This window comes from Crocodylus siamensis, chromosome 2, assembly GCF_052110815.1.
Source record: "Crocodylus siamensis isolate JL-2025a chromosome 2, ASM5211081v1, whole genome shotgun sequence".
NCBI classification, from domain to species: Eukaryota; Metazoa; Chordata; order Crocodylia; family Crocodylidae; genus Crocodylus; species Crocodylus siamensis.
In genome coordinates this window covers 111,900,590-112,044,768 of record NC_143396.1, presented here as the reverse complement: position 1 = coordinate 112,044,768, position 144,179 = coordinate 111,900,590, and the positions used below count along the sequence as shown (strand labels likewise).

Genomic DNA, 144,179 nt, shown 5'->3' with positions numbered 1-144,179 from the left:
TGACAGCAGTGGGCTAGATCCCTAAGGATTATTTAGTGTGGAGAAGAGAAGACTATGGGGGGATTTAATAACAATCTTCAAATACCTGAAGGGAGGTGGAGAAGAGCTTTTCTCTGTGGTCATAGGGGACAGGAGTAGGAGAAATGGCATCAAGCTTCATTGGGGAAATTGAGGTTGGAGATTAGGAGGAAATTTCTGACTATGAGGGTGGTCAAGCATTGGAACAGGCTTCCTAGAGAAACTGTGGAATCTCTATCTTTGGAATTTTTCAAAAGCAGGTTAGCCACTTAGCCAAGTCAGGGATAATCCTGCCTTGAGTAGTAGGATGGACTAGATGACCTTGCCAGGACCCTTTCAGCCCTGCTTTCCTATGATCCTTAGTTGACTTAAGTCGGGTGTACCTACAAAGAAATGAATGGAGCAATATCATTTTTTTTCTACCTCAGGATATCAAAGAACATTTTAATTGCAGTTAAATCAGTAACCTGGTTGAATGACTCATAGGCGCTGTATGGGAAGAAAGTTGTCTAAAATTTGGCAAAACTAGTGTCTGAATTCCAGCTAAATTATACCATTGGCCTCTCAGCTTTCCTTCCAATACCTCATTCTAACCCAGGGAAAATTTAAAATTGGGATCAGTATAAGGGGAAATGCCATTCCTACTCAACATCTATTGAAATTTTTTCCCTACAAAAGTCTGTAGGGCTGTTACCCAAAGTTCTGTTCACACCTTTACACCGCTCTGCTTTCTTGACTTGTCTTTTAAGTCCAAAGCTAGGGACAGACATTACACATAGACTGGTTTGAGTGGTTTAAACCTGTAACAGAACAGACATTCAGTGCACATAAACCAGTTTCAAAATGGCCAAAACTGGTTTTACATAAGCCTGGTCGAATGTAGTATCAGACTTAACTGATTTGGCTCAAACTGGTTAATGTAATGTCTGTCCCAGACCCCTTGCTGGTTTAAGTTAAACCAGACTCCTGGCATGCTCTCTGGGTTAGGTAGGGCTTTCTGCTCCAACCACAGGGCTGACCCTGCCCTCTGCTCATTAGCCTGAGCAGAGACCAGCCCTAGTGGAGACATTGGCCAGCATGGCCCCATTAAGGCAAAGTGGGCAGGGAGGGGGTTAATTCTTCCTTCCTTTCGTTCTTCCACACCACAGCCTGTCTGCCAGGGGAGGGGACTTCAGTGGTGGTCCCTGGAGCTGGCAGACCCCAGCTGCATGAAAGGGATGGATGGAAGGAGAAAATAATTCTTCTCCCTGCCCCCTTCACCTTAACAGGGCCATGCTGGGTAGGTTGTCCCACAGGGTGGGGAGGGCTGCTCTGTTTCATGCTGGGGGGGACTCTTCCCCCTCCTCCTCCTCCCAGGGTAGGTAGAGGGAGCCTGTGAGGCACTGGATGGGGGCTCTTAATCCTCCTCCCCTTCCTCCCCACTGCCACAGGGCTGGGGCAGGGTGAGCTCCATGCGATGCTTTCTGGCCCCAGAGTAGGAGTGGGCGAACCCTTTCCCTAGAGGCAGCCAGCACTGAACTGATGGCAAGGAGCACAGCCCTGCACAGCCTGCCTGGCTGCTTATATCCACAGGGCTCCAGGCCACATGCCTGCAGCTCTGCACTTGCAGTAGGGAAGCCCCATACTGAACTCCGTGTGGAAGCAGGGGGCAGGGCTCCCTCCACTCCTGGCAGAATGTGGAGACCTGTGCAGCAGGGAGCAGGGAAGGCAGCAGGCTCCAGTGCAGGGCTTCCCCTGCTGCATGTGCTAGAGCTGCAGGCACAGGGAGTAGAGCCCCAGCGATGAGGCAGGCTGCGCTCCTCCACCCCTCATGCAGCACTGGCTAGAGCCTCACCTGTACGGGGCACGAGCATGAGCACCCTGACTTCCCTGTCTGCTGGTGCTGCTGCCAGGCAATGGAGGCTGCATGATATGGGGGGAGTGTTTGGGGGTCCCTACACCCCCCACCCTCACACCCACATCCTGCCCAGCTGAGCTCCATGCTCTTGCTGACCCTCTGCGGGGAGAAGGAGGAGAGGGAAGAGTTCCCCCCAGCATAGAACAGAGCCTCCCCCTGCCCTGGGGGGGAAGGAGTGGGGGGAAGAGTCCCCCCCTCTGCTGCTGGGCAGCATCCCATAGAGGCCCCTAACCCACATTGATGGGGGAAAAGCAGGGGGAAGAGCCCCCACCCTGGGGCCAGGGCCCCCCTCCCCACCCCACTGCAAGGGGGAGGAGGAGGGAAAAGATCCCCTCCAGCACCAAACAGGGCCCCCTTCCCAGCCCTGTGGCAGTTGGGAAGAGAGAGGAGGAGGAAGAGTTCCCCTCTGGGTCCAGACAGCCCTATGTCCCAGGGTTGTTCCTGCTGTCAGGAAGCCGCTGGGGCGGGTCTGCCAGGGCCTGGCCATGCCCTGCATCCTCAGCTCAGCTTCCCTGTGGAAGGGAGGGCTGCTGTAGTACCCTGGGCTTCCGGCTTGAGCCACTGCATGTATTTGTCTGCATTTCCTGAATAGAAATGGAACAATCAACAGCCAGCGAGCCCAGACCAATGGTCAAAACGGAGAAACAGGTAAGCGATAGGGGACGGGGCATTGCTGAGACTAGGGGGTCAGTGGGCACAACCGCTGAAGGCCTCAAATGCCTCTACACGAATGCTCGAAGTATGGGGAAGAAGCAGGAGGAACTCGCCCTCCTCCTAGCTGTCACCAGCCCTGACATAGTAGGGATCACAGAAACGTGGTGGGACTCATCGCATGACTGGGCGGTGAGTGTCAAGGGCTATAGGCTATACAGGAAGGACAGGATAGGAAGGAAAGGTGGAGGAGTAGCACTCTACATCAAGGAGGAATATACTTCCTCGTTAATTAGCATGGGGGTAGAGGGGGGGCACTCTGAGGTGCTCTGGGTTAGAGTAAAAGGCAGTCCAGGGGAGAGAGACTTAACGGTGGGAGTCTACTATAGACCTCCCAACCAGGGAGAAGAGCTCGACCTGGAATTCTTAGGTCAGCTTACAGAGGCAGTGAGGGCTAAGGATGTGGTCATCATGGGGGACCTAAACTTCCCAGACATCTGCTGGGAGGAGCAGTCAGCCAAGTCTGATCGCTCACGTCGGTTCTTAGCCAGACTGCAGGACCTCCATCTAACCCAGGAGGTGCACAGTCCCACCAGGGGAGACGCCTTGTTGGACCTAGTGCTGGCCACGGGTGATGACCTGGTGAGGGGGCTGCGGGTGATGGGCCACCTGGGAGACAGTGATCATCGCTTGCTGGAATTCACCATCCAGCGTAAGGTGGCAAAGGGCTGCAGCAAGGCAACAGCCCTAGACTTTAGGAGGGCTGACTTCAACAAGCTAAGGAGGATAGTTGGGGAAGCGCTGAGGACCCAGAGGGGAAGGGAATCAGATGTCGAAGGTGAGTGGTTGCTCCTTAAGGAGACGATCCTCCATGCCCAAAGGGAGGTAATCCCAACAAGGGTCAAAGGGAGCAGGAGGGCACATAAACCCCCATGGCTCACTAAGAGCATCCGGGAATGTCTCCTTGCTAAAAGGGAGGCATATACCCAATGGAGAGATGGGGTCATCGCCAAGAAGGACTATGTTATAGTCGCCCGAGGATGTAGGGGGGCAGTCAGGAGGGCCAAGGCAGAGTTGGAGATAGGACTAGCTTCCCGGATTAAGGACAATAAGAAGTCCTTCTTCAAATACATAGGGGGTAAAAAGAGGGTCCCGGGTAATGTGGGGCCCCTGCAGGACACGATGGGCAACTTAGTCATCACGCCAGATGACAAAGCTAACATATTTAACGATTTCTTTGCCTCTGTCTTCCTAAGTAGGGACCAGTTCAGCCACCTCCCTGCTGGGCCCCCCTCGGGCCCCGAGAGAGACACGCCTGGGCCAAGGGTTAGCGAGGAGTTAGTTAGGGTACTTCTGGAGAAGCTGGACGTGTTCAAGTCCGCTGGTCCGGACGATCTTCACCCTAGGGTTCTACAGGAACTGGCTGAGGTCATTGCGGGACCCCTGGCACGGCTCTATGAGCACTCGTGGTGCTCTGGCGAGGTGCCGGAGGACTGGAAGAGGGCCAATGTGGTCCCTATCTTCAAAAAGGGAAAAAAAGAGGACCCGGGAAATTACAGGCCAGTCAGTCTGACCTCAATCCCGGGTAAGCTCTTTGAAAAAATTATCCTGGCACACATCCAGGAGGGCCTTGCGGGGGAATGCATGCTCAGGGGCAACCAACATGGGTTTATCAGTGGCAGGTCTTGTCAGACCAACCTGGTGGCCTTTTACGATCAGGTCACCAAATCATTAGACGCAGGGGTTGCTGTGGATGTAGTCTTTTTGGACTTCCGGAAGGCTTTCGACACTGTCTCTCACCCTGTCCTCATCAAAAAGCTGAGAGACTGTGGTGTCGATGCCCACACGGTCAAATGGGTCGCCAACTGGTTGGAGGGCCGCACCCAGAGGGTGGTAGTGGATGGGTTCTTCTCGACCTGGAAGGATGTGGGCAGTGGGGTTCCGCAGGGCTCGGTCCTCGGGCCTGCACTGTTCAACATCTTCATCAGTGACTTGGATGAGGGGGTAGAAAGCACCCTGTTCAAGTTTGCTGATGACACTAAGATGTGGGGGGATGTGGGTGCACTAGAAGGGTGCAATAGGCTACAAGCTGACCTTGACAGGTTGCAACGGTGGGCGGATGAGAATAGGATGGGGTTTAACACTGATAAGTGCAAGGTGTTGCACATGGGGAGGAAGAACCGGCACCACACTTACAGGTTGGGGAACTCTCCTCTTGCCAGCACGGAGACGGAAAAGGATCTTGGAGTCGTCATTGACTCCACGATGAACATGGGCCGGCAGTGTGGGGAGGCAGTCAAGAAGGCCAATCGTACCCTATCATGCATCCACAGATGCATCTCGAGCAGGTCCAGGGAGGTGATCCTCCCCCTCTATGCGGCACTGGTCAGGCCGCAGCTGGAGTACTGCGTCCAGTTCTGGGCGCCACACTTCAAGAGGGACGTGGACAATATGGAAAGAGTTCAGAGGAGGGCCACTCGTATGATCAGGGGTCAGCAGGGCAGGCCTTATGAGGATAGGCTACGGGACCTGAACCTGTTTAGCCTCCACAAGAGAAGGCTAAGGGGGGACCTTGTGGCCTGCTACAAACTGGTCAGGGGGGATCAGCAGGTATTGGGGGAGTCCCTGTTCCCCCGTGCGCTGCCAGGAGTGACCAGGAATAACGGTCACAAACTGGCGGAGGGTAAGTTTAGATTAGATATTAGGAGGCGCTACTTCACAGTCAGGGTGGCTAGGGCCTGGAACCAGCTTCCAGGGGAGGTGGTGCAGGCTCCTAGCCTGGGGATTTTTAAAAGGAAGTTAGATGAGCACCTTGCCGGGGTCATCTGACCCCGGTGCTCTTTCCTGCTAAGGCAGGGGGTCGGACTAGATGATCTACCTAGGTCCCTTCCGACTCTAGCTACTATGAAACTATGAAACTATCTATCCACTTGGAAACTGATTCACTCTGCAGGTTAGACTAACCTGCAAAGATTAAATCAATTCAGGCTCAGACTTTTTGAATGTCTGTCCCTAGCCCAAAGCTGCATTTGTAAGGGTAATTCCATAGTTCTTGTTTAAACACTAATGTCTGTCTTCCTCAACATGGTATTGCTCTATCCTTTTGTCTCCCAGCAGTATTCCTTTGTGCTATCTGCTCTCATAATTAATGTTTCCTCTTCCGGGATCTAATTTATTGGTATTACTAAACGGAATTGTTTACTGCCTACCCTAATATCCACGCTTTCCAAGTCCTTTCCAGCAGTAATTTGCTTGAATCAGGAGTAAATTTGCTACCTGCAAATACAAGTAGAAAATTTACTCATGATTAGTTACTGCACAGTAACACATGCATAGATGCTGACCAGTAACAAATTTGCTCCCAATCAGCCCTACTACCAGGGGGCCACCCTCAGCCCAACCTCAGGGCCCTTTGGCTGGGATATTCTCCAGCCCTGGGGTTGGGTCTGCCTCAGCCCCTGGCCCTTAAAAGCCAGTGGGTATGCTGGGGCCCAGGGCCACCTCAAGCCAGCTGCAGGCTGCTATGTGACCCCCACGGAGTCCCCAGGCCAGGCACAGCAGCCTTGCCAGGCCCCAGTACTGATCTATGGTGCCACATGGCTGCCAGGCCCACACCACTGCTCTGTGTTGCATGCTGCAGGTACCTGCCAGGCCTAGCAGAACCCTGGGACACCTGTGGTCAACCACCAGGCCCTGCTCCAGCTGGCCCCCGGCCACCCACAGCAGCCTAACCATATCCTGCTGCTGGTGCCTGGCACACTGTCACCATGACCCTGTGCTGGGTGCTGTAGGCAGCTTCCCAGGCCTGCCAGCACTGGGACTGCTACATAGAGACCCAGTAAGCCGTTGAGAGAGCCATGCTGCCATCCTCCTCAATGCCACATGCTGCATCCCAGGGCCACAACTGGTCCCAGAAAAAGACTAAAGACCTTATTATACTGTGGGGTGAGGCTGGGGTCCTCACCAAGCTTACACAGAGCAGGAGCTCCAACATGCACATCTATGCCACATGTAGGGGCATGAGCATGACCAGTCTGTACACCAGCGCCACATAAAGTTCAAGGCCCTGCAGGCACAGTGGGTCACCATCATTGACCACAACAGCCAGTCAAGGGCTGCCTGCAGGTCCATGCCCTTTATGTGGCAGCTGGATGGCATCCTCATGCCCAGGGACCCTGGCCTGAGTCATGTTGTCTATCTGAGAATAGACAGCCTTCCTGAGCCTCTGCTGTAGCCTGGCATTCACAGTGATGCACCACTGAGGGAGGGCCCCTTGACCTTCCAGGAACCTGTCCTGCCAAGCTGTCCACCTCTGGCCTCCTCCAGCAGCTCTGGGAGCCCAAGCCAGTGCCTGCCCTACCAGCTCTGGGGAACATCCCCCAAGGAGGTCAGGCTGGCCATGACACTGCTAGGCACTGCTCTAGCTCTTCCCCAGAGGGGGTCCCTGCTTGGGAAGCCAGACATCATGCTGTTGTACCCCAGGACACCGCCAGGAGCTGTACATCCTGACTGCCCCCATGGGCACCAACTTGGGATACTGGGCATGCCTGCCATGTCCAAGTGGTGAGCCCCACACAGGGAAGAGAGCCTTCCTGAACCTGTCCCAGCCCCTGCTTCTGCCCTTGCCCCTACCCCACTCCCTGCCTGGTTCCACCCTTGCTCCCTCAGGCCCCTGCATTCTGTGGTGCTGGAGCTGAAAATTCATACAGCCCCAACTGAGGTTGTCAGTGACCCTGATGATGCATTCTGGCTGTCAGCTGGTACCTCTCCCCCATAAGCAGCTGCAGGACCTGCAGAGCCAGGAGAAAGATATCATCTCTGAGATTCTTGTGAGAGTGTGCAACATTTCTGAGATAAGATGCTATGTACCCGGGGGCTGTGCACTCAGATCAAGGGTCATTTGTGCCCATACCCACTTCCACCCTAGCACACCCCTTCCAGATTGGAAGGTTTCAGTGGTGGCATTCAGATGCTCACCAGTGGCATCCCTGCCAGGGTCGTGGCACCAGCACAGGGTTTGGGCAGTGGTGGCAGGATCCCTGCAACAGTGCAGGGAGACAGGTCAGGCAGCAGCACAGCACAGTGGAGCCACCAGGGATGAGACTGCTCTGGGCCAGGCGACAGTCACTGCAGCAGGCTAGCAAGGAGCCCAGGGCAGTGGATGTCACTTCAGGGGCCTAGGACTAGAGCAGTCATGGTGTGGCAGGCAAGTGCTGTGGTGACAGAGCTGCACCACGCTCTGTATGCTGCTCCAGGTCAAGAAAGCAGATGGCCCAGAGCAGTGTGTGGGGCTGCCTTTTAAACATGACTGCCAGCCTCAGAAAGCTGTGGCCAGAGCCTCCAGCTCCCCATGTTTGCATCAGGGAGCCAGTGCAGGTCTACAGGGGGCAAGAACAGACTGCTGCCAGGAGCAGCAAATCTACTCCTGAATCCCTGCATGTATAGACACCTGCCTAGGGTGGTAAATCCACCCGGGAGTATTTGCACATGTAGATAGTTTCATAATTAGTAGGGTCAGAAGGGAAATGAGCAGATGATCAAGTCCAACCCCCTGCCATGGAAGGAAAGAGGACTGGGGTCAAATGACCCCAGGAATGTGATTGTCTAGCCTTGTCTTAAAGACCCCTAAGGTAGGAGCCAGCACTACTTCTCTTGGAAGTTGGTTCCGGATCCTAGCCACCCAGACAGTGAAGTAGCATGCCTCCTGATGTCTAATCTGAATTTACCCTCTGCCAGCTTGTGATCATTACTTCTAGTCACTCCTGGAAGTGGTTGGGGGAACAGGGACTCCCCCAATGCCTGCTGGTTTGTAACAGGCCACAAGATCCCCCCTCACCCTTCTCTTGTGGAGGCTGAATAGGTTCAGGTCCCATAGCCTGTCCTCGTAGGGCCTGCCCTGCTGCCCCCTGATCATGTGAGTGGCCCTCCTCTGGATCCTCTCCATGTTATCCACATCCCTCTTGAAGTGCGACACCCAGAACTGGACGTAGTACTCCAGCTGCGGCTTGACCAGTGACGCATAGAGGGGGAGTATCACCTCCTTGGACTGCTCGAGATGCATCTGTGGATGCATGACAAGGTGCGGTTAGCCTTCCTGAATGCATCCCCACACTGCTGGCCCATGTTCATCTTGCCATCAATGATGACTCCAAGATCCTTTTTTGCCTCTGCACTGACAAGAAGGGAGTTCCCCAGCCTGTAGGTATAATGCTGGTTCTTCCTCCCTAGGTGCATCACCTTGCACTTGTCAGTGTTGAATGCCATCCTATTCTCATCCACCCACCCCTGTAACCTGTCTAGGTCTGATTGTAGCCTATTCTTCCCTTCTAGCATGCCCATATCCCCCCACACCTTAGTGTCAACAGCAAATTTAAACAGGGTGCTTTTTACCCCCTTGTCCAAGTCACTGATGAAGATGTTGAACAGTGTGGACCTGAAGACCGAGCCCTGCGGAACCCCACTGCCCACATCCCTGCAGGTCGAAAATGACCCATCCACTACCACTCTGTGGGTGCAGCCCTCCAGCCAGTTGGTGACCCATTTGACTGCATAGGTGTCAACACCACAGTCCCCCAGTTTTTCAATGAGAACAGGGTGAGAGACAGTGTCGAAGTCTTTCTGAACTTTTGGAAGGCCTATGTGCACTGCTGCCCCTGCATCTAAGAGCCCATAGACCATATGGTCTTCATTCACATGTCTCCTTTCCATTATGTGCTCCATCTTGAGACCATACTGCCAAATCTTTAATAAAGGCCTTTATTAAGATTTCTGGTCTGTTTTGTTCTCTACATTCTTTTAACTATTTTGCTGTACTTAAACTTGTTTGTAAAAGCAGTACATCATTCCGGTGTAAAAAAATGTGTTTATATGTCCCACTGAGTGCAGCTCCTAGAAGTTTTGCAGCATTCAGCTATGCTGATGTGTACATTGGATCGGTTAGTGGTATTATACAGGAATGAATAAGCAGAAGTAACATTCTCAAACACAGTTACTGGTTAATACCCTTTCTTTCCTTTACCAGACTGTTTGTAGTGGTTCTCCATTTGTATTGCAAGCAGCTCATGACAAAGAGAATATAGCTGCTATAAAACAGGAAAATTCGAGGATCTCAACAGAAAGTAGTCATTTTTATTATATATAAGAAAAAACAGCACAACTTCTAAAGACCAAATTTATAATAGGCGTCTACAATATGATTCCATAACATAGTGTAACTGTTTATATGTGAAAAAACCTGAATTTGCATATGCAAATATAATTAATTGTTATAGGCAAATGCACATTCAGTTGTCTGTTTATATGTTCATATTAACGTGTTTTGTACTTAGATGTCCATAATTTCACATTACTCTTGTAAAAAGAGTGCTTTCCATTTTTGTGGGTATATATTAAGGCTCTAAACACTTATGTACTTATTTAACTTCAAGCACATGAATAATTATGTAGGACTCAGTGTGACATCATGCATAAAATTGTGTGTATAACTGTTTGCAGGATTGATGCTTTAGAGACTTCTTAAAAAATTTGGCTCCACAGGTCTGTCTTAAATCCAGGTATAAATCTAAAAGTTGTTTGAAGGCTAGTTGAAGCTGGAATGGTCTTTCTTTAGAATTAAAAGACTTCATGAAGAGGCTTTAAAATGCCAGTTTTCATGCAAAACCTTTATATAAAATTACATTACAGTGCTTCTTTATACATTTTTAGAACACCGAAATGAGCAAAATCAATGTAGCTTAATCCATTCTTCATTCACTCTTGTCTTTGTGCCTTCTTTATCTGGTCCATTACTTCAAAAGGGGATGGGGGGAACCCTTATAGTTGCATCATTCCTGCCACTTCAACTACTATAAAATGTCTGTCTACCAAAAGGTCTATAAAGCCTATCGGTAGAGGGTGGTGGTGGTGGTAGTGGGAGCTGGAGGGGAAGGAAGAAAAAGAAAACAGCGTTAAAATAAAATACCAAGGATAAGACACACGATCTCTCTCTCTCTCTCTCTCTCTCTCTCTCTCTCTCTTTCCTTATACTTACTTATATATATATATACACATATTTTTTTAAGTGCTCTGCTATTTTGAAAAGTAACTCTGTAATAATTGTGGAAATTCAATATTATCTCCAGATAAAAATGTTCTTAATTTACAAATGAAGCAGATTTTTCTAACTGCTACCAGCCCAGTGCAAAGAGCAATAATCTGAAAGTAATTAGATACTCACAAGAAAGCAAAACAGAAACTGATCAGTTTAATTTTATTGCCCAATTTGAAAGAAATGTTAGAAGTATAAAAACAAGATGTATGATTTTAAAATGTATTATTTGTTTTAATAGCGCAAAATGCAATTGGTAATATAATAAATCCTGAAAGATTTGGTCTTTTTTTTAATTATGACACGTTTGACTTTTAAACTGTTGTTAATGTATGTAACATGGCTAACTACATCTCTCTATTTATTTTTTGTGTCCAAGATATAACTAGTTTTTAAGCATGATGTGAAGTAAATAGAACCATGGCACCATATATAAACAATAATGTTCCTTACAGGTTGTGTGCTATAAAATGACTGAATTACCATTGGCTATATTTCTGATTCTCTATTTCTCAAAAATAATGGTTAATATTATATTTTTCTATATAGATAAATTGGAGGGTACCTGGCAACTATGAAAAATTGTATGGTCTGAGATTCCAGCTTCACAGTGTTTTTATTTCTGTAGCTACTATAATTAATAATTATGCAGTCATTTGTATGAACTGAATGTCTTGTGTTGATGGTATTTTAATGAGGTAGATTTTCATAAAGGTGACAGTGTGCCTTGCTTGCTAACTAGCATCATGACAGCCATTATGTACTCTTTTATTGGGGACTAGCATGGTCCAATATCTTATGCTCCTAGAAGCAGCAGCATGTGTTTGGGCAGTTTAATATGTAATTAGAAGTTTGTTATGAGTAATAAGATAATATACACATGGCCCCAGGCATATCATGATTCTGAAACTATGGCATCTGTTACAGTAATGTGCATGTGCCTGAAAATCTCTCTCTACTGGTGCCTAGAGTCAGATCAGAAGTTGAACAATCATGCCTAATAGTTAAGCCTGGAAACCAGAGTGAGAAGTTAGGGCAAGTCAAAGCCTGAGTCTGAATGTCAGCAATGATGGTAAGGGACAGCTTCCAGTCAGGAAACTAGAGTGTGGTGGTCAAGAATGAATCGGGATCTAAGAGCCAGATGTAGGAAATACTTTACTGATTACATCAGGGTCAGAATCTGAGAGTTAATCCATGGCTACAAACCTGGGGGGAGGGGGCAATGGTCCAGAGAGTCAGAGTCAAGAGCAAACCACAGAGCAGAAGCTGGACATGGATAACTGTGGTGGAGGAACAAAGAAAAAGATCAGAAACTGGAGTCAAGGCAAGGTACTAAGACCAGGGCACTCTAAAATTGACGTGCAAACAATGCACTACTGTTTATCCTTGCTGACTTTAAATCTGTGTTCAGACAGGAATCAGCCTTCTGCCAGCACCTCACCCAATGACTGACACCAAAGGAATGACTTGTTCCCAGCTGCAGTAATGATCCTACCTTCCCGCACCTCTGCATTAAATGTCTACTGGATCTGAGGTTGAAGTTCACAAATTGAAACCACTTCCTGGACTTACGTGTCAAAGTAAACCCTTTAGATAAGACTGACTCACTCTCTTCTTTTACAATGCAGTCAAAGGTGGTGGTGGTGTTGCCCATACTTCACATACTCAGAGGCACTCACCAGGTACATATCTATTGTTTTTGGCATTTGCACACAGTTTGTGGTTTTATTCTATGTCCAGTGTGGGCTTACACCTGGCATTGATATTCAACAGATTCAGCATGGACAGCAGTGGGTACATTTCTGCCCTGCTAGGAAGAGAAGTACAGGCTAGAACCTCCCCAGTCTAAGGTAGCAATGTCTCACCAAGTCACACACCCTCTAGCTTGTTGACTTCCTTCTGGACCCATGCACCTTCCTCTTTTGGTGTCTCAGAAGAGGAACCAGCTTTAAGGAGACACATGGAAAGGGGACTGGATAATGCCTGATCTATAATGTGGTGATTAGAGCACTGTGTTAGACAGCAGTAGCTTCAAAACACCACTAGTGGGGCCCAAAACCTAGGTCTCCAACTTCCTGGGTGAGCACCCTAACCATTCTCTTTTTGTGCAAAAATATGGGAGAACCATCTTTATCATCCTTTCTAACACTTGCTGGTTGTAGGCCTTTGTCAGGCTCCAATTTTGGACACACAGAGCTATGCATCTGTCTAACCAGAACACAAGCTACTGAGCATGCTCAGTAACCATTTAAACAGAAATATCTATAATGCACATGGATCAGAATCACAAACTGCTCAAAAATGTAGTTACAAAGCCAGCTAAGTGTCATTAGGGTGCATCAAGTGAAATAGGATTTGCTCTTAAGTGCAGATTTTTTTAGTTCCTGAATCCTGATTCAATTTAGATGGGGATAAGGTACAGATTTGAGCAGTTCTGGGCATTACAGAAGCAGAATTACAGGTGTTTACGGGACTTTAATGTTAAGCAAAGACCTACTGAATGTAGGTATGTCCCAAGGTTAGGTGACTGCTGAATGGAGCCCATAGTCCTGTTGCAGACACTCTTGGATCTAGCTCCATTCTTGAACATTTATTTTATTCTGAATATAGTTCTTAGTTTGTAAACCCAGAAAAAAATCTTTAAGTTATCATCAGGAATCCAGGTCGTAACCGTATTGGTCTAGAGGAAAAAAGCAATCAGGACTCGTTGTAGAGATGATATATTTTATTAGACCAACAAGATTTTTGCAAAAAATGTCTTTAATTGCAAGCTTTCGGGCACAAACACCCTTCATGAGGCACTGGAGACATATACAATCTTTTCCCCAATGCCTGATGAAGGGTGTTTGTGCCCAAAAGCTTGCAATTAAATTTTTTTTTGGCAAAAATCTTGTTGGTCTAATAAAAGATATCATCTGTACTACGCATCCTGATTGCCTTTGAAATTATCGTTTAATTAAACTTTCATTAGTAATGCCTTTTTCTCTCTCCTTCAGGATTGCTTCTGAACTTGGATATATTGGCTCAATGTTAGAAAAATAAATCATTACTTTATAATGAGTATGGTACCAGTAGCTTTAAACCTGGAATATGATTCTTCATTTTATGTCAGAAGGACTTTGGGACCCTTTTGTTTACCATTTTCATGACAAATAGCTGACATCACTTGCCATAAACATGTCTTGAACCAACTAAAGTTCATGTGAAGTTTAAGAGTAGTGATGCCTTGATGAGTAGCTCAATTGGAGAAAAAATAATGGCTTCTAAAAACTTTAGAATAAATTGTATAAATTATAACAGATTGGCATCCAAAAATAGTTTAATTGCTGCTTCTTAATATTTAACCATATACTGCAAAAAGTTTCTAATACAAGGCTTAAGCAATGCAGTTTATAAACTACAGACATTAAAAATATATATGTAGGGATCTACCCTATTTGCAATTTTGTGTTTTGGGCAGAAACTGCAAAAAAAAAAAAAAAAAAGGAGGACGGATTTCTGCAAACCCTGCGAAAATGATGATCCCCATGATTTTGGCATGGAACTACCAAGAAAAAAAAACTTATTAAAAATAAAATGCTGGCTCTCCAGTGGGAGCCAGTGATCCTCAGAGCTGCTGTGGCCCAGTCTTGCAGCCTGCGGTCATCATGAAGCCACCTGCATGAAGGAGAGCAGCAAAGATGGTGGCCGCCCCCACTGCTCCTTGCTGCTGATTGGCCAAGAGCACTACCTGTCATCTGGCTCCACCTGTCTTCACTAATGAGCAGCAGGGTAAGTCTGTATGATTGTCAGCCCCCTTGGTCAATCAGTGGCAAGAGGTGGGGTCTCCAGGGCCCCTCAGCCAATCAATGATGCAGGGGCACCACAACAAGACTGTGAAAATGGTGTTGATTTTTCTTTCACCTTGGTGCAATTTGGGTAGATGCCCATGTATTGCACAAAGATGATTTGCTGCAACAGTTTCTAAACCTTCTGCCTAGGCAATTTCTCCAGTTCTCTATAACTTATTGGACTTGGTGCTGGCTACAAGCAATGACCTGGTGAGGGGGATGCGGGTGCTCGACCACCTGGGTGACAGCAATCATTGCCTGCTGAAATTCACCATCCAGCACAAGGTAGCAAAGGCCTGCAGCAAGGCAGCAGCCCTAGATTTCAGGAGGGAAGACTTCAGTGAGTTAAGGAGAATAGTCGGGGAGGCACTGAGGTCCCGGAGGGGAGGGGAGGGGAGCCAGGTCCAAGGAGAGTGGTCGCTCCTTGAGGAGACAATCCTCCAAGCCCAAAGAAAGGTAATCCTAATATGAATCAAAGGAAGCAGGAGGGTGCAAAAGCCCTCATGGAAAGCATCCAAGAATGTCTCCTAGCTAAAAGGGAGGCATACACCCAATGGAAGGGAGGGGTCATCACCAAGGAGGACTATACTGTGTTTGCTCAGGGATGCAGGGGGGTGGTCAGGAAGGCCAAGGCGGAAATGGAATTGGGACTAGCTTCCTGGATCAAGGACAACAAGAAGTCCTTTTTTAAATTGTCCCAGGGAAAGAAGTAACAAGGGATACTTATCAGCAGCAGGAGACGGAGCACAGCAGGGGCAGAAGGAAGAGCCCATGCGGTTTATCAGCTGCCTCTTTATTCAATTAAGGTCAGCCAGTGACGTCAGACTCAAATGCCAGCCGGCATAAATAAAAATGGTAGCCAAGGCCACGGAGAGGAAGAAGGAGAGCAGCGAGAGAAGGGAGCTGCAGCCACCTCAGGGAGAGGGGATGATCTTCCCCACGGGACCTGCAGATCCCAACGAGCCGGGGGCAGATGTCATCAGTGTGGGGCAGAACGCCTCATCAGGAGCACGCATGGGATAGCAAGGGAGCAACAGGCACTCTGGACTCAGAGACAGGGCTAGAGCTGCACCTGGATCCTGAGCAGACCCCAGGTGGGAGTTGAGTGAGGAGGGACAACTAACCTAGGGGGGCATGAGGCCAGGGTGTAGGGGGGGGTGGAACCGCATGAATGACCACCAAGTGAACCACGGGCCACTGAGCACACCAGACGATCAATCCCGTCTACTGAGGAATAAGAAGTCATGGCAGGAGAGAATGAGGGAGGCGACTCGAGGGGGAGACACCTGCTCAGTCTATGACATGAGTCCATAAGATGCCTTACATTTACTATCAGAGTGAAGGTTGCATGAGTACGACTATTCAAAGCCTGGCAGTCACATAAATATATAGAGGACAAAAAGAAGGTACCGGGTAATGTGGGGCCCCTGCAAGACATGCTAGGAAATCTGGTCATCACACCAGATGACAAAGCTAACCTATTTAACAACTTCTTTGCCTCCATTTTCCTGAGCGGGGACCAGATCAGCACCCCCACTGGGCCCCCCTCAGATCCTAGGGGAGGCGCACCAGGGCCAAGGATCAGTGAGGATCTAGTCAGGGAGGGACTGGATGTATTTAGATCAGCTGGTCTGGACAATCTCCAACCCAGAGTGCTGAGGGAATTAGCTGAGGTCATTGTGGAACCCCTGGCATGGCTTTACGAGCACTCGTGGTGCTCTGGTGTGGTGCCAAAGGACTGGAAGAGGGCCAATGTGGTTCCCATCTTCAAAAAAGGAAGGAAGGAGGACCCAGGAAACTATAAGCCAGTTAGTCTTACCTCAATCCTGGGTAAGCTTTTTGAGAGAATTATCCTGGCACATGTCCATGAGGGGCCAATGGGGGAGGTTATGCTTAGGGGCAACCAACACAGGTTCATTAGAGGCAGGTCCTGTCAGACCAACCTGGTGGCCTTCTATGACCAGGTCACCAAATCCTTAGACACAGGGGTAGCAGTGGACATAGTCTTTCTGGACGTTAGAAAGGCCTGCGACACTGTCTCTCACCCCATTCTTATTAAGAAAATGGGGGACTGTGGTGTCAACACCTATGGAGTCAAATGGGTCACTGACGGCTGGAGGGTCACACCCACAGAGTGGTGGTGGATGGGCCATTTTCGACTTGGAGGGATGTGGGCAGTGGGGTTCCGCAGGGCTCAGTCCTCAGGTCCACACTGTTCCATGTCTTCATCAGTGACTTGGACAAGGGGATAAAAAGCACCCTGTTCAAATTTGCTGATGACACCAAGTTGTGGGGGGATGTGGGCACGCTAGAAGGGAGGAATAGGCTGCAGTTGGACCTAGACAGGTTACAGGGGTGGGCAGATGAGAACAGGATGGGATTCAACACTGACAAGTGGAAGGTGCTACACCTGGGGAGGAAGAACCAGCATCATACCTACAGGCTGGGGAACTCCCTTTTCATCAGTGCAGAGGCAGAAAAGGATCTTGGAGTCATCACTGATGGCAAGATGAACATGGGCCGGCAGTGTGGGGATGCATTCAGGAAGGCCAACCGCACCTTGTCATGCATCCACAGATGCATCTCGAGCAGGTCCAAGGAGGTGATCCTCCCCCTCTATGCGGGACTGGTCAGGCCACAGCTGGAGTACTGTGTTCAGTTCTGGGCACCACACTTCAAGAGGGATGTGGACAGCATGGAGAGGGTCCAGAGGAGGGCCACTTGCATGATCAGGGGACAGCAGGGCAGGCCCTATTAGGAGAGGCTCAGGGACCTGAACCTGTTCAGCCTCCACAAGAGGAGGCTGAGGGGGGATCTAGTGGCCTGTTACAAACTAGTCAGAGAGGACCAGCAGGCAGTGGGGGAGTCCCTGTTCCCCCAAGCACTACCAGGAGTGACTAGAAATAATGGTCGCAGCGGGTAGATTCAGACTAGACATCAGGAGGCACTACTTCACTGTGAGGGCAGCTAGGATCCTGAACCAACTTCCAAGAGAAGTGGTGCTGGCTCCTACCTTGGGGGTCTTTAAGACAAGGCTAGACTATCACCTTGCTGGGGTCGTTTGACCCCAGTGCTCTTTCCTGCCATGGCAGGGGGTTGGACTTGATCATCTGCTCAGGTCCCTTCTGACCCTACTAACTATGAAACTAGTGACCACTTCCTACCTAAGTCAAAAGAGAACTCTGCCAAAATGTTGCTGCAGTTCTCTCATTTCCTTCACTTAGACTTCCCCAGCTGCCCTTAAACAGTCTCTGGGCTGATGCAACCAGGCTGTTTCTCTTCCTTACTATTCCTATCTTCAGAACCATTGTAAAATCCTTAAGTACCTATTGCCTTGATAACTGAGGTGCTTGGAAACTGAAGGGGATGCTGTTTCATTTCTGAACTGCATTCTACTTTACTTAAACACCAGAACTACACTTAGTTTCCTCTCTCACCACTCCAATTCTATTGCTGAGTAAACCTCCTTGAATCCCTTCACTCCTTTCATTCTAGCACATTAAAGCTACTAAATCCTCCCCTTTGATTTAATCTACTTTTTATTCATCACTGGTAATGGAATATTTTAAAAACATTGAATAAGGCAACTGACATAAAACAATTTCTCTCTTATATTTTCATTGGTCTCCCTGAAAACTCCAGTTTCTCTTCAAGTCGTATAGGTCTTTCACTTTTTACTAAAGATTTCTGAGGAGAACAAGTCAAGAGATCTTTTGGGCACTTTCCCTCTAACATTATCTGTTGGTTCAGAAGTATGGGAGTTAAACTAGAATCAGGGTGGTGGTCTACCTTGTTAGTACCCCTTCTCTAATAGAGGCTAATACCCATTATTTCAGGGGAAATGGTGCTATGCAGTAGGTATTTTTTTTCTTCTCCTACCCTTAATAGCTTACTTTCCTTTACTTTATTCTTCTACTTCCTTCCCCTTGCTTTTCTTCCAAATGAAACAATTGTTTTTGTGGGAAATGTAGACTGGAGGGATAGATGTTATGCTATATCCTGATCAGATTATTACTTTAAAATCTTGCAGTGTGTCCCCTAGCTGGAAGCCAGATGCCACAAAATCTTCACCTCTGTCCTTGAGTTTCAGATGTATAAACATTCCCACCATTTCTAATGAAAGCCTTGGCCATGCTATTCCTCAGTCATGGTAAGGGAACAGTCATGGCAATATCTCAGGGTCAGTCCCTTGCAGCTTTGAAATCAGGAACTGGTTGTCTCTGCAGAGTTAGTATGCTTTAAGAAGCAGTAGGGAAATAGAATGTGTGGTGGATGCATTGCCACACTTGGCACCATCAAAGCCATTACATTTCACTTGGTTTAGTGCACTATAATGATAAAAAAAAAGGACCAAAATATGTCTGGATGAGCTTGACCACATCTGTGCCCCTCAGGAGCAGGTGATAGCTTCTAGGCTATGTATAGATAGATAGTAAAAGACATTTGTTGAAATTCTTGTTTATGATTTAGCTTGTGCTCAATATTAGCAGTTTACAAATAAAGGAAGATGCTGCCCCCCTGCCCTGCACTAATTTTTAGAACAGGAAACCTGTCCTGCTCTTTTATACAGTGCTGTGTTCATTTGCAGCTCTTTGATGATTACCATCATTAGCAGCATCATTTACATTTTTGCAGATAGTTCCCTTAGTAAAATACCTTTCTGTGAACCTCCATGAAAAATGCATATAAAATATGTCACACATATTTCTAAACTATTGACTATGAAATCAGGCTATGTTCACTTTAATCTTTTATCAGGAGCCTTGTTTACACCCAGATTTGTGTGGTGGTTTAAATTAGGAAAAATAATATCTTATCAGTTAAATCAGTGCGTGTTCTTTTGTAGCTAAGCATAGAGAAACTAGTTCTGCTATTATTACAAGGACAGCTCAGTGTTATTCTTTGAAACTGGTAGTCAGATTAAAAGAAAAATTGAGAAGTTAGGTGCTTTGGTATGATTTCTTTTCCTGAGTATGTGCATAAGTCTGATTAATTTCACTGAGTGCTATACTGAAAAGTAGAATTTGGTACTTGGAAGATGCCTATCACTGTTTCAATCAGTTTCTTTTTTTCATATCACAATGGAATTCAGAGTAGGAATTTTAAAACCTTTTTTTCTTGGTCTAAATAAGACCAAGAAAAAATTTGTATTTATGCATGGACCTATGTGATATGAGTGAAATCTTAGCTTCTGTTCATATACTAACATATTTATAGTTAGTCATAAGTAAGTATGTTATCAACTTGAGGCTTACATTCAGTTGCTACTTAATGACTGAACTAGCGTTCTTCATCTGGGATGGAAAATGCTACTTAATTATTTCTAATAAACAAATTTGTTAAATGGGATGAGCACTATATTTTTCTAGACCTACCACTTCAAAATTCCCATTTTTTTCTTTAATACCATTAATTTATGTGCTTGCTAATTTACTTCTAATGTGTCATATCACACTTCTAAAGTGGGTCATTCACTTTATGAATCCATCATTGCTGTCCATTAACGGCTCGGAACACTAGAAGCTAACTTTTAAGCAGGCTCACTATGTGCAGAATAAAAACTCACCATTTTATATATATTTTTATCTGTTTGCAGTTAAAAAGAAATGAAGGATTAACTTGATAAATACAAGATCAAAACTATCTTTATTTTCATTGTCTGTTTATTATGTTTGGTCGTGAATAATTTCAGCTACCTGTGGTACATCAAAATTACATTAAGGGTAAGTGAACTGTCAGTTATCAATATTTTGTTAATACTAATTCATTCTGTTAAGTGTAAATAGCACCAGTTACAGGGCAGTATTAACTATATTCAGAATTACATAGTGTCATAGATTGTAAGACTAGAAGGAACCTCGGAAGATCGTCAGGTCCAGCCCTCTGCACCAAGCAGGAAAGACAGCTGGTGTCAGGTGACCTGAGCAAGGTGACTGTCTAGTCTCCTCTTGAAGTTTTCCAGGGTTGGTGATTGCACTAACCCTGGAGGGAGCTTATGCCACAGTCTGGACACCCTGATTTTGAAGAAGTTTTTCCTAATGTTGAGCTTGAACCAATCTTGCAGCAGTTTGTGGCCATTACTCCTGGTTTCCCCCCCAGGTGCCCCAGTGAACAGTTGCTTGCCAAGTCCTTGATGTACTCCCCTAGCGTAGCGGTAGCCCTCTCAGCCTTCTTTTCCTCAGGTTGAAGAGTCCTAGATCCCTCAGCTTTTCACCATATGACTTGCCTTTTAAGACTCTAATCACTAAGTGGCTCTTTGTTGGACTCTCTCAAGCTTGTCCATGTCCTTGTTGTCGCACCCCAAAGACCGGTGTACCTTTGACCTGCGAGCCTGGGTCGGCATGACCGGCTTGGCGCAAGGGTGGCCAATTACTGCACGCCAAGCATGAATAATTAACAGGTTGGCACGACACATTATTCTGATCTTACAGTTTCATTAAAGTCAGCTAATCTCGTTACTATAGGTCCTTTATCTTTCGTGCTGGGCTGTCAAGGTTAGTTTCTCTCTCTCGTATGGGAGCTCAAGTGATTTGAAATGAGGCACAAACAGGGGTGTGTATATGCAGCACTGTTAATACAGAGGGATAGATTACAATTGCAGAGTTTGTTGTGTTAGCCTCTGACTTGTTTGCCTCTGACCTTTTGCCATCAGCATCTGAAATCAAAGACTTTGATCTTTGACACTTGTTAAAGTGTGGTGCCCAGAACTGGATGCAGTACTCCAGCTGCAGTCTCACCTGCGCTGAGTTGAGCAGAAGAATCACCTCCTTGGCTGTGCTGGAGTTGCATTGATTGATGCATGCCAGAGCGTTATATGCCCTGGTGGCTATAGCATCACACTGCCATCTCATATTCATAATTTGTCTACTATTATTCCCAGGTCCCTTTCAGCCATGGTCTAGTCAGTTTGGTGCCGCCAAGCCTGTAGGTGTGTTGGACATTGCTCATCCCGAGATGGAGTACTTTACATTTCGCAGTGTTGAACTTCATCAGGTTCCAATCTGCCTGACTTGCTAGCCTGTCTAGGTCTGCCTGTAACTGTAGCCTATCTTCAAGCATGACCATGCTTCCCCATAACCTGGTGTCATCCACGAACTTGGCCAGTGAGCTCTTCACCCCCACATCCAAATTGTTAATAAAGATTTTGAAAAGTACTGGACCAAGCATTAACCCCTGCAAGACACTGCTGCCCACTTCTCACCAGGATGACACAGGCGCGTTCACTATGATCTCTGGGTCCTATCCTGCTGTCAGTTTCTTACCCACCTGACTGTCTCAGAGTTAAGCCCACAATCCTCCAATTTTCTCATGAGGACATTGTGGGATACTAGATCAAAGGCCTTTTGGATGTCTAGGTATACAATGTCAACTTGCTCTCTCATGTCCAGGTGGAGAGTTACCTGATCATAGAAGGAGATGAGATTGGTAAGGAAAGACCTGCCCGTGCTGAAGCCATGCTGGTTGTCATTCAGAATCTTACCTTCTGCAGCCTTATCACAGATAGACTCCTTGATGAACTTTTCTAGGATTTTCTCTAGGATGGAAGTTAGGCTGATTGGCCTATAGTTACCCGAGTCCTCCCTCCTGCCCTTCTTGTGGATGGGCACAACACTGGCCCTCTTCCAGTACTCAGGGACTTCTCCAGAGTGCCATGAGTTGTGGAAGAGTTTTGCCAGGGATTCTTCAATGACATCAGCCAGCTCATTTAGCACTCTTGGATGACGATCATCTGGTCCTGCTGACTTGTCTATGTCTAATTTTATTAATTGGTCGTACACCAATTCTACGGCAATATTAGGAAGGTGATTAGTCTTACTGTGCTTATCCTCTACTCTACCTGGCATGGTTTTCCCCTTGGTCCAGTGAAAGATTGAGGCAAAGTAGTCATTCAGGAGTTCAGCTTTCTCCTGGGTGCTGGTAACCAGCTATCCTGAGTTGCTGAGTTGGTACATGAAATACCTAGCTAACAGCATAAATTCTTTAAATTATCTCAGTTTATATCTGTATGCATTCATTTTGACTCTAAAATAATATAAGCAATGGACTTGATTTCAGGGTGCAATTCAAGATGCATAGTGGGATGCAAAGACCTGTTCTCCTTAGGGCAGCCAAGAGCTAGAGCAGCTTTGTAATGCACCCCCAAGGGATGTTACCAGTATGAATTGCCAAAATATAGGACACTCATACACCTTTTTTTCCTGGTACACTCAGAGTGAAGGCACATGAAAAGTACTTTTACAGCTGGCTAAACTGGCTTCATGACATCTGGAGTTTCTTCTATATAAGAGGATATCTGTCAGTTATTTTAGGGTACCTTTGTCCCTTTCACGTTCATAAAGTACATAATAGTGAGTTTATTTAGGTAGAATCTCAGCCAGTATCATTAAAAATAATGTTGGGCGTTTTAACTTTATTTGATCTCTGAAATGAAGATTCAGTTTATCTTGTAATGAGTAAAATGCCCATTAACTTAAAAAGAACCAGACCGGTCCCTATGGGCACATCCCCACAAGGTCTCACATGCAGTTTGTGGTGCCACAAACTTATCTTCAGCACCACAAACTGCATGCACTACATGTGCATGGGGTTTTTTTTTTTTACATTAGGAGATCCTGGTGTAAAAAAAAACACATCAAAAAAAAGTTGCGTGGTGTGTTGGATGTTGCTCATCCCGAGATGGAGTACTTTACATTTCTCAGTGTACCACCTGAAACCAGAGTGTGGCTCACCAGATCCATGCTCCAGCTGCTGGCAAGGCTCTGCTCCCTCAGATTGCAGCTGCTGCTGCAGCCCCAGGAGGCCCCCGGGACTCCAGGTAAGGCTTTTGGGACCAGTGCAGGTGCTGGTCCAAGCCTCCCCTACCCCACCTGGGGCAATTAGCCATGCGCCAGAGCACATGGGTAGAGGTATACCCGGGGACAACTAGCCAGGGCACAATTATATGTCTCTGATACTTGTCCCTGGGGAAATGCATGCTCCCACTCGTGGGGCCCTGCCCTACATGGCCAAATGAAATATCACATCTTACAGCTGCTTTGTTTGTTTTCTATTCTAGCTCTGGAAAGATGCTAATTTATGTCAATGGATGAAATCTCAAATGATAGTGCTAATCTGTGGAGTACCTACAATTCTCAAGACCATGTCGAAAAGGCAAGTACTTAGTAGGTGATCAGTGTCAGGATCTGGACCCACAACGTACAAAATCACAAAATGAACATGAAGGATAATGAATTAGTAGATCAATGGGCTTCTCATATGAATATGCATGGGTAGGAGTAGGATTATGGTCGTGGTTTGAAAGATCAAGTAGTGTTTAAAGAGACTTACAATATTTCTGTCATATTTTCAGTAAATTTAAAATTGAGGGCCAGATTTACTGATATGTTATGTTGTTTCACACTGCTTGGGTGTATCTACACAAGATGTTTACTGCACAGTAGACTAATTAGCTGCCCAGTAAATGTCACACATCTACATCTGCACCCCATTAGGCTGGAGTAAACTAATTTATTTTGCAGCAGGCTAGTACTTGTAAATACAATCCATCTGTAGATGTGCTTACTGTTTTCTAAACTGTGTTAACTGATTCATAATACACAGTTTGAATCAAATTTCAATTTGAATAAAGGGTTAACAGATGAATAAGAGAGCTTGCCCCCTTCTTCACAGTAGACTGTGTGCTTGAGCAAGGCTGGGGATTTAGTCAGGGTACTTAATCATAGTGAGGTGCTGTTGGAACATTTGACTTTGTGCTACTTTGTGCCCAATACCCCTTGTTGTGTTGCAAAAACCCAACTGAGTTTCTCTTGCAGGGATTGATATTTGCAGCACTTATCTCTGTTCCTAAGGACTGCTTATCTGAGGTCCTAAGGACTATTTTTCATAAAAGCAATGTTGTATATAAGCAGTAATTAATATAGCTTAACTTGCTTAGCTCAGACCGCTCTAGTCTGCATTAACTTCAATCCTTATTCAATAAAGATTAGTTAATTCAGACTGGAGGCAATTTTAATGTGGACTACAGACATTCATGTGTATATAGTGATGGCTGTAGTCTGGATTAAACATGGAAAAATGTAACTGCTATCAGGGCACTTGTACAAGTGACACCATAACTATGCACATGTAATGAAAATGTCACTATGTGTGACTTAATTGCATCATGCTGAATATGTGCAAGAGTTTTGGGGGTTTTAAATGGGTTTGCATCACTGCAAACTAAACTACATTCCAATGTTGTCAGCTAACCCCACCCCCGCCCTCCCCCCCAGCCATGGGAGAGGTGGGAAGGCTACACAGAAAACAAGGATTGGGTCCCTCACCACTTCTGCCTTCAGCAGGCTCCTGCAGCTGGCAGGATGCCTAGGGCCACCCAGGAATGGGCCCCTGCGGCAGTGCAGAAAGGAGGCAGGAGGGCCGCTGGGTTTGCTGGTGGTGGGAGAAGGCAGTTGGGATAGTGCATTGGGCACTGCAAGCCTGGGTGGGCTTCTAGTTGGGCAGGTGCTGCCTCAGCTCAGAGGTGCCTCATCCAACACTTCTCCAAGCTCACCCAAGCTTCCAACACTCTGTGCACTGTCCCTGCCATGTTCTCCAGATGCCAGCAAACCCAGCCACCCTTCTTCTGCCTTCCTGCCTTCGCTGGGGCAAGCTAGCCAATTCCTGTGTGGCCCCAGCTGTCCTACAAGCTACAGGAGTCCACTGAAGGCAGAAGAGACAAGGGGCCCAATCCATTTTTTCCCATCAGATCTTGCCTGCCTCTTCTGTGGCTGGAGGGAGAGCTGGCAGTGGTCCAAGAATCGCCTAAGTTGCAGGGAACCCTGGTCCTTCCTTCCACAGTGCTGGCACACACCCCCACCCCGGGCCAGTTGGGCCAGCTGCTAGCTGTCCGGGTGCTGCCCTAGCTCAGAGGCAGCAGCCAGCCCGATCTAATTCTTCCCTGACTCAACCCACTAGAAATCCACTGGATACTGCTCCCCAGGCGGGCCTGGGGAACAGTTGGGCGGAGTGCTTCCTCTGAGTTGGAGCAGTACCCAGTGAAATGGTGGGTTTCAGTTAAAAACCCACCATTTCAATTTAGGGGGCTTAGAATAAAAGCCTGACCTGAGAATTAAACTACCATCATGTGTAAAGCACCCTAAATGGCCACAAGTACTATCCTGCTTGTGCCTTGTGCCACTGCTACTTGTCCTCAGTGTGCTCGCCTGGCCTTGAGCAGCCATTCATGTACTGCCTTGGCCCGGGTGGTCAGTAACAGGTGTATCAGTGTTTCTTGTAGACCCTGAGGTAGATATCTACCACCTAGGTGGCCATCCCCAAACTCTCCTGCCATGACTTTGGATGCAACTTCAGTGGGGGGGGTAAACTGCCAGGGGTTCCTCAGTGGAAGGTAGTCTGATAGACAGCCATCCATGGGGCTCCACCTCTCCTACACCCCAGCCTTATGCCAACCTTCGGCAGATCACTAGGTCTTGAGTCAGCCGTCCCTCCGGTGCAGCTCTGCCCTTGACCCCAATGGTCTCTTGGGTATTGAATCCCGAGTGTTTTTCTCCTATGGTGGTCCACTGACCTACAATTAGCCTAAGCCTGTCCTCTTCCTCCCCAGAGATACTTCAAACTGGAAGAAGCCAATAAAAAAAAAGGGAAAGGAAGGAAGCCGCACTGCCGGCATCCCTAAACTGCACTCTATTCCCCTTAGCCGAGACTTCTCCTCCATTAGGAGACTTAGTTCACACGCGTTATTTGTCCTGCCACCACAACCCCTCCAAAAGGGGAGAAAAGAAAAAGAGAACAAAACAAAATTATGGATTGGGGAAGGTCTGTTCTGTTTCCTCCCTGGTCCTACAGTGAGGACACGATGGATTCTCCTCATCACTCCCCTTGGGATTTCTTCACCCCCATCCCCACCTGTCAGTCTTCCATACCCAGTACCTGGGAACATTCAGGACAATAACCTGTCATCTGGTTTGGGGTGGCTAAGGTTCCTTTTCCTGGGCTATTGCTTCCCTCACATCACAGAATGCAGCTTGCAATGCCACTCTTCCTCGATGGTGTCTGTAGTATTCTGCCTTCAGTGCCCTGTGGTCCTTTAGGCTCAGGTCTGCTGCAGCTCATGGGTCCCTCCTCTGGGTTCTCCTTCTCTCCCCATGCACCAGCCTCCACCAGTGCAGAGAGCCTCCAGCAACTCTCCCTCTCTCCCGGAGATCCCTTTTATTCCTGCTGGCCGGTGTTTGCTGATGATGTCACTGGCTGGCTTCAGCTGTATAAAGGCGTGGCTAATAACCTGCATGGGTTCCCCTCTTTGTTCTTGCAGCGCTGCAGTCCCTGTTACAGGTAAGTAGTTTTCTTGTGGTTTTTTTTTTTCTATCGTACATGGGCCCCGCTCTTGGAGCCCCCAGGATGCGACTTGGGGCTCTTTCATTTGATTGCCCCTGGGATACCCAGGAATATTTGTACCATGTGTGCTATGGTACACAACAGATTACTCTGAGTGGAGAAGGGGAGGCCAAGGCAAGCAACTCTGCTGGCCCTAGCAGCCTTTCTTGGGGTCTTGGGGGCACTGGGGAGCTGCAGCTTTGGAGCTCCTGTACTTGGAAGCCTGGCTGGCCGCCAGGGTCTGGTTTCAGGCAGAGCATCTGCCACTATGTGCGTCACCCCACTTTTTTGGGGGCATGTTTTTTTTTGACTCTGGGATCTCCTGGGGTCAACCCTCCCCCGCTGGCACTGCAAGGTAGCAGGGTAGGGAACCCCTGCATGTGTAGTGTGTAGCACTGCAGACAGGTCTGCAGCACCACATACTGTACATCTGCACTCATCTGGATGCAGCCAGTTGTACCAAATTTACAGGTACTTTGTGCTACTGGAAGGGTGCAAAGCAGTTGGAACATATCAGTAAATCTTACCTTACTTGCTAATGTAGACAAATATGGAAGGCATTAGATGGGGAAAAGGAAGGACTATTATTCTCATTTTGCAGATGGGAGAACTGGCACAGAGAGAATACATGACATAACCAAGAACAAATGACATGTCAATGACAAAGTTTACAACTAGCACACAGGTATCCAAATATTGTATTATAAACCTGAGAGTTCACAAATTGGTAAAAGCAATGTGATATTAAAGGCAAACATAATGTATGCTAATTTAGACACAATTCATCCTGAGGCATGCTCTTTACCTTATTCATTGCTTATTTTGCACTAATACCAAGCACTATTTTAAATTAGATTTCACTAAGCTTATATTAACGATTAACATAATTTTTCTCCCATACTGTGGTCATTTTTATCATTCATATAAGTATTATTCCTTATTCTTAAGCATCTGATTTATCCTTTTCATCACACTCTGTGAATCACATTGAATATATTTCTGGTCCAACTCACACAAAAGGTCACTTTCTTGATTTAGCTTTCTCTTATGGCTTATTGCTGACTGATTTTTCTTTCCACTCCATATGCATTTTCATACCATCATTAAATGGCATTTGCATTCTCTGCAGTTCCTCATACATTTTCATCTAAAAGAGCTAGTTATCAATAGCAACACCTGTTTTCCAGAATATTACACTTTATTGTTAATTTTGACTTGCCTCATGTGTCACCAACTATTATTAAATGGAATGGTAATGTTATACTATAATTCATATCACACAGATATTAGATATCATGTTGCTCTGTGTCAAGAAGGGAGGTTGAAATGCATACATGTCCTTAGGTACACATCAGTGTTTAAGGGCAGAAGGACATCAACTGGACAGATAACAGAGCTTTACATTTCTCTGTTCAACTGAATTTCTTATAATCTCAGTGCTTCACCTTTTAATTCATATTTTGTTTGGTCTCTTTTGTCAGGGATAAATTACAAAATGATATTATATCCCCACAGATGCTCATCCCAAGTGCCCTTTCGTTTTCATAACACTAGGGCAAGAAGATGGATTTTGTGGGAGATCCTGAAGATTAGTAGGCATGGACTATTTTTGAAAGGAGTAATGTTATAGACCTGAAGCATGACATTTGAGACAACATCTTGATTTAAGGATTAGAACAGCATAATCTGACACATCTGTAGTAACTATGAATGCAAGTATGTATTTGCATATAGAAAAATGGATGCATACAGATTTTTTAGATTTGTCTTTTTCTTTCTTTCTTCAAGTCAGAAACTGTATGTGATTAAGAATATAGATCCTACCTTGATGAGAGTTAACCACCTGTTTTTTTAAGAAGGGTTACAGATGTCTGTTACAGACACCTAGGAGAATATGGAGAGAGCTACAGAAAAGGGAAGGCTGAATCCTCACACCGTAAATAAGGGTAAGACTGGAGAGGAAATGGAAGAGATGAGTAAGCCTAGGTCTACCCTGCAAACTTCTGTGGCATAGCTATGTCAGTTAATAATATGGAGTGTGAATTCTCACTAAAACAGGTGTGCTGGCAGAAGCCCCTAATCCAAAGTGAATAGCTTTACTCCACATAGAATTGCTCTTTTCACAACTACTTGTATAACTGAGAAGCTCTAAAAACCTTCTCAGCTTCACACATAAAATAAGATCTAATCTTTGAGAAATAATTCGACTTGATAAATGATTGCCCCTTGTTCTTTATGACCCTGATTAAGTAAAGTACATAAGAGTGTGCTTAATTCTAAGCATCTGAATAAGCCCATTGAAATTGTTCTGCACCATACAATTCATCATCATTTTCAGAAACTTAATCTGTAAGAGAAATAAAATTTTGAAATGCTTTAAACTAAGCTATAAATATCTATTCAACTCAATCAGTTAATCTGGGAAAGATAATTAAAATGACTAAAATGGAAAGGTAACTAACTACATGCTGAAATAGATGACCAAACCCCAGACCCACCCTTGTGATGTTTAGTAAGCATATCATTATCTATATTAATCACCACCTTCTGAAAGCATTAAAGTATATATCAGTGAGATTTGTGACCTTCTTTGTCAGAGTACTAAGGGTGTGAACCTGCAGTCCCTCCCTATGTAAAACCTACATTGAATTTAATGGGATTGGTGTGTAAAAGGGCTGTGTAATCATAATTCAGAAATAAATGGAAGAGTTTCAACAAAGCTTACATGTCCCATTAGGCTTTCATGATCAAGATTGATACGTTTTTGTAGCTAATGGTACACAAAAGAGTGATTCCACTAGTATCCAGTCATCTTTGATTCCCCAGTCTGAATAACAAGGCACCTGTGTATGACTGGGAATGTTGTTGGTAGGCTTGAATTTACAGCTTTGGATCATTAGGAAGACAATTTTACCACTCTACCAGGATGTCCCTATAACCAGTAATTGATTATATACATGTTAGAATGTAAAACATACTATTTACATGATATACAGTCAGTGTGTCTACACATGCATTTGATGTGGGAGCAGTTTACCTGCCAGTAAACTGCTTGTGAAGCAGGAACAGATTTGCTGCTAATGGCAGCAAACTGCTCCTGCTTCTTGGGGCCGTGCCACCACCAGGAGCTGGGTGCTAACCCAGGGGCTGGCAGGGAGTAGGGGGCCAGGAGACAGCTGTTGAGGCTGGGGCATTACACTCTGCCCCTGGGGGGCTGCCTGCTGCCGGGACAGGGACAATGTCCCCCTGCCCCAGCAGCAGGGAGCTTCTAGCCCCAGCTCCCCTATCAGGGGTGGGGGACTTGGAAAGAGCTACAGGGGAGAGGCAGGTGCCAGCTAGCTTGCTGCTAGTTGCCCCAATAGCAGATCAGGACAGGCAGCTGGGACCTACCCCACCCTTGCATCTCTTTCCAAGCCCTATACCTCAATCACCTGATCAAGGCATGGGGCAGGGGATCCTGTTCTCTGTTCCACTTCCTGATCACAGAGCTGGGTGCAGAACAGGCTGGGGAACAAGGGAGCCTGTGCCCCCTCAGCTCTGTCATCATAGAATATATTTAATTTTCCCTCATCTGGGTCTGTGTGGCAACTACTACTCTTTGGGTGCATCTACACAAGATGCTTACTATGAAGTTGCATAATTAGTTCTGCAGTAAAGTGTCTCTGTCTACATATGCAGAACTATTAGGTTGGAGTAAACTAATTAACTCTACAGTAAGTTATTACAGCTCGATACAAGTACTATCCTACAGCAGAGTTATCTACTCCAGTGGAATGAATGTGTAGATGCTGACAGGAGCTGGCTGGGGTGTGAGGGTGCTGCAGTGTAGGGCTGCCTGCTGGCTAGCCTCAAACTGGAGCACCCTTGTGACTGAGCCAGCCCCTGCTCAGCACGTTGAGCTGGGTCAGAGCAGCCCCAGGGTGGCAGCAGTATGTGCTGCAGTCTCAGGTTTGTTATAACTTCTTTCACATGTGTAAACACTGTGCTCTGGAGCAACAAACTCCAGTATGAACTGTGCTGGAGTTTATTTAGTTGCATTGATTTCAGATGTAGATACGCCCTTTGTAAGGATCACACACATTGCTTTTTTGTAAAATTAAATAGCAGCTCTCTGGATGGGTTTTTATTTGATTCTTGGCCTTAAGCAAAAGATAATTTTTATATTTTTCTCCAGATTTTCCCACTATCCAATTTCTTTTTCCTTTAGAAACACCCAATAGACTAATACTTGTAGAAAAGACCTGGCTGTTGAGCTGCTGATTCTGCTATTATTTCTTGCTTTGTTATAACTTCTTTCACAACCTCTGGCTCTATTTTCTCTCTGGCTGACTCAGCTGACTAGCCCTGTAATTCCATCATTGCAAATATGTTAACTATCACTGTTCATTTGGTATGAAAGACAAAGACCTAAAATACAAAATCTAATCAAACTTGCATAGAATTCCCAGGTTGAACTTGGATATAATGAGTCAATGAACAATCAGCCCTGGAGAATAAAGATGTGTGTTGGGCTAATGTGGATGTGGTTATTTTCGGTTTGTTTTGTTTTTTTAAACAACAAACACAAAAGCCTGAAATCATCTTCTCCAAATCAGTCTTATTTTTGCTGGCTCACTCTCACTTGCTTCTCCTATTGGTAATTCTTTATGCTATAGACCAGAAGGCAGGATATAAATCTAGGAAATAAATTAAAAATCCTGTGATACAGTAGGTAGCCATTTAAATCTTGAAAACATCATTAGCTCTTTGCCAAAAGCATTACAGGTAGTCATTGCTCTAGTTCATCTAATCGTACTGCTATTTAATGTGGAAACAGCCTGCTGTCAGTTATTTGCACCTCATTGAGGCTTATTACCTCTCTTCTCTGAGTATGTTCAGCCTCAGCTTAGCTGTTTGCCTCTTGTTAAGGCTGGTTTTGCTCAGAGCCTCTTACTGCTGATAGCAATTTTGATATTGATGGACTAGTTAGTTTCAGTGAGCATGTCTACATGTACAGTTTAATGTGCATTAGCCTATTTTATTATGCATTAAAGCATCACAGAAACATGCTCTGTCACCAAAGTGCATTAAAATAGGCTTAATATGTTTTTTTCTAGTGCTTCACAATAGATGTGATATGCATTACCTAAAGCACATTAATGAATGTGTTGATGTGCTCAGTGATACTTACAGCAAATCACTGAGAGTAATTTAAATGGGCTAGAACATGGGTGTCAAGCTCCCCCAGACCCTTATGCTAGATATGGACCATGGTGGTCTCCCTTCAAGCCAGATTCTGACACAGCAGCAGCATAAAGGTGAGTGACGGTGACAGAGGTTAACAGAGTAGTTGCTTGCTCCCTACCGAAGACATACATCCTCAATGGGGCTCTGTACACCAGAATTTGGCAGTGAGCCCCATCCCAGCTCACTTTGCCTCAAAATTCCTGGCCCTCTATGAGTCCTGCAGGGACATGGTTTTGTGGGCCATACATTTGACACCCTTGGGCTAGAAGAATTAATTAGCTACCATGCAGCTCAGACAATTTTCTGATTGCCAGACAAGCCTGCTTTGCATGGCTTAGACTATATTTTCAAAGCTTTAGTATTCTTGAGCCATTGATCCCACAAGTGGCAGAATTGCTTTTAATTTTTTTTTCCCTCTCTAGGAGAGGTGTAAAGGCAAATCCAAATAGTAACTAGGTTCCTGCTCTCCTAACATAACATCCTTTGTGGCATTTTCAGACTGATAGGCAAAAATACTTTCTTTCCAAGTGTGTGACACTGCTTATCTTCTGTCAGAAGGGATGTGCCATTTTCTGTTCCTGTAGTGGAGCCTGGAAGTGCTGTTTTCTTTCTTGACTTGATTCCCATCTCTTGCTCCAGGTATAGTGCAGAAGGTTCTTGTGAGCAGGTGCTAGTTTCCCACTTCTCATGAGTTGTAAGCAGTTTGACTTTGTTGAGGGACAGCATGAAGTCCCTATCCTAGCATCAGATTTGGAAAAGTAATGATTTTGGCCTGTGTGAATCACTACCAACAAGGAAAAACTTGAAAATCACATTACTGCAAGTATTTTGTGCAAGCTGCCAGGACTGCAATTTCTCAGTCAGTAAAATGAAACTGCCTCTGGAATGGGCCAACTCAGTGTAAAATGAAAAAAGGCAGTGAAGTGCAGAAGAGAAGGAGAGCTTATCAAGTGTGCATTTGGGTAAGGAAAAAGGGAAAAAAGACACAAGCCTTAAAAGAATTGAAGGGACAAAGCCAACCCAAATGCATTATTTGTTCATCACATAGAACTCCCATTTTTTCTTGTTCCCCTTTTTATTTTATTATGGAATGTATGTTTTTACTTAGGTATCCAGGTTGTAGCCATATTGATCTAGAGGCAAAAACAATCAGCACTCGTGGTAGAGGTGATATCTTTTATTAGAGGAACTAGATTTTTGCAAAACAATTTCTTTAACTGCAAGCTTTTGGGCACAAGCACACTCGCTGCCTAAGAGAACTTTTACATTCTTTTCTCCTATGCCTGAAGAAGGGTGCAATTAAAGAAATGGTAATGCAAAAATCTAGTTAGTCTAATAAAAGATATCACCTCTACCACAAGTTCTGAATCCTTTTGTTTTTACTTAGGTCACGTCTTTGACTCTTGTTTGCAGACCCTTATCAATATGGCACAAAGCCTCCTGTTCTAGGCCCCTTTTGAAGGCCTTTCCTTGTGGATCAGAGTTATTTTGGGAAAAGGCAGGGAGGTAAAGGAACCTCTTTACTGAGATGCACCTATGCCAGGTAAGAGTGACAATACACCTTTACAGCTTGATACAGGCGGAGTGGGCACAAGCTGCAGTTCAGTGCCAAACGTGGACCATGCGATTGACTTAAAATGTGGGACGTGGCTAGTCCTGTGAGCAATATACAGCGCCCAGGGAGCGGAGTTGAGGGTTAGTCACTGTGTCGGCTCCCATACTGCTCTTTTACTTCAGTGACAGATTTGTTGTTAATGCACATTTTGAGCAACTGGGGATTACCCTCACTCCCCCTCCTGGTGGGCAGGAGACTAATAGGGAGGATTCTCCCCCCTTACTTTTTGATGGGTACCCCTGAAATTGCATGGGAGGGCCAAGAAATACCCAGCGGGACCTCCTCATACAGCAAAGCCACCGAGAGGATGAAGGGGGGAGGGGGAAGGATTTCCCTTCCACAAATACCACTGTGTGTGGGTGGGGCTCCCTGCACCCTATTGTGTGCATGGGAGAGGGGGAGTGCACTGCCCCTGCTGGCTGCTACAGTGTGTGTGCGTGCACGTTATGTAGGAGCTGTGATCTCACTGACTCTTCCCAGTAGTGAGAAGGGGCTGGTGTGTGTGGATGTATAGAGCTGTGCTCTCCCTGAGTAGCGAGAAGAGGGCGGTGTGTGTGAGAATGGTGTGTCTGTGTGTAGGAGCTGTGATCTCACTGACTCGTGCTAGTTGTGGGACGGGGCCGAGGTGTGTGTGCGCGCGTGTATGTAGATGTACAGGACTTGTGATCTCATTGAGCAGTGAGAGGTGCGTGTGTGTAGGAGCTGTGATCTCACTGAGCCTTGGTAGTATTGACAAGGGGCTGGTGTGTGTGTGTGTGTGTAGATGCATAGATCTGTGCTCTCCGTGAGTAGCGAGAAGGGGCGGGGGGTGGGTGTGCGTGTGTGTGTGTGTGTCGGAGGGGTGGGACTCCTCCGCCCCCGCCCCCCAGCGGGCTGGGACAAAGCCCCGGGCGAGCGAGCGCGGGTGAGAGGGTCGTGGAGGGATCCAGGGCGGGGCCGCAGCGCCCATGTCCCTCCGCTCCGACCTATCCCCTCCCCTGCTCGTCAGGCGGCATCGCCCCGCGCCCATTGTCCCCCACCCTTGCCCTCCCCCACCCGCGGCGGTGACACAGCGGCCCCCGGGGGGCGGGGCGGGGCGGGCGCTGAGGAGGGGAGGGGGGCGGGGCGGAGCCGGGCGCGGGCGCAGGGACCGGCAGCGGCGGCGTCCGGGGCAGACGCGGGGCAGCGGCTGCGGGAGAAGGTAACCGGGCCGCCGGGGCGGCGCGCGGGGTTGCGCCTGCCGAGCGGGGAGAGCCGGCCGGCCGGGCCCGGCCCAGTGGCGGGGAGCGGGCGGGAGGAGCCGGCGGGGTGTCCGCGGCAGGACGCTGGGGCAGAAAAGCCCGGCCGGGGGCGGCGGCAAACACGGCCGCACGGCAGCACTGCCCGGGGGGGCGGCGCGGGGGAAGTCCCGGGCCTGCCGCGTGTCCCGGGAACAAAGAAGTGTGCCCGGCCGTGCCAGCCGGCCCGCAGGTAGGGCGCGGGGCTGCAGCCTGGTGTCCTCCCCGGGCCCGGCCCCTCCCCTGGGGCGGAGGTGGCTCGGATGTGGGGACTCGCTGACTGGAAAGGCTGTGGTGGGGAGACGGGGCGAAGGCTGGCTCCAGCCCGGGGCCCGCAGTTTGGGAGGATTTGGAAAGAAACCTTTCGGGACACTGGTTGTAGCGGTGTAGCCAGAGTCTCCCTATGCCTGGAGAAAGGGTGCGTGTGCCAGAAAGCTTGTAGAGAACGTTTTTTCCAACTATTGAATTGGTCTGATCAACGAGATCACAGCTGCCCAAAGAGCCTTGGAAACCGCTCAGAATCCACCCAAAGGAGGGAGAAATGCACAGGCACACCACTTTCACAATTGCCCCAAAGGAGGGGGAAATGCAGTGACACACGCACAGATGCGCACACACCCTTTCAGAATTGGCCTGAAGGAATGGGAAGTGTACACACGTGTGTGTGTGAATACATGTCCACATGTGTTTGCCGTTACATGCATGTGTATATAGGCGTGTTTCTACATCTATACCCACACAGATCTGTAGCGCTCCACTTGATTCTCTCTCTCTCTTTTTTTTTTTTGTCTTTTTGCTGTCTGGGCATTTTATTCACAAGTGCTGCCTTTGTGAAATGCAAACATCTGGTGCATGGGGTTTAAGTCATTACCCCTCTCTTTTTTCTTTATTCGGAGCTGTAGGGGAAGAGGTTGTCGGCTGCTTGACAGCTCCTGATCGAGATGCCTGGGAGCCAGTTCTGTCAGACTCCGGGATCCTGAAGGAAGCACTGGACGGGTGTCTTGCAGGGAGAAAGTGTTAATGTTTTCCCAGCGTCTCCTCTGCCTAAGAAATCGTCATGTAAAGCACTTCATTGGCAGTTGCCCAGATGTATGAAGGCTGCAAGGCTTACCGTTGAAACTGAACCATTTCTCAGCAAGGGAAACAGAGCCACATGTTTGCAACGTAAATTGCAGACTCGGAAGAAGAATGCTTCTGTACCGAATTCCCAGAAGGTAGTTTTCCTGTGGACAGCTTTGGATGTAAATCCAGAAAGATTAATGCCTGGATTTGAGAGACACTTAGTGTACACAGAAAAACTGGCTTTCTCTCAGTTTTCCCAGATGTATTGTCTCCTCTGTATACCGGGAACACACACAACTATGTAAACTACAGATGTAATCGTGGAGTTGTATAACCTTTTGAGTTATATGAGAGGTGTTACGGAGCCTGGGTACCGGGCATTGTTTCAGAGTACAACCAGTTGAACTGTCATATATTGCAGGGTCATCACAAACATTCACTTGCATGGAATGACACCCATCACCCATGCATAGAAGCTAACCTGCAAGAAAGGTTAACTGAACATCTTGATCTATGGCCAGTTCCACACAACAGATGTATATAAGATGAATCATTACATCTGTCACTGAAGATGCTGAAGGTGTAGTGCTGTTTATGACGGGTACCAAGAAGACTGTCTAGAAAATGGCTCAAACCAGTTTGTTGCAGGGAAAGCAGTTTTACTGTAGGGAGTGGGTTTTCCACAAGCTTCAGCACTGCCTCCAGGAGAAAGCTAACTGCAGCAACAGTGCTGCCAACAAACTATCTCTTGTGGCAAATTCTGGGAATAATGTTGGCGTTGGCTCTGGGAAAGGAGTTGCCTGGGGTGTGCTGTTGGTAGGAGGGCCTGGTAGTGGAAAGACAGCCCTCTGCACTGAGTTATTGTGGCCAAGCTCACCTGCAAGCTTACAAAGAGGCTTACATCGCCAGGCTCTAGCCTTCCACTTCTGCAGGGCCCAAGACTCTGACACATTGTGTGTTGGTGGGTTTATTAGAGGCTTAGTTAAACAGATCTGCCGGAGTGGACTCGTTCAGGGATATGAGGACAAACTAAGAGATCCTGCAGTTCAAAGTCTCTTGCAGCCTGGGGAATGTGAGAGGAACCCTGCTGAAGCATTTAAAAGGTAAAAAAAACCCCAGCTTGTGTTTATATGATAGCCTTGCATCCAAAGAGGCCACAACACTTTACAGACTGGTAAAATACAATTTTCTTTTAGTATCACAGTTTGCTGATCTTCATGGTTTATTGTCATGGCTTTCAAAAGTATTATGAAAAACCTAAGTTTGTGTTATGGCTGGCATAATAAATAGTTACTTCTAGACAAAATTAAACCTAATTCACTATAAATGCTTATCCTGAATTGTAATTAATGACTGCTTTTAAAGATATCAAAGAAAATTCCTTTCAGAGTTTAAAACAGTCAAACTGTTGGCTCTTGTGGCCTTTACATAATGACCTGCTTACTGCATGAGTCCTGCACTACCTCTGAAGACAGGATTTTAGACTAGAAAATAAAGGGTATTTGGATTTGATGTGGAATTTCTATTGGGTATTCAAAAGACCCAGGTAGGAAAATGCTATTTTTAAAGTTAACACCTTCCCCTAATGCTCAGTACTCCCAGCACAACCTGCACATGTCTAATTTGTGTAACTGATATATTTTAGAGATCAGGTGGTACAGGAACTTAATTAGGCATAGCTGTTTTTCCCCCCTTCAGGTTCTCCTTGCGGGGAGGGGGAATAAAGAGAGACTCTACTTTGAGGGAATAAATAACTTAATGCCTGCATTTTTTCCTTAACAATGTCATAAGAAATTGATTGGTGAACTGTGCAAGTAAAAACCCACTTTAGTTGTGCTCTATTAACTTCTGTTATTGGTGCTCCTAAATGCACTAAACTGCTCCCAACTGCTATCTTAAAGCTTTTTAAATTACTCTTGAAAACCTTTTTTTAATCAGTGGTAGGAATACCAATGTTTGTGAATGTAAATGTTTTATAAACAAGGATCCTTCAAAGAAATTACATATGCATTCTTAACCACAGCAGTGAATGCTGGTTTTTTTTTTTCTGGTGTGACTGATTTAACTAGTGAAAACAAAGGATATCACAATAAAGACAAGGTTGACTCAATACCACTCTTTATAATGGGATTTGTGGACTTTTACAATTAGATCATTGTTATGACACTTTCCCAGGGCAATAATAGCTAAGTCATTTCTCTTCAGTGCCCTGAGCAAGTCTCTTTCTGTAGTTTTTGTGGGTTACAAAAATCCCCATTTCCCCTCCATTCCTTGTTTCTGCTCTGCAAGGGGGGCTGGTTAAATGGACTGCAACTGCCCTGCAGTACCTGATCAGATCACACATTGGCAAGTTGAAGTGAAAGAAGCTTTCAGTGGCAGTAACTGTCTTGTTTTTGCCTATTGAATAAATAGGATGCGAGTCTTCCCATTGTTTAAAACCAACACCTTTCACAAGTACCAACTTGATGGTCCCCACCCCATGAGAGAGCTTAAAGTAGACAAACGTGGGAATATATACTAGTTTTATTGTTTGCAGATGAAAGTGGTGACAGTTTTCAGTAATTGGACTAATTTTAAAATGTGCAGAACCTGGTTTTTCCAATGATTAAAAATTTGGAGAAATTAATTAAATGCTTTGTAAACCGTACAACTAATGGATTTGGAAACTGAACTTTATGCAGCTAGGTTGTCTCAAGTCAGGTGGAAGAATACAGTTAGAAAATGTTTGTGTTCTCCATTGATTTCCTACAAATCTGAACTGGTTTGCTGTTTGTTCTAAATATGAAAGTATTTCTGCAAAAATTGAGGACTCTAGGATAAATGACCCAAGGTAAATTCAACAGCAAAATATGAAAAGTGTAGTAAGTCACATTCTGGAGTGGTACTGGCTCTCATTAACATTGGCTTTGACTTACTTCAAGCAGCCATTCTAATAATTAGTTATTTCTGTCAGCTTTTAGTGTCCTATCAGAGGCTACTGGCCTCTAGTGAAAAAAATAGACCTAACAAAAGAGAAACAGCTGCTATTTTCATTGTGTACCCAGATCTTGGGAGTCTGTGAAAGTGTTGTAGAGTACACTTCATGTATAGATTAATAGATGGATTTAATTAAAGACACCAAAACGTGGAGTACATGTTTAACAAGAATCCTAAATTATGTTTATGTTAAGTATTTTTTTTTGTCATTCTGAAGTGTTCATGTTACTGATCTCGCTGTAGCTGTATCTGTCTAGTTTATGTATGCATGTATCCTGGTGTGTGGTAATATCAAATGAATAATCCTTATCACTCCTAATACTGTTGCATTTCTCTTTGTAGCTGCCAGAAAAGAAAGTGGACAATAACCACCAAAGCCATCAATATGTTGTAGTAGGCAGACTGGAGTGGGGTGGATATTCGTATGCAAAACGGTCAAAAGTTCTGTATTTTAAAGGAAAAGTCTTCTGTTCATAAAACTGAACAAGCTTTATAGTGATACCTTTATCTGCCCTTGTTTTCTATCTGTTGGCAGAGTGAAGGAGGAGAAAATGCTCTCTGTAGTGAAAGGCCAGTTTATATTTATAAACAGCTTTCTATTTGCCAAAAAGGAAAACAATAAATGTTTCAAGTGTCATAATTCAGCCTGTTTACTAATGTCACTTCATGTAAATATGCAGCCCCCTCTCCCCTGCCAATAAAATCAAGCTAATTCTTCAGTTTAATGTGTATAAGAATCTCCTTCCACCTCCCCTCCCCCCCCCCCAAAAAAAACCAAACCAAAACATTCCACAAAATGTTAAACTCTGAAATAATATTGGTTCCTAAAGGACTGATTTTAGGGTACTTCTAAGCCACTGTGCTTTGTTACAAACAATGCTGCTTTTATGTAATGAATATGATGGTAGTTGAAGTTCTTGTTCTGAGTTTTTGAGTTTCTTGCCTTGCAACTAGACTTCCAGGACAGCTGGCCTATCTACTTATGCTGGAGTTCCCAGACTCTACTATTTAACTTCTGGCTGTCTCCCCATCACAAAACACCTCCCATCTTGCGTTCTTCTGCTGGTGCCAACAAGAGCAATATGACACTGACAAAATTATGTCAGCAAAGTAGAAGTGAAAGCTCAAAGTATTTCAAACAGGAAGTATCTAGGTAGAGATGTAATCTTACATAGGACATCCTTGTTTCTAGAAGACGGTAAAAAAAACCCTTATTCTTTGAAATTAATGGTGCAGGTTAGAATTCAAGTGTGATCTGCACCTTTAGTCACTTTCTACTTTAAGTGGAAAGTGAGTAAAGGATTAATAATACATTTATTGGAAATCTTTGAAACCGAAAGGAACAAGAGGGTAGCTTAAAAAAAAAAAATTAGTAGAAAATGCATAGTGGCCTGAGAAAGCAAGTTTACCTTGATTTTTTTTTTTTTCTTTCCTAGTCTCCGAGGCAGATTTATTATCCTGTAAATCATATTTTAAATAGGTGAGTTTATTTCCTCCTGTGATAATTGTTAGAATGGTTGTCATGACCTGGGTGGCAATAGTAGTGGTAGACTCGCTGGTTTGCATTTTATAGACTTCTTTAGCTGTCATGAATTAGTTTCCTTACTTGACCTTTTATTCTTGTTTTGAATATTTAAGAAAATGACCTATGCTTCAATATGGTCTTTATAAGTCAAATAGTAAGTTACTGTAACATGGATGGGTGACTGTGTTGAGCAAGTTTTCCCCTGATAGTGGCTATGCTATACAAGTGCTGTAAGTATAGGATTAGACTTCATTTCTGTTTAGTGCTGGGGAAAATACCAGATGCTTTTAGGTATTTTAGGTACATAGGCAGCAGACAATTCTTTTAACTTAAATTGGAGAATTAAAGTTAAATTTGAGATAAATATTTCTTAAACACTCTGGTGTAGCTACTACCTCTATGTAAATCTAAGGTTGTGTTGCAGAATTCAGTCTTTGAAGGAGGTTGTCCTGTAAAAAATCCTGCAACTGCAAAAGCTGAAACGGAATATAAGCTTTAAGTAGTATTGATACGAAGTCATGCAGAAACGAGGTCAGAAGTTTTGGTCTCTGCCAGCCCCCGTTGAAGTAAAATGAGATAATTCATACTTCTTTACAAAAAATATCAAACTCTTGTGGCTCTGTCTTTCTGTTCACTTTGGCTTTGTGTAGACAAAACGATAGGAGTGTGTGCATGACACTTTAAAGCAGGCTAAATGCTTTTGCACCGCTTTAATAGTGTTGGTGTGTGCATGCCTCAGTGGCGTATTGCTCATTAATTCCAGCTACGATAGGAAACTCAGCGGTGTAATGCACCTTGAATGACTTGAGGCGCAGCAAACTAAAACACCTTTGAGGAGTTGTAGTTTGCTGCCCCTACAGCTGCAGAGCAAAGCACCAGGCTCCATGCAGCTCTGTGGCTCTGCAGGAAGCCCTGCAGGTAGCCTGAAAGCAGCTCCACCCAAAAAAAGCAGCAAGCCTGATTTCCCCTCCCCCCCCAAAGCCTGCCTGGCTGCTTGAGCTGTGTGGGGCCCAGTGCTTCCCTCCACAACTGCGGTGCCCCCTGGAACCCCGTGAGCTGGGTTCCTGCAGGCAGGCAGATGCTGCCTAGGGGCAGCCACAGCTGTCACAGGCAAGCATCGTCTCCCCTCCCACAGCCCAGGGACCACTCTGCCTGCTGGCAACTTGCCCTCACCTGCCTGTCTGGTGAGGAGGGAAGTCAGCAGAGTATGTGCATGACAAGCAGGTTTAATCAGCTGTAAATTCAAGCAGTGTTTTTTAAAATTCACCACTTCAATTCAGGGCCCCCATTTTGTCTACACATGCCCTTAGTTCACCCCCTACTGATTCCAACAACAATTTTGCGTAAGAAAGAAGTGTCTGAATGTGGACTTCTGATTTCAGCCAGAACAGAAAATATTTGTACCAAATCAGGGATCATGTTGAATTTTCCTTTGAGGTAGAATGTACAGAGTAGATGTATGTCAGCTATTCAGACAAATCAAAGCAGAAGTCTGCCTAAGCCTAACAGCTTTTTGGATTGCTGTGACTAAGACATGTCAATTCCTTTACCTAAGGAATGTAAGGCTTCCTGGTTTGTGGGGCAGATCTAGACTGCAGGGGCTCTTCCTGGATCAGATCTGTGGAGGTTATGGCAACTGCCAGGGGTGGGCAGTTTGCGGAGGTCCAGCGGCCTTCCACAGGTGGCCATGTCTCTTGGGGTCCAGGGAAGCTGTGGACCCCCTACCTCCCCCACCCCACCCCGCCCCACCAGTGGGCCGGATGGAATGTGTTTGTGGGCCAGATCCAGCGTGCAGGCTTTGTTTTTGACACTCTTGCTTTATCTGGCTGTACAAAATGTAGGAAGCTTGCTAGCATATCTTCTGTTTCGAGTATCTAGCCTGAATGATCAGGCACCCCTTAACAGTAGGTTGACTGGGGCAGTCTTCAGCATGTCTAGCAGGACTTGAATTAAGACCTTTGGAACTGTGGCAAAATATTAACTGTTCTGCAGTCATGTCTTAGAGCCTACTGTTGTATAGCCAAAGAGAAAGTTCCTGAGCTTGAAAGAAGAGACTAGGAATCCTGGCTTCTTTTAAATTAAGTTCAGTTTAAATTCCTGTTCTATAAATCTGAATCTAGAAGCTAGCAAGAGAAGTGGTGCTGGACACTAAGTCTCTATGGTGACACAAGAAGCTATGTGGAAGTTTGGCTGATGTGTTGTCATCTTTGCTGAATGTAGAGGGCTGCTGTTGGTTCATTTGTGTGAAGTGACTGTTCAATGAGCTAGCATCTCATGGAAGTACAGTTTAATGAAAAGGGTTCGTTTTTTAGTCATTAACCGGGTCAATCTAGTTGAGGCAGTTTGTAGAACATAACTTCTGATTCTGTGACAGATGCAGCTTTGCTTCTCCCTGACTCAAGGAAACTTGAAAAATAGGGCGTTGTTTTGCTTTGGTTTTTGTAAGGTAATAGCTAGGTTGCAGAAGAGAGAAACCCACCTACTCCAAAACTTTTTTTAGAGAGTGGAAATAGGTTGTGGGGAAAAACATAGGAACTCTTTCTTTTCCTATTGTTGATGATGCAAAATAGTATTTCATAAAGCTATCATTTGTCTCCAGATACACAAAGGCAGCACATAATAACTGTAGTGTACTCTATTTACATGCATCAGATGCTGGCCATTAAGGGGATTATGCATAACACAGTTTCAGCCCCAATATTCATAGTTTCATAGTAGTTTGGGGTCAGAAGGGACCTGAACAGATCATCTAGTCTGACCACCTCCCCTCCCCCCACTGGCAGGATCACGCGACCCGAGACAGGTGTTCATCCAACCTCTTTTTGAATTTACCCAAGGTAGGAGCGAGGACCACTTCCCTAGGAAGTTGATTCCAGATCTTAGCCACACTAACAGTGAAATCGTGCCTCCTAATCTCTAACCTGAATCTCTTCTCCAGCAGCTTCTGGCCATTGTTCCTCATCACCGCAGGTGCTGCTGTGGGGAATAGGGTCCTTCCTATTTGCTGCTGATCTCCCTTAACGAGTTTGTAGGCAGCCACCAAATCCCTCCTCAGCCTCCACTTGCTGAAGTTGAACAGGTTCAGGTCCCTCAGCTTCTCCTCATAGGGACTGCCCTATTGCCCTCCAACAAAGCGGGTGGCCCTCCTCTGAACCTTCTCAAAGCAGGCCACATCCTTCTTAAAGTGCAGTGCCTAAAACTGGATGTAGTACTTCAATTGTGGCCTGACCAATGTCGTGTAGAGGGGGATTATCACCTCTCTGGACTGGCTTGAGATGCATCTTTGGATGCACGACAAGGTGCTGTTGACTTTGGTGGCTGCAGTCTGGCATTGGTGGCTCATGTTCATCTTGGAGTCAATAATGACTCCAAGAACCCTTTCTGCCTCTGTGCTCACAAGGGGGGAGCTCCTCAGCTTGTATGTATGCTGTGGATTCCTCCTCCCCAGGTGCAGCACCCTGCATTTATCTGCATTGAGCCCCATCCTGTTCCAGTCTGCCCACTTCTGTAGTCTGTCTAAATCTAATTGCAGCCTCTTTCTCCCTTCAAGCATGCCTACCTCTCCCCACGTTTTGGTGTCATCGGCAAACTTGGACAACGTGTTTTCCACCCCCTTGTCCAAGTTGCTGATGAAGATGTTGAACAGTGTAGGCCCCAGGACCGAGCCCTGGGGGACCCCACTATTCACATCCTGCCAGGTTGAATACGACCTGTCTACCACTACTCTCTGGGTGTGCCCCATCAGCCAATTTTTGACCCATCCAACTGTGTAGGTATCAGTGCCACAGTTGCTCAGTTTATTAAAGAGAATGGGGTGAGAGACAGTGTCAAAGGCCTTCTTAAAGTCTAGAAAGACTACGTCCACGGCAACACCGTCATCCAGGGATTTAGTTACCTTGTCATAAAAGGCCATTAGGTTGGTCTAGCAGGACCTGCCTTTGATGAACCCATGTTGATTTCCCCTGGGGATGATCTCCCCTGCTGGCCCCTCACAGATGTGTTCCTTGATAATTTTTTCAAGGATTTTCCCCAAGACCAATGTGAGGCTTATGGGCCTGTAGTTTCCTGGGTCTTCCTATTTACATTATAACAAGCTGTGATTATCTGCATAGGGTCAGAGAAAAGTAGGGTTGGAAGGAACCTCAGGTCAATCTGGTCCAGTCCTCTGCTTGAAGCAGCAGGATCTTCCCTTACTAAACCATCCCAGCAAAGTGTCTAACAGTTTTTGAAAGTTTTCAAAGATTTAGGTTCCACAATTTCTCTAGGTAGCCTGTCTACCTGACCACCTTCATAGTTAGAAAGTTCCTTTTAATCTACATCCTAAATTTCCCCTTCTTCATCTTGAGGCTCTTGCTCCTAGTCCTGTCCCCTACAGCCACAGAGAATAATGCCATCTCCATCCTTTATATAATCACCCTTCAGTTAGTTACATGAAGCCTATTACCAGCTCCCCCTTAGTCTTCTCTTTTCCAGGCTAAATAATTCTAGTTCTTTCAGCCTGTCATTGTAAATCTGTTTCCCTGGCCCATGGACATCTTTGTCTTCCGTGGAGCACTTTCCAAACTGTGCATGTCTTTCTTGAAGTGTAGGGCCCAAAGCTGGACACAGTACTCCAGGTGAGGCCTCACCAGTGCTAAATAGAGCAAAATAATAGCTTCCCTTGATTTGCAAATGATACTCCTATTAATACAACCCACGATGCTGTTGGCTTTTTTGCAACAAGAGCATGCTGTTTGTTAATATTCAGCTTATAGGCCACTGTAACCCCCAGGCCATTCTCTGCAGTATCGCAACCAAGCCAGTCATTTCCCAGTTGCATTTGTGCATGCCGTTATTCCGTTCCAAGTGCAGAACTTTACACTTGTCCTTGCTGAATTTCATCTGATTTATTGTGGAGCATTTTTCCAGTCTATCCAAGGTCATACTGGACCATAAACTTACCTTCTGGAGTGTATGCAATTCTGCCCAATTTGGTGTTATCTACAGATTTGCTAAGCATGCACTTGATCCCATCATCAAAATCATTAATGCAGATGTTGAACAATACTGGACCCTGGGCAGACCTTTGGGGAACTCCAGCTGATGCCTCCTCCCAAGTAGACATTGAGCCATTGAGGACTACTCACTATATTGATGCTACCAGTTATGTACTTTAGTCTTTCCTTACTTTGTTAAAGAGAATGTCATGGGAGACCGTGTCAAAAGGCTTGCTAGAGTCAAAGTATACCGTATTCACTATGCTTCTCCCATCTGCTGAGCCTGTCATCTTATCATAGAAGGAAATCAGATTGGGCAGGCATGACTTGCTCTTTGTGAATCCATACTTCCAGTTCCTAATCACCTACTTCTCCAGGTGCTTCACACTGGATTCATTGAAGACTTGCTCCACGATCTTTCCAGGTGTGGAGGTCAGACTGATTAGTCTGTAGTTCCCTGGATCCTCCTTCTTCCCCTTCTTGAAGATGGGGACTGTGAATGCTCTGTTCAGGTCACCTGGGAGGCATTCATGAAGTGCATAAACCTCCTAAGTATGTAGTATTTTCCAGTCCCAGTGCCTACTCTGTATGCAATCAAATTGTAGTTGTTTTAAATGCATACAAGTTGTAACTAAACTGTCATCTTTGTTTAATTGTACCAGTAATAGTGAAGGAGAAGCAGCTGTCAGGGCTGCTGTTAAAAAATCTTGAAAAGGAGTAGAGCCTGTCCCTTTTGAGCTGGTACCACAGCACTGTAAGCAGTACTCTTTAAGTACAAGGCAGTTTTAGTGCTGTGGTATTAGCATCCATAAAACTGATTAGCTCCCATCATTTTCTGGGCATTTAAGGCAAGGGCATCAAACTTAACTGGCCCTGTGGGTTAGATGAGTGACCCAAGTCCAGTCCATGGGCCAGATCAGGCTCAAGATCCTAGATTCTCCTCTGTCTCCCCACCATGCCAGATACAGTGCCCACAGCATCAGCTGTGGCCGGACTAAGAACCAATCCAGAACCTATGCCTCTGGGTGCCATGTGAAGTGCTGGTCCTGGACCAGCTGGAGCAGGTGTCACGTGCAGTGCACATCTTGGAGACCCTCGGGTGGGTGCCATATGTGGTGTAGTTCTCGGAGCAGCCAGAATGGATGCTGCATATGACGTGTCTTGGCCCCTGCCCATGGGGGCAGCCCAGGTCAATTCAGACTCAGGGGCAGCACTTGGGGCCAGATCACAGGGCTCCACTAGCCATATGCTTGACACCCCTGTTCTGAGACTTGAAATGCTGAATTAGTTTGGGGCTGCTAAAACATCGTCACTAACAGTCCTATGTATTGCACTATATTAGTGGTATGTATTGGGGTGCATAGCCTTTTTACAGTCTTGAAAAGAGTACACTGTACATCATCTTTACACTTTAAATGGAATAATGTTAGTGGCAAAGCAGAATAACTTCAAATGTATAGCTGGAGTGACAGGTGCACTAGTCTTTGGACACGAAGGCGTAGTAAATCACTTCAGGTTTTGTGTTGTCTTCAGGTATAAAGTGCGTTTACCTTGAATATTAGGGAGTGAACGTCTTTTGGAGTACTGGGGTATCATTGCTTTGTGTAGCAGGAAAGGACAATACCCTATGTGCTCACGTTGCCATGTGAAAACTTGTGCCTGCAAGTTTGCAGCGAGATAAAAGTAAGTTTACCCACAAAGGTAACTGTGTTGAGTGGGACAACTTCCATAAACAGTTGCAGAGTGAGGGGATCTTCTGGTGAATCACAAATCTTTGCCTTGTGTGCATTTCAGTCACAGCTGATTACTTATACTGACAAAAAAGAGTGTTTTGAGGGGAGAGAGGAGCAAATATCTTTCTGCTTTTCTCCTGATGCGCTGGGTCTCTGCACAGCTGGAGAGCAAGAACCTGTTTTCCTGCTCCTTCAACCCCTCCAGGTAGTGTGTATCCTTAGCCCAGTTGCAATTTGAGAATGTTTATTATATAACTTCTACTTTCTTTAAGCGGTGAGAATAAGCTCTGACTTCGGTTTCCGGTTGACTTTGCAGGTCTGTCCTTGTGGGAAAACACCTACCTGATTGAGAGAATGTGATGCAGAAGTCACTGAGAGAAAATAAATTTGCAATCCTGTTGTTTCTTACTACTATTTGTCTGGCAAAAGCACACATTAAAATAAATGAAGGAAAGGATTTTATATATGTAAAATCTTCAACGTACAGCTCTTCAAATGAAAATTATGACAAAGATGCTCTTTTTAGAGGTCCTGGCATATACTCTGAAGCATATAGTGCTAATTAGAATTTTCATAGATTGTGCCAATTATTGAGCAGTTAATTAGCTTTGCTTTCTTTGCAGTGGTTTAATATTTTCCCTTTCTGGAAGCACCTTGATAGTAGTGTGCAAATACATAAACTAGATATTTCACTTCTGAACTAGTGATTGTAGTACATCTGTGCCATTGAGGCAGTAATTGATTTTCCTCTCATGAGTCCAATTTCTAGTTCTTGCTTCCTGAGCTTTCACATTAGTCTTTGACTAGTAGTGTTTGAAGCTCTGTCACTAGCTGCTGAGGGAAGAATCTTTCCTTTGATTTATTTTAGGTGTTGTTAAAGTAGTGAAGTGAATGTTTGGTATTTTATCTGTCTTCATATCCTGGGTTCTGCATGTGCTTCTGCTGCTGGTCACAGCTGACACAAGCATGAAACATATGTGATTCTTGACAGTTTTATTGATGTCTAAGTTCTTTGACAGCTGTGGAAATACCCATTATTAATTACTTATGGGGGTAAGGGTGGTACATGGGAGTCTGTATTTATTTATCTATTTGGGAGAACTAGATTGAATGGAGGACTTTTCCTCTTGGCAATTAGTGGGAGATGAGGGCATTAATAGACATTTTCTATATAGTAGCTTATATAGAAGATGTGATAGAGGCAGCTTAACCAAGACTGCTGGGAATGGAGAGGATGCTGGGTTCTCCAGCAGTGTTTTGTTTGTATTGTGCTTGGTTATCTTCCATATTAATCTCTTAAGTTACAGGTTTCCCTCACTTTATGCGGTTTTCTGTGTGCCAATTCGCTCTTATGGGATGACCCTTTTTATACCAAGAATTCATTATATACAAGCTAAATTCACTCTTATGCGATTGGTGAGGTGGAAGCCCGCAGTCGGCTGCTTTGTGCAGTGCATTGTGGGAATGACATGCACGAAAATAGTCTCCTGTGTGGATCTGTGCTCCTTGCTCGTTGTCCGCGAAATGTTGCCATCCCTATTATGATAGTGCCCTATGCTTGTGTGTACTGTCCGCTGTTGGTGAGTACCAAAATTGTCTTGTAAAAGTGGTAGAAATGTGTCTGGGGGTGAGTACAGTCAAGGTCTTGGAATGTATCCCTATTCGTTACATTGTAAAGTAGGTTCCCTTTATGCAAATTTGAGTTATGCACTGTTTTCCAGGAATGCATGTACATCATAAAGCAAAGAAAACCTGTACTCTCACTCATTCAACCTGAATTTTTTTTATGCTTTCTCTTCTTATCCAAGTCTCATGATGACTGTTATCTCCTAGGTACTGGAAAGTGCTCTTTATAAAATATCCCTTGCTTTCAGGGGTTTAATTCTTTTGGTTCTTCCTCTGAATAGCCCTAGTGCATGACTATAGCTCTCCAAACAGAAAAAGTATGATATCGATGTGGTTCTTGTCGGATTGCTGAGCCTACCAGCTTCTGAACAGCAACAGTGAAACAGATTGAGCGAGATTAATTTGACTTTCCTACATTTTATGAAAGTTCTGAACACACAAGTGAATTTGAAAGGCCATTTTAAAAAGCAAGTAGAGGAGTCCATAAATATGGATATACATACACATAGGCAATTATGTTAGTGTTGCTTAAAACAGAACTTGTATTTAAGTCCCACCCAAGAATACAATCCTGAAAAACCCCAAGTCTCCAGGGAACATTACCAATGGAAACTTCAATACCTGTAAGTTCTGCTTCGGCACATGCTTGGAACCACTTCGTTTTTGGCAGGACTGAGCAGCTTGGTGCTTATCTCGCACGTAAGCCGATTCAGGATCTAGCAACTTTTCTTTCCTCAGTCCCTTAAGGGGTCTGCTGTGGTAAGATGTGTTTGAAGTATACCTATCACAGACAGGACTGAGCTCCTTGTTAAAGCAAAGCATGACAGTCTCGCCTACTTCAAAAATGGGGCTTTAAAAGGAAATAGTCATAATCTGAAAGCCCTGTGTATGCATAACTCAGTGACTCCAGCACTTGCCCGAGAAAGGGAAAACTTGTGTTTTATACACAAGCCAGAGGGATTTCAAACTCAAATGTACTTTTTTGCTAAGAGAGTCTCTCTGGCTAGGTGAGTAGGCCTATAGAGGTTCTCTGGTTAGACACTCTCTGCCCCCCACCCCCTAACGTTGTGTCACTGTGCAAAAAAAAAAAAAAATAGTTCAAGATCCTTTAGGCTAAATAGAAGGAGCATAACTTGAACCCAGTTAAGAGGATTAGGGGTGGGGGCGAACTGGGTTTAGATTTCTGGTCCATGTTGTGCTAGGGATAAAAATTATGAAACTTCCACAGCTGGTAAGGATAAAGCTCACATCCCAAAATCAGCCCTTTGCACTGCCAATACCTTACCTCTCTTTCAAGAGGAATGAGTTTAGGCACCTCACCCAGAGATTTGAGGCTATTAAATTCAGTCCAGGTACCTCCCTGTGACCCAGAGTTTAGTTTCTAAGTCAGGGATCCACAAAATTTTGCATAAGGAGGCTGCTTTAGTGGAGCTTAGCTCTGAGGAGGGGCTGTTTCCAAGCATACCTGTGGAGCAACAGCCACTGCCACCTCTCTTCTCCCCTACTAAAATGCAGCAGAAGCCCTCCTGGCTCTGTGGGCAGCATGTGACCTGCAGACTGTATTGCAGACCCCTGTTCTAAGTCATAAAAAGGGGTAGGGTCTTAAGGTACTGAAGGCAGCATTTTTCTTTGGACTAATGTAACTATATTTACTAACAAGCAAAAAAAAAAGATTTTTGTCCTGTTTCCCTGCCTTCCTTGTTCTAAACAACATGGATGGTGCGGGGGAAGCCTCATTTTAGATTTGAGTACTGACCAGGGACAGCAGGCAGCTTAGCCCAGGGCCGGAGCTGGAGCTAAGCTGCTGCCTATCCTGGGCCAGGGTTGCTTGTGCACTGGGGAGGAAGCTCATGGTGGGGCATTTAATAATACTGAAATGCCATGCAGTGTTTTAAATGCCTCGCTGCTTCTAGTTTGTTTAACATATTAATTGCAGGAGTTCAAGTAGATTATCATACTTAAAGGTTTTGTGTGTGCTTTAACAGAATTGACTGTATTAGTTATTTACATGAACTAATAAAAATCTTCCTGAGGCTTGCAGTAAGTAGCCTAGTATTTGATCCCTAGTCTTTAAGTGAGTAATGCTGTTCTCAGGCAAACATCCTTTATTAAAACCCCCCAAATAATACAAGACTGTAGAATTCGGGATGAAAATAATGCCAACACAAGTGAGAGGGTAGACGGTCTTTACACTGCTAAGAGCCAGCACAAACAATTAGTCATATTTCTAAGTTAAGCCAAACTGCGTGTTCCATATGCAGCTCATATTTTAATTCTTATTATTGTTTTCTCTCTCTCTCTCTCTAATGGAGTGGCTTTCAACCATTTCTAGGCAAGGCATCCCTCCAACTTTTAATTTGGAGCACCCCTGATTGAGAACCACTTTTGGTACTGCCTTGGCTTACCGTAGAACTTCTCTACCAGGGAGATACCATGTGCTTCTCTTCTGGTATCAGTGTTTTCTGGTGAACCTAAGTTGGCAGGAGCAGTGGCATAACTAATGACTTTTGTACCCTGGGGAAAAAATCTTCTCTGTGCCCCTGGGGTGGGGTGGAAGTGAGGGAGGTAGAAAAAAAGGTGCTTTTACCTGCCCTGGGTGTCCCCTCCGCAGCTCCTTCAGCAAGGCCTGCCAAAGGCTGCTGCAGCCCAACCTGGCTCCGCTGGCCAAACAGTGCAAAGGGCTGCGGCTGGAGCAGGTACTCTTGCCACAGCCTTTCCTGGTCTGCCTCGGTGTGCTCCTCTGAGAAACATGGATATGAGATAGTCCTGCCTATAGCATGCCAGTTTCTAGCAGGAGCATGTGGGGGTCAGTTTGGGAAAAGCTGCAGGAAGAGCACAGGCCCTGGCTGCAGCTGCTTCCTGATCTGCCTCTGCAGGAGGTGCGCGGATCATTCAAGTTAGCAGTGACGCATCCACTTAGAGCATCTACAGCATCCTGGAGGGTTTTGCTGCACCACAGTTGAGAACCTCTTCTTCAGAGGTAGGCAGTCCCTGGCACGTGTACCAGAGCATGGCACTTGAAGGCATTTTGCTTGGCATGTGCACCTCAAGGTGGATGGCCGGAGAGCCACAAGGGTCCTGATCCTTGTTGTGGCAATGAAGCCCTGGCCCCCTTCCCTGCTGTCTGCTTTGAAGCATGCATGCACCCACCTCCTGGCATGCCAGCATCTTACAAGATGATGTTGTGGGTGTTTTTGACACTCTGCTGAAATGTTGGCGACCCCTGCTCTACTCTTATGAAATTTAGTCTGTATTGCCCACTCGCAGGCTGATAAACTCAAATGTCACAGTCATGTAGCATATGTTAGGTGTTTATTTTCCACAAAACCTGGTGAGTTCTTTGTTTAAAGACTGCTGTATTTCCATGCTCCAGAACAGTATTCTAGACTAGAAGGAAATAACTATTGTAAAAAATGTGTAAGAACTTAGTGATACCTTTTTTTTTTTATTTTGAAGCTTTTCTCAGAGAACTTGTAAAATGCCTGGGTCATGTAACAGCATTGAGTTTTTAGGGGAGCCAGTTGCATGCTTCTTTTTTATGTAAGCTGTTGAAACATTGTACATGCGGTGACCATTATGCCGTATAAAGTTTTGGTCTGTTCGGTTTCAGTTGCTCTTAAGTATTTCCCTTAGGGCTGCAGTTCTCAGTCTTTTTGAACTTGGGGCACTTTGCATAACTTCAGTGAATTATGTGTCACCCAATTTCAAAAACCAGTTTATATATTACAATGCTAATCTCCTTGCAGAGGAGCTGGGCAGCAGGGGTGGAGGACTGGCCGGGTGGGGACAAACCTGTCTGAAGGGTGGGGTGGAGATATGCAGATAAGCGCAAAGTATCTGGTGTAACTCCGGGGTGCTGTGACAGCCTGGTTGAGAATTACTACCTTAGGGAATTTTAATGACAAGTTATAGGCTTTTCTCATATCTTTTTGTAAATGCTTAATATTTTTGTCTTTTATCCTTCTGCAGTAAAACCTTCCAGGTGTCCTGTGACATATTTCACAGAAGTTCAACAGCTTTTACAAACTAGACCATCATATATGTTGGTGTTTTTTGATACCTTACCTGTGATCCATTTATTTGTCAGTGATTAGAAACATGGGGAAAAACAAATTAGCATTCTTGATATGTCACTTAGCTTTAAGATTCACAGATTCACAGAAGTTTAGGGCTGGAAGGGACCTTGTGTGATCATCAGGTCCAGGACCCCAGCTCTGGCCAGGAAAGACTGTTGGGGTGGGGTCAAATAACCCCAGCAAGATGCACGTCTAATCTCCTTCTGAAGATCTCCAGGGTAGGTGCCTGCACCACCCCCACTGGGAGTCTGTACCAGAGTCTGGTCACATGAACCGTGAAGAAGTTTTTCCTTTTATCCAGTCTGAAACTTTCTTCCAGGAGTTTATGATGTTGCTCCTGGTTTTCCCCTGGGGTGCTTTGGTGAATAGTCGTTTGCCTAGCCCCTGATACTCCTGGTGTATTTGTAAGCTGCCACCAAATCCCACCCAGGTCTTTCTTTTTGAACAGTCCTGTATCTGTTAGTCTTTCCTCATATGGCTTGCTCTTCAGGTCTCTAATCATACAACTGAAAATCATAGATGAAAGTGATTTTAGTGGTTCTTTCCCCATATTTCTAGCTTGTAAGCTCACTGTTCTTTTAACTAAATAAACTGAGACCAGTGACTGTTTAAAAATCTTATTTATATCAGGAGCAGACTTCTATGATGTGAATATGTCAACAAATGCATAGCATGCTGGGAAAAGCTAGCATTTCAATAGTAGCTGCAAATGAAAGTGGACCCTGCACAGGCCGTAATGTGTATAATGATCATATAATAAGAAACTTGCCATGCTGTACCCAAGAATAGCTGTTAATTGTTTTTAATTTACCAAGGCACACTTTCTGCTAGAATCGTTGCTGCTATAAAACAAATGTGAAGGGATAAGGAGGAAATTTAATAAAACCCAATCACCGTTGTAATTTGTTTTTTATGGGTAGAGAGGATGGACCTTTTGAAGTATTTTAAAGGAAGTGGGTTCAGAAAGTGGGTTCCTGGCACACTGCAATAAGAGCATACAAGGTGAAGACCATGAAGGAAAGCCTGAAATGCAACAGTAACAAAGGAAGAGATGTAATTTACCTTATCAGTGGAGTCTAAAGGGGCAAGTCTAAAACAATGTATAGGCTCGGGACAGTGTGCAGGTGTATAGGTATGCAGCATTGGAAACAAGAGTAACTATTTGGGTTCACACTGATAAATGACTGAAGGTTTCTGGAGGCTGTAATGAAGGAGGGGAAATTGTGTGGTCTGAGCAGGAAGCACTTTGGGATGATTTCAGTTTCTGGATTTTGAATGGATTGGAGAATAGAAGAAAATGGGGAACAAGGAAGCCCTACTCATGTGTTTTGTATCCTTTCCTCTGTAAAACATCAGGCTTTGCTGAGAGAGATGCATAGAAAAGAAATTGGTCCCATTCCATGCTTGTGAGTTGTGGTGATAGAGGGGATAGTGGCTGTTTCAGTGCTAGAGGAGAAGGTGCAGGAGAAGAGAGTTTTACTTAGGTTTAACTTGAATTGGTTGGACATTTAGGAATAGAAAAGGTTTGAGGTAGGTAGATAGGTGGCATAAAAGTAATACTAGGGAGCAAGCATAACTTAAACTGATGATGGGAAGGGGATTAGAGACTGGGTTTCTGTCCTGAAGTGTTTTCTTTTTGTAATAGACCTTTAAATCCAGCCATATTATAACTTGTCCAACAAGGATGAGAACATAAATATTTTCACAACCCACATTCTTCTTATGCGGCCGTACAAAAAAGTGTCCTTAGATAGTGGTTCCCAACCTTTTTAGACCGCGGACCTGTAAACTGAGGACCAGAAGTGACCATGGACTGTCAAAATGCAGACTAGCATACTACAGACTGGAAGTGACTGGCATACTGCGGACCGGCAGCCAACCCTTTTTTATACTGAGTATAAAGAAGGGTTGGCTGCCGGTCCGCAGTATGCTGGTCACGTCTGGACTTCCAGTCCCATATACTGTGGACCAGCAGCCACTTTTGGACTTCCAGTGTGGACTTCCAGTCCTGGGGGTTGGGAGTCTCTGTCCTAGGAGATAATCAGAAAAGAGTTTTTAGTTATGTAGTTTTTAGTAAAATGGATGTCATGCAGTAAGTGGAACTTTGTATTAAGTTGTGCCACTGAAGTTAGGGCACAACTGTCTACTTTTCTTTTTTTATCTCCACTATTGTAACTTACAGTTGCTAAAAACAAAAAAAACCTGACTAGCAGGAGCTGATAAAGTCTATGGGAAGTAAGAAACTTTCCCAGTAAATTGCCTTAAAATTGCAAAGGGTGTTGCCTGGGGGTGAGGAGTGGTGTTGCTGGTGATAACAGGTATGTTTTCGTACTAGCCTTGACTAGTACAAGGACACTGTTGGGCATGTAATAGGATAAAAGTGTTTGGATAATTTATGCAGTAGTATGCAACAGTTTGACTTCAGTTGCATTAGCAGCAACATTTGACTGTGCTGCCACTTGTTCTGTAACACTGATCTAAGTTCAAGGTCTGTTGTTACTTTCTGATCTATTTTGGGGGGTTTTGTTTTGTTTTCTGTATTTATTTTCTCTGCTCGTTGATTCTTTATTGAGAAATACACCTCCCTTTCTTATTCCCATCAGACCCACATCCACAAACCATTCTTCCTGTAGATTGCGCTAGAAATAACATAATATAAGGTAGTTTGCACTCTATCATAGCTGATGCAAAAAAGGATCTTACTAAATATAAAGCTACAGATGGATCCCAAAGTGAAACACGTGCTTGCTGCAAGATAGCAGTAGCTAATGCACATGGCGATGGTCTTACAAAATGTTTATGTAGTGGGGTTTTTGTTTGGATCTTAAAAGAACTTTTGTAAAAGGATGTGTGGGAAGTTAACAAAACCTTCTTATGAAGTGGAAAAAAGAGCAGCGAAAAGAAAAAAATAATCCCTGGACCATAAAAAAAAGAAAAAAGAAAAAATGGAATGTAAAGACTTATGAGTAAGAGGCTGCTGTTTTAATCTTTATAGTCATTCACTTTGGCTTGGAGAAACAAGGTTTTACGCACACACACACGCATGCACATGTCTTTCCCTCTCTACTTGCCTTGTCCTATCTTAAGTATACAACTGATGATGAGGTAAATTTTTAACAGATTTCCTCTCATCTTCAGCTTGGGAAATCCAGATCCACACATGCTAATGTTTTATTTCAGTGTTCTACATGAGGACAAAAGTCCTGTCACCTTTCCTGCCAGGAAGAAATACCTTCGGAGTTACTACCACTTCTTCCTGTCTGTTCTCTATCAGGTTTTTTTCCCCTCCCAAAATCAAATGCATCAAAAAGGCTAATAAAGTAGTTTGAGATTGCCAACCCATTAAAGTAGTCATATACTGTGCTCATTTTCTGTCAAGAGTGTTCTTATCTAGCAGTCCACTGATCTGTTATTCTGTTTGCTGTGGTCAGTACTTGACCTGAGAAGAAAATACTAATGATTCCCAACAGACAGTATTCAAAGCGGTAGAATAAACCAGCAGCCTAAAAAGTTTAAACCCAGAGAAACATGGATTCAGGTTAATGTGTGTTCAACTAACATTCTTCACAGAAGAAAGCTCTACTTGACTATGAATGAAGATTGATTGCACATGTTGAAAGGAATCTGCTAATTAGCAAAGGAGAAAAAAGGGGGAATAAAATTTTGTAGCACATTTGGTTACTTAAATAATGTAAAACTAACTTTCAATTTTACACTTTCATTTATATGTAAAAATGAAACCTGATTTGTCAACTTTTATTACTGTGTTAATAATACCTTGCCCATATGCTTCCTTTCATGAATATATTTCAAAGAACTTTGCAAAGAAGGTTATTACCCTAGTTTAACAGAAACAGAAATGGGCAGTGCAGGAAATGTAATTGCTTATTGACATAAGAGTTGAAATTCTGGTTTTAATTGTATAATCTTTTGGAAAATATTTGCTGCTTTTGATGCTTTCATGCTATGCTTTTCTTTTTTGAGCAACCCCTAGGACTGTTCTTAAAAAATGTTTGTAAAAAATTTGTGGAGGAAAAAAAGACTAAACCAGGGGTGGCCAACCTGTAGCCCACATGGCATGGGCCAGCCTCTATGTGTGGCATATGACAGACTGGGGAGAGGAAAGGAAACACAGAAGCAGATAGGGCAGAAAGCAGAGCAGCAAACTGGGCAGGGAGCATAGGGCAGGAAGTAGGAAAGCATGATAGTAGGTTGGGCAGAAGAAGGGTCTCAACGTAACACTGAGGGAAAATGGCATGCCTGGTAAAAAGTTTGTCCTCCACTGTACTCTTACCCACTGTTAGCTTGAGTATAAATTGCTGTTGTATTAACTGCAAGAAGGATAATTGTTTGTGGCACAAAATCAGTGTTATTGGACCTTTCTAGGAAAGAATTGGAAATCAAAGTAATTGATTAGTTATAGTGCAGTATACATCGTTCTACACAAGACAGACTTCTTTGCTTATAAATCTATGAAGACAGGCAACCTACTCCAGTCCTCTAACAAGTGTGAAGAGAATTAGCTACAGTTTAGCTTTGAGTCATGTTTTCATCATCATCTTTTTGACTTTATGGTTATGTCTTCATGTTCTTTTTGCTTGTCTCCTTCCTAATAGATGATATCATTTGTGAAATATTACCCTCAGCTACTACACCACAGCTTGCTTTCCATGGCATTCACTGGAGCCCCTGGAAAATGGATTTCCCATTAGTATTTCTATAAATTCACTACTAACAAGAATATATCATTAGCAATAATTTGTACACTTACATAGGTTGCTCAGGAGCTGTCTAAGAACGTGGCCATTAAGGTTATACATTTCAAATGGGTTGTGGATGACACTGCAAGCGGATCCAGCTAAAGTAATCGGATCTGTTAGGTTGGAGTTGAGTTTTTCCCTTTTTATGAAGTGATCTTTGTAGTTTTTAAGAAAGATGTAACTTCAGTGTTGTATAGTGTGCTAAAATAAGGCATTGGAATAATATTCGTGTGTTCTTTCTGCTCTGTTCCACATCAAGATATCTGAATGATGGCTGCATCAGACCCTGCCTCCCAGGTTCTTGGAACTTCCTTAATACAGTTGCTAATTAGTTGTATTGTCAGTGCTTTCCATTTCTTTGAGAAAATAGTTTTATGTAGTGCTAGAACTTGTTTTCTGGTTCCTTGTATCTAACCACTGAAGCTTTTGTTGTAATCAATAACCTAACTACTAACCTAATCAATAACCTAAGTTATCACTATAATCAGTCTGTGAAAAGGTATCCTCTTTGGTGCCAGTAACTACATAAGATTCATAATGACGTACAAATACACATTACTGTTTTGGAAACTGTAGAACCTTTCCCCTAGTGAAATAGCTATAACCGCCACCATACTTATTGTCGAGGAGATCATGAAGTTGACACTTGAACACGTTTCCCTGTACTCATCTAGATGTTCAGTAGTGTAAGCATTGTGAGTAGAGTTGCCAAAGTTGTATTGTTTTATTCTTGTAAGCCCACTATTAACAACCTGCTAACTGTATTCCTTAATTAATGTGTTTAGTAGGGCTGTGCAAAGCTTTGGGTGCTGATTCAATTCGGAGGAGATTTGGGTTGTGTGCTCTGAAGTGCCCTGCTCCTACAAAGGGGGTACAGGTGCCGGTTGCTGGGGCAACCGCAGTTTGGTCAGCTGACCAGAAGGGGGCAGGGCCTGGCCTATATAAACAGCCCAGGCTGAGGCCAAGCAGGCAGTTCCCCGCTAATGTCCAAGGATGAAGGAGCTCTGCTGGAGCGAAAAGCGTAGAGAAGCCCGATGGCCTGAGCAGCTTCGGTTCAAGGATACTGGGTGGAGAAAGCCCTGGTAGGGAGTGGAATGATGATTAGCCAGGTGGCTTACAGATTGCGTTTTAGCCAGGAGGCTTAGTTTGAGTTATAGCCGGTTGGCTCGTGTTATTGCGTTTGTTGTTTGTTATTACACCGGAGGACTGCGTGAGGCTAATAGGGGTTGGAGGAGGCCTCATAGGGGCTCCATGGTAGTGTGGGGACCCCAGTGTCAGAGAGGGCATAGCATTTAGGGGCGCACTGACCCCAGCCCTGAGAAGGGACACAGTGCATTGGGGGGCCAGGTAAGGTCGAGGCCGCCTGAGCCCCACAGGAGTTGTAGACCCGGGGAGGGGATTTAGGGGCCAGGCACAGCTATGGCCACCTGAGCCCCAAGTGCGGAGATAGGCCCCAGTGCAGGCGGGGCCCCAGGGAGGGCGCACCGGTGAGCAGCCCCAGGGAGGGCGCTCGCTTAAGGCCCAAGTGGGGAATTTGGGGCCAGGCATGGCTATGGCTACCTGAGTCCCGATTCTGAGACAGGGCCACATTGCGGGCAGGATCGCGAGGGAAGGCCCCAGTCGTGAGAGCAGGCCCCAGTGTGGGCACGGCCGCGAGAGAGGCCAGAGAGCGTCCGTGGAGAACACGGGCATCTGAGAGAAAAGAGAAGCCAGGAAGCGCTTGTGAGGGTGCAGGCAAGATGGCTGCGAGAGAGGCCAGGGAGCATCTGCGAGGAGCGCAGGCAACTGTGAGGAAAGAGAGGCCAGGGAGCGTCCGTGAGGATGCAGGCCATTGAGAAAGAGGCCAGAGAGCCCGTGAGGGTATGGGCCAGGGTTAGAGAACCCCAGGGACCCTGTGAGGGCGCAGGCAATTACGTGAAGAGCCAGGGGTACCCACGAGGGCACAGATAGAAGTTGACTAGACAACGTCCGGTACATCTGCGAGGCTTGGGGCGTGGAATTGGGGTGGTAGGAGTCACGTGTAGCCCCTAAGGCTTTAGTGCACGAAGTCATCTAAGACAGGGCACAGACTTGGATACATCAGGGTACCGTGTCCAAGGGGGTGAAAAGGCAGCCTCCCATAACACTAATGACATCAAAGACGTGGCGGGCAAGAACGAGGGTGCATTGACACCAACTTGGCACGGTAGGGGGCGCTAGGAGAGATCACGGCCACTCCTAGGACCCCACCCCGCGACACCTCCCTTTCAGCTCAGGGCAGTGGGGATTGCCCCCCATACCTGGCAGCACCTGGTGAGTGTGGGGTTTTAAAAAAAAAAGTGCTGGGGCCCAGTGGGGCAGCCGTTGACTGGGTTGGGAGAACAGGCAGGGAATGGAGACTCGTGGCAGAGCCCCCCCGCAATGTAGCATGGGGCAGTGGGGGCCAGCAGGGATCACCCTCCCTGCCTTGCAGGAGCTGTTGATAGGGCTGGGGGATGGGGCCTGTTTGATGTGGAGATTTGGCCAATTTGGTGGTGTCTTATTGTAGCCAAAGTAGTTGTGTTTCCTGAACAACTAGTCCAAACTATGACAACCAAGCTAGCTGCTGCTTGGGCTGGCTGGCTGCTGCATCATTCAGGGTCTATCTCAGGGGCAGGCAATTATTTTGGGTGAAGGACTGCTTACTGAGTTTTGGCACGCCATCAAGGGCCGCATTGCAGGCAGCCGGGGTAGATAAATATTAATTTTCTAAATATTTTAGGGGCTCGGCGGGCTAGATAGAATGGCCTGATGGGCTGCATCTGGACCACAGGCTGCATTTTGCCCACCCGTGGTCTATCTACTATGGCATCCACCCTACTTATTTGCATGGAAAAAATTCTTGGTTAATGTCTTTTTGCCAATCATGTGTTTATCCTAGTAGCTATCTTATCTTTCGGTTTGTACCTTTTTCTCTCTCTCTATCTCAGCTCTACCTGTCTCAGCTGTATTCTGTTTTCTAAGTACTGAGATCACAAACAAAATTAATATAGTAACACTAGTAATAGTATTTTACTAGGTTTTATTTCTTCTTCTGCAAGACTACTTAATGGAGACCTCTCTACAAAAGAAACAAAGAAGTTAATATTTTGGAACCTGAAGAATCTCAGTTGTTACAATTTGTCTTATTGGGGGTATTTTTGTTTGGTTTTGTTTTGATTTCTGAGTGACTCTGTTTTTCTGTTTTGAAAAAAACTTGAGCATTTGACTTTATACGGCCCTCAGCACAGCAGTGCATTGAACATTTTGCTTTAAAATTTATCCTGACAGCTCCTTGATTTCAATGAGAATTAGATGCCTACATGCATTAAAGATGTATTTCTAAGCAGTTTGATCAACCTCTCACAGAAGCTCATACAACATCCCAAATCAAGAGGATTTCATGGACTGCAATTTGGGGGGAAAAGCGCTGGATAATATGATTACAATTGGATGTGGGCATGTCTGCTAGTGAGATCATAGGAGCAAAATGGGCTATTTTGGCCGATGGAGTTGATTATGATATTTTTCAAAATAACAACTACCGTTTATTTTAACTTCAGGGTTTGGTTTATTTTAATTTTATGGGGTGGGGGGGGTTTAAATTTCATATTCTCTCCAAACCTAAATTATTTTATGGGAAAAGAAAAAGACACCAAACTCATATTTTCAGACATTTGTATGAGTCTAGGACCCCAGGGCCTTTCAGTAAAACACCAAATATTTCAAGTCTAATGATACAAATTGGAGAAAATGTTGCGTACAAGTAAGAATATCATTAATAAAACTGTTTTTAACCACTTTCTCTCCGGTATTTGTTTTGGATTTTTTTTTCATTGTTAGCTAAATTAAAAAAACAAACACGACTTCCTCATGTCTATTTTCTTAAATGATTTCTTAAATATGCTTCTATGACATTGATTTCTTAAATGTGCAGTCAAGCTATTTGGTTTTAACCATCTATAAATTGACACCATATATATGGCAACAGCTCCCATTTTCTTGTCACTTTCCTTTTTAGAAGTGCTTATGAGGGTCCTTTTATTGACATTCAGGCATGTTCTTCACAGATTGCAACTTGGGAATTAACCACTTGATTAATATCATGGATTCAACTGTTTGTCATTCTTTTAGCAACTACAACAGTAAGTTATATAGAAGAGGAGTATTAAGAAAGAATGCAAGTGGGCATGTGTATGAGTATTAATGAGACAGCTGGGATCAGGAAGAGTAATTTTGTTATGCTCTTTTGTTACTTTAAATTGATACTTTGCTTTTTCTATTCAGAATCTAACTTGCATCCATGGTACATGGTGGAAAAGCACATCATTAAGACATTTAATTTCTCATCCTTTTCCTTACTTCATTGCTTCTTCCGGTCCGGTCTGCATCTGGACTTTTTGGCACCATTCTCTTTTGTGAGTACTATGTGGTGTGGCAACATCAGTCTGTTGGCAGTTTCGTGGAGCTTCCTAGCCCTGTAAGGTGCTGTGTGGTTGTACCTGTAGGCCCACTTTGGTGAATACGTCAGAGATGTACCTTTGCCTCCCCCTTCCAATTTGTTTTGGATTGCCTTGTAGGAGAGGTTTCATGTCCCTTTTGCAACTGATTTGTGTACTTACTTTTTGGTGACTGTTGGTTTGTGCTGGGCCTTAAAGCATTTGGTCCTACAATTCCTACCTACACCTGTTTATGTTATGTGCTAATAGGAAATTGCTGTACACTTTTCCCATGTTGTGCCAGACTGCAGTGCAGCTACTTCACATGTAGCTAAATCTTTTTTCACAGTTTTTGATATATTTTGTGGCTGGAAAGGAATAACGGCCCACTAGGACTGAGAAAATGAAAACCACCGAAGAAAGTTAATGCTAGGAGAATACGAAAACTTTGATTAGTGTATTTCCCTTTAAAAATGAGACCAAAATCCCAGCAGAAAAAGAGTTACTTCATCACTGCTTGCCATTTAAAAATGCTAATGTTATGCAACTAACTGAATTCTCTTCCAATTTTGGTAACTAATTTTAATACACATTGGAGGGCCATATGTATGTTGAGATTTATACATCTGAGAACTGTGGGCATGTGGCAGTTTGAGATTTCTGGTATTATTTGTCTTACTCTTTTTCTTGTAGAGAATTTAGATTCCATTTCATTTTCAAATAGAATATAGGTACTAGTAGGATAATTAAGACTTGTTTGCCTTCAATAAAGTTAGTTTACATGCCAGATTAGAAGTACTCCATTTAAAGGTGACTAGAATCTGTACTGTTGGTATTTTATGACCCTGTATGGCAGGTAATATTGAGAAACATGATAGGCATTTCAATAGGGATTTTTATTTGGGCTGAAAACTTATCACTGTATCTTGAAGATAATTTTTTGGGCTTGAAAAATTACTGGCAGCTACCTATATCCTGTTAATTTATACCAGAAATCAACCAAAATGTTTACACTGTGCGATACCTGACCATCTTATTTCATCGATAGAAGCTTATCTAAATAAAAATGAATTTACCCATCTACCACTTCATGGTTCAACGTAGGTAAATACTCGTACCTTAGCACATATTGGAAGCTTGTAAACAGTGAAGCAGTGAAGTCAGAATTTTCTAGTGTTTAACAGCAAATGAACCAGTGAACAAGAGAACATTGTATTAATACATTCTCTCTAAGCCCCCCAAGACTGCCTTGAGCAATGTAGGCAAAATTGCAGTCCCATACAGGAGTTAGGAACTCCAACAAATTTGGTCTGCAGACCTTATAGAATAGTGCTTCTCAAACTATCTGATGTGGCAGACTGGCAACATTTTTTCCAGTGGGCCAGGGACCGGTACCCGGTTCAGCCGGTGGCAGCAACTGCATGTAACAGCGCTACACAAATACACGACCAGCTGTTTCTTTCTCTTTTCTCACCTCACGCTCGCACACCTGGAGTGTTGGAATGTACGAACTATGGCACTATGACATATCAATGTTATGCTTCTGAAAATATATTTGTTTCTTTCCGGTGGCTTGCGGACTGGCGCTGGTCCGTGGACCACCACTTTGAGAAGCACTGTTATAGAAAATTAAGATAGCAAGGAGTAGTAATAGCAACTATAAAAACTCAACATATGGTTTTTGCTAAAATAAACTTCTGTCTCCATCTTTGTTACATAGTAAATCAAGTTACTCTGTCATACAACAGTTTAAAACATTGTGCTTAGTATTTTTGTTTCCTGTTTTTTTAAGTATTGTTTTGCTTTTTGTTGTTGTTGCCTAGAAAAGGGTATAAAGATGTGTGGGGTGTATCCTGATTTAATTGGACTAGCCAGAACTTTGGTGCATCTCTACACGAATAAAAATATATTCCCTTAATACCTTCTTTTGGCAGTAAGAGGTACAGGAATAGAATTTGATTTGTGCAACAAAATAATTGCTGCCGAAATAGAAATTGGGTGCCTCAGCACTTTGTAGAACTACAAAAATATAGCATTACGAGGGCACAAAGATGATCTCTCTTTTTGTTTAGAGCTACACAGTTTCCTCAAAGGTGAGCTCTGCAGCCAGCAATAGGGGGTACTTCGTGGATTTCCTAGCCCCCAGGGGAGCCCAGTCACACCTGTCCCCTTCCCCAGTAGCAGGACAGAAGGCACAATGTCCTGTCTTTTTAAATTAGGATTTCTGCTGCGAAAGTTTACTATTTTAAGAGAAGTTGTCAGATGCAGTAATAATGACCTCTAGAGATGTCCTGAGTAATAGAGTTCCAGTAATGTACATTTTTGTTTCTGCCCTAATGAGTAATGAAAATCAACCTTAACCTGTCAGGTGACTTAGTAAACAAACTGATCCCTTTGGCACATTAACAAAAGGTAGAAACATTGAATTTACAAAGGGTCATCTCTATGAATAATTAAATATAATTAAATGGATTATATATTCGAATTTAAGAAGCGAGGTTAATTCACATTGAGTAGAATTTGCACAAAACTTCTATGTGACAAGACAGAGACTTGCAAGACAAGCCATACGAGGAGAGGCTGAGGGACTTGGGCTTCTTCAGCCTACAGAAGAGAAGACTGAGAGGGGACTTGGTAGTGGCTTACCGCTACATCAGGGGAGACCATCAAGAACACAGTGAACAGCTGTTCACGAGGGCACCCCTAGGGAAGACCAGGAGCAATGGATACAAACTCCTGGAAGACCATTTCAGGCTCAGTTCCAGAAAAAACTCCTTCACAGTCCTTCACACACACAGGGTGTCCAGAGCGTGGAATAAACTCCCTTGAGTGGTGATGCAGTCATCTACCCTGGAAATCTTCAAAAGGAGACTGGAGAGTCACCTCGCTGGGATCACTTGACCTCAAGTGTCTTTTCCTACCTAGTGCAGGGAGACTAGACCTGATGATCTACAAAGGTCCCTTCCAGCCCCTAACAATCTATGAATTATAGAGATAAAAATAAAGAGCTCCCAAAATGTAAGAATTGCATCTCTATACACTGCCTGATCATTTCAGTTGCTGTAATTTCATTATGAAACACTTATATATTTTAAATACATTATATATAGGGTTCACATTCAGTTCATTGCTGAACTGAATGTGAATCTTCAGGCCACCTTCATGCAGTTAATATGCTTATTCTAAATAGGCTTCTTCATTGGCTTGAAACAAGGTGCTTTAAATGATAGCATGAAAAGTCACAATATCTTCTTCATAGAAGCAGAATTGATTTTTGAAAATGGAACTTTTTTTCAGGAAAGACTAATACTGCATAAGCAGTTGTTTTAGGAGTTTATAGCATAGGTTTGAGATCACTTGAGACGACAGGAATTTAGCAAGTGTTTTGTTAGCCTACTTTAAAGGAGCTTATTAAATGACTTCTTTACAGCATGCCTTTCCCTACTATGATGCTTTATTTAACCTTATGATGCTGATTTTAATATCTTTTAGTGTAATTTATCATGTTTTTCTGAAGCAGTTAGAACTGGGTAAGATTCAGAAAGATAACATTTTGAGTCAAAATAAGTAAAGTCTCTCATCCCTACTCCCAGCATGAAACTTTATGATCCTACTTGGTTTAAAAACAAAGGTAAACCTTACAATAGGAACCACTTGACAACCCTGCATATTTTATATTGTATTTGATGCAATTGCTTGAATTTTTATCTTTTTTTCCATTGCCTTTACGTACCTAGAAAATAATTTAACTTCACATAGAGAGAACTACGTAAAAAGAAAATTATTTTTGAACAGTAAAGAGCTGATTGAGAAGACTTTCTAGGGAAATGTGTATAACTGACAGGATGAGGCAGCATTCTCAGGGACAGTGGAAAATATGAATCACTGCATGTTCAGGATTACATGAGCTCTCTTCAGAGGTCAGTAGGAATTAAAAAAAACAATACAACCTATTCCTAAAGAGATTCACCACCAAAAGGACTACCTGAAAATCCAAGTTGTGGTAAATTAACTTTCACTCCTGACAGCATGACAAACACAGTTCGTGGGATAAAACAAAGTAAAGAAATCTAATTTGCATACAGTATAAGCACTGTCACCTTAGAAATCTCATGCATTTTTTTAATACCTTGGGATATCTTGTTTAAGGCCATCATTCACTGCTGTTGATGATAAACAGTGCCTGTAGTGTTCATAGTGAGTGTTTAGTATTTGTAAACTTTAAATAGACTGTTGGGGTAGGTGCTACAGGCCAAGGTCCCCTCCAGCCTGGCGTTTTTCTGGTGAATGGCAACAGGATGTGGAAAGGGCCTCAGTATCCCCCAGTCATCCTCTGATGTTATTCTCTTGCCTGCCGCAGCTTTGATCTTCTGTTAGGGAGCTTGTTCTGCCAGGTGATACTTTGGGGCCTGTTTGTGGGTCTCTGCCTCCCCTACACCCCACCCTTACCACTTCCTTGATATTATATGATGTATTTATCCTGGGTACAATGCCCCCTTGGGCCGCATATAACAGACCTATCTGGATTGCCAGGAATCTGTCAGGCCCTACTGTGGGGCATAATAAAAATCCTCCATGGGGTGCCTCAGATTTTTAACCAGTGTTTCAGCCAAGGTCCCACCTCTGTTATGGGTCCACTGACAGGGAGCCGACATGGACTGAAATCAGTTCCTTTTAATAGTCCCAGAACAAACCAAAATTAATTAAACAGAGCATGCATTGTCTTTGGGGTTTGTCACAGGCCAGCTGGGCACTGTGAGTATAATATAGTTGCAGACTGACTGAGCACTGCAACTTTATTAGCCACTGGGCTATTTTGGTTCGGGATTGAGGAGGTGATGTTGAGAAGGAAAGCAATGACAAGTTTTATAAAAAAAAAATAAATTTTACTTATGACAACAAAAGGTATAGTTTGTACATATGATGGTAAGTAAAAAAGTTAAGGTAATAAACAGACAACATAACAATATAGATTAAAATTGACAGTGATAATAAAACAGATAAAGAAATTAATGAAGAGTTCCCACTTGGTTAGTAACTTATCGATAGTCCTTCGGTTAGAAGATGCACGTCAGGTTGATTCAGCAAAGTCAGATGTCTCTGAACTGGGCTGTCGGAAGGGCGGAACTGGGGGAAGCACCTCAGTCAGGATCCGATCTTTGCTCTCTCAGGGAGTAAGAGATATCTGTGGGGGTATGGAACAGCAATGACCCTTCTGTTCCATCCTTCCTGAGGGTTACTTGGATGTGTGTGTTCTTTTGTATCCTATTTATGCTAATTTTTTGGTTATATAGCCATTCATAGCGTTACTTTATAGCTGTTATCTTATGGGGTTAAAAAGTGTTAGAAATCATTACAATAAGTCACTGCCCAAGCTTGGGTTTACCCAATAAGCAAATCACACCACATTACTTTGGGGTCTGAGATTAATATGTCCCCAGCTAAGTTCAACCCACTGTGTTAATTATATCTTGTGATTACATTTGTTAGTTTTTTACTAATTCTAAGCAAAATTTCATAAATCAGCTATGTCTGCAGCTATAATTTTCAGTTCTGCTTTTTGAAGTTCATGTTGTCTGGAGATTAATACAAAAAGCTATATATAAATCTTCCAGACAGACAGGGAACTGCTCCATCAGCCACTTCTGGAGATACCTCAAAAAGCAGATTTTTCTGGTTAAAGCTGCCCGTTTGACCCTTCTGGCTCTGGCCATCACAGGGGTTAATGCCCCCAACCAGTTGCCCTTTTTAAGTCCCACAGAGAGCCAAACTCAAAGGTCAACCTGGCCTAAATTAGTAGTAATCCCAAAAAAAGTCAAACGCTTTCATCAGTTCAACCCCTGCCTGTAAACCAAGGTTGTCTGCAAAGTCCATCAATGTGCTCTGGGTTACTTCCCTTATCACTTCGAGTCTCTTGACAAAGAATAACCACCTCCTGGTGGCTTCCACACCATGGCAGCACCTCCCCCATCTCCCAAGGTTGCCTCTGGCCTGGTTCCTCTGCAGCATGAGGTCCCCACTGCAGTCAGGTTGGTAGCTCTGACGTCCTGTTTACCGGTACCTGAATTGGCTGGTGATTCTCCAACAGCCTGTGCCCAGTGCTTGCATTCCTTGTTTGCCGCTTGTCACAGACCGACATAAGTGGGAGAGTCCTTTGGCATCTCCTCTGCTGCAACACTGCAGTCTCTCCCCAGCTGCCCCTCTTCAAGGCCAGGAGTACATCTCCTGGCTTCACTGCCACCAATCTAGACCAAGCACTGGGTCTGAAAGTGCAACATGGTGCTCTGGTCCTCTGCAGTGTTCCCTCTCTTAGTTTCCACCTAAGGTGAAAGCAAAGGGTCAGCTTCATGCTCCCCTCTGTTCCTAAGGTGTCTCCTTCCACACAGAGAAAAAAATTAATTTCAGTTCTAACATTCTCCTAACATCCCTTGCAGAGAATATATGACTTGGTAAAAGACATTTTTATATATTAGAGTTATGCGATAAGTTAAAAAAAAAAGAACCTTAGTCCGTACAATCGTACGTTACTTATTCTGAATATCTTTATTAAATGGAAATGTCTACTTTAGTATGTGCTGTGGTATGTATCTAAAAATCTTTCCTCTGACAGCTTAAAAATTGTTCTATATCTTTAAACCAGCTGTAGCTCTGATGTTAATAACTATTGCACCAAGGTGTTTTGCCACATATGTTTAGACTAATAATTTTTTGTTTAATGTTTCTTACAGGTGCATTCTTCTCCCTCTTTTGGGGTTAAAGCCTCCCCAGCAGAGCCTCTTTCTGCTTGTAGATTCAGTGGATGAAGGCTGTAACATTGCTGAAGGTGAACAGAATTCTGCAGGCTTATCTGGAACTATAGCAGAACTTCTAGCTGGTCACTATGAATTCTTCCCTCCATGGTTGCTTCTCCTCTGTTCTGCCCGCAAGCAGAGTAAAGCTGTTACAAAAATGTTTACAGGTGAGTACAAACCATATGAGCTGTTATTTACTATGCACTGTAACAAGCATCCATCATTTTTACAAGAATCTTACTGATAGTTGAAAGTGGTAATTTAAATCTTAATGGCTCTTAAATTTCTACCAAAGGGTAAAAACCTGTGATAATCATAAAAGTATGTCTATATTATCTTTGGGTTTTCTATGGTGCTCTTCATTATAATAAGATGTCAAAGTATTTTAGAGGTAAATTAGATCTGCATGGATACCTTGCTAGCGATACTAAATTTTCACTTTTTTTTCCCTTTCCTAGTCTTAAGAATCTGTAAAATGGCTTTGAAACCATGTAAATCAGGAATAGGCATCCTTTTCCATCTGCAGGCCAGAATGACCCAGCTCAGATCAGAGGCAAATGGGTGGGTACTAGGACCCGGCTTGCTGCTGCTGACAGTCATCCCCATTGTGGCACAGAACGAATACCTATGGGCAGTGCTTATCCCTGCCACCGAATGCTGTTGAAGCTCCACAAATGCAGGCCAGATCTGATGATTTTACAAGTCGCAGGTTGCCACACCCTGATGTAGGTGATCTATTCATTATATAACCTTCTCCTCCTCCTCCCCCCCCATATATTTCAACACTCTCAAAGCTTTTTTCATCTCACATTAAGATCTGTCATCTCATTTTCAGAACAGCAGATAAACTTTGCAAGCTCTATGCATGGATGTAACAGTGTAGTTTTAGGTCCTGGGAGTTTACTTTATGGCAAAGGGTATACAGCAGAAAATGTCCTGCAACTTGTTCCTCCAGTCTTTGCTGTAGTATGAGATCAGTTCATTTCTGTGTTCATTGCTGTTGTTTGTGAAGTTTCTTAAAGTTCAGTGAAGGAATCTAAACTGGATTCCAGGGTTGTGTATGACTCTCGTGTTTTAAGACCATGAATAAAACAAAAATATGATTCTGCAGTACAAACCCAACCCCTTATTAAGTTACTGCTTTCCACAGTGGCCAAAGTTCAATACGGATTTCAACTGAAGCACTGTATTAATCAGTGGCAGACAAGTAAAGTGTTTTTTGGGAGAATCTAAGAATTAAAGAGAAACTTTGGGTGGCTTCATAGGGTTTCTCTGGATGTGTGGGAAATATTTTTGTCAAAATTTGGATCAGATAATCTGCCACTGCCAAAAAACAGACAAAAGCTTTCTTTAGAGCAGTGTTATTTCCTTGCTGTTGACTCACATAATGTTGTAGGCTAATGCTGAAAATCTGCTCTTGTTGTCTGTAAACTTCTAGTGAAATCTGACATGAAAAACAAGAGAGCTTATATGTAAACTTCTGAAGTAAACTTCATTTGAGCCAGTTAACTCCTCATTTTCACAGAAAGTGGTTTGATGAATAACATAAGAAGAAACATAGCTTGAGATGGTGTTATGCTGTGTGGACCATTACAATTTTTTCTTCCTTTTCCTTCTCCGTTATGCAATAAGGATAGCCAAAGACACTGAAAGCCAATTTAATTGGACACAACTTGAGATTAATTTTTAGGGTCTTCTTCGAGAAGGTTGTTTCCATAATAAAGAAAAGTATAATATTGCAACCATTGATAAAACCTCCAATTTGTAGTTGAAGCTTCATCCTTGTCACTCATCCCTGAATATTCATGCAGGGTTTGATGTGAACAGGTTGGAGCTGCTTGAAGCTTCCAGTAGCTCTGGATACATAGTCATTCTTAGCAGTAAAACCAAAGAGGACACTGACAAAAAAGTTTCAGTGTTGTTGAACCTCAAAGGTGAAAACTAGTAATTCATGCCTCTCTTTAGGGGAAATTTCCCACTGTTTGTGGTGATTGCAAGCCTGAACCATTGACCCAAACAGTGTCCAGGGTGCTGGGATTTGAGGAGGTATGCAAGAAATATTGGAGTAGAGTCCACGGCTGTGAGTTTTTTCCTGTTGTGGAGTGTGGATTTGTGCACTGGTTAGAGGAGCTGCTGCTATTTTCACTATTTTACCGACAGAGTTTGGTGCATAAATAATGTGAAGGTTACTTTAGGTCTTGGTGCAAAACCCAAATGGTTACTTTAGACCTTGATGTAAAACCCAAATTATATTTCAGAAAGAGATGAGGGCCTACTGTTTTCTAAAACAGGTCAGCAACCCCCAGCACACATGCCGAGCATGGCATGCAAGGCCATTTTCCTCGGCACGCATTGGGGTCGGGGAGCCAGCAGCTGTTTGCAGCCTCCTGGCTATAGCCAGCCCCAGCTCTGGGTAGCTCCTGCCAACCAGCAGCCCGGGCTATGCCCAGCAGGCAGCTGGGATGCTGCAAGCCCTGCTGGGAGCAGCCCAGGCTCCATGGCTATCAGTAGCTACCCAGAGCTGGGGCCAGCTGCAGCTGGGAGGCTACAAACAGCTGCTGCCTCCCTGCCCCTGGCCCTGCCCCAATGGGTGCAGTGTTGGCACCTGCTACCTTCCTGGAGCCCAGGGCTGGGAGACAGCTGGGGCTGGGATGAGAGGGCAGATGCTGTTTGTAGCCTGCCAACTGCAGCTGGCCCTGGCTCTGGGTAGCCGCTGATAGCCACAGAGCCCGGGCTGCTCCCGTGGAAGCCCTGCTGCAAGCCGCCCAGGCTCCATGGCTATCAGCAGCTACCCGGAGCCTGAACCAGCTGCAGACATCTGCTTCCTGTCTGCCCCGGGCTCTGGCCCCAGCTGCCTCCCACACCCAGGTTTGGGTTCTGGGGAGGCAGCACATGCCAGCAGTGCTCCCCGCTGTGCTGCCTTTGCCATCTGCAAAGCAATGTTGAACCCTGGTGTGGCAGGGCACAGTGGGGGGTGCAGAAAGCTGCTTGTTCCTTGCTGCCCTGAAGGCGGGGCAGCAGCAAGGGGCACAACCCTGTGCTGCTGCCCATACTGCTCCCATGCACAGAGGGCAAATGTGACAGGGCAGCAGGGAGCTCGGAGCAGGCAGCTTTCTGTGCCCCCTGCTGTGCCCTGCCATGCCGGGTTCCAATGCTGGTTTGAAGAAGCGGTGAGGGCAGCACAGCAGGGAGCATTGCCGGAGCAAGGGGCACAAGCAGGGCATCCTGCCATGTACCCCCTGCCCTCATTTTGTTTTTCTGGCATGCCAGTACTCTGGAACCTTCCAAGGTAGGCATTCTGGGGGGTTTCGGCGCTCTGGCCAAAAAACATTGCCTACCCCTGGTCTAAAACTTATACTGCTAAACATTTATCACAGGACAAATGCTTCTGATTTGTAAGGACTGAAAAAATAAAAGGAGTCTGAATAGACTAGCTCTTGACAGTATACTGGGCTGTGTGAGAAATAGTGTTTGCTGTTTATCAAAGGAGATGGACTGAAACGTAAGTTTAATAGAATCTGACTTTATCATAGGTGGGTTTTTCGCTTGTTTAATAGTATATAACTAAAGTCAGTTTAGGAATGGAGTTTTGTTTGAGCCTATTTTGAAGATGTGAGGGGGAATTTAATTTGTATTCTATTTGCAAATGAATTAAAAGGACACTGTCAGTTTTAGAATTGTACTTAAACATTATACAGGCATATAAATAAGGAACATCTTTTTCAGCAATCTGTATTTATTCTCTTGGTAGCAAAAGCTGGTTTGACTTGTAATTTAGTAAGATAAGTTAAACTAGTTCCAGTGCTGGTTGCGTAGGAGTGCATTGTCATCCTCAGGTTATTTTAATGTTTAAAACAGTGATTTGCAACCGGAGTGGTGTAGCATTCTGAGATGTCATGATATTCTTCTACGGGGCTGCTCAATATTAGCACTGTTCGGTATGTAGGCATGATCAACAAGATAAGCTGAGTCATTTCAAAAGGAACATTCTTATATGTTGTGGTCCTTAGGAGTTCTTTGAAATGGAAGAATTGCTCTATTATTTTTCTATGGTCAAAAACCAAGGGAAAGCTAAGAACCAGCATCTTCTTAGGGGTGTGGGTCAGATGGTAGCATGAGGGGATCACCAGAGACGGCAGTTCTGTGCCTGGGACAGCTGCAACACATGGGGTAATGCCAGCTGTCACTGCGCCATTGGTAGTGGCATGGTCGGCCACTGCCACAAAGGACATTTTTGTGTCTTCGCCCTCCCCACAACATAAGTGGCACTTGGGGCTTCTGCCCCTGGTACTCGTCTTCAGTTAAGCTACCGGGGCTCCTCACAGGTGCAGAAATTTGGCATCAGGGGAGTGGTGACAGTATTAATTTCTATGGTTCTGGGAGCTTGCAGGGAGCTGCAGCAGTTAACACTGCCATGATCTCTCACCACCAGATTTCAGGACTCATGGAAGTCTCACAGGCCAGAGAACATGGATCTGTGGGCTGTATCCAGCCTGCAGGCCGTAGAAATTTGTTTGCAGCAAGTTTCAGTTTATGGTCCTTATGCATTAATATTAATTAATGGAAAGTTTTACTAGACACCTACCATCTGTAGAACTGAAATTATTGGCCGGAGTGAGATGTAAAAGACCAAAGCAGGAAAGCTCTGCTGGCAAGGCCACTTGTGCTGTCTTTATGCTGGATCTGTAGTTGCAAACCTATAACTGGCTGGTGTCTGATAACTGTGAAACTACTGCCTGCCCATCACCAGCTCGTGGTAGCAAGAGAAAGGAAGAAAGATTCCTCTTTTCTGTCTCAAGTTGTCTGGCTGTCTGCTTACAGACATGGAAAAAAACCCAATAAACTCACTTTAAGCTTGGTATGCCCCCACACTGAGTGCAATGCATGCCTGCAGAAGAGGTATCATGTTTGGACCCGGCTTGCCCAATGTCTGTAGATTCAGCTGGGTGCTGAATTTTTATAGAAAAAGCCTGGTGCTTCAGCTGGGTTTTTTTGTGCTTTTATCTAATAGCTGACTGAATTGGTTGTTAAATAAGTGTCAAAAACCCTGGCTGAAGTGCCCAGTCTATACAGATGCTGTGGAGTTGGGTTGAGCTAACGTGCTGCTGCTTCTGGTAAAGCACTGGGGGTTTTTTTGCATCTGTCAGTGCCTGCTGTGGTGAGGGTTGAGGGAAGTATTCCTGCCAAGTATAGGGGAAGTAAGAGGCTGCTGCTATTCTTTGGCAAGGGGATCCTTACCTTTAGATGTAAACAATATCTAAAATATGTATATTTTCAATATCAACATCTGCAACTCATAGCTAGGTCTCTTGTGTATTCAGAGATCATGAAATAGCAAAAGTAGCTTTCAGAATTACCCCTCATTCCAGAGGTCAGCTTTCTTTGTAAAAAAAATGAAGTTCCTGGCTCTTCTGGTTGCAAAGATAACCTCAGACATATGAACTGAGTGTAAACTGATGCCTGTCTGTGTCTGCAAAGACTCTAAAATAGTGGCTTGGCTCTCCGAACTGCTTTAGTTGCCTCCCTCAGAGTATCCTGGATTATAAGGTTGTGCAGCTGTAGATACCACAGATTTCAGCTTTGTTTGCTGAATAATGAGTATTTTCAATTATGAACAATGTTTGTATGCATGTGCAAGTGTGGGAAGTGTAAGAATGAAGAGTATTTAATGGAAATAGAACAAAAAGATGTTTCTTCAACATTTCAGCATTTGTCACAATTTGATCCCACTGTGTCATGAGGCATGCAGAATCCTGCTTGAAGTCTCTTCCAGAAGTGGAAATAACATAAAATGGAAGTGATTCTTAGTAATAAGGCTACTGTTGTTATTGTTAGCAGGATTACTGAAGAGCAAAATTTAGGTGATCTACATTTTTTTAAAACTCTTCAAAGAACAAGCAGATCAGAGATGCAAGAGTTCTTTCCACAGTCTCAAAAAGGGTGTAGAATGGCCCTATGGATTCAGATGCGGATGAGGGGACATGGCCTGGCTGTCACTGGCAGTGCAGGGCTTGGGAATTTGGTAAGGGGAGGGTGACTAGATTAATGGCTACCACCAAATTCATCACTGTATAGGGAGCCCTGTAGGCCAGATGCAATGGTTCTGTGGGCTGTATTTGGCTCACTGGCAGGAGGTTGAACATGCCTGCTATAAAAGCCATTCTTCTAACATAGAAGAATCCTCTGCCTACCTTTGTAGCTGTAATTGATATTTTGTCTCTGTAGAGATAATATCCTTTTTTAAGCTTAATTGAAAGTCTTCTGCTTGATGTTAATATTGTGTGTACATGTGTGTGCTTGTGCACATTGCGGGAGTTGGCAGACAATGGCATGAGAAAAAACAATGGCATAACTCATTGTTCTTAATTTCTCATAATTTATTACGTCATGAAGAATGTCATTAGGCTTATACCTTGCATTTCTTAGCTAAAATAGATTTTTTTTTTTTTAGTAACAGTGGTAGTTATATCTTGATTGGAAATGCACAGACTCTTGTGTAGACCCTCTGAGTAGAAGATGCTTGAGCTGGGTACGTGGAGTCGACTTGGGATATGAAGAAGTGGAGAATATATGTGGTCAAGTGGCGACTGGAATGTGGATATGGATGTTCTGAGTGGAACTTTGAGGTGTATTGGCAAAAGTGACAAAAGTTATGACAAGAAACATGAATGTAGAGAAAATGGACTGAACTGCAATTCTGAGAAGGACAACAGAATACAAACAGAATTGTTTAACGATTTCTTTGCCTCCGTCTTCCTAAGTAGGGACCAGAACAGCCACCTCCCTGCTGGACGCCCCTCGGGCCCTGGGGGAGGCACACCTGGGCCATGGGTTAGCAGGGATTTAGTTAGGGAGCTTCTGGAGGGGTTGGACGTATTCAAGTTAGCCGGCCCGGCTGATCTCCACCCTAGAGTTCTAAAGGAACTGGCCGAGGTCATTGCAAGTCCCCTGGCACAACTTTACGAGCACTCGTGGTGCTCTGGTGAGGTACCGGAGGACTGGAAGAGGGCCAACGTTGTCCCCATCTTCAAAAAAGGCAGGAAGGAGGACCCGGGAAACTATAGGCCGGTTAGTCTTACCTCGATCGTAGGCAAGCTGTTCGAGAAAATTATGCTGGCACAAATCCAGGAGGGGCCAGCAGGGGACTGCTTGCTTAGGGGCAACCAACACGGGTTCATCAGTGGCAGGTCCTGTCAGACCAACCTGGTGGCCTTTTACGATCAGATCACCAGATCATTAGATGCAGGAGTAGCAGTGGATATAGTCTTCCTGGACTTCCGGAAGGCTTTTGACACTGTCTCTTACCCCGTTCTCATTGAGAAACTGGGGGGCTGTGGTGTAGACACCAACACAGTCAAATGGGTTGCCAACTGGCTGGAGGGCCACACCCAGAGGGTGGTAGTGGACGGGTCCTTCTCAACCTGGAAGGACGTGGGCAGTGGGGTTCCTCGGGCCCACACTGTTCATCATCTTCATCAGTGATTTGGATGAGGGGGTAATTCAAATTTACTGATGACACTAAGATGTGGGGGGATGTGGGCACACTGGAAGGATGCAACAGGCTACAATCAGACCTAGACAGGTTACAAGGGTGGGCAGACGAGAATAGGATGGGTTTCAACACAGACAAGTGCAAGGTGACGCACCTGGGGAGGTACAATCAGCACCATACCTACAGGTTAGGGAACTCCCCTCTTGTCAGCACAGAGGCGGAAAAGGATCTGGGGGTCATTATTGACTCCAAGATGAACATGGGCCAGCAGTGTGGAGAGGCAGTTAGGAAGGCCAACCGCACCTTGGCATGCATCCACAGATGCATCTCGAGCAGGTCCAGAGAGGTGATTCTCCCCCTCTATGCGGCACTGATCAGGCCGCAGCTGGAGTACTGCATCCAGTTCTGGGCGCCACACTTCAAGAGGGATGTCGACAGCATGGAGAGGGTCCAGAGGAGGGCCACTCGTATGATATGGGGACAGCAGGGCAGGCCCTATGAGGAGAGGCTACAGGACCTGAACCTGTTCAGCCTCCAAAAGAGAAAGCTGAGGGGGGATCTTGTGGCCTGTTATAAACTAGTCAGGGGGGATCAGCAGGCATTGGGGGAGTCACTGTTCCCCCGAGCACTGCCAGGAGTGACCAGGAATAACAGTCACAAGCTGGCAGAGGGTAGGTTTAGGTTGGATATCAGGAGGCGCTACTTCACGGTCAGGGCGGCTAGGGTCTGGAACCGGCTTCCAAGAGAAGTGGTGCAGGCTCCTACCCTGGGGGTGTTTAAGAGGAGGTTAGATGAACATCTTGCTGGGGTCGTTTGACCCCAGTACTCTTTCCTTCCATGGCAGGGGGTTGGACTAAATGATCTGCTCAGGTCCCTTCCGACCCTAGAAACTATGAAACAGTATGTCGGCTTAGCAGGGAAAGGATAAGCAAGAGTCAAATTCAAGGGATGCTTGGAGCCATGTTTTTGGGTTCCTGTGGGTTTGGGGAATATAAGGGGGCTACAATCAAGTAGGGAGTGAGGGCACAGCTTGTTGTTCGAAAGGTAGCTTTTACTGAGTAAAAGCTTTTACTAAAATTGGTAAAAGGGGGCACATTGACTTAAAAGTGCCAAACAGAGACAAAAGGGGGGGGGCAGTAGAGTTCTAGCTGTGTACTCAAGCAACCAGTTATAGCAGTGGAGTGGGTGAAGAGTGACACTTCATGGGATGCTTGGTGAACCAAACAGACTCATGTCATGGAATGCTTAGTGTCCACATATAACACCGAGTGAGTGCACTGTGAGCCATTTAAAAAAAACAAACAAAAAAGGAAGTACTCGATTTTCCAGGTCTGTTTTTGAACCATTCCAGGGAGCTTTAAATTGGTTTAACAGGCAGGTTTAAAACACATTTAAACCAAGCTAAGTGTTATATGTGTCCATATCCTATTCTCTGCAGGCCTGCAGAGGCAGATTTAAGACAATGATGTGCTTCCATAGTAATCCAAAACTAATCTGTTGAGTAGAAAAGATGGAAAAAATGCTTGCCTGCTGCTGCCTTCTTTGTCTATATTGGGGTCGGGCAATTATTTTGGCTGGAGGGCCAGTTAGGGAGGTTTGGTGAGCTATTGAGGGCCAGGTCAGATCTGGCCCTCAGGCCATGTTTCAGCCACCCCTGGTCTATATACACCCCCACATCACTGTTTCCTCTACATGGCTGCTTCCCCTTCTCATGCCCTTTAACACCACTTTTTTTTCTCTTGCTCCATTTGTTTTCCCTCTTCCCATAATCTTCCTTCTCACCACCCACATCCTCCAGCTACATAATTTTAGTTATGAATGTTCAACAACTGGACAACTGAATGATAGTATAAATGCATACAGGCTTTCCCCTACAACTATAATATGTTACAGAACCTATAAATATTTCTAATACACACTGTGCTGAAATTTGCTCTCAGCATATAAGGCTAAAACAGTTTTGTATTTACTTATTAAAGCACAAAACAAACAGGCAAACAACCCCCAACACTTAAGCTGATTAAGTGCTAGAAGTATTTTCCCTTTAAAATTTAAGTTAATTGCTAAAATTGTGGTGCTTGCTTTTGCGAAAATATATCCCTTTATTAAACAACCATCATTAGGCTTTCAAACTTTAGAAGTTTTCAAATGTGTCACTTTTTAGGTACGTTGTACTAAGAAGCAAATATGCATTCATATTGGATAATTATTTTTCATTTTTCCTGTACCATATAAATATTTAATATATTTGTGTACAAATGGAATACTATTTGTTGGTTTAAAGATCTAGTTCTAATCTTTCTCTTTTTTAGATACAGGTAGAAAAATACATATTTTTTAAATAACTTTATGGTTGTGATTATGAAAAATGTCAAAGCAAGAAAATTATAGTCTACACATTCAGGAAGTTTTGCTAAATGAAATATTTTAATGGTATTGAGGGCAAGAGTTGTCAAAAGCAGTTTGTCTTGTTAAACACCATCATAAGAAGCACGCATGTTTTTCAGAAGAAATTGCCAAGAACATGCTTTTGACACACCTTTGTATGCAAAGTTAAATATGCAATAAATTGTTATGGCTGAATAAGTTTCAATTTAAAGATGTTTTACCATTTCATCAAATAATAACATTTTTAGATACAAGTGTATTAAGTTAAAAGAATCATTTCTGTGTTCTAATATCTGATCTAAAGATTCCTAGGAGCTGCTGTGTTAAGATGCTTAAAAACCAAATGCATAAACTCATTGAGAAGTCTAAAGTATGTTGCGAAACATCTTAATTTTTAAAAAATGTAAAACTTATTCCTTATCCCTATTGGCTTGATGTTTACTTACCTGTTTCCTGACTGAATTAACCGTATCTTTACTGGTGCTCCTGCTATTTTGCATCTCTGTCCATTCCTGTTTCTGTTCTTCTCCAATTTTCCCCACAGGAATCCCCATTCTCTTCCTGCCAAACTTATGTCTGTTCCCTAGTTGACACTGTCTAATGTATGTTCCTTCTGGAACATTTAAACAAACTAATAGGATGTGGAGAACAAAGCCCAAGTATCTTCAATAATTATCAAATATGGCAAGTACAGTTTGAGCCAGGGTAAAAGTTTTAATGGTTTGCACATTGAGGCTAATGTGAAGATTTTCCATCAAGGTCCGACCAGTGATATTTGTTTAGGTAAAATTCCTAATTGTTTCAAAGCAAGTTTTGCCTAAAAACCATTTTAAGAATTGACAGTTTAAGAAGGAAGTAGTTAATTTCTTCTAGGAGGTTGTGAATTATGTTGGTGCCATATGCTCTGCCACATCTGTGTTGCTCTATATAGGAATGAGAGTAAGACCCCCATTACACCTTGCATAATAACAGCGCCCCTGAAATAGAAGATCCGTATTTAGTGATGTAAATTTGATTCCCAGAATAAATGAGGGAAGTAGCAAGCTATCCCTTATTATGTTCTCTGATGAACATAAATTTGTTTCTCTTCTAGTAACTACCATTTTTTACTTTTGTGTGATTATCTCTACAGCCTTATCTTAATGCATATTGGTATGAACTTTCCTATATTTAAAATACTCCCAAACTTTCCATAGTGCATTATATATTGCCACTCACCTGGCTTATCAACACGGTGGTAACTTTCAGATTTCTGCCACTTGAGCTAATGGAGTGGTGCTCAACCTTTTTCCTGGTGAGCCAGATCAGCTGTGTCTGTCCAGTCTATTCACAGGCCAGGTCCACCTGGTGATCCCAGTCCAGGGCCGGGGATGGGCACTAGCTGGCTTCTTGGATGGGGGCAGGGGGCATACTGGCTGCAGTGCAGTTCTGCAGAGGAAAGTATCTTGAATTGGCCCCAGTAGGTGGTGGTGGGGGAAGGTGAAGTAACTTGATTAGCCCCGAGGGGGAGGTGGGGGATGAAGAGGATATGGCCCATCCCGGTCTAAGAGTGGGGGGGAGGGGCATGGCCTGGGAGCGTAGCTTGGCTCTGACTGGGCACACAGGGATTGGAGATTGACAGGGGGAGGGTGGCCATATTACTGGCCACTGCTCCCTCACTGCGAAATTTCTGGACCCATGGAGGTCCCATGGGGGTTGGCTCCCTGGCCTCATTTGGCTTTTGGGCTAGAGGTTGAGCATGCGTGGAGTAACTGATAGCAATAACAGCTGGTTACAGTTTGTCAGCTGGAACTAGTGCAGGATGAAAGATGTACTTTCAGTGGGTTTTATACATATTTCATCACAGCGAAGGAATGATGAAATTCCTTTCCATTCCAGGCTAGGGAAGGTGATGTGCTGCTGTGGGTACAGATTCTTCTATTTTTTCCCCTTCAAGCTTGGCCCCATCCCTGCTATTCTGCCAGTACCTTAGTTCTGCCTGCATGTCATTGTAGAGTAGTCACTAGCAGGAGTCAGATCAAAATTTCCTTGTCTGGCTAGTCACTGATCCTAAGGATGGAAGCCATACTGATCTCAGATCTAACAAGACATAATTTACAAAAAAGAGAAATTCCAGATCATACTGTATCATGTTACAGGCAGTCCTCGACTTACAACATTTATAATTTTACACCGTTTCAACTTTACAATGCCAGTTTTGACTTACAACGCTTGATCCGATGCAATGCCGTGCCAGCGAGCAAGTTCTCTGCGTCACTCATCTCCCTGGAGAACATCTATCCAAACTTCCTTGGACACTTTCTTTAAGAAAGCAGACAAGACTCCAGAAAAACCTACAGCCAAGACTCCTAACAAGACTCCAGCCAAGAACCCTTCAAAAAGCCCAACCAAGTGCCCTTCAAAAAGTCCAACAAAGTCACCTCAAAGAAGACCTTCCAAATCAATATGATTGCTATTTACAATATAAATATATTAATGTAGCTATATTAGTCATCTGTAATTGATTGAGTACAAAACTCTGGGGTATTTTTGGTGAAAATAGGGTATCAGGCCTTAGTTCAGGAACCAATCCCCCATTTATAACATTGTTTCTTATGAGAAAATTGGTTCCAAGTTACAATGTTTCGACTTAAGACGTGGTTTTCAGGAACCAATTGTGTCGTAAGTCTGAGAACTGCCTGTATTTACAGGTTTACCAAGTGGTATCCCTAACAGCATGCTTCAGGCTTAGGTATGTGGCCTTTTGTATTTTGAGTTCTAGATGTGGCAGTAAGCTTTGTATCATTTCTGTTCTTGCTGTGGGAATCTGCAGCCCAAATGATGGAAGAAGCAATAAGATATTATGTTAACAAGGAGCAAAATTATTTATTTTTTTCTGGGACTGAGGCATTTATTATTAAATTAAGTAATGTCTCTATATAGTCCAAGTTTGCAAAATGTCTTAGTGGATCAGTTTAGCAGACAAATAGACTATCAAACATTTGATTCTGTAGAATGTCTTTCATGAGTTTGAGGCTACTTGAAAATAATTATATTGACTGAAGAGCAGAACACAGTGCCAGCTTCTTGCATCTTGTGAACTTTAGAATTCATATATGCCTACCTGACCAGCCCAGAGGAAACTCCAGACAAGATTTAGCCTCAGTGTGTGAGATGCCCACAGTCCGCATTGTTGTGTTACTCATGTCTGATGAACTTATCAGTTCAGCCTCCTATGACATCTATGTGTTCTGTCTGGAATTTTGCAAAACTAAAATCCAGTCTGGCTGCCTGGAGTCTAGCAGGCTAATAGCTACCAAAAAAGCTGTTCTGCCAAAAGCTGGAAAACCTTGGTTTTATAACAGAAAACTTTCACTTTACTTAGAAAACAATTTGGAAAAGGTTTTCTACTTGAGCATTTCAGTGCAGTGTCTAAGTCAGAGACACCTATTTTATTATCTTAGACTACCTACTTTCCTTAAATCCATTAGGATTATGCATCGGCTTCACAAAGGTGAATTAGCAGCAATATCTCCATGTTTTCTTATTCAGACTCACAACATTCCCTTCCCCACCCCACCATTTTCAGTGGCTAGATTTCACAAAGGCCTTGTTTATCTGTTTTCCCAGATTAAAAATTTCCTCCTGTGATCTCAATTTAGTATTAATTGATTTGACAGGACTTCTTTTTGCTCCTCCCAACCTATTCTTTATACCACCAAAAAAGTGAAGACCCACATATTAAGGGTGCATACAATTAACTACAATTTGGGGAATTTCAAACTATTTGGTCATATGTAATAAAAAACACAACCATTCAACTACTGCTAATTGTCGGTTTGAGAAATGAGATTTTCCCCCCTTTCAGTTTTCTACTTCACAGCATAAAGTAGCTTGAGAGTAGGTTTTAAGAGAGGTTCTTTCATGAAAAGACAACCAAAGATGCCCTACAGTTTCTATCAAAGACTAAAAAAAATACTTTAAAGTAGTTTCATGTTGTTGGAAGAGCTTTCAGAGGTGGGATGCTTAACTATGAACTGTACAATGTAATTATAAGATAACATTTTTCTCAAATATCTTTATATTTGTAAAGTATATCTACTGTTATGCTAAAGTTTAAAAACATTCACACACATTCATAGAGGTTAAAACACAGCAAAATGTTCCTAGTTGGTGCACGGGTGTAACTTTTAATTAGCTTTTTGATTTTTTGCTTCCCTCTCTGCTCTGATTAACATGGCAAATATTTACTTAAATGAGGTTCTGTTTTCTTTTAAAAGAAAAGAAACTTACACTTCTTAACTGTAAACAATTGGTAGGTAGTTAATAGATTTGTGTAGAATATGATTACAGTGTAGAAGGTACATTATGCTGTAAATTTCCAGATACAAAAATTAATGCAGCATTTCATTTTTCAGGTGGACATTATTCAGTTTCGTACATATTTCCTTATGAGACTGTGTTTGTATAAATACCTAATTGAGATCTTGCTTATATCAGCCACTTAAATTATTCATATCTAAAATATGGCTGCATTTGTTTATCATGTAGATTAAATATTTAAGATCTATTGAGTGAAGTGAAAAAAACATATTAAAAATTAGTTTAAATGTCTATGTGGAACTAAAATAAAAATATCCATGCTAGGAAAAGTTAAGTATTTTATGTAGTCTATATAAATAGCATATATTTGTTGTATAAGGGTCTGAAAGGGGTGGTTTATTCTTAAAATATGTATATAGCTGGAAAAAAAAATTCAAAGACCCAAGAACTCAGTAGGATGCCAGAAAAACTATATTTAGAATGGATTTACAGAGCTAGCAAGGAATTTAATAAATTGGGGAAATGTATGTTGGAGTTCCCATTGGGTAGAAAATGATGTGTGTTAAGAAAAATTTGAACAATGTGAAAGCAGGGTCGTGGGACTGTAAGTTGTCTGCTACTTTCCTGTTTTTGCTGAGCTTAAGATATTCGTGGGAATGTATCTGAAACAAAATGAGCTTTCTCATAATGTTTTGATGCTTTTCATCCATGAAATCCTAATAATGAAATGACTTATTGTGTCTAATGCTGTTGGAAAACAAGTTTGTAGAATTTTTGTTTAGACAAGCAAAATATCTTTTTTGTAGATAAATGTTTAGGAAAAAATGTTTTATTTTACTTGGGTCTTAGGTAGTGACAGATATTTTAGAATCTAATTTTATTCTTCTACTTTTGGCTGTCCCTCTATAAAGCTTTTTTAAATCGTTTTAGTGTGAATGAGATTTATTTTTGCAAAGTACTTGTTTTGAGGTTTGCTTATTCTGCACAATTCAATTAACTTGCTTGCTCGGACTACCTTGAAATATGGTGTACTTTAAGTGGGATATAGGATAAATTTAGCATTAGAAATTTAGGCTAACGAACAAGAGATTTCTAAAATACCTCCCAGAAAAACAGAACCAAAATTAGCTCTTTTTTAATGTTGGCAGATTCTTGCATTTTTTTTCTAACTGAAATGCTTGTTCTGCTTGTGCCCAACATGGTTTCAGTCACTCAGATTTCTTCCCCCACAACCCTAACCCCCCACCCCCCGCCCGCAATCACATGATCTCCAATATCTTTTTGACAACACAACATTGAATTCAGTATTCAAAAGACAGCTTGAGAACAGGTAAATCAAGCCAGGTAGATTATATTGCTATATCTGTTGACTTGGATAGCTTATATAGCATATGCCTGGATTTGTGTAGAATATGATTACAGTGTAGAAGGTAATAAATGAACCCCAGAGGGTTCCTAGTCTAAAAGTTTTTGTGTGAGCTAAGTGGCTCAAGGAACTATGAAATAGCCGTTGAACTTGATCTATAGCCAACCAGTGTCAGGGCAAAGTGGACTCTTGAAAAAAATCAGAAGGTGAGGACTGGGGGGAGGATACTGATTTGTGTTCTTTTGTTTCCTTTGTCAAAGAGAAGTGTTTTAAATTTTAGTGGTGCCCAAACTTTTCACCTGGTGGGCCAGTTGAGCAGTGTCTGGTCCATTTACAGGTTGGTTTGTGATCCCAGTCAGGCACCCAGGGCAGGCACATGGGCCCATCTGGCTGCACAGGGGGAAGGCAGGGGACAACCCAGCCCCATCTGACCATGCAGGAAAAGGGGGCTTAGCCTGGCCCTGGCCTGGCTCTGTGGGAGGCAGGAGGAAGGGGCATGGCTTGGCCCAACCTGGCTGTGCAGAGAGGAGGGGGTATGTCCTTGCTTCAATCTCCCACCGGGAGCTTGAAAATTTGGAAGTGGAGGAGGGAGGCACTTGCCACTGCTCCCCTCTTTCTCCCCTCCTCCTCCCACCCCCGGCCAAATTGCCTACCTGTAGGAAGCTCTGCTGGCCAGAGTTGGAGTGCTCCTGTTTTATTTTAATGAAATACAATCCAAGTACTACAGAAAATTCAGAAAGTGTTACAAGTATTTTAAAAAACTTAAATTACTTGGCCATACATGGTGGGAGAGGAAGGAAATTAGCAGATGTAGTAATGAAGGAAGAATGAGGGAGAGTTTGGGGCTATGACTAGGAAACAGAATTATGGAGAGGAGAGAAGAAGAATGTGAATGGTAGGGGAAGAGAGGAATCTTGGGGATCAAGGGAAGGTGTGAAGATTAGGGGATTAGGTAGGTGGCATCGTGAGTAGAGGAGAATGGGGATAGGGGTCTAAGTCCCTATTCTGTCCTTACACAATTTACTGGCACTGGTGGTCACTGCCTTTCCAAATGGTATGATCCTCTCTAACTTCTCCCCTAAGTGAACTCAGATCTGCTGAAGAGAGAGATCATTTGAGACGGAATCTGGACCCTTCTCCCCACTTCCATGTGGGAACCAATTTTAATGGGGTGGGAGAGGTTTCCATTCTGTGTAGGTGTCTGAGTCCCTCTGCCTCCTGTGCAGGTGCTGGGATTTGGGGAGGCATTTCTCCCCTGCTGTGGTCTGAGTCCTCTGCATCCTCTGAGTCCCTTTGGACAAGAGGGATGGAAGAGGAAGAAGGGTGGAGGTGGGGGGGAAGAGAGAGAGACAAGTCTTTCATAGGCTTAAATCTGTCAAGATTTTGGGACAGAGATCATGTCTGATATCTCTCATCAACCCTGTTACTAGTTGTGCACTGAATTTTTTGGAGCATACAGCTGTAGTCCCCATTCTGCTGTAATGAAGTATGCACAAAACAGGGCTAGATACTGAGGAATCGTATCATCCCTTACCTTTACCAAACTACAGTAGAATCTCAGCTGCAAAGTAAGATGATAAACCTATGTAAATGAGCACTAATTCCTATAAAACATTTTTTTTACTTAAAAAATGAAGAGTTTAAATAGAAAAAAAAATGTTAGTCCAGAGTTAAGATTGCATGGCAGTACTTTGTGCCCTTCCTGAACTTCTCAGGTACCTAAATCTCTTCGGGCTTAAATACCCGACAGGGTCAATCCTACTTATTATTCTACCCATTATATCCAGGGCACTTTAAGCATTCTGCAGTCTATTTTTATATGATATTTAAGAATGGTGATAAAAGCAGGGTGGAAACTTATTTTTCTCAGTTTGTATGGATAGGAAGGATATTAGGGCCTCTATTGTGTCACACATTCAGTTAAAACTGGAGCAGATGCACGTTCAAGCAATTTCGCTCATGTTAAGTTCCCAAATCTGAATTTATTAAAACATGAAAACCTTCTTTAATTTACTTCCTTTTTTCCTTTTTAAATTCTTTTTTTTTTTTTTACTTCTTTTTATTTTATCCTTCAGTGGCTGATTTCCTTCATTTCACCACCCTTCCACCACCCCCATTTCCTTTCTATCTCTCATTTAATTTTCATTCCCCCATCCCATTAACTCTCCACCTCCCAGCTTCATGCTGCCACCTCCTTCAGCCCATCTCTCACCTCCATCTAGAGCAGGGACAGAAGCATGTCTTGGCTCACTCACCCGCCCTATTCTGGCAACTCACAGCTGTAGCTCCCAGTCAGGCTTCTGCTCTCCAGCCCTCTAATAGCAAGTCACAGCTGTGCAGGTCAGGGACTGTCAGAGAACGGTTTTAGCCGTAAGATGCGACTACTCCAAACTCAATGTAGAATTAGCACTGATGAACATTTAAGCAGCTCAAAATGCAATGTGTAACAAAGCCCTTATCTCCTAAATGCATGCTAACTTTAATAGGTTACTATACTTCAGTAATTTGTACCTGTCAAGTGAATATCTGACACCACTCTAAGAGTAATGGCGTTACTCCATTTTTAGCTGGAACATCTGTCCCACTCTAGCACCACACTGCTTGTTGAAAGCAATCTTCTGCTGCATCTAACAGTGACTTTAGGGTCAGTCCTAAACTCATTTCCTGCCAAAAGCAGGGAAACTGCATCCTTTCCATCAGATAACCAAATACGTGGTGACTATATTGGCACAGAGACTCTTTATTGCCACTACTCAACATAGATGAGAACTTGATTTTAGGTCTCTTTGAAGAATAAAGGTGGGGAGGAAAAATGGGCTTGTCAGGGCTGTTCATCTTTCTAATACATGAGGGTGAAAAGAGATTATATATATATATATATATATACATATATATATATACACACATTCAGTCATTTACTGAATGGGAGGGTAGTTCTTTCCACTTCTAGCAATTTAATCAGTTCTGTTCCACTTCCCTCAACTAATTCTTTTCTCACTTTTCTTCCAATCCCCAAATTATCAGTCATCTTTCCCATTGTAGGTGTTATCTTTCAGCAGCATCGTTTCAGAACTTCAGTGTCTGCCTCAGCTCTTCTCTCCCAAGTGGATTTGGAGCACTTCCCATATAAGACCTTCTTCTCTTCTGTTTCTAGCTGTTCGACTTGCAGTGTGACTTTCTAGTCCATGGGGAGGGCCTCCATACTGCCTCCAATTTCCTTTCCTTAGAATCACTGAAGTTGTTGGAATCCTTATTTCCTTTGATGGTGGGGACTAAGAAGATAGTGTACATCTTCTTTCCTAGCTTGCAGGAGGGAACTGCTTCAGATGGTCAGGAGGTGTCAGTCAGCCTCTGGTCAAGAGGAGCAGAAGGTTACCTTAGAAAACCAGATAATAAAGAACTAAAGAGAAGTGACTGCCAGATTTATCTGCCCCTGCATTCACTCATCTTCTCAGCTGAGTGGAATAGCACTTCCCTGTACAGACCTGGCAGTGTGACAGACATGACTATACTCATTGTGTGATTTAAGCAATATTTAAGTTTTCCTAGTGTCTGGCAGAAACTTCCTTTTCTTTTAAAATGAAAGGCTAGAGTCTGCAGAAACTAATTACATTGGTTGTACTCAGTCAAGGAAATTTCTTGCTTGACATGGGCAAATGAGGTTTTGCAACACTGGATACAGAATATTTTAATATGTAGTATATAATCTAGCTCCAATATTGTAGATCAGTAATGAATCACCCCATTCAGCAGATCATTTTAAGACATTATTTAAAGCAGACTTTTGATGGACTATGGTGTATATAGATAGTGTTTACAGTCTTCGAAGGTTTCAGAAAATTTGCCTTCCATTTAGGAAAAGATCCTGAAACTGCAATTATGTTTTGTTTCGTTATTTTTCTCCTGTACTCTTCATGTTTTTTCAGTCTGCAAGGTAAAGCACTATTATCTGTGTAGTCTGGGTATGAAAAGTGGCTATATAAAATTAGAACTTCATCACTCAACAGATTTGTGTCAACAGACGTACTGTTTAAAAAAGTTTACTGTTTCATTGACGTTACTGCTGTTAGTCTTACGGAGTTAGCATAGTTAATGGAGAGAAGTGAACCATGTTCTTTCTTGACCAGTGCTGACAAAATTGTGCACAAAATTCTTGTCAATAATATTTGTTCAAATAAAAGCAAAAGGGCTTAGCAGAAAACAAAGGGGCTAGTTTAACATGCAGAACCTTTAGTAAAGATGCTCAAGAAGGAAAGAGGACAGCTGCATTCTTAGCTCCTCAGCAGAATTTGCAGTTAGAACCATGATCTGAGCAGATTATTCTGAAACATATTTTTAACATAATAAACATAGGTCTAAACAAGGCCACTTTTGAAAGTAGCATTTTAAACTCTTAGCTTCTTGAGATATGGCCAAAGTTGGACTGAATTGGATGCCACATGATTGCTTTTACCCCAGATAATTTGGGTTTTAACAACTGTTTTTGCTTTGAAAAGGGAAAGATTTGGGGGCAAATTAGCTGACTAAGGAAATATGTGCAAGTTGCTACACTGGAGGGATTAGGTTATTATCTGTTCCGGGAGTGGCAAAGTACAGTTCTGGCCTAAAATATATCTTTTAACTAAGCAATGTAAATTACTGTTTTTCTGACTTTTGTAGTTTCTCAGATTTCTGTAGTTTCCAGAAAAGTGTCTCACAAACAATGAAATATTTTATTTTTTAAAAAATGGTGCATGTATAACAAATGTAAAACTTGGCACTGTTGAAACCATGTTTTCAATAAGAGACCTTGGTAATGCATGTAATTATAAATCACATGTCTCCATTCTACCTGCCTGTTACCCTCTTGGGAGCATGGAGGCTACTGGAATTTGCGAGGATGTTTTTCATTTGTTTTTAAGAATAGCAGTTTTTAAGAATAATTTCCATACTTCCTTTCATGAATAAACAGGAAGATAACTGAGAGAAAACTTAGTTCCATTATAATGGGTCACATATCTAAGAACGGGCAGGGGGGATATTTTTTTCTTTTTATATTCATCTCTCATGTTCATTTGCAGAAGCATATTCTGTGCAATTTCCAATGTTTCTTTTCAATATTTTCAATATGTTAGGGAAAATAAGATGATCATCCTATCATCTATAGATTGTATTTGTATTTACTTTTAAAATTGTCCATATTATTATGCCTTCATTAAACATCATTTCTTCTAATATGAACAGTCTTTTCTAATACCAGAGTTGTCTGAATTGTTTTCAAGAAGATAATTTCATTAATATTAAAACTATATTCTTTCTGAAATGTGCAGTGTATATGGTTCTGAGCATTAATGTATACTAAAATTTTATTTTTCAGAAGGCAGCACTGCTAATTGTAGTTGTCCTTATTCCATTCATCAATTTAAACATTCAGATTTGTCTAAACAGATTTCTTTAAATTTGTATAGAAGCTATACATTTGCTAAAAGCAGCTATCAGCCAGCAGATCAAAGTTTCTAGGTATTCTTGTGGGGAAGGCTTGAAATACTTATATAAGTCTTTATTAAAAGTCTGCATAAGAGCAAACAGCATACAAAGTAGATACCAGTATAACATATAAATAAGGGGAAAAAAACTTTTTATTCTATTGGGTACTATTTAGATCCTTTATTTTTTTTTTTTTACAGTTTTAAACTGGATTTTGTTAGACAGCCCTGGGCTTGCTAAGACTTGAGCACAAAAGTTGTTACAGATTCAAAAAGCTTAAGGCCAGAAGGGACCATTAGATCATCTTGTCTGACCTTATGTATATTAAAGGCTGCTAAATTTCACTCAGCAACCATTGCATGAAACCTAATAACTTGTTTGACTAGTGTCTCCTAGAGGCATACCTAATCTTGATTGAAAGTATCGATAGGGTAATCACAAATTTCCTTAATAGTTTCTTTTATTATTTAATCACCCTTGTTAAGAAAAATACCTTGCTTCACCTTCTAGCCATTGGTTCTTATTATCTCTTTGTCTAGTGTATTAAAAATATCTTGCACCTGCTACTTCTCCCCATAAAGTGATTTGTGTAGCTATCAAGTCACCTGTCAATTTTTTTTGATACACGAAGCAAATTAAGCTCTTCAGGAGTCATGCTGTAATGCATTTTCTCTAGCCTTGAAATTATTTCAGTGGTTGTTTTAGTTTTTTCCTCTAATTTTTCATCATCCTTTTTAACCTGTGTACACTAAGGCTGCTTGCAGACTTAAAAAAAATCAAACAAAAAAAGGGCTTTACCAGAAGCAACAGCACATTATTTCAGCCTGGCTCTGCAGCATCTGTATAGATTGGGTACTTCAGCAGGGCTTTTGGGGCTTTTAGCTAAAAGCTGATTCAGTCAGTTATTAGATAAAAGCACCAAAAAATGCCCCACTAAAGCACTGGATCTATACAGATGTCAGGCAAGCTGGGTCCAACAAAGGTGCTGCCTCTTCTGGGCATGCGTGGGTTTAAAATAAAGCGCCAGTTTTTTTAAAAAAAATATCTGAATGCAGCCTTTAATTCTAGAGTATTATCAGTATGGGTCTGAACAATATCATAAGAAACCACATCCCTGTACTTACTCATTGTTTTCCTGTTTATACATCAGAGTATCACATTTTTGCCACATAATTGCACTGGGAGTCCATGATTAGGAATCTACCTAAATTGTGGTTTTGTGGATTTTGTGGAAACTGCATAAAACAGTGTTGTTCACAGTTGCTGGGAAATCCAGCACTGGCTGCAATTTCCCACAAAATTGACCCCCAGAAAAGCGGTAGTGATGCAGACTGAGTGAAAGCACCCTCTGCCAATCAGCAGTGAGGGGCAGGGCCACCATAAAATGCTCATGAAGTGGGCCATGAAAAGCCTTTTATCTTGCTGCGACTTAGGTAGATCCCTATTAATGAGGAATTGAATTGCTTTTCCTTTTTTGAGTCACTGCTTTCTCGGATATGAATCTCCGTTTTACAGACATGGCCTGTATTTCTTATTCCTACTTGCTTAACTTATATTTGTGTTAATGCACATTTCAATGGACTCAAGTTACCAAGAGATCTAGACTTCTTTGTATGACTGCCTTATCCATGCTATACTTACCACTCCATCAGTCTTTGAGTCCTCTGCAAATTTGGTCAGTGATTTAATATTTATCAGGAAAATGCTAAATAGAGTGAAACCTAATTCCTGTCCTTGTGGAACCCAACTGGAATCATTACCATTTGATGACAATGTCACACTGACTACTATTTTTTGAGATCTGTCAGCCAGTTCTGAATCCATGTGTTTTATTGATGTTGCATAGTGCTTATTTTTAATTGGGTGGTATATAGTACAAAAAGAAATGCTTTTCAGAAACCTGAGCACACTGTGTCTCTGCAGTTACTTTCATCAACCATACCTGTAATTTCATCAAACAGTTAAATCAGGTTTATTTCATGAGGCTTATTTTGCATAAAGTCATATTAATCAGCATTATTATATTGCTAGCCTTATTATTTTATCAGTTGTATCCCATATCAGCACTTGTCTAATTTGGCATGGAATTGATAAAACTAAACTGTAGTTACCTCATCCTATTTGCCCTTCTTTGAATATTGGCACAGTAATAGCACTCTTCTAGTCTTTCAGAATTTCCATCAAGTTTTAAACTTCATTAAAATTAATATCGCTGTACCAGATGTCATCTCAGTCAACTCTTCTAGGACTCTTCAGTGTAAATTTTACAGGCCTGGTGATTTAAAAAATATTTCTTCCTAGTGGGTGTTGCCTGTCATCTTATTCAATATTAGCCTTGGTGCTCTTTCATTTTCTTTTTTCTAAATTTTTCAAACTTCAGAATTAGAAAGTGTTGTAGTTCTTAAAGGATGCATGTCATTATTTCATATTTGTGATAATGTATTCATGTGCTTTTAAGGTACCTGACATTTTCTTAAAGAGATAAAACACCTGACTTCAGTATCCTATTTAAGAATGTTTCTTTATGTATACTTTTTGTGTTCATAGAGTATGATGCAGTATATATTAGAGGTACAGTATCATAGCAGAATTCTCAGCCTCTTTAGATTTAGTATCCATGCTACAATAAATGCATTGTTGTTGTTCGTATTCCCCAGTCTTCCTATCCAAAAGTCTTCCTTTTTGAGAGTCTCAAATGATCAAAACCATTCTGAAACTAAACCTGAAACAATATTCATTGAACTTTATCCCTTTTTTTGTCTTTTAAATAGGTTTTCGAAAAATAAGTCTGGATGATCTCCGAAAGGCATATATTGTGAAAGATGTGCAACAATATATTCTCCATCGTCTAGATCAAGAAGAAGCACTGAGACAGCATCTTACTAAAGAAACTGCAGAAATGTTGAACCAGCTTCACATCAAAAGTAGCGGTTGTTTTTTGTATCTAGAACGTGTTCTAGATGGAGTCGTAGAAAATTTTATTATGCTAAGAGAGATCCGTGACATTCCTGGAACATTAAATGGCCTATATCTCTGGCTCTGTCAAAGACTTTTTGTGAGAAAACAATTTGCAAAGGTCCAGCCCATTCTGAACGTGATTCTTGCAGCTTGTAGGCCACTGACCACAACAGAATTGTATCATGCAGTGTGGACCAAAAACATGACATTGACTATGGAAGACTTTCAACGCAAATTAGATGTTCTATCAAAAGTTCTTGTTGATGGGCTAGGAAATACAAAAATTTTGTTTCACTACAGTTTTGCAGAATGGCTGTTGGATGTAAAGCACTGTACGCAGAAATACTTATGTAATGCCGCAGAAGGACATAGAATGCTAGCAATGAGTTATACTTGTCGAGCCAAGGATTTGACACCATTAGAAGCTCAAGAATTTGCATTGCATCTAATTAACTCAAATTTGCAGTTAGAGACTTCTGAGTTGGCTTTGTGGATGATATGGAATGGCACACCTGTCAAAGACTCTTTATCCACTTTAATCCCTAAGGAACAGGAAGTACTGCAGCTACTAGTAAAAGCTGGTGCTCATGTCAACAGTGAAGATGACCGAACATCTTGCATTGTACGGCAGGCTCTGGAAAGAGAAGATTCCATTAGGACTCTGTTAGATAATGGAGCATCAGTTAACCAGTGTGATTCAAATGGGAGAACACTCTTAGCAAATGCTGCGTATAGTGGCAATCTTGATGTAGTTAATTTACTTGTTTCTAGGGGAGCAGATTTAGAGATAGAAGATACTCATGGGCAAACAGCACTTACTTTAGCTGCTCGACAAGGACATACCAAGGTTGTTAATTGTTTGATTGGATGTGGGGCTAATGTGAATCACACTGATCATGATGGTTGGACAGCATTACGGTCTGCAGCTTGGGGGGGTCACACTGAAGTGGTTTCTGCACTTCTTTATGCTGGAGTAAAAGTGGACTGTGCAGATGCTGACAGTCGAACAGCCTTAAGAGCAGCAGCCTGGGGAGGACACGAAGATATAGTTCTGAATTTGCTACAGCATGGTGCTGAAGTCAACAAAGCTGATAATGAAGGTCGAACAGCTTTGATTGCAGCAGCATATATGGGCCACAAAGAGATTGTGGAGCACCTGCTGGACCATGGTGCAGAAGTAAATCATGAGGACGTGGATGGAAGGACTGCTCTGTCTGTCGCTGCACTTTGTGTACCTGCTAGTAAGGGACATGCTTCAGTAGTTAGCCTTTTAATTGACCGTGGTGCTGAAGTTGATCATTGTGACAAAGATGGTATGACTCCATTGCTGGTAGCTGCGTATGAAGGACATGTAGATGTTGTTGACTTACTTTTAGAAGGAGGAGCTGATGTAGATCATACTGACAACAATGGTCGTACACCCCTTCTTGCAGCTGCCTCCATGGGCCATGCTTCAGTTGTAAATACTCTTTTATTTTGGGGTGCAGCTGTAGATAGCATTGATAGTGAAGGGCGAACAGTCCTTAGTATAGCCTCTGCACAAGGTAATGTTGAAGTAGTGCGTACTCTGCTGGACAGAGGGCTAGATGAAAATCATAGAGATGATGCTGGATGGACACCTTTGCACATGGCAGCTTTTGAAGGCCACAGGCTGATATGTGAAGCACTTATAGAACAAGGTGCTAGAACAAATGAAATTGATAATGATGGGCGTATACCTTTCATACTGGCTGCACAAGAAGGTCACTATGATTGTGTACAGATATTACTGGAAAATAAATCTAACCTTGATCAGAGAGGCTATGATGGGAGAAATGCTCTCCGTGTTGCTGCCCTAGAAGGTCACAGAGATATAGTTGAACTGCTTCTTAGCCATGGAGCAGATGTGAACTACAAAGATGCTGATGGTCGGCCAACGCTCTATATCTTGGCTTTAGAAAATCAGCTTACCATGGCTGAGTATTTTTTAGAAAATGGTGCGAATGTAGAAGCAAGTGATGCTGAGGGAAGGACCGCACTTCATGTTTCCTGCTGGCAGGGCCATTTGGAGATGGTGCAGTTACTGATAACATACCATGCAGATGTAAATGCTGCAGATAATGAGAAGAGGTCTGCTTTGCAGTCTGCTGCATGGCAAGGTCATGTGAAGGTAGTTCAGCTTTTGATTGAGCATGGAGCCTTAGTTGACCATACATGTAATCAAGGTGCTACTGCACTCTGCATTGCAGCCCAAGAAGGACACATTGATGTTGTGCAAATTTTACTGGAACATGGTGCTGATCCAAATCACGCAGACCAGTTTGGACGCACTGCTATGCGTGTTGCAGCCAAAAATGGACATTCTCAAATTATTAAATTACTGGAAAAATATGGTGCATCTAGTCTAAATGGCTGCACTCCATCTCCAGTCCACACAATGGAACAAAAGCCCTTGCAGGCAGTCTCATCAAAAATGCAGTCATTAACAATAAAATCAAATAGTTCAGGGAGCACTGGTGGAGGTGATATGCAGCCTACTATGCGTGGTTTGTCTAATGGGCCTGCTCATGCTTTCAGTTCTCCTTCAGAATCGCCAGATTCTACAGTTGACCGTCAGAAATCATCCTTATCAAATAATTCCCTGAAAAGTTCCAAAAACTCTTCTCTACGTACCACCTCATCTACAGCAACCGCACAAACAGTTCCCATTGATAGCTTCCATAGTATGTCATTTACGGAACAAATACAGCAACATTCACTACCACGTAGCAGAAGCAGGCAGTCAATTGTTTCTCCTTCGTCCACTACTCATTCATTAAGTCAGAACCATAATTCACCAAGTAGTGAATTTGAATGGAGCCAAGTAAAACCCAGTTTGAAATCAACTAAAGCAAACAAAGGAGGGAAGACAGAAAACTCCAGCAAATCTGGCTCTGCTGGGAAAAAGATTAAGCAGAGCAGCTCCTCTCAACCAAAAGTTTTAGAATATGAAATGACTCAGTTTGATAAACGAGGACCTATTGCCAAATCTGGGACCAGTGTACCACTTAAAGCAATGCCAGCAGAGCCTCAGTGCAAAATTTTAGTCCCTCCAGCTCAGCAGGAAGTTGGTCGATCTCAGCAACAATTCTTAATTCACCAACAGAGTGGGGAACAGAAGAAGAGAAATGGAATAATGACAAACCCAAATTATCATCTTCAGAGCAATCAGGTTTTTCTTGGGAGAGTTTCTGTCCCACGAACAGTACAGGACAGAGGACATCAGGAAGTTCTGGAAGGCTATCCTCCTGCAGAGACAGAATTAAGCCTTAAGCAAGCCTTAAAACTTCAGATTGAGAGCAATGACCCAAGCTTCAATTACAAAAAGGAAACACCATTGTAAAAGGTAAAACAATTGGAGGGAAGCATAGCATGTGCATTTTAAATACCTTTTAATAAATCAGCCATGTTTTGAATGAAAATTGTAAACTGAAAGTCCTTTTTTCATGTGTTGACTTTTTTTTTTAATAAAATAGTAGGATGGTCACTATTTCTTTCTTTTGAATTGTTACAAGGTCAGATGTCACCTTACTGCTTTTGACAAGTGACTATAAGAAGTACGTGTTAGTCTGGGGGTTTCTTTTCTTCTGAAAAGAAGAACCCATATTAAAATGCCTAGCTATATTTTCAAAGTTAACATTTTATAAAATCTGAATGCCCATCTAGATTGAAATGTATTCATTGTTACATAAAGAATTTCAAGATACTATTGAAGCATCTTACACATTTATAGTTAAGCATGCTATATTTGTGAACTAACAAATCTTAGAATATGTTTTTCTTACAAGTTGAAAATTAAATATGATTGCGTGGTCTTACAGTTGCAAAAAGTACAACATAAGTTCCTTGTTTTAAAGTACCTGGTATTCCACACGTGCATAGGAATTGCCTGCTTGGAGCTCATTGGACAATGAACTTCAGTGTTATGGGATCAGTATTTTTGTGTATGGGACATCTTTTTGCTTTCGTTACATTCGTTACTGAGTATAATTTAAAAATCAAAACTAAATTAAGTTTTTCACTTTCTACATAATACATCAATATAAAATTTAGTGGGTTTGAATACCCTTTTTGGACAAACAGAGTCAGTAAAGAGTTAATGTTCTTTTCTCCATCTCTGTTATTCCCCAAATCCTAATAAGGTTTGAGTTTATTTCTTGTTTAAGGTTCCAGGACTGTATTAATAACAACATTTGAACTCCAACATCTTTCTGAAATGCAAAAGCTACTCTATGTGCATTGCCTTTTTTTCCTCATAATATTTCTTTTCACTGTTTACATGAATATTACCATTCTGACAGGCCAGATTACTCCTTCTTAGAACAGAAGTGTTCTTGTTAGTTGGCTCAGTCTTGCAGCAAGTCAACAAAGAATTTTTGTGGACAGTTGAAGATTGAGCTTTGTTTCAAAGTCACCTGATGAGTTAGACATTCCTAAATCTTGCTTTGAGCTAGCAAAACTCAAGCATGTTTGTCCCAAGCTGTCCTGGATAATAGAAGTCATTTTTACTAAGGTATAAGTCTTAGGTTATTTCATCATTGCAAATTTATTTTTTAAGGTATATTATAAAGAAGAGAGACCCCCAGAACATTAGCTGTTTCCCTAAAGTCTGTGATAGAGTGGATGGTTAAGAAAAGGGACATTTTCAATATAGATTTTCTAAACTGTCTACTATTATACAGCAAATATAGCTATATTTTATTTCCAGTTGGTTCGTTTGGTAAAATTTTCAAAGGGACATTCCTGATCTTATTAAACGTTGATAGGACTTAGACTCTTATGGCCCAAATGTAACTTAAGTTTTAAGCATGTAAGTGGCATTTAGAACTACTTATGTGGATTTCAAGCCACATAACCAGTTAATCACATCTTATAGTGTAAACCAGCCAAATGTTCAGGGGATTAATGGTGCAGTAAAACTGGAAACCAGCCACAGAGTTACTACACAAAATATGTGGACTAACTTTGTGGCTAGTTTCCATTGCACCTTGAAAGCCAGACACATGACAGTTAGTGGCCTGTCAGCTGGCTCCTGAAATGCATAGGGCTAGTTCAAGCAGCTATATGGTCTGCAGAACCAGCCAATGATCAAATCATTCTTGGCAAATTGGGACTGCTCTGGGCCTGTCCAATCAGCTGATTGTCAGCAGGATTGGGACCATCCCAAGGTTCCAGCCCCACAGTGTTCCAGATCTGTCATCAGCTGCCAGAGACCACACCAGGATTTGAGCCCTAGGATAGTCCCTCCTAGCTGCAGTCAGCTGATGAAATCAGCGGATTGATGAAAACAATAGCTAAATGAAATCAAATGCTTGAGCCCCAGAGCCGTCTCAGTCAGCTGATCCTGGGAAAGATTGGGGCTGCCCAGTGGTTTCAGTCCCAGGGTGACCCCTGCCAGCTGATGCTGAATCATGATCCCAGGCTCCTCTTGCAAGCAAGATGGTACAAATGATCCACAGCCCCAACAATTACACCTTTTGCCATGCTACACATGCATGGCAGGAGGCGTGATTGGGATGGGCATCAGATGCCTTTGTACCTTCAAATCAATGTCTCTTGGGGGTCTTGGAGTCTCTTCTCTCTGCACAGCTTATCATCTCCTTAGCATGTTCAAAAAGGATCTGTTCTGGCTTTTATACTCTACTGGATCTTATTCCACCCTGGAAGGTATGCAGCTTGTGTAAATCCCCAAAATGTTAGTCACAGAACTAAAACTAATGGTTGGATGCTGGTAGTGTAGAACAGCCAAAAGGAAAAATATTGAACCAGCAGGGAAACAGGTCGGGGCAACTTGATGTTTCTACATTTTGCATTTCATAGTCATTGGATAAAATGGATAGAGAGCAGCTGGCTTCCTGGACATCCAAGAGAGGGAGATATAAGGGGCTAGGAGAAGGACGAGGAAAAGCCAAAGCATCAGCGTTTCAGTGAAATGGCATCTGCTGTGAAAAGGTGGGGGTGGTTCCAAGTTTTAGCTTGGACCCTTGCTTCAGTGTGTGCTATCTATCCATTTTGGCCAATGAATATTAAATGCAAGGTGTAGTGGTTCAGCATCAAAAGGAGAGCTGGAAAGGACACTGAATAATGCCTGACCTGAGGGCTAGTGGTTAGAGCACTGTGCTGGGAAGTTAGAAAAATGTTGGTTCAAACCCTCTGAGTGGGGTTAGAAGCTGGTACTCTCAAATCCTAGGCAAGTGCCCTAATCACTGGGCTGTTGTGGTACCCCTCTCCATCTCGTTTTTGCCACGCCATAATTACATCCAGGTATTCACAGACAGAATTGTGTGCATGTCCATCCAAAGTGCACCCTGTAGCTGATGGACACTTATGTGTCTGCACTGCATGTGGAATTGGATCACAGATTGTCTGTAAGTGCCAAAAATGATAGTTATACTGCGGGGTTAGTATCATTTGGGCAGGTGAAAAGAAATAGGATTCCACCCTAAGTGTCGGTCACTTCTGAAAAATGGGACTTTGTCTCCTTATTAACTAATATGTTTTGGAAAACTTTCCCTGTTCCCTTTCAATATTTTAAAGGGTTAAAGTCCTGAATATTCAATGGCTTATTGGGTGCATCCCCACAAGTGCACACGTGCAGTTTGTGATGCCGGAAACCCACCTGTGGCACCATAAACTTCATGTGCTTTGTGTTCACGCATTCGCCACACTGCTGATTTGCAGCATGGCAGATTTTTTTGACAGTGAGAAATCCCAGTGTAAAAAAAAAAATACCAAAAAAAAAAGTGGCACAGCTCACGTTGCTGCAGCGTGCACCACCCAAAACCAGAGCCTGCCCAGATTACTGCCACTGCAGCCCCAAGAAGCCAACCCAGGTGCTGGCCTCAGCCTCACCTACCCCACCCAGGGTAATTTGCCATGCACCAGAGCACACAATGCAGGGGTGTTCCCCAGGGACAACTGGAAGTGGGACAAATTTGTGCCATTGCTATTTGTCCCTGAGGAAACGCATGCTCTGCTTGTGGGGACATGCCCACTGTGTAGTCTCTCTGTAGTGCATGTACCCAAATACTATCCCATAAACAATAGCTAAATGAAATCAAATGCAGCATTGATTATAAGGTGTGTTAAAATCACTCAGCCACGTCATCAGAACACCACTACTGTTGCAGGGTTAGGGTTAGGGTTAGGGTTAGGGTTGGCCATTTGTATGCCTGTGGAAAGCAAAATGTATGTCCTATGGCTGTTGCTCTAAAGAAGTGGTTTTCAACCTTTTTTTAATTTCTGGACCCCTAAAAACTTTTGACTGGAGGTGCCAGACCCCTTTGGAAATTTTGAATGGAAGTACAGACCCCTTTGAATTATAGGTGTGGGTAGTCACATACTTTTGATTGAACATGGTCATCCTTTGTGGATCCCTTAGGCATAGCCTGCAAACCCGCACGGTCTGTAGACCACAGGTTAAAAAACACTGCTTTAAAGTTATCTTTTCCTTTGCCAGAAAAAATATTCCTTCACTGACCTGTAAACCAGTGTGTTTTCTGAGCCTTGCTTCACAAATTGATCTAGGTTATTATGAATGACCTGCCTGTGGAATATCATGCTGGCAAATAATATTTTACCAATGCCAGCAGTACTCCAAGAACTTAACTGAATGGAGCACCATATCTTATTATTTGTTTCTTATTTTTGTATTGCCTTCAAAAGTTTTAATTGTTTTGGAACCCCTCTAAATGTCTGCATGGGTATGCAGTTCTGTGCGTGTATCTGTCAAGAAATATCTATTTCAAGACCTGTAGATATTTTTATACATATCTTTTAATAGAAATTAGGTATGTATTGGTTTTTCTGCAGGTACTGTATATATATGGAAAATTCTAAAATACATTTTTATTTTGCATTTTAGGCCAATTCAAGATGCTATGAATAGAAGTGCTTCTGCTGGGAATGATTAATCAGCTGGCTGGGATGAAAGCATATAATGCTTGTTAGTCCAACTATAAAACTAAGAATGTGATTATTGCAGTACAGTTACCTTAATTACTGTAATGTGCCTAAATTTTAAGGCTGCCTTCTTGATGTGTAACCCTCTGTGCTTCAGAAATTTATTTTGTGTACTTTGTACTTACCACACAGACTAAGCACTTTTTTTGTTAATTGCAGAAAGATACATGCTCTGTTTCCCCTGACAACAGCTGAAAGTTGTAAAAGCAAGGAATTTTTGATTTCCTATTCCAGAATGCTTGATAAATGTGCATGTACCACAGTGGACTGTGTATGGAAAGGCAGTGCTTTTTGTATTTATTTTCCTGTGGCAAAAGAAACTAAGCATACAGTTTAAATCACATTTGCATTGCTGTAATGTATGGTCAGTTTCCTGTGTATTTCAAAAGTTCTCTCAAGAAAAAATAAGTCTTGTTACAGTATTTGATAAACTCCAGTACTTGTGTGTTCTGTCTGTAAAACAACTCTGTTCAGAGGTAAAAAGGAGCAAGTTTATAATCACACACTAAACCTCTGGGATTTTTTATTATAAAATCTAATCTATAGAACACCAAATCTGGGTGTTATAGACTGGCTACCACTGAAGATGATAGGAACCATGTTTGTATATCCAGGGCCAAAATGTAGCCCATACTGAATAGCCCAAATTACTGTATGATAAACAATTAAGTTAAGTTGCTTTATGCGGTTTTGTATTACGAGATAGAATATAAGGCCTGATTCTATGTTTGGTTACACCTTCATAAAAAAGGTATAACTCTAAATAAAAACATATAAATTTTTACTTGTGTGACACTTGCATGAGGAAGCAAAATTAGACCCACTTAGCTTGACAAGTGACAGTATGAATCCCCTTTCATTCCAGAAGGAGGAACATACAAAGCTCACTAATGGTTTAACTGCATCACTCATGGGTCATACAACAGTTGTTTGTTCCTGAAAATGCAGGTTATGTTATACTGTTCACTTTTATATGTCTTTGCCCTTTAGAAAATGAAAATCATTTTCTACATGAGTATTTCCTTTAAAGGTCTGAGATTAATTTTTTCTCTTGCTACAATTCAGGTCATTCCCAGAATAGTATGATACAAAGTTGTCATGATGAGTTTTCATAAATGTTGAATTGGATTATGTCATCTATTCATAAATTTAAATAAATTGCCATTTAATGCTATACTTACACATTCTGGGGGGCTAACGTCCAAATATTTTATTGTCAAAATGAACAGTCAGTAGAATATACATAAATTTTGATTTTTTTCAAGCAATGCACCTCATTCTTTACTTACGTTATTAAATGTAAAAAGAAAATCTTTTGTAGTGAGGCATTCAGTGTGTAGTAAAATGTAATGTTAAAAGTTGACACACAGCAATATTTAATAATTCTGAGGTGAATGTTTCAAGTATTGAACTTCTGTCCCTGTGGGACATTTATAAAATAAACGTGATGGAACTCTTGCAAAATAGCCTTAAGAATGTTAATGGCTTAATAAGGAGAGAGTGCCAAAATGTTTCATCAAACTTGTTCTGAACCTCAAGTACAGTGCATTTGCAATACTGTGCAAGAATAAAGCATTTCTTTCTTATTAGGTGTATGTTTTGTTTCTGTAGAAAGAGATTCCTGAAGGCTTACTTTTTCTACTGACCTTGATTGTCATTGGGATATATTTATTTAATCTTATTGTTTTATTACAAAATGCACCTTGTGGCCAGAATGCACAGATATGGCCAGTTTCACAAGGGGCTACAATTTCCAGACAGCTTTACATTTTTGTATGGATAATATTTACAGTTGAAACAGTTGGTGAGGAAACCCAACATATTAATTAACAAGTCAACTGAAAGACCTGTTGAAAAGTTACTTTCAGAATAATAATAATAATAAAAAACCCAGTTCCTGCAGATTAAGTATTGTTTTGGAGTAGAGCATGAACAGCTCTATTAAAACATCCAGTTTGACAAAGGTGTGAGATATTCCATATTGTTTTTTGTGTATGATTTTATTATCATAGTTTTTCTCCCATGCAAAAAACCCAAAATGAATATCCCCCAAATGTTAGCAATTCCATTTGGAATTTTTAAATATTGGGTAACTTTCTGCTCTTTTACATTTATACAGTCATCTAGAAATCAGTAGGGTTGGGTGGTTGTAACTCAGCAGAGTTTTGCTGGTCAAAGTCTTTGTCTCATCCAGCTCTGACTACAATATAAATCACTGTGCCATTAGTCCTCTTTCCCTTGGTCCATTTAATTGATTCCCTTAAACCATCCAAATGAGATTGCAAAGTCATGATGGACAAGTTAGGAAAAGGACTGCCTTGTGAATATTAACATCAGTACTGTATGCATGTGGAGAAAGTCTTCAAAAGAGAAACATATTGAAAGATAATGAGGCAAATTATGTCTTTTGTCCTCTTTGTGATCAGTATTAAAAGTATTACCATTTATTTAAAAATAAAATAAAGTTTTCTTTCATCAGTTACTCTGCTATGCAAATGTCTTATGCTTACTATCCTCCATCCAAACTCTTCAATTAACTTGGTTTGAAGATAGACTGTTTTTCCTGGTTTGGGTTGTAAATAGCCTATAATGTACATTGAATGAATTTCACATTGTAAAATTTTTATTTTATTCCTTGTATTATATTAAGCAAAAATCCCTATGTATATGAAAAGTGCATAATAAATATATTTGCTTTTCAGCAGACATCTAACTGTTTTAATTTTGCTACCTCTTCCCTTGGGGTATTTCAGAAAAAGTATATTAAAAATAAGAGAACTTGACTAGTATATGAGGAGCATGTAAAAAAGCTTAACAGAAACTAAAACATTATAAAAATGGTAGGCATGCCAAATAATTATTTTCAAAATTGGGTGCCTGTTGTTAACTCCCATGTTCATATTCAGGCACCTACATAAGTGCACCTTGAGAAGCAGCAGAAGAAAATCCACTGTACTTTCTGGGCATATCTACACAAGACATTTACTGCCAGTTGACTAATTAACTGCTCAGTAAATGTCTCCGCATTTACACATGTGCCCCTACTAGTGTACACAAAGCTAATAAACGCCAGGCAGGGTAGTACTTGCTAATACAAGTACTACCCTGTTGCAGAGGTTTTTTGTGCGCCGCAGCACCCGTGTAGCTGCTGACTTGGCTGCCTGGGTTACAAGGGGTGTGGAAGGGTGCTTCAGTGCAGGGGGTACCTGCCAGCTTGCTCCATGCTGAAGCACCCTCATGCCCCGACCAACTCCTCTGCAACACATGCAGCCTCAGTTGGAGCAGCCCTGTGTTGGCAGGCTGAAACCTGGCTCAATGTGCTGTGATCCGGGTGCATGTTTTAAACTGCATGCCCAGGAGTTTCCCAGGAGCAATATGCTCCACAATTTATTACTGCACATTAGTGGAACATGTAGATCCACCTTCCTTCATTAAAGATGGTCTTTATGCCTGCTAGGAGAATTGGCAAAATTAACATTCCACTTATTATCACTCTTTTACTTTTTAAACGTGTGTTTATTTTAAATTTACTACCAGATGCAAGATTGCTTCACAGGTATTAGTCTTTCTGATTAAATAAAAGCCATTTCCTCTAGAGATCTAAGCATCTTGATGCATGGACATATTGTTGAATCCCACTGAAAAGCAGACATACTTCCTCTACTGAGGCCCACATAAAAGCAGTTCTTGAGGCTGTTGCTTAAAATAGGCCTAGGTGACTTCTGTCAGCAATTGTTCTTCCTACTCCCAAAAAGTTTCCAGCAATTGTCATAGTCTTTTCTCTTCTCAATCAAATCAGATCTCACTTGTTAGATTATTATGTAGTTTTGATTTTATTGTAGAAAATTTCTGCATACAAAAGAGTTAAACTATTTATGTGCTTTCTTTGACTTATGATTCAGGTTTGCCTCCTTGTTTTCTGGTAGGTGTTTTCTTCAGCCTCTGGGTTCAAGGGCTTTATTGGTTTGCAGGATTAGGAGAAAGGAGAAGAGGGCACATATAATTACTGGTAAGTCATTCTTTATATATTTCCTGTATAATCTTTCTGTGGCTTTCCCTCAGTAATGATTGACCTTTATCATGAAGATTTAGTGCATCTAGGTCACAAAAAGATCTGGTGTTTTCACTTTTTTTTTTACTACAAGTTAAAATTGAACAAGTGGAATCATGAAAGGACAGCTATAGCTACAATTCCAACTATCAAAAATAACCTTTAAAAAGATCCCTGTATTATATTTTTGTAATTTAAGTTTTATGTCCTGTAAATGCGTTCCACAGATTGAGAGGGTAGAGACTGGATCATAAGACATTTGCTTCTTATCGGTGCTGATGGTCGTTACTTCTCTCTCTTCTATACCCAATATGTAGGTGTAGTTATCTCTGATTTCCCAGCAAGTGCTCTGTCTGCCTTTTCCTGGATGGAGTTTGTTCTAATATCCCAATGTGAGGACTGCCAGAATGCAGTGTGTTCACTAGCCATTCCATCTTTGTACCCCTAAAACAATCTGCCATGCCAGGACGGTGTAAAAGCTTGCTGTGCTCAATAGCACTAATCAGAAGTTTTCCAGCAAAAAAGAAAATGCCAATTTTTAGGACTTGAAATTTTTCATGAACTTTCATTGCATCACAGTAGAGGTTCAGACTCCTGAGGAGCTGGTGTGAGAAGCCAGCTGGCCAAGGAATCTGGAATCCTGGCATCTCTAGCTCCAAAGTACTCCACACAATAGAACTGTCTTGGAGCCAAAAAACCCTAAGAACCCCAGTCCCTGCCAGTAACAGCAATGAAACTGATGGATAGGTAACTTTGAATCAGCTGCTTGACTGGTCCATGCTCAGGACCTGTATTTACTCCTGAAACACCATTTGTCAGCATTTTCAAAACAAACACTTTCCAGAATATCTGGTTCATGAAAAAATAAAAATAAAAAAAAATTTGCAAAAAAGGATTGTGATGCAAGGTCTACTATTGTGCATGAGTAGATTTCCTGCAAAAGGTATCTTACTGCCTGAGTTTCAGCTCTTAGAGGTTCCTGTGACAACTGCAAAATAGGCCAGATTAGATGGACTGTTGCCTTTGCTTTTTACACTATTCCTGTATTCTTAAATTATTACAATTCATAGATTTTTGAGACAAGAAGTCTATTTTGTACAACAAGATTTAGCTGGTTTATGTAAACGCATTAGAACTAAAACTCTGACTTAGAAAATGCCTTTGGAGAATCAAAACAAGGTCAAATAAAAGGCTGCTCTCCTGGCATGATACAGTTTACAAATGAAACTAATATTCTAAGCACTTATTGTTGCTTCATTGAAGTTTGCGTTACTGTTTGACTTAAAAATGAACATTGTATTACTAACTGTGTTCTTCCTGGAGCAAGGAAAAAGCAAAATATGCACTTTCAAACTAAGAGAACCTGCTAATATCTAAATAAATACAATCAATCTGTAGTTGTTTTAAGGGTGAACAGAGCATTTTGGAGAGAGCAGGTGGTCAGATACGAGGGTGAGAAGTGTAGCATAAGTGCACAAACAGAATAGATAATCATATCTATTTTCATTTTGCCCAGTTCTCAAAGCAAAATCTGTTTTCATTCTTTATATATAATAAGGACATTAAAATGTATTTATAAACATATTCAGTCCCAGGAGCAGCCACAAGGACAAGTGGTTTCTAAAGCATGTTTTGTGATTGGGTTCTTTGTATCAGATACCTATAAACTGAAGATCTTTTGTATCCTAGATGACATTAGGTTTGATGAAGTCTTGATGAAGTTGCCACCCCAAAAATATCAAGATGTCATTAGCAAAAGCTTCAGCAGCAGTTCAGAATAATCCTCATGTCCACAACTGGTGTAGAGAAGTTAACACAAAACAATGTACCAAGTAAGTAGTAATACCGTTTTTTCATTCCATAATGATTTAAAAATATTAAGATGGCTGTTGTATACAGACTCTTTGTATTGTAACTCTGAACAAGTGGTGCAGTCATATTCTGTATTAAAGCATCCACTGTTAATCTGCTACCAGTCCGCAACCAGGTTGTTCATGCCACAGTCTTACCAACACTGTGGGTCAAACGAGAGGAATGCATGAAACTACGTGTTATCAATAGACAAGAAACCTTGGGGCATCTCAAAATCAGCAACCAAATAGAACCATTATATACACTGAGTTAGAAGGTGGCAAAATGGAGGAGCAGTCACACATTAAATGACTACTTGGTGCGATGGGACTCTCCCTTCAAGCAATCTCTTCCAAGTCAGTTTTTACTACTCCAGATGTTATGTAATACATATAATTTAAATCATCAAGTTCCTATATGAATCATCATAAAATAAGCAATGTGATGTCCAGAAATTCAGCTGTGTGGCTTACAATCAGTGAGAACTGCACAACTAAAATCTCATAGAGTCCTTTAAAAAAGTATGAATGACTATATGTGCATTAAGTATCCTTTCTTTCAGTGCTTTGGGCAACAGATTTTGCTCTGTTATGGGGTGGTTCTTCACTTAATACCCAGAATTGAGGTCCCCCTCTCTCACCATCATCTCTTAGAATCACCCATCAGCCCCTGCCATTTTACCATTATTCAGTGTTTCATGACATCTAGTCCATCACTATTGACGCCGTCGTGTTTGCTCGGAGCTGTTTCCTCCCTGCCTCCTCTTCCACTGTTATGTTGTTGATTCTGTTAATGCTTCCGGTAAGTTTAAAGTGTATTTAAAATGTGGGTTCCACATTCACAAATATTTGAAACCATGAATGCCAAACCCATGAATAACAGGGGTTTCCTGTACTTTCTATATCTTTCCAATGCACTCAGAAGCCTACTCAGTGCTCTCACTTTTCTTCATAGATATTAGGAATAGAATGGACTATGATGATAATATAGTCCCACCTCTGGTATAAAATAGGCTATTCAGCTGGCTATTATATTTTCACAAATATACAATAGGGCTGTGCAAAATTTCACCAGCAGTTTTGTTTTGATGCTGTTTTGACTTGTTTCAAGCTCAAAACAGCAAAATCAAAATGAAATGGAGAGCTTTGAAGCAGTCTTAAAACAAAATGAGGCAAGTCGAAACGTTTCAAAGTTCAAGCTGGGCTTTCCTGCAGGGAAACAGAAAGTAAAGTAAGGAGAGGGAGGGGAAAGAGAGGGGAAGGGTGGGGAAGGAATGCTGTCATTATTGACTGTGTAGCTGACCAGTGACTGTCATCCTTTCCTGAGGTCCCTTCCAATCCTTGCGCTCTAGGGGAGGGATGGAAAAACTACATAAAAAGCAGGATTGTTTGAAATGCCCCGCTTTCTGCCTTGGTGTAAGGTAAGAGAGGGCGCACCTTAACACACACACAGTGTCACCCACCCATGTCACAAGTTTTGCCTGTCAGCAGCTAGAGGTGCAGGGCCCCAGAATCCAGACTCCCCCTGCACCCATCTCCTTGAAACCTGGCAGGCTTTGTAGCCTCAGCAGCGGTTAGCATGCCTGCAGTTTTCACCCTGCTTGCACCTTAAAACACGCACTGTTACCCATGTCACGAGTTTTGCTTGTCCGCAACATGACGTGCAGTTTCCCCCAAACTCCTGCACCCAACTCCTTGAAACTCAGTAGGCTTTGTTGCCTCAGCAGGGGCTAGCATACCTGCAGTTTTGACCCCGCTGTGGCTTAACACATGCACGTGACGTAAGTTTTGCTTTCAAGACTTTGAGGTGCAGTTTTCCCGAAACCCCTGCACCTATCTCCCTGAAATGTGACAGGCTTCATGCCTTCAAAAAGGGCTACCATTCCTGCAAGCTTCATACAAATCAGGTGAGAAATGACAAAGTTATAGTCTGTTTTGAGCTTCGCCATTGTAGCCTGTGGGCGACATGTCGAAACAGCATCGAAACAGCAAAACTGTTTTGACGCAACGAAACGGAACAGCAGTTTCAAAACGAAATGCTGTTCGGTCGAAATGCAAGTCAAAACGAAATGGTGCTGTTTCGCACAGTCCTATAAAGCAATCCTTTCTTGCTCTGTAGTACCGTATTGTATCAAATAAAATACCATTATGCTTGGGATGGCTGTAATAATAATATTGTTGGATAGGTACCATGCATGCTTTTTATGAGCTTTTAACAAAGGTCTTTTTCAAAGAAGGCAGGTATTGTTATCCCCATTTTATCTCACAATTAATTGGTTAATTGTGCAATTCTCTTAAGACTACTACACACAATAAAAATGCCAATCAGTTATAAAGTGTGTACTAACTTCATAGCTAGTTGCTATCAAGCTTTAATTTGTACATATTACAGAGTCGTCCCATCCACAGGTGTGTACCATGCCCAGTGTGAAACCCCTGGCACGGGATCACAGCAGCCGCTGTGATCGGGGTGCATGAAATCCTTGAGCCCAAGGGATCATGGCAGCCATGACTTCCAAGGTTTGGGGGGGTGTGAAACCTCTTGGCCCACACATGCAGCCAGCACTGAGAGGACATGTGTGGCACAGCTAGGGCCAAGAGCCCCATCAGGTGCAGGACTCTTGGTACCAGCTGTGCATGGCCCCCACAGTTGGGAGCCACCTCAGCAAAGGGGGCTCCCAGCTCTGGGAGCCTGTTTCTTGCCAATGCAAGAGGGAGCCCAGAATCAGTCTCCCACTACATCGGCAAAAAGATGCAGTTGGATCTAATTCCTGATTCCACAATTGTGCCTCCTGCCATGCGTATGTGGCATGGCAATAGGCACGATTATGTGGACCATGCATTAGATTCAATCGCACCTTTCCCTGCAGGTGTAGAGGGGGCCGAAGTCTCAGTAAGTCACCAAGTGCCTGTTTTCCAGCTTAATGTAAACATGTTTCTCTTTCTTCACACTACGGTTTTTGCTGGTGCAGGTTAGAGCAATTAGATATGAAAGTACCTGTTTTGCAATTGCAAACAGGTTCTGAAAATCTGGTCCTTAAGTAGCCAGTATTATTTGTAAAAGACCCTGATTTTTGGATATACAAGGAACCCTTCACATCAGTTTAAATGCATACTTACACTGCCAGAAGTATATCAAGGAGTGTTGTAATGTAACCAGTAATCAGCCTCAAGAAAGTCTGGGTTTTTCCAAGCAATGGGAGGCAACATCAAACATGTTTCTCTACCATTTCACCAGTAGATCTCAGTGGACTTCACAGAATGCAATTATTTATCCCAATATGACAGGAAAATTGAGGCAAAAGACATGAAGTGACTTGCCCACAGTCATTCAGCATTTGTTTCTTCTATACCAGTTTTTTCTTATATAGTGCTACTAATTCTAATAGAAAACAAAATAATTTGGCATTTCCTGTCCTAATTTTTTTTTTTTTAATACTGCCCTTGCCTTTGCTAGGTAAACTTAATAATCTGCATTTTTTTAATTCTATCCATTATGAGGAATTGATGGTTTCGGAAACAACATTTATATAGGCACTCCCAGACAATAACGTTTGACCAAACAAGATTATTTTCAAGTAGATTTGTTTGTCATCTAAACACCTCTTGCCTGATAAAAGTAAAAAAGAAAACAATGTGGTGAACCAATAAAGAATAGACAGGATTATTGCAGAGAAGCCAGAAGGGTTCATCTCAAAAAGAGTCTTTTTTTTTTTTTAATTGTATTCTCCTGCCACCATTTTGAAGTATTTCATATAAAAATGAACTTCAGTTCTACTAATAGGTGTATACTAGCAAATAGAAATATCACTTTGTCCATAAATATTGTGGAATACAGTGAACTAACAGTGGCAACTTCCCCGTTTTGTCCTGTTCTGGATTGATAAGAAAGCATTTCAGCTGCTTTTGTTGACAATTCCCCTAAAGGGGGGCTAAAGAGAACTGGTTGAAATAGGTTAAAATGATTCTCTAATTACTTTCAAACTGTATGAAATTCATTAAATAAATTATTCACTAAGTTAGACTCCCCAAATAGTCACACTAATTTTAGTAGGGTTATGAAATTCTAATCACTGTGAGTAAGGGTGAAAGGATATTACCCTGAGTGATGACTGTTCAGTTAAGCCCTATGATAATGGTGATGTTTGGTTTTCTTTGTCATCCTGTGGAACTGGCTTGTGACTGCCTGCTCACTGCATACAGGTTGCCTAACATTTGCCAGGGGCTGGTGACTGCTTTTAGCTTAAAACAAGTGATACAGTTGTAAAAGGATTTCTGTTGTTAACTAGTATTTAAATATTAAGACCACTCAGTTGTTGAAACTATAATCCCTGGCTGAACAAGTTTCTTCCCAGATTGCATATGCTTAAGCAAACATGTTTGACATGGAATAACTTCAGGGTAATTTATATTAATATTGTACAATATAAAAAAGAAACTAACTTCCACACATTTAGAAAAAAAAACTTTTTCAACTATCAAGAAAAGATATGGATCATTACCAGAGGGTTTTATTGTGGCCAGAAAGTTAAGAACATTGAGCTTGTTAGCATTGCGACAAAAGACGCTCCCAAGAGTAAGAAATGCATAATGAATGTAGCTTGACTTGTCAGACACAAAAGAGAATAATTTAACATCAGACCCTAACAACCCAAGAAACAGAACCAGTGGAGGACAATTAACAGAACACTAATTTGAAAATTGTCCTCTAAATTTTCAGTTGTTGGTCAGCACAAACACAAAAGAGACAAATGATAGCATATTGGTGCCTACTCAGCCAAAGCTGGATGTTTCCAGAGAAAAATATGACTGCACATGTGTATATATAAAATAATTATGACATAAGAAATTCATTTTAAGCAGTGCCTGGTAGCAAAAAATGCAGATGGCAGTATCCAGCCTAGAAATAGGCCCGAAGCCCATTTAAGTTACAAAATTGCCTGTAATTCAGTATTCCTGATATACTTATAAATCTAAGCCAAACCTTTAGCAGTCTTAGCAACAGCAAGAACTCTGCCAAACTGCATCCAGGCCAATGTGAAAGGAATGCATTTGATCTCAAGCCGTGATTAAGAGAAGCTAAAAAGAATTCCTCTAAGAGTTTTATTTAATTGTCATTGTCATACCCAAATCATCTATTGTTCTGTTACTGAGTTTATGTAAAATGTCTTCTTTTTATACATACAGGGTGTGTATACTCTGTCAGGACAGGCCCACCTACCCATTTCTACTTGCCTGCCCCAGCCCGGGAAATATGCTGGCAGAATCATCCCCAGTAGCTCTTCTGAACTATGCTGGAAACCAAGATCTCACAAGTGGCTAGAGAGGGATACCCTTGAGCTTTTCACCAGCATCGTCCCAGGTTTGGATATGCAGTCAGGATTGCATGGGTAGGGTATACCGGGGACTCACCACTACCACCACACTAGATAGGCACATACTGACTTATATCCCATATGCCCATTTGTCTGCTTTAGTTTTATTAGCAGGCCACCTTTATTAAGCTACCAGGTTTTATTAGTTCAGTTAAGACAAGTTTCTCTGTATTTTATAGATATCCTTGGGTTTGAACAATATGCTTGAAATTAAACCTTGGCTGTCATCCATTGTCTGGGATAAAGAGCATATGTTTTAAAAAGCCCTTACCATGAGATCCTTTGAGACTGTGGGGACCCTGCTTCTGCACATAGTAAAAGGGATGGAGTGAAATGCAGACCATGGAAGCTGAGTTATCTGTCTTTCTCACAGTGTCACAGTATTTACATGAAAACAAACATGACAATACAATGAAGGAGCAGGGACAGCTGCCAGTTCAGCTTGATTTGCTTTCTACTCAGCAGTTAACTGAAAATTAGGAAAAATATGAAATATTAGATTGTTCTTAGCTTCAGATACCACAATACAAAGTGTATTATAGATACAAATACAGCAGTGCCATTCTATTTTGATTGAAATTAAGGAATCTGACAGATATGTTCTCTTCTGCATTTCCTGTGCTCTGTTTGCCAAACCGTATTCTCCAAAGTTAGTTTTCACTGCATGTTAGTAATGACCATTAATATTTTTCTATGTTTTAATTTTATTCTTAAGCTGCTTGATTTTTATAGATGACTTGTGATGACTAGAAGTTTGGAGGTTTTTAAGGCCCAGCTAGAGAAAGCCTTGAGTGGGACGATATAGTTGAGGATGGTCCTGCTTTGAGCAGGGGGTTGGACTAGATGACTTCCGAAGTTCCCTTCCAACCTTGTATGATTCTATGATAAGCTGCCAGGTAGTTTCAAAAGGCTCCTATATACATGCAGGGAGGCTGCCCTGACATGTTCCAGAAGACTCCAGGATCACAAGAATCAGCATCCCTACTCTGAAAAATGGCAACAGGGCACTTTAAACAAAAGCTTGTTCAACAATTTTCTCCTGCCTCAATTTTTCAGCACAGGGACACTGATACACGTGACACTCTAGGCACTTTAATTAGCACGACTTTCAGAACTGTGCTAATTAAAGCATCCCGCCTCCCAGAGCACATCTCTAAACACCCAAACTGATTTAACCTTAATAGTCTCAAAACTAAATTTACTCCTTCAGAAATAAGACATTGTCCTCAGTTTTGAAATATCGCCAAGTTCAAACTATTCCTCATCTGCTCCAGCCTTCAAACTCTAGCAGAAGTATTGTGTTCTGAGAAATGTACCTCACATGGCCAAGTTCCTGTCATATTTACACCATTTATTTATAACTTTAAGTACTGAATTAAACCTCCTTTGTGGGAGCTGCTGTACAAACACAGAACTGGAAGATGATCCTTGCCATAGTATACATATGGACCAGAGACAAGCAGGCAGTATGGTGTGATATAAAGAAATAATGAGTACTAGTCAGCAGAATTGGCATAATATCAGTGCCTCAACTACATAAATGTTAACAAGTTCTGGTAGACATCATGTTTTAAGAGTTTTAAGAAGGGATTTGAAGGGAAACAATGTAGCTTTGTGGCTATTTTTGGAGAGCTAGTCCCAAATGTGAAGAGCAACATAGAAAAAAAACACAGATAAGGTTGTTTAAAAATCTAACATCTAATGGATGATGGAGGCTATCATCAAGTCAGAGATGGATATCAACATTTCAGTAGTGCATGAGAGATAACATAAGGGCTGAAGATGAGCCACAAAAGGCCTTGAGAATGAAGACAATCTGGTTATGTTTGATACAGTGGAAGTGGGGTCCAAGGGAAAGATTCATAAAGAGGGGTGCCAGGGTGAAAATGACAGGCCGTGAAAAAGATCTTTGCAACAGCATTCTGAATGAACACATTCAGAGCTAGACTGCATTTGTCAACACCAAAGAAAAAAATGTTGCAAAAATCAAGACCTAAGGTGCTTAGAGTTCTTCTCTGTAGATGGTTATATAAGAAAACCAGTGTCATGGAGGTGTTATGCCATAATAATTTGTAAGATTTAGAGCCTGAAAGTGAGGTTCCCAAAAGATGTCTGAATTGAAGATAGGTTGTGGAACTGAATGACCAGAAGATGTAGTTGTCTCCACTGCGACTGAAAAAGGGAAGGAAGAGTTTTGGCAAATTAAGAATTCTTCTTTGGCAGTGCTGAGCTGAGACTGATGGGGAGGCCATGTTATAGCTGAACAGAGGGAAGCTTGAACAGAGGGAAAGCAGGTTAGGTCAAAGAAATACATCTTTGAATTGTCAAAATTTGAATTTAGTTTTATGCATGAGCTTGCCCAAAGGGAACAAAGACCAAGCCTGTGAGATCCCTAAAGATTGGAAGGAGAGATAAGAGGAATTGTCTGAAGTGACAGAGGGGAGGGAGGAAAACCAGGAGAAAAAGTTATGGAACCGAAGGGAGAACAAGATTTCAAGAAGACCATGATAGAGCGTTCTGAAGGGAAAGGAAGATAAGAATAGAGTTACTAGCTCTGAGCTTTGTCTGTGGAAGGAGTCATTGAAAAGTTTTACAAGAGCAGTTTTAATGGATTGCAAGGGATGTAAGATGACTTGGAAAAACCCTCAAATAGAACTGGGGAAAAAGAAAGCCAATGATTGTGAACAGGACATTCAGTAAACTTAGACATGTAAAGCAGTGGTGGCAGTAGTTAAAGAAGCTGGTATACTCAGGGGTGTTTGTATGGCTGTCTTTTTTTTAAGACAGGAGTAAGTAAAGAATGCATGTATTGTGAAAGATAAAAGCTAGAGGACAGTGACAGACTAAGGCAAGGAGTAAGGGAGAAAAGACAGTGTGTAAAGAAGTTCATGAGAGAAAAGGGGGAAACTTATGTTGCCTTTTGTCATTTTGCTGATAAAGAAATTGGTCAATGTCTATGCAAAGCAAGCTGCAGTCAGGAGAAGAGAGTTTGAGGAGTAATGACAGCTGGGATTGTGGCCTTGATATTCCATTAAGGCAAGGGTGTCAAACAGTCTAGCCTAGACGCCAGATCCAGCCTGGAGAGCCACTGCTGGCCTGCTGGGCTATCAGTGGACTAACAGATTTGGGAGTGTGCCCGGAGGGAGCCTCTTCATCATGCTGCGTGCCTCTGCCATGGTGATCAGCTGCTTGATACTTGCCTCATTGACATCATTTTGGCTGCCCCACCTCATACCCCAGACCAGATCCCACCCACGAAGAGCTCCTTCAGGCTGGATCCAGCCTGGACTCCAGGTGAGTTTGACACTCCTGCATTAATGTGAAATAGAGTTGTTTTGCTACTGGCAGAATAGAAAAATGGGAGAACAAATTTGTAATGAAAGAAGTCATCCTAGTTATAGGATTACAGACAAAAATGTTTCACAGTCCAAAAGTACAAATGGAGAAATCAGGTGCTGAGGGTGAACCTGAGATAAAAGCTAATAGGACAGTTTGAATGAAGCATGAGCAGAATCAACAACATACCAGTGGAAGAGGAGACAGGAAACAGCTCTGAGCAAACACAAAGGCATCAATAGTGATGGACTAGATGTCATGAAACACTGAATGATGGTAAAATGGCAGGGGCTATTGGGTGATTCTAAAAGAGATGATGGTGAGAGAGGGGGACCTCAGTTTTGGGTATTAAGTGAAGAACCACCCCATAACTGAGAGCAAAATCTGTTGCCCAAAGCACTGAAAGCAAAGGATACTTAATGCACATATAGTCATTCATACTTTTTTAAAGGACTCAACGAAATTTTAGTTGTGCAGTTCTCACTGATTGTAAGCCACACAGCTGAACTTCTGGACATCACATTGCTTATTTTATGATGATTGGTATAGGACCTATATATATAGGATGTAGGATCGATAGGATGATTTAAATTATGTGTATTATGTAACATGTGGAATAGTAAAAACTGACAGACAGGTTGACTTGGAAGAGATCAATGGAGGGAGAGTCCCATTGCACCACTCAGGGCATCGTTCCCAAGTAGTCATTTAACACGTGGCTGCTCCTCCATTTTGCCACCTTATAACTCAGTGTATATAATGGTGCTATTTGATGGTTGATTTTGAGAGATGCCTCAAGGTTTCTTGGTATGTTGATAACACGTAGTTTCATGCATCCCTCTCATTTGACCCACAGTGTCGGTAAGACTGGCATGAGCAACCTAGTAGCAGACTGGTAGCAGATTACCAGTGGATGCTTTAATATTGAAAATGACTGCACCATTTATTGTTCAGAACTACAATACAAAGAGTCTGGCTGAATTCCCAGGTATCCTTATAAAATCAAGCCATTGGGAATATAACCATCCTCCATGCTTTCATTATCTTAACATTTCAGTAGGCCATTTTTGTGCATCCTGGATTCTTGGGTTGGCTGGCTAGGCCCTCAGTACAATTAAGAATAGCCTCTTGTTTCCTTTAAGCTGCAATAAACTGCAACAACTAAGAAAATTCAACATGCGGCCAAGAACAGATCACGTTAAGCAGCAATCTAGACTCATATACCACCTTCAGCTTACTACCTATTATCAGAGCTGCAGGGAGGAACAATTAACTTAGATTCTTTCTAGCTACTCTGTAATATCAGAGGAACCCCCCTAAGTCAGAGAGATTGTAAGTGTGAGAGACAGTGAATTGATGACTCTTCTACACTAGCAGAGTAGCACAAAGGGGCAGAGCTGAGCCATGAATTAGACTGTATGTTAATACTATGTTTTGTGCCACTGTTGTGGTTGACTTGAAACAAAGTAGCCTAATGTGCTTTACAAAGGACTGTTGAATATGTTCTATGTGGACTTTGAACTAGCTTTTTAGTTTGCCTTGGTCTGATCCATGTTTTTGTGGCTCACAAAAAAGATTAGTTTCCAGCAAGAGGTGTGTACTGTGATTAGCATGGTGCCTGTCTCCGCTTTCATTTTGAGGTAGCTAGTTATCAACTTTTTGGCAGAAATTCCACTCTGTGATTATGTCATTTAAAAGAAACCAGAACAATATATCTACTGATTTTATATGCCACTTTAATCCTGAAATATCTGTTCAAAGTCATGTTTACTGTAAAGGCCGAGATTAGTTTACTTTAAAACAAACCAAATGTAGAATGATTGAATGCTGCTTAGATAACTGTTGCTAAATAAACTCATCGTTGGTTGGCAAAGGGTGAAAAAATCTTTAAAATGTAGAATAGGCTGACTAAAAATGAAGCCTACTTCATACTGCAAAAATGTCCAAATCAATACAAACTCCTTTCTTTCAAATAGATACTGTTTTCACCCCAGACAATGCAATGTAGTTTGTAAACAACTGAGGTCAACACTTGACCTTTTTCCATCCTCATTTTTATTGTCGTAGCAATAGTGGCTTATAAAGTATTAGCTGATTGCCTGTTGGGAATGACCGGGGGGGGGGGCAGGAACAGAGCGCCGCCACCCACCACCCCGCACAGCTACCACCGCCTAGGAGCAGGGGAGGTGGGGAAAGTTTGCCCCTCAGCTAGCACCCTGTGACGCCACCGTCTCCAGGGAGCAGGACCAGGGGGGAATCATGCCCTCCATACCTGCCATCATGACAATGTTCCATCGTGCTGCTGCGACCTGTCCGGAACGCTCTTGGGGCACTCTGATTGGTTGTTTCAGTGAGCATTGTGATTGGCTGCCAGGACACCCAATCAGAGTATGAATAAAGCATTATGTACAGATAGACAAGCAGACAAAGGTTTTTATTATATTAGAGTTAGTCCCCAAAAAAGGAATCATTTTAATTACTTTGTACTAGTGAATTAATATTTGTTCATTGAGTACACAAATGAATTAATTTATCGACATTTTATTAATCAAATTGTTTCTAGATGTATAACACTTCCCAGTCTGGGACAATCCTGTAAGAAGCAAGCAGTATTTTAGGGATATCTTTTACTGCATCATCTGTATAGTTTGGACAATCCTGGGCTTTGTACAAATGCTGTTGGAGTTTACACACTCTGTTTTAAAAGTAAATGACTCATTTCCTCTTTTCTCAGCCTAAATGATGGATGAGAAGCCTTTTATCTCTCCACTTCATGTCACCCATCACACATTCTAACCAGGCTTAAAATAAAGAAAGGATGGTTGTACATTGAAGATTAAATATGGATCCTACTATAATCATTAGTTAGCCTCTGCTGTGCCACAGCACTAAATTTGTATTATATTTCAATCTTGTAACATAATTATAGAGTAAAACCTTGTAGTCCTTGCTCCACTGGTATTCACACTGGTATTCCCCACTGGTTCCACCCTCTGTGCAAGCTCACTTAACCGCATGAAATAACAGCCTGCTCTGGAAAATTGTTACTGCTTTTACCCAGGGTAAGTCTAGACTGTTTCCAGTGCTGTTTGGGAATGATGCACCCCACTCATGCATGGCAAGCCCAGAAGTGCAGCAGCAAAACTCCAGGGATACCCTTGCAGATGCTCTCAGGCCTGATGGAGGCAGAGGCCTCAAAAGTGACTCCTGGATTGGCTTCAGTGCCAGATCTCTGGGTTTGGTGCCTCTGAATAAGAGAGAATATATACAGTCTGTAGGGGAGCATTCTGCCCTAAGAGTGCTGGGGATGCAGTATAGATCCACCTCTAGACTCCAGGTCAAGTTAAAAACATTCAATTTTCATTGACCTCAAATCCTTTGATTTTAGCTGTATTTGAGTTTGTCTGGATTACGGTAGTTGGCAGTGGCTGTATATTGTTGTGAATAAGCACATTAACTGACACAATGCTGAGTACAGGTAAACGATCAGATGTAGACCAGGCCAGCTCTTGTTCAGTAGTATGTCAGCTAATTGTGGATAGATCCTGATCTATATTGACTACTAGTTATGTTCATCATCACATCAGTTAATGTTTTTCTTCACATTTGTCCCAGTGCTTACAAAATACAAATTCTCACAACAAATCTCCAAACCTTTCTTCATTTTGTGTGTCCTTCCAAATTACAAAACATCCCAGGTTGAACTGGAGAAGTGTTCCGGACCAACAGAGAGTAATGAAGCTATGTCATAGTAATGCAACAGCTCAGAGAACTATTTTTTGATTAATATGGTACCTTTGTTACCCAAATCATACCTTTTTCATAGCAGAATCAGAAAGGCTTTAGCAATGCATTCCAGATACATTTTGTTGCTAGAAGCATTGGAGCTTCCAGAAACTTAGGAAAAATATACCCTGTGCCTTGGGTAGCAGGGTTGTACTGCTAGAAGGCAGTTTGCCATCTCAACAGAGCCACTGAATCCAGAGCAACACTAAGGTGATTGGCTGCAGTACTGGGTGGGCTAAGTATGTAGGCCCAGGCTCTTCAGATGAGCGCTGGCTGCTCAAAGCATGGCACCCTGCAGCAGATCCCAACTTTGCTCCAACCTTGTTCCCAGTCTTTGACCCTTGCACTTCCCTCCTACACTGCCCCTACCTTGGACCCATACCTTTGCACCATCATGTGTTCTGGACTCCCCAGCTCCTAACCTCTGGCCTGGCCTCAACTATAGACTTGGATATCCCCAGAGACTAGGAACATAACTTGAACTTCCTGGTCCTGACCCCTTTGTGGAGCCTCAGTCTTCAATCTGGATTCTCCACAGACCCAGGTACTGATATAACCCTGTGATCCTCCAGGCTGCTTATGAAATTCTTACATGTGGTGGCTTCTAGTTCAGTTTATATTTGCACATTTCTGACCTGGTCTGCTCTGGTCAGTACTGCATATATCTGCCTGAAATCCTTGCATCACGTGGCAGCATTAGCAAGGATACTCAAGTCTCTGATAACTCTGCTGCCCAATTTGCCTGTGACCATTGTCTGTTTCCATAGCAATTGAAGATAAAGTCTAAGAAACAATATTCCACTGTTGGGAAGGGCTGTTGAGTCTTCAGAAGCCATTTGGATGGATCCAAGGAGCGAAAAGGGAATCTCTGCTTTCTCCAACTTTTCTAAACTTATCCATTCCATAAACTTGAGAGAAATACTTTCAAGTGAGCGCAGCAGTCTCATTTGCTCACATATGTATTAAGTGTCAGAGCTTGATGACAACATAAACAAATGAAGGCACTCCAAATTCCCCAGGGAATCTAGTTCCTACACATAAAGCATCACTCCTATCATCTCCTTCCTGGTCAAATGAGATCAGAATGAATAAGTTTTGGCAAAGAAGTGTGGAAGCCTGACCACCCAGAACACTCCTGAGGCGCCTATTAAGAGAACTGATGCCTCATCCAAGGGCAAAGGCATTTAGGAAGAAGCATCTTTGATCAACAAAAATGTCACTGTGAGTAAACTCCACAGATATAGCCTGTTCTCACACCACTCTATGTGTGGATTAACCACCAAAGTTAATGAAGTTGCATGGATGTATAAATGGATAAGTGATTTCAGAATAAGATTTGTGGATCTGTTTAACAGTTCTCACTATTACACATCCAGACTGCTCCTCAGTAAGCGGGAGATTTGGGGTTAAAACTGTTCCCTTGGAGGTTGGAGTTGTAAGTTTGAATCCACTCAGGCTGCAGAAGGAACTGAATTTGGTCCTCTCTCATCCTGGAGGGGTGCTCTAAGCACTGGAGGTTTCATTAAATGGTAAATATTGTCATCTGTTTATCCAGCCACATATTAAAAGAAAACAGTTGCGTCTTTCTTAGAGGTATGTGTAGATACATCTACCTTCAAGAGATGTTTCAACCCTGGATGCCATGTCAGGAGAAGGTTGTGTTTCCAAGCCTGAATTAAGGCAGTTAAGCCCGAGAGGGGTCCAGAATTGGAGAACCACCCTAATCCTCAATATTTCCTACTAGCGAGCTCTAGAAGTTGCATGCTGGATTTAGGTAGCTCCCTGCTCAGCCTGCTGGCTGTTTTGGATCCTATTTGGAGACATAACTTTATGTATGCACTCTCTAGGAAGCCTCAGCTCAACTTTAATTCTGGATTCATTTCCTGGGATCAGGTACCTACACATCAGAAATTGCAGCATATAACTTTTAGGTATCTGTGTCTTATTAGATCTAGGCCCTGATCTGTAGTCTGCAAAGTACTCTGGGAAACTCTGGGATTCAGCTGATATACAACTGAAACAAGGAACATCATCAGCACTGAATTCACAAATGAATGACCCCAGACCTATTACTTGGACAGTGGTGAAAGAGCCCCATTCCACTCCTTGGTTGTGCTCCTGCTTAGAGAGAAGGGTGACAGGCATCCCACAAAAGAGCTGATAGCTTGGAAGACGTTTAGAATGAGTTGAGGTCCCACTTCCCCTGGATGCATGTTTCTAAGTCCTTTAACACCCAAGCAGAAGACCTGATAGAGTGAGTGACAGTGGCATGACCTGCATTAATAGAGTTTATGTAAAAAGAGGAGCCTCTGCCCATTCACTCCCTCAGCTTTGAGTCAGGCCCCACAAGGGATGAAGATACATCCAGAGTCTCCTTCCTGTCGTAAAAATCATAAGCAGTGAGACCACATCCATTCTCCCAGCTGCCTCTAGAAAAGCTGCAAAAATCCTGGTTTTCTTCAGATACTGATAGGATCAGCTGACTAGCAATGCTTGAGGCTTTCTGAAGGGGATGCACCTCACTATTGATGTAACAATAGTTATTAAAATAATTATAATAATGTATTATGGTGTTTTTAGGTGTTTACATGCTTTCCTTTGCCTTTACTGAATTTTACAGGATAATTACAGGCCCCTTCCTTTCCTACACAAGACTTGACAGCTCATATGCATGTGAGTTTGTTTTCTTATTTTATTGGACAAAATACTGTGAGTAATTAAAGAACCTTGGAGGAAATCTGTCTCCTTCAAGTTAGTGACAAGCACAACAAGTGTTAATGAGAATTTTTCTCTCTTGGCCATAAAACTCTACTTATCACCCCCAGGCTTGACTACACAGACTCTGGAATGTAGCTTTATAATTTCTGTTTTGCTTTTAATATTGTATATTCTTAGTTTATGCTTGAAAGCCAGATCTAAGTGTTGGTGGTTGCGATTTTTGGCTTGCAAAGAGTGTTTTTATGTGAAAGTTGACTTAAGTTGCATGATCCCAGGAATGGAGGAGTTGTGGGGAGAGTTGAGAGGACATATTGTAAGACTCATGCTAAAGATGCAAGAGTTGGTAACACTGCCATTGTGCCCAGTAGTAAATGTACCTCCTGCTTTTTCTTTTGTTTGAGGTTATGTGTTTTTCGATAGTTATTGGAACTTCTGACTCATTGATAATATTTTAAATCAAATAAATATAGTTTTCAAAGAAAATGCTTGAGTTGAAACAGAAAAAGATGCCAGATCTTAGGGAAGAAACAGCTGTACAGTCCTGGTTTTCTGATATAATCTAAACTATTGGCCAGTCTCAGACAACTTTTACTTGTTAGTCTAAAGACAATATTTGTGGAAGGAACAAAGAGAGTTCATGCCACATGTTGGAACAAAGAGAGTTCATGCCACATGTTTTCTCAAACACATGCTCATCCTCATTTGAGGGATATATTTTTATTTAGACTTATCTAAAATGTCATCCACAACTATGAGCATGCACAAAATAGATCAGTAGAGCATACACTAATAAGCTCTAGAGGAATTTCTGGTCTGTTGTTGGACAGGTTTAAAGCTCTAGACCTGTAACTATCTTGTGAATTTCAGAGCAGTGAAAACTGCATAGGTCGGAAGAGACCTTTGGTTACTCGTTTGCTTTTACAGCATGCTGTGTTAATGATTAAGAATTCCCAATAGTACTGACTGGTTTCCTGTGCTAAATTATTCGTGACATGATTTAGCTGGGGAAAAAGGCTTTTTCACAGTCTGGTCCACTTTTTCCTACTGCCTTTAATTAAGTCCTATACTAGTTCACACAAGCCATCCTAGAGTTCCCTGGGGAAAACATATGTATGTGAAGTAAAAATACAGGGAAAAAAAAGATACTCAATTCTTTCGTTTCATCAAATGTCATGAGTGTTAATGTCTTTCTAAGAGAAGAATTCCCAAGGCTACTAATCATTCTTCATAAGTTATCACACCTATAATTGATCCATTTTTACTTTTAATCAGCCAAATGTTAATATAAGCAAAATGTTAGAAAAGGTTTTATACAGCTGAGAAGGTTTTTCAAATGGTGTAATAAAAACTCTTACGTATATAAACCTCAACTTTTATCAGCATCTCAGATCGGAATTAAGGAAAAGGCTTGCTTGCTTTTTTTTAAATCTCTTTAAACAAAATATACTTAAAACCTGTTTTTTCTTACATTCAGAAATTAACATAATGCATAGTTAATGTCTGAACTAGCACACTGTGTGTCCAGTATTACATATAAAAATGCTGATGTTTTATCCTTGTAAGGAACCTTATTTTATAATACAGTTTTCTTCCCTTGTTTCATTTGTATTAGATTTTCTCCTTATTAGGCCTGCTACACAGCTCAGCCTTTTCAGCACAACCCCAGAGATGTATTTCTGCTAAGTGAAGCTCTGAAGGAAGGCAACAGTTGCAGCACTAACATAAACAGCTTCTCTAAAATAACTACTCTGCCTTTGATTAGCAATAGAAAATAGGTTGTTTTTTAATCATTTCCATCCTCACGAGACATGCAGTTTTCCAACATCCTGTTTTCTAATAATGGAACAAACACATCATTGATTCCATTAGAAAATTATCCAGGAAAAATATTGTAGAAACTGATGGGTATGAATTTGGGAAGCAATTTGTGTTGAGAATTTGGATTTATTTCTTTATTTTGTTTTTTCCAAGCAAGAAAGAGACTAAATTAATTTATAGTTCATCACCCATGATTTTGTTACCTCACCCAAATCAAAAACATGAGATTTAAACACTAGCCAAAAATATTGAAAATATGACCCATTGTATAAGTATTAATTCTTTTTACTTGAAAGTCTTAGCTAAACAGGAGATTTACATAGGAAATGAATCAAAAGCTGAATTATGTTCACTTTTCAACTTTTCATGACTATGGGCAACAGGATTTGTCACAAAAACCCCTATTTACCCAAATCCAAGATGACCTTGAATCTAAATGATCCCCCCGCGATAATCAGATTCTACATAAGGAAAAAAAATATATTTTTCCATATATGGAATCTAATTATTAGAGGATCATATTAAATTAATTCCCTCCTCACTGCAGATAGTGTAGGGAGAGGTGATGAGAGGCACAGTAATGGGGCAGGCAGTGGGGGGGGCACATGGTAGGGCAGGCAGAGGAAGTAGTAATGGGGCAGGCAGCTTTCACCGTGCTGCCCATCCCCCCCAATTTATGCTCCATTGTGCCTGCCCCCCCCAGCCTCAGGAGTCCCCTTTCCCCCTCCCATCTCTTCTCTCCCCATTCTCAAAAGTCTCTGCCCCCTGCCTGCCCCTACACCCCAACCTTTCCTTTGCTCTGTGCTGGCAGGCCCCACCTCTGGTGCAGGCTGGGGATAGAACATGGCTCCTGCTTGGTCCCATGACAGTGGTGTGAAGCCAGCACTGCTGCTATGGGGCTGGGCTGGAGCAACAGTGCCAGCTCTGTGCCACTGCTATGGGAACAGCTGGAGCCATGCTCTGTGCCCCAGGCTGCAGAAGGGACAAAGCCTGCCAGCATAGAGCAAAAGAGTGCTGCAGAGGGGGAGCCAAGAGCAAGACGTGGGTGGGGGGCAAGAGATGGGGGACTGCCAGTTTCCAGTCTCCTGCCAAGGGAGGAGTGGCAGGGCATTCAGAGGTAGCAGAGAAGCCAGTGGCAGCTACGGCTCTGGTTGCAGCTCCATCCCCAGCCCTGGGTTGGGTGGGGCCAGAGTAGCAGCAGCAGCTGCTGCCTGACCTCCCGGTACTGCTTTGTGCTAGATTGCAAGGCGAGGGGCTTTTTTCCCCCATGTTAAGTGGGGTAAAAAAATACTTGTCTTCTAATCGAGTAAATGAGGTATATATTATGGGTAAGTCTTATAAACCAAAAGCTACCTTTGTAGCAGTAGACATTTGACTATATATAATATATCAAGTTGAAGGCACTATGCAAAATAAAATTAATATAGGAAAAATCAAATGCAGCAAATGTTGTTCTTTTATGGTGTTTGTGTGTGTGCGCGTGTGTGGTGGTGATGATGTTGATTGAAAGACCATTACATTTTCACCTGTTATTTTGCAATAATCCCAAATGTGCATGCTCAGATCAGCTAACTGCCTGATTTGCATATACAATCTATGTTTGCATTCACAGCTCTGGATTTTTGTGCACAAAAGTGCTAAGTATAAATCTCAAGGCAGAAATGAGACCTAAAACGTTTTTGGTTTTAGGCAAAGCTTTTTTTCCAGTAATGAGTTTCCATGCCTGGTTTTAATTTATCTTTGATATATATGTACATCAAGCATTGTTTCCACAAATAATCTTTTCTCTGAACATTTGACTCAGCTTGGCATTCACACAGAGTTTGTGGTCTATGTGCATATCTAATAGTAATTTGGGGATTTTTGCTTGGTTTTCATATTTATTGTGATTTTTAGTTTTTTTAGTAAATGCCTACACCTGACTTTTTTTTAAATGGTTCTGCATCAGTACTGCCTTCCTAAGAACTTGCAATCAACTGTACAAATGTAAGTTACTAAAACTGGCTAAAAGATTTTAATAAGTAGATCTCAGATTAATGTTCATGGAACAGCTCATTTAAAATGGTCATCTAGTCCTAGCATAATGACAGAGAAGGGGCAAGAGTAGGTGAAATTGCATTAACTTCCCATTACTGACCTCCTTGCATTAACACAGCAACCTCCTATCCTTTATTAGGTCCTTGTATTTTTTACTCCATGTATCTGTCACAAGATTGTATAGTAAATATGTTACTATCTTAAACAATAGGTTTTTTTATGGCAGCCTTGGAAATATTTCATTCCATGTCCCTTCTTCACACCTGACAAACCATGAGTAACTGAATCCTGTATATAGGGTATAATTGCATTCTTTAATGCATTGCTGGGCATTAATAAGTTCTTCCATGTGCCCAATATTTTCTATCCAAGAATACTATCTTATTTTATTACAGCATTTTAAAAATCCATGGTGCTTTTCTGGGTTCAGTATGATAATGTATAATTTCACCTATGGTATCATTAAGTTTAAAACATGTAGCAGGAGAAGAGGAAGTAATAATTTTTCCTCTCTGTTAGGTTTATTCTTTTGCTATCAGAAATAATTATGATCAACTTATGACTGATTTTATAAACTCAGTGATCAAAAACAAAAGTCTTTTTCAAAGCCTGAGAGTTGGATGAAATTAAATTTGAAAAAAGCATGCCCCTCTATGTTTATTATCTATTAAAATAGTTCTCTAAATACATAAATACTTTGAAATAAAATCTGAACAGACTTTCAATTAACAATTTCTTCAATTGCAATTAGTTTATTGTAAAGAACTCAAAGGCATATAAAAAGCATTGTCCTGTATTCCTCGTGCAGTCCAAACCACTGATTTTTCTTGCAGTACCTGGAGACTTAATGGATATTTAAATGCAGCAAAGAGTTGAATTCTTTGCTCTAGATCAGGGGTTGGCCACCTACGGCTTGTGGGTTGGATCTAGACTGATGGGCTGTTTTATCTGGCTCACAAAGCCAGGATGTTGGCAGCAGTTCATTAGCAGAGGAAATCAGTGGCAGTTTGGCAGTGGTGACAATTCAACGGGAGCCAAATCACAAGGCAACAAACCAAGGCACAACTGCCTTCTAACCAAGCTGCATTACTTTGCATTGCCACCCCCAAAAGGTTGTGGCATCCGTATTTACACTGAAATCTTGGTAGCAAGTAAAATTAGAAATCTTGTTACTGTGAAATTGAGGTAGCAGCTACATCTGAAATACCAGATGTAGTTTTCAAAACCAAGCATGCAATTGTATACTAATTTGTGTGGACGTCAGTAATTGTAAACAAATCCAGACCCTATGGGGATAAATGGCACAACTGGTCATTTGAGTTTGCATATTTCTTCTAAACTTAAAATCAGACTTTGTGCGAACACTTAGGCCCAGAGTATGTCTACTCTGGTGAGTTTCTTCTTAGCACAGAAGGAGGATCAGGGATTTCAGGAAATGTGTTATAATTTATCAGTTCTCAGATTAGATCTGCACTGGTCCATTCCAGATGACACTGTTCCTCGAGGAATCACACTCACCATAACATGACATGCTCGATGTATGCTGTATACTAGACCCAAAAGATAAACAGGAGCATAGGAGTTATGTATACCAATTGTGGCAGATGGTGGCTAATACATTCCATTTTTCAGGATTTTTTTGAGTTACACATTAATGCAAAAGCACCAGAAAGTAATAAAGGAGGTCACCCTTTTTCTTATTATCACCATTCTGCCTGTCTTTGCCAAAAATGGATTGGAAACTAAATTATCTGTGATTTTAAACATTTTGAGAATATTGGTGTTTAACATGTGATGTTCTTTATATATAAATATTTATAGTTGTATTTGTATATATATTTGTATTTGTGTATATATATCAGATAAAAAGATCTTGTAAGTTACTGTCTAATTTATTTTGGTTCTACTAAGTACACCTAAACTTGCCAGATGCTATAGGAGCATTTTAAACTATTACATCTCTGCTGTGCTTTAGGGCATGATCTAAAATTCATTGAAAAATTGTTTAGGAAATAATTATTTGCTTTCTCCTTCTTTGGATAAACTGCTTAACTTCTAAATGGCATTTGCTATCAATTAAAATTGAGTTAGGACTCTGGTCTTCATAGTACTGCACTGTATCTTAGAAATTGCCGTTCAAGGAGAAGTAAAATTCTTCAACTTTGTATTTCTGCCCTACCTATACAAAAATTATAAATGCAAAAAAAAATCTAAAAACCCAAAGCACCAAATAATGACATCCAAATCTTGTACTGTAAGAGGTTGACAAACACCAACTGTAAATAGTAAAGAGCCACCTCTGCTTGCTGTCTAAAATTAACATGAATATGTAACTCGGGATTAAACAGTTAATAGTGCATGAAAATGGTACCTGTACATTCAATTCTGCTCCCAGTTTAACAGGAAAAAATGAAATAATGATTATTGATCTTACTGCCATTCAGGAACTGACTAGTTGGAAACACCTTTTTTCTCCCCCATTGTTAAATAAATCATTGGTATTTTGTATAACAGTTGTCCTGAGGGCAACATGACTTATGGGGACTGCACTTTTATGTGTAGAAAATGTGGACCATTGATGTTCCTCTGAAATTTGTCTGTCTTTATTTCCCAGTTCTTCTAACATCCATATCCTTTTACTTCTATCATATCTAGTGTTTTAACTTGACATATCATATCAAAACCACATAGTGTTTCTCAGATATCATCTTCAGAAAATATCCACTGGATTCAAAGAGAGAATATTTTAGGAAGATTTTAAAATAGAAACGTATGTCTTGTAAAGTAAGAACTGTAGCAAACCATCAAGTCATCTGATTACAAAAAAAATCTGTTTCTTGCTGATGACCAGTGGCTGTTAGAGTACCAAAAATAGAATTAATTGAGCATGAGCTATCCAAATATATTTACCATTGACTAAACTATCATTCTGGGGTTTTCTTGAAGAGACTTCTACTATAATAAGGGGAGAAAATGAAACAGGTCATTAGTGATGCTCAGGGAATTTGGTATTCCAGATGTTAACCACTAGTGTGGTAGATCGTAAAGGCTGCATCACTTAGCGGTTAGTTCTTGGATAGTTTTCCTTATAGCAGAGTTTAATGCAGGGACTCATCTCATTCCATAAAAGAAGATTGACACTACTGATGAATCTGCTTCACAGTTTGGAGAGAACAGTGTCCTCACTGTTTGTAAGCGGCGTATAATGATTGGGAACCACTTCAGTTCAACTATGAATTACTCCAGATCTTTCCACCAAATTTGAACTGGATGAGAACCCAGTCTTCTGTCAAATGTATAAATTCTCACTTCATATGCCCCAGCTGTACTTAATATAGTCTGGGCAAGGAGTAGAAATAATATTCTAAGCTTTGATCTACTCATCCTTGCTTTAAACCTGACTAGGATATTGGCAATGGGCAGATGGAGCTGGAGATGGCTGTTTTCTAAATAACTGCTTATTACTTTGCTTAGAAGTATGAAGCTGGACTTCGAGAGTAACGGTAGTTTGCAAATTTGTTTTTTTTTTTTTTTAAAGTATCAGCTGAGCTATTATATTCTACATAGTGGGTAGTAGATACCACCCCAAAAAGGAAGTGTGAACAATCTCAATTCTAAAAGGCTCGTGCCTTTTCAGCCAGAGGAAGCACTAATCTTTGGGTGGGGTCAAGGATCTCACATTTCTTGCCATCCCACTAGGATTTCCTCATTTATAAAGAGTCATCATGAGGCAGGATAATTTGGTGTGTAGCCAAAATTCAACAAGTTGTTCCTGGTTTGATGCAGATCTTCTCAAAGAAGCAGATGAATAATCTCTGGCAGTAAGAGGATCTAGGTTATTGGGTCAGGCTGGAGACATTCCAGGTTGACAAAATGATTCAGAGTTCAAAATTGTTCAACAGGATTTATCCTGTGGCCTGGACTGCTGAGGAGAAATAGGATATCTTGGTTTTGTCACAGAAGAAGGGTAGACCAGTGGGTATTTCTTGGCTTAAGCTTATCTGTGTCATCAGTTCTGGCTTTTCTGCATCACTGCTATTTTTTCATCTCTTTCCTATTACAGTGTCGAAATAGGCCATCTGAGAATGACAGAGATCTGTCAGGGCTCTTGAAGGAATGGATGCTTCAGCATCAGAGTGCTTTTGGCACTAGGCAGTGAGAACTAATGTCTCAGTAATTCTCCTATGCCTTTTGGTGGGGGTTTAAACAAAATGCAGAAATCAAGACAGAAGAAGAATCACTTTGTGGAAAGATAAACTCATGCTATTTATGTAGGAAAACACAGCTTTGAGAGATTAGTTATCTTTCAAGATATAGAAAAAAATTCGATATGAGATCATGATTTCAACATGCTTGTATAAATCTATGTGAGAACCTTAGTGATAAGTTGTTTTGTTTTATAGGCTAAAACAAAGTCTACAATCATAACATTACCATAAATTTACAAAAGAAAAATATTTAATGTCATTTGTACATGCACCAAATTAACAGTAAGATTAGAACTAGTTTGCAGTTATGAATATAAGTTAATAACAACTGAATGCACACTGGCACATCATTTAAATTCCAGCTATGAAATCTCCAAACCATGAGCTGGAAACAAAATGTTTCATAAATATGACTACTTATATGAGAACTGTGCACCATTTAGCAGTCACAGAATAATTTAAGAATCAGTTTTATGTTGGGGTTTTTTGGGGGATGGAGGGGATATGAATTGAAAAAAATGCCATCAGATTGATCAAATACATAGATTTGGTTTGCTCCTGTTAATACAATGTTTCCAGATAAAATTATGTCAAATTGGAGTTAAGAATACATAGCAATATTTTAAAGATAAAAACATTATAAGAATGTCGTAATTATTTTTAAAAATGAGCATTATAAATTCAGGACAACGATTCTGACAACAACTCTTGCTACAGAAATACTGCCTTTATTCCTTTCAAACACATTAGGAGTTCAGGAATCAAAACAAAAACCCTTACTGGCTGAAATCCTAGACTGAAAAAAACCTGTGAAGTAATTTGCATAACATTGTGGTTACTGAGTTGTATCTGATAAAGAAACTTTGTACAAGTTAGACTCTCCTTAAGTCAATGTTAAGTTTAATATTAAACTCACATGTTCATTCCTTTTGATCTAGATTTTAAAAAAGAGCTGCATAGGTTTATCATTGCAACTTCTAGCTATTGTATACTCTGGCCACCTAATGGAGTTCACAGCCTCGAACTAATCTTCTGACTCCACATTATTGTGGATGGGATCAGGGCCAATAGGATCATTGTGCCCACAGTGTGGTTGTGAATGTGTCACAAGCTATTTTTTGTGTATTTTTACTTGACTGAGCCACCTGACCTCCATATTCATGCTTTGTCTCTTTCTCCTCTGGTTTCTTTATGTCCCACATAAAAATGTCTCTTGGGGCCACCATTCTGTCCAAATATCATGCTTAAACTCTTTTCCATCCCCCTTAATTTCAGTGACTGTGCTGTTGATCGCTGGTCTCTGAAATGTCTTTCCTGTGACTCCTCTAATATGCCTTTCTGCTGAAACTGCTCTCACCAACCTTGCTGAGTGTACTTTTTTAGCCAGATCTCAGTAGCTGTATTTCATCTGTATTCTCTTGGACCACTTTGCTTTGTTGTCATCCTTGTCTCTTACTCTCCCTGGGCTTCACTAACACCCAGAGCTTAGCTCCAAACATATGCAGACATTTCCTGGGTCAGGTTAACCCATTCCTGACCTAAGTTAATTCAGATGAACTAACTTAAATCAAGCCTGCCACTTATACCCCAATTTAAACCCCTGAATTTCTGTGCAGATCAAAATTTATATCAACCTAATCCTACTTTTGTCAATCTAAATGTCTTCTTCAGCAATCCCTTGCAGTCGAGGATGATTGTCTTCCATGACTGTCTGATCTGTGTGTCTGAAGATGGCTGATGAGGCCTATCCGGGATTGACAGACTTTACTGCCCCTTAGACATGTTCTTTCCCTATGGAGTGTGCCCCTGGATTCTTGATTTGGTCCATGACACACTGTTTCTGTCATTCCTAAGTTTCCATCTCCTGGTGTTGTCTTGAGGTTTCAAAGTATTGAGATCCCTTCATCAGACTCTTCCACCATTTCGGGCAATCCTGGCGATAGTCTCCCACAAGTTAACATTGATGTTGCATTTTTTTTAAGCTGGCCTTGAGGACATCCCTGAAGTGCTTACTCTTACCTCTTCTTAAGTGTACACCTTAGCTAAGCTGGGAGAAGTAAGGCAAGTTTCAGAGTCTGGAGTTGGACATCCAGATGACATGGCCAGCCCAATTAAGTTGATGTTGGTTGATCATCACCTCAATATTCATGATGTTTGCTTGCAGAAGGATGCTAACGTTGGTGCATCTGAATCCCACTGGAATGAGAGGAACTTCTGCAGACAGTGGTGGTGGTACTTCTCCAGCAACTTTAGATGTGTCCTGTATGTTGTCCGTGATTGAGATCAGACTGGTCTTGGTTTTGGCTTAGAGTCGGCTAAGGTTAAACAGCTTAGTATCCATTTGGTAGTTTAGCTTCATTCTGGCTGGAAGCTTGTTGATAGTCAGATGTAGCATCATGGCAAGGAATATTGAGAAGAGCAATGGAGCGATGCTTAAGCCTTGCTTAACTATCATTTTAACCTCAAAGGGATCTGTGATAAATAATTCATTACTGAGAACCACCACTTGTATACCATCATGGAACAGGCAGAGAATGGTGACAAATTTCAGTGGGCATCTGCACTTCAGAAGGATCCTCCACAACACTTCTTAGCTGACAGAGTCAAAAGCTTTTGTGAGGTCAAAGAAGGCCATATAGGGAGGCTTATATTGTTCCTCACATTTTTACTGCAGCTGGTGAGCTTTGAAGATCATGTCAGCTGTTCTTCTTGATGTACTAAATCTACACTATGGGCAGTTAAACACATACTTTTCTGTCCGACAATGTGCCAGAGATCAGTGTGCAGAAAATGGTAGCAGTGCATTTTTAACCTAAAGCATCTAATGTGTTTTAGTTCAAAAGCATTCCATTGCCATTTTCTCAGTGTTGACATGCATTTCGCCACTTATACAACTGCAAGCATCACAGCACTGGGTGATTTTCAAAGTACCCCGTGCTGCAGTGCTTACATGTGTAAAACTACCTTGTGATTCTGGGAGGAGCTCTTCAGCAATTGGAAGGAAATGGTTCGGGAGGGTTCTCACAATTATCTTTCCTGTAGTGGACAGCAAGGTGATCCCTCTGTAATTACAAGCTGGACTTGTCTCCTTTTTTGAAGATTGTCACATCATGGCAATCATATGAACATTTGTTAGTCTTTCAGATAGACTTGGATGGCAAGATACTACAAATGGCTGAGATGGCAGTGTCAACATGAAGGCTTTGGCTGCTTCAACAATGGGCAGATGTTCTTGGGAGGAGGACTACTATCAAGAGATGGGATCCATCTGACAAGAACAGAGAAGGGCATCCTTGGATGTCGTCTGGCCAATGTAGTAAGGAAAGCTTTAAACTAGGTTCTGCAGGGGATGGTAATCAAAACACTCCAGCAACACAACAGAGTCCAGAAAGGAGATTTCAGAGTCCTTGGCAATGATTTTCATGAAGTCATTGGAAATGGGCCAGATGCCAGAGGACTGAAAAAGGGCAAATGTAGTGCTCCCCTTTAAAAAAAGCAAAGAGGACCCAGGGAACTACAGACTGGTGAGCCTTACCTCAATGCCTGGGAGGCTACTGGAGCATATCCTAAGGAAAGCTATTTGCAAGCATCTAGAGAAGGAAAGGCCGATTGCAGGCAGCCATCATGGATATATGAAAAACAAATAGCATCAAACAAACCTGATTTTCTTTGACAATGTAGCTACTCGGGTGGATGAAGGGAATGCTGTGGATATAGTGTATATGGACTTCAGCAGGGCTTTTGACAAAGTCCCGCATGACCTTCTCATAAACAAATTGGAGAAATGTGGGCTAGATCAGGGGTTCCCAACCTTTTTATACTACGGACAGGTAAACTACTCGAAGAATTTTGGTGGACTGGGTATAGAAACAATCTAATTTACGTATTAAATTTGCATATTTAAATATGCACATTTATATTTAGTTTTTACATGGGGGGGTGTTGTGAGGATCGAAGGCAGTGTATGAGGCAGCAGACTGTATATGACACAAAATGAACCCAATAAGCAGAGGCATAGTGCAAAACAGAGGCATCTATGTTGATTTATTTAACAATCAGGAGCATCATCAATAAAGGAGAAGTGGGATCTCTTGGCTTGTTTGCCTGATACAAGCAAGCAATATCGAGGCGTGATGGTTGACAGCAAGACTCGCAATGTGTTTCTCACATCAGTAGCAGTCATTGCAGAGAAAACCACTTCACAAAGATAGGTAGATGGAAATAGCAGCAAGGTCTTCAGAACTAGGGTGCTGATTTCAAAACATTTGCGCTTTATTTTAATCCAGAAGAACAGAGATGAGATTGCATTAAACAATGTTTTAAGTCGTCTGTAACATGTTAGCTCAATTAACTGATCCTTTTGCAGTGGTGGCAAGACAACTTCTTGTGAGTATTCAGAAACTGATCATGGATCCATTCTTTCCTGATTCTCGGATCTCTTGAAGATGGGAAATATTGCTCAAATGCGTCAGACAGTGACTTCAGGTGCTCACTTATTAACTGGGGAAAGTCCCACAGCTTCTCCCAAAAAATCTCCAAAATTCTGGAACATGTCAAAGACTCCCCAGTCTACACATTTCCCCCTGGTTTCAAGCTTGGTTTTGAAGGCTGTGATTTATTTGTCATTTTAAAAATAGATGCCATTCTGCCTTGCATCAAGAAATTGAATTTGTTCAGTACAGTGAATATGTTGCTCAAATAAGTGAGTTTAGCGAACCAGTTATTGTCATTGAAATGCACAGCTAATGGTGATTTTTTTTGTCTTGGAGAAATCTCTGCAACTGTTCTCTTAATTCAAAGACTCTGGTCAGGGCCTTCCCTCTCAATAGCCAATGAACTTCTGTATGAAGGAGAACCTGCTTGTATTCGGCACCCATATCCTCGCATAGTGATGCAAACAAAAATAAATTCAGTGTATGCTTTTGATATGGTTGACAGTACAAATCATGTCACTTAATACACTGTGTAGTTCAAGAGACAATCTTCAGCTTGCCAACATTTTGCAGTGAATTACACAGTGGGTAGACTTGCATTCAGGCGCCACTTTTACCCTGGTCCTGAAGCCGGAAAGCCTTTCAGTTATCATGGCAGCACCATCACTACAAAGTCCTACACAAAAAGTCCAGTTGAGCCTGGCTGAAATGTAATCATCCAGAACTCTGAAGATTTCTGCCCCTGTTGTGTTGTTAGGCAGTCAAAGCGCACACAGTAAATCTTCATGCATGTTGTCTTCAAAAACATAACACACGTATACTAACAGCATTGCCTTGTTTTCAATATCAGTTGATTCATCCACTTGAATCAAAAACCATGTAGACCCCTTTGTCCTCCAACAATTGCTTCTCAATGTCCTCAGATATTTCATTGATCCTCCTGGCAACAGTGTTGTCAGAAAGAGGAACTTGTCCTACCTTACAAGCTGCCATTCCCCCAAATAGCTCATGGCAGATATCTTTTGCAGCAAGAAGAATTAGTTCTTCACCAATTGTAAAAGGCTTTTTAGCTTTGCCAAGTCAGTGAGCCACTAGGAACAATGCCCTGAATGCAGCCATGTTTGTATATGTGGCATTGTGAAGTAATTGTTTTTGCCCTTCAAATTCACCTTTTTTCCATTCAAAAAAAATCTATATGTGTTCCTTTGAGAGCAAGGTGTTGTTGGAGCAAAATTTTAAGTATAGGTGCTGCCAATGCATGAACTCAGTTTGATTGAGAGTGGAAAATTCCATGCAGGGCCTGAGTTACCCCTTCTATGACCTCAGGAGCTGTCAATCAGCCCTGACCCACTTTCAGCTCTGAGCAGACTCAGTTGCTATGCAGATCTTAGTGCAGAGCATGCCCAGTGTACGACTGGAATGAGGTAATACCTCTAGAAATTTCTCTTAGCCAAGCAGCCTGATTGGCTATAGGGCTGCTATAAAAGGTCTGAGGGCCCCTCCCTCTGGGGGGAGAAGATCGCGTCACTGCAGACAGAGGCTGGTGTTTCCAGGGACTGTCTGGCAGTCAGGCTCTTGGGCCTACTGGTCTCCTTCCCCAGATTAGCACTCTGTGCTGGTTAGAGCGATTGTGATTTTGATCTCCTGGTTCCTGATTCAATTTGACTGATTGCTGACTACGATTTTGGACCATCCCACTACAATTTCACCTCAACATTCTGGCATCCTGACCTCGGCATTACTCTACGACTACTCGATCGTCCACCAATATTGGACTGGCGTCACGTCTCGTTTTCATCATTCACCATGTTACAGTTAGTTTGTTGTTTGTGTTATCCACTCAATGAGCTGTTGACCAGCCCTGGGACTAGGTCTTTGACTGAACCTCATGGGCCAACAGACCCCTTTGTTGTTCTTGTTGTTGTTGTTGTAAACTGTAACTGAAGACATCGTTCTCCTACGCACCTAAGCATAAGTCAAATAAATTCACAACTTGTTTAAGAAACCGCTACGCTTCCCGTGCCTCAGTTCTCCATAGCCAATAGAACCCGGCCTGTTACCGTGTCTAATTGCCAACCCGGCCCACCGTGACTCTGGGGTTTGGTTCCCCACCCCGGGACAGGTGTTTAGACTACAAGTGCTGAAGCAGCTTTGAAAGTTTCATTGCTTAGTTGAACAGCGTTTCTGCACGTACAACGCATAGCAGTTTGGACCCTGTGAATCACCTGATGGGATAAACCCATACTTTATGTATCAGGAGTCATATTTGTGATTGACAGTTGCTTTTTTGTAGTTTTTGGCATTTCTTGGCATTGTACATCCTGTGCACAGTTCTCTCTGTCATTCAGAATTTCATCGCCCCTTATTGCACAAGCATTCTTTCCAAGAAAATAATCTATTGAAGTTTGCTTGATCATTAGCCCAGTAGTTGTCAACTGGGGGTACGCATACCCCTAGGGTACTTAAAAGGGTCAGAGGGTATGTAGAATGGATGTGGCTGAGGCTGTGGCTGACAAATACCATGTATGCGCGAGCCCCTGCAGTGCAGCGTGCAGGCCGTGTGGAACACAGCCTGGCCACCAGGAGAGCAGCCAGGTCTGGCTGGTTAGTCTGTTGTAGGGAAAGGGGAAAGGAATGTGGAGGGGAGGTAGAGAGTGAGGCTGGAGCAGGGGGAGAGATTGAACCTACCCAGCCAGGGTGGGGCATAGGACTGAGCTGTGCAAGGGTGGGGGGCAGTTCTCCAAAATTCCCCAGCTCCTCCCAGGAGTTTCCTCCCCACTCAGCAGTTGCAGCTTGAGCTTGCACCCCAGCCAGGGCAGCTTCTTCCCCCTGGCAGTCCTGGCACTGAGTTCCCCCCAGTGCAAAAGTGGGTTTTGGGCTGCCCCACGTAGCCCTGCAGGGACTTACTGCTGGGACCCCTCACAGAGTGGGAGGCGCTTGCAAGCTGCTTGTATAACAGTGGCAGGGGCCTCTGTAGTGCCTGGGTCCTGCAACTGCCAGAGAGGCATGGGAAAAGAAGAAAGGCTCAGACTGACAAATGCAGCTCTGGCTGCAGCAGGATCCAGGCTGCAAGTGCAGAATCAAAGATGCAGGGCAGATCTGTTTGAAAAGGCACTGTCACCACCTGCCCTGAGTGCAGCCCCACCTAGTCACTACTGGGAAGAGCCCAGTGCTGCCCCAGCCCACCCCGCCCTGCACGCAGATCTGGGGGCATGCCCCTCCCCATATTTCTCCAGCCACTGCATGCACCCTGGGATGATATCCTGCGCTCTGCCTGGCTGTGCAGCATCTGCCCCAGCCCCAGCAGCCCCACTCCCTCCCTCACCGTGGGGGTCTCTGGGAGCAGAGCTAGTGACATGACCCAGCAGCCAACCTTTCACAGCCTGGCACCAGACCATAGCCTGGTGGTTGGAAACCGCTGGGCTAGATAAAACTACTATAAGTGCATAAATAACTTGCTCAATACCCACGAACAAAACATAATTATTAACATGTCCATGTCAGAATGGGAGGAGATTTCAAGTGGAGTCCCACAGAGGTCTGTCCTGAGCCCAGTGCTCTTCAGCATGTTTATTAATGGTTTAGATGCTGGCATGGAAAGCTTCTTAAGCAAGTTTGCAGATAACATGAAATTGAGAAGGATTGCAAACACATTGGAGGATGTAAGCACAATTCAGAAAGATCTCAAGAGATTGGAAAGTTGGGCTACAGCTAACAGTATGAAGTTAAGTGCTGACAAATGCAACGTGCTAGATTTCGGCAAGAATAATCAAAAATATAAATATAAAATAGCTGTCACTTGACTGGATGACAGTAGTATGGAAAAGGACTTGGGAGTTCAGACTCAATGTGAATCTGCAGTGTGATGCAGCCACATACAAGGTGAATGTGGTTTTGGGATCCATCAATAGCAGCATTAGGTGCAAGACATGGGAGCTGATAATGGTTTAACCAGTGCCTTTCTGCATGGCAATGGTTAGGCCTCATCTAGAGTAATCATATGCAAAAGGAAAGCATATAAGCAATGGAAGAATGGGCTTCAACAGTTCTGTGCAGTTCTGGGCTCCACATTTTAAAACGATGTGGAGAAGTTAGAGAGGGTCCAGAAGCAGACAACAAAGAAGAGGATAAGGAGCATTTAATGCAAGTCATATGAAGAAAGTCTGAAGGAGCTAGGCATGTTCAGCTCACTGAAAAGGGGGTTAAGAGGGAACATGACAGCAGTCTTCAAATACTTGAGCTGCCATAAAGAAGGGGGAAACGCACCTGTTATGTCTTGCTGAAGAAAAGAGGGTATGGACCATTGCCTTGAAGTTGTAACAAAGTAAGTTTAGATTGGATATCTGTAAAATCTTCTTCACTGTTAGAACACTCAGGCACTGGAACAGACTGCCTAGGGAAACTGTGGATTCTCCCTTGGAGATGTTCAAGAAGAGGTCAGACAGCCACTGGTCGGGGTGCTCTAGGCATAGCTATATCTATATTCTACCATGGATATTTCCCATGCTTCTGGGCTTTGCTGGTTGCAATTTCCCCTCCCTGCCCCCCTTTTCTGTGATATTGTCCGGGTGTTTTTAAGGTTCCCCAGAGGCATTGGGTATTGGTTACAGCCAAGGCTGAGGATTTTGACTGGGATGTGCCAATGCTCCTGCTGAGACCAAAGCCAGAAGTTCCTGGCTAGAGGGTCTTGCCCCTCTGCTGGGAGTCAGACTGATCACCATATTTATGGTTAGGAAGGAATTTTACCTCATGGTGACATTGGTATGGTCTTTGGGTGGTGGTGGGGGGCGGTGTTGCCTTCCTCTGTAACAGGGGTCATGGCCCTCTACCTGGGACCTCTTGAGCATATACTGACAAAATATTATATAAATAGGGCATTGACTGCTATGGTTCTCCTGCTTTATCTGTGGCAGGTTAGGGTGTTAGATCTATGTTGTTTCAGATGTAGAGGTTAGATTATGGTTTGCATGGGATAGTTTAGATAGAGATGATCCTGCCTTAGGAGGGTGGTTAAACTAGATTACCTCTGGAGGTCTCTTCCATCCCTACTTCTCTGGAAAAAAAAAGTTGGACATAAAAATTTCAGTTTTGTACTTAATTCCTATCTTTGATCCCTCTCCCTCCATCCCACCGCACCATTTCATTCCCCCAAAGGTAGATGTAAAAAAATAATAATAATTCAGAATAGTCTTGGAAAAATAAAATGTTTCTTTAAATATGAAATACACCTCAAGCATCTAATCTTGAAAAACTATGGGCTCTGATGTTGCAGTAGGTGTACTAGAAATTATTTCTAAATGTACGAAACTGCATTGTGTGGGTGTCTATGTTCATATATCCAATTGCAAAATACAGTCCTCTTATAGAATATATCACCAAGATGAGCTTTTTCTGGGTTATGTATGCTATTTCTGACTTCGCTTCTAATTTCATGAGCAGTCTTCTCTTTATGGTGTTTTGACGGCCCTGCTTCTTGACTCAATTGAAACTGGAAAATGCTCAGGAGGGTGAAAATGAAAAATAATGTCAAAATAATAGCTGGGCTTTTAAAAATCTATATTACTAATTTTTGGTTCAGGTTTAGATAAAAGTTTTAGAAAGATTCGGCTTTTTTTTCTTTCTTTCAAACTAGTTCACCAACCATGTGTGTTTCCTAAAAGGTTTCATTTTAACTTTGTAAAAATGTAATGAAATGGAAGCCTTAACAATTCATTGTCAGGATTCCAAAATGCAATGCACCTCTCTACAATTCAATTATGGGAAATGAGCTCATTACCAAAAGAGGTTGAATGAGTTGGAAGTAATCATATTTAATCACATGTGCAAATGCAACAACTATTAGGGTTCCCAGTGACACAGTTAATTATGTAGTAAATTCAATTGTACCTGTACCCTGAGGCTTTCACAATGATTTGTGCTCCTATTTGATATTCAGTGGTTTCTTTGTTGTTAGACACTACCTGTTAAGAATCCTATAATAAAGCAAGTGCAGTAAGCATAGGCAAATTAATGCATGGGCCAGTGGGGTCTGGTCCCAGGGACCCTGCCAATCAGAGGCCCCACTTGTAGCACAGTCCTTATCAGCAGGGAAGCAAAAACTGTGATTTTAAACCTGACACCATTTTTGTCTTCTTGCTGGTGGGCAGCAAGCAGCAGGGGCGCCAGGGCCTCTCAGCAAATCAGCTGTGGGGAGACAAAAATGGCACTAAGTTTAAAACTGTGTCTTTCACTTTCCTACCTAGAAGCAAGCCACAAGTGGGGCCCCACCACCAATCAGTGGTTTGGGGAGGGAGGATCCTGCAGAATTAAAGGTGCTGCCACACATGTGGCCAGGAGCACAGCCAAGCAGCCAGATCCCCTCGGGTAAGTCTAATGGGGGGAAGGGTTGTGTGGTGGAGTCAGATCAAGGCCTCCACAGTGAGGGCAGAGGTGGAGCATAGGCAGGGGTTGAATGGGACCCCAGCATGAGGAGTGAGATGGAGCTGTGGGTGGCAGAGGGGTGGGGAGAGGGGCGTGGCTCCCTGCTGCTGCATGTACCACCGGGGTAGGCATGGAGGGCATGTGCCCCCCCCCCCCCCCCCGATTTTTGCATGTGGCAAACGTGGGTTCCTTACTGCGGGCTTGGGGCCAGGAGCCGTGCCAGCCTCTTCCCAGCAGAGAGGCTGGGCTTGGGGTGGACTCAGCTGTACTGGGCAAGTAATGGTGGTGGTGCTGGGTGCGGGCCTATGGGGAATTTAGTGGTATATTACTCCCCCACCGCCCCATGCCTACCCTGCTCAGGGCAATCTGTATGGGGCACCTGAGGAAAAGGCAGCAGAGTGGAGTGTCCCTGCCCCACTCCCTCACTGTAGTGGTCTCCATCTGCCCCATGCTCTCAATTTAAGCCAGAAAGGGGCAAAGGCCTGGCAAAAGCTGCTCACCAACTCACTAGAATGCAGCGGGGGAACAAGCCTGGCAGAGGCTGTCCCCCCCTAAGATCCCAGCTGGGGTCCTGCGTGGGTGAGGAAAGGGGTTTAAACTCCTTCCCTCCCTACCTCAGTGTGCAAAACCTGGGCTGGGGTCTGGCCATGTCCCCTATTCTCCAGTCAAGCAGGGGGCTGGCAGGGGCTCCCGCGTCAGACTCAGTCTGGGGTCCCATATGGCCAGGGAATGGGGACTTAAGTTCCCCTTCCTCCCTTCCCTCCCCCCGCCAGGCTGCTGGTCCTGGGCGGGGCATGGCCACAGACCCCTCTCCAGTTGAGCAGGAGAAACAAAATGCTGGCAGGAGCTGCCTCTCCCCCTGTTGAGCAGAGAGGAAGGGGCAGAAGCCTGGCAGGGGCTGCCCCTGCCCCCCAGCAGACCTGGACTGGGGTTTCACATGGCCATGACAGGGATTTAAACCTTCCTCACCCCCTCAGCCTGCTGGCCTGGGGCTGGGGTGTGGCCATGCCCCCAGTCTCCTCTCCGGGGGAGGGAAAAGGCTGGCAGGTACTGCCCCACCTCCCTGTCCCCACCATGCATACCCTGGCTGGGCTCCCCTACATGCCAGGGATGGGGTTTAAACTCTCTTCTCCCCCCGCAGTATGGTGGCCCAGGCTGGGAATGGTGGGTGGGGTAAGCCTGGCCTGGGGTCCCATGTGGGCCACGAGGAGGGGCGGGGTGGTTAAGCTTCCCTCCTCATGGCCTCAGTATGCTGGCCACAGTCTGGGGCCTGGTCATGTGCCCTCCACTTGAGCAGGGATCGGGGAGAAGACTTGGAGCTTCCTCCCTTCCCTTTGGCAGTGGTTGGCAGGCTGGAAGTTGTGCTGTACCGTCTCCCAGCTTCTGGCCTGAGCCACTGCAGGCATGTGGCTGCATTTCTGGAATTTAAGATGAATGTTCACTTGCTTCTCAGTTCAAGCTATGCAGCTTAGACTAACTTGCAAAGACTGAGTTGATTCAGCCTCTGTTTTTTTTCAATATCTGTACTTAGCCAAAGGCAGCTTTTGCCAATGAGTGGGAGTATAATGAGCATTACATGAGCTTTGACATTAAATGTATGATCGCTATACATTTTTTGAGGTTTGGATGGATGATATTTTAATTACTAATGTCAGGGGTTGCTTATTTGTCATCTTATGAAAATGAACAGAAACACAACAGAAAATTTTGAAGTATGCTTTAAATCATGTTGCTAAGACATGGTTGCACATTACATAACCATAAAGTTTACTGGATATGCGCAGCCCTGTGTCACTAAATTCCCAAATGTCATAGGAAGAATTAAAAGGAACAATCTTTTCATTAGTTAGGAAACTGGCAGGACTATCCTTGGATCATTATGGTTTCTTTTTCAGTAATAATAATGCAACTCATTTGGTTTTAATTGCTAACTGGGGTATACATTTCTGTAAAATCTGTTCTTAGGAAATTACTTGGAAATAAGCATCAGTAATTGTCTCTTGAAACGGCTAAAAAATATAATCATTCCAAGCCTGTTTATTTTATGATGCTACCTTGAAAGCTATAATCTTTTTAGATGGCACATTGTCCTCCACTCTACTGTAGGCAGCAAACTTTCCTAAACCTCAGTACTGTCTGCTGATGATAAAAAGCAAAAATATCCTGTCCCTCCCAACATAAATAAAGAGAGGATTCATGCTGCACAATTCCTGCAGTTTTTGGAAAAAAGGGACCTAACATTTTCTGATGTGATCTAGTTTAACTTTATTTAATAAATGCATCATCACACCAAGCTGTGGTTTAAACATTTATTCTTCATGGTTCAGAAAGCATTCTCAGCTCTCCTGTGACATTTGGACAAAGGCCATGTAGCTAAAACAAAGTCAGTATAGCTAAAGTGTATGGAGTGAAACTGAAATGGACCAAATATTCCCAAGTGCAACAGTGTGGGGTTTGAGGGCTAAAAAATAATGATAAATAATGAAAAAAGGAGGCACATATATGTGAAAGCATGCTGGGAATCACACTATAAACTTAATCCCTTTCCAGTCTGTAAATATGACACTGTAAATGTAGCCAGTAATTGGAATTATGTAATAAATATTATAAAAGTGAAAATCTCATATGGCTTTTAGTGCCCAAATGTCCCATAGCACATTCTCTGTGGACTTACTCAACCTTAAATAGGTCAATAACCTTTACTGCAACACACTGGGGAAGCAGAAATGTCAGAACTATGAAGTAGCCTGTATCAATTTCAGTCCCTTTTGAATAATCAATTTGACCTATAGAAGTGGACATTGAAAATAAATAGGAGCCTTAAGCCACTGAGATTCAAACAATCTTTTCATTGTTTACAGTCATGTAAAACCCACTATTTTGCTGAGAGTTTGTCAGTAGTATTAACATCCAGAAAGGAGGACTGGGGGTGCGGGGAGATCTGTTTAACATTGTAGCTGAAGTACTATCCTCAGAGTCATTGAGACACAAGTCATTTGGCTGGCATTTAAGAAGCATTGCAAAGCAAACCACAACAATCAGCTCTTCTAGGTTTTGCTGGCCTTATAATGTCATCTCCATGGATAGTCCACTGTATTCAATTAAGAACAAAACAACACAAAACAGCCCCTCTAGAACTAGCCTCAGATGGAAAATGATAACTTTCACTCTCTCATTACGTACTTATCACTTGGCCCCAGCTTCAAAAATACTTCATAAGAGATTTGGACTTTTCTTTCCCAGGTAATGTAATGATGTAGAACAAAGGGATTGGATGAACAAA

At 42.5% G+C, this 144,179-nt stretch overlaps 1 protein-coding gene across 5 annotated transcripts; it reads left to right on the top strand.

The window, feature by feature from the left end:
• The first annotated feature begins 34,580 nt into the window (after positions 1-34,580).
• On the top strand, positions 34,581-103,570 carry ANKRD50 (ankyrin repeat domain 50). Of its 5 annotated transcripts, none has more exons than XM_090036608.1 (5): positions 34,581-34,599; positions 35,854-37,116; positions 68,850-69,079; positions 92,698-96,248; positions 100,767-103,570. In XM_090036608.1, exons 2-4 carry the CDS (start codon positions 36,638-36,640, stop codon positions 96,243-96,245), a joined length of 4,257 nt encoding a protein of 1,418 aa, XP_089892734.1. In that variant the 5' UTR covers positions 34,581-34,599; positions 35,854-36,637; the 3' UTR covers positions 96,246-96,248; positions 100,767-103,570. The 5 variants fall into 5 exon arrangements, with proteins under 5 accessions (XP_089892734.1, XP_089892732.1, XP_089892733.1 ...); XM_090036606.1 differs by lacking the exon at positions 34,581-34,599 and adding an exon at positions 34,639-34,875; XM_090036607.1 differs by lacking the exon at positions 34,581-34,599 and adding an exon at positions 34,639-34,875 and having other exon boundaries at positions 35,848-37,116.
• The last annotated feature ends 40,609 nt before the right edge of the window (positions 103,571-144,179 follow it).

Excerpts from the sequence above, each read along its gene's own strand:
- ANKRD50 (XM_090036608.1), top strand. The coding sequence starts at position 36,638 with ATGGCTCAAACCAGTTTGTTGCAGGGAAAGCAGTTTTACTGTAGGGAG. Across the intron at positions 37,117-68,849 it reads CCTGCTGAAGCATTTAAAAG|GTGCATTCTTCTCCCTCTTT; the intron begins GTAAAAAAAACC and ends TGTTTCTTACAG. Across the intron at positions 69,080-92,697 it reads TGTTACAAAAATGTTTACAG|GTTTTCGAAAAATAAGTCTG; the intron begins GTGAGTACAAAC and ends TCTTTTAAATAG.